Source organism: Mirounga leonina, unplaced genomic scaffold, assembly GCF_011800145.1.
Source record: "Mirounga leonina isolate KUSES-001 unplaced genomic scaffold, KU_Mleo_1.0 Mir_150, whole genome shotgun sequence".
NCBI lineage: Eukaryota > Metazoa > Chordata > Mammalia > Carnivora > Phocidae > Mirounga > Mirounga leonina.
The window spans coordinates 1,137,279-1,281,457 of NW_023270374.1; the positions used below are offsets into that span (position 1 = coordinate 1,137,279).

General features: G+C 46.0%; 1 protein-coding gene across 2 annotated transcripts; it reads right to left on the reverse strand.

Moving 5' to 3' along the window:
* Positions 1-20,552: 20,552 nt before the first annotated feature.
* On the reverse strand, positions 20,553-115,782 carry SYNDIG1 (synapse differentiation inducing 1). 2 transcript variants are annotated; one of them, XM_035005732.1, is made up of 3 exons: positions 115,231-115,710; positions 83,170-83,307; positions 20,553-21,769 (listed from the first exon to the last, which is right to left on the reverse strand). In XM_035005732.1, exons 1-3 carry the CDS (start codon positions 115,708-115,710, stop codon positions 21,611-21,613), a joined length of 777 nt encoding a protein of 258 aa, XP_034861623.1. In that variant the 3' UTR covers positions 20,553-21,610. The 2 variants fall into 2 exon arrangements, with proteins under 2 accessions (XP_034861623.1, XP_034861624.1); XM_035005733.1 differs by lacking the exon at positions 20,553-21,769 and adding an exon at positions 60,426-61,166 and having other exon boundaries at positions 115,231-115,782.
* Between the last annotated feature and the right edge of the window lie 28,397 nt (positions 115,783-144,179).

Genomic DNA, 144,179 nt, shown 5'->3' on the forward strand with positions numbered 1-144,179 from the left:
AATCCCACGGGTGGCTTAGCACATATTTTGCTACGGCTGTTCTCTTCTCAATAATTTATGTATGACTATATAACATAAAGTGTTATGACTCTTGCAGCCTCAGATTTCCTTAACCGCAAGTCTCAGAGCATTTCCAGAGGCATTTGAGCTCAAGCACCTCAAGGCCTTCAAGGGCTGATGGTGCGCCCTTGAATGAATGCCTGGGATTTATTTCCAATGTGGTTCATTAGTCCCTACTGGGAGGTGTCTTGCATCTCACTTCCCACTTGCACATATTATGCTGCTTTCCGAGCAAGTGCATCCCAAATTCAGAAGTCCTTATAGGGATCAGTAGGAGATCCCAGGACTCCAGGCCGGCTCCTTGGTGTCTCCTAGGCCAGGCTGGTGTCTGTGTTCCCCTGGGGCAAACCAAACCGTGAAGAGATTCTGAGGGGACAGACACGTGTGCAAGCTTGCCCCCATTATCTGCTATAAGCCAGGAACATACTGTCATGCATTTCTAGTTCAGTTTTGCACATTTGTTGTTTTGCTGTTATTGACCATCAAGGACTCAGTGACCCAAAGAAAAAGCCCAGTCACATTTGAATTCGGGGATGTGAAACAAGGACCAACAGAGCTGCCTGAGAGAGGAGCTGCTGTCTGCCCCCAGCCTCCTGTTAGAATCGACCGTAACCCCATCCTCGCTCACCACCCAGTGCTTCCCTGCAGGCCCCAGGCCCAAGCCAAGATGTCCTTGGAGACACACACATCGTTGTGGTAACTCTCTCCACAGAGAACCGTCCGCCCTTCTAGAGCCACGGGGGCCGCTCCCTGGCTTGAGTCTCTGCAGACTTCCACCCTCTCGTCCCCAGGATCCACCCGGGTCCCTGCATGCCCATGCTCACTGAAGCTGTCTGTGGCTTCTTCGTGGCGTCTGGCTTTTGTTCCAACTTCTAGGATGTCACATGTCTTCTTGTGACTAGAAAGGACTCTGAAGCTTTACATGATTTTGGTTCCAACAAAGCAGCAGCCCTTGCTCACGACGTAGGAAAGGGAAGTTGGCACCAGCAAGAGCCTGTCAGTGGGTTGGCAGTGTGGGTAAGAGAGGCTGCGGGCTCACTTGGCAGGCTGGGCAGGGGGGAGCAGGGAGGCGGGAGCATGTGAGCACCCGTTTCTGAGAGCCCCCATCCATCCACAGGCCCAGCCTCCAGCAACCAACAGCCTTGCCCAGAGCTGAGCCAAATGGTTGGAGAGAGGCCCATGAAAGGCACGTCCCTGCCTGGACACGGGAATGTTTGGACTCTTAATTAATTTAAATGTTCTTTACTCATCTTCAAATGGAGCCGTTGATGGGGTTGCCATGGCCACTGGGCTCTGGTGAGTGAAGAACCCTCGACGCGTTCATCCCATCACTGCACGCCCACACGGAGTGCAGGCAGCTCGCGCTCTGGGCACTGGCCACCTACTGCAGTTACTGCGAGGGACCCAGCACCTGTTCCTTCTGGCATCCAGAGAATCACCCCACTGTCCCGTGGCTAGGAATCAGTGATGGCAGGCGGCCGTGGGACACTTGTGGCCTGCTTCTGTGTGTTCCGTGTGCCTCGCAGCACCACCCCCAGGGATGGCAGGGCAGAGGCTCTCCCATCACCGGGCAGAAAAGAAGATGGAGGTTCCTAGAAGATCAGTGACTCACACCAGCTCAGCATGATTTGTCAAGGCCTCATGCCCTTTGAGGATGCTGATGCTATGGGCAGTTCTATGGCATCAGGTGCTGAGCTGGAGCATACATTATCCCACCCTATATCCCAGAGTGAGAACTAATGTGCAGATATCGTGGCTGATGTTCAGGTGAGGAGAAAGGCCCAGGAATGGTGAGGAACTTGCCTCAGGTCACAGAGCAAAGTGAGTAGCTGAGCTGGGACCCCATGGCTGCCAGTGCCCCTACTTGGGAGCAGAGACAGGGCCCAGGGCGTGCTGTTTCCTGTCTGTGGCCCAGTATTAAGAAGTGGCCATAGCAGCGATGCTTAGCCACCCGCATCCCCCACCTCCCACCCCCAGTATGTCACCAAGGGCCTTGGCACTGGACGGGGAAGGCAGGGAAAGGGGGGAGAGAATTTTACCACAGTCTGTGCTTGGATACGTCTGGGTTTCAAGCATGTTCCAATCAGTTAAATACCCCAACAGACCTCCCCTGGTTTAGAAGTGAATTCTGTCCAGAAGGCTGCCGCATCTCCTTCCAAAGAAGGTGAGTCTTTCTGGCTTGTGCCAGCACATGGGGATGGCACAGGAGTCAGGCAGATGCGTGGCGGGTCCTGCACCAGCTGTGGATGTGGTGAGGAGCACACGGGGGGGGGGAAGCAGCGAGCAGCCTGCAGCTGTCAGGAGTGACCCCTGCAGCTGGGCCTGGGCCCCGGTAATGAATGTTGCTCGCCCTGCTGTTCAGCCTCCTAACTAGAGCCTTCTCCTACCACTTTTTCAGATTTTTTCTTCACCGGGCTATGTAGGGCTGTTAGACCTAATTATATTACACGATTATGGGTTAGACATGGTCAGACATTTATTCTGGGAAGTTAGGTCTTCAGAGCAGGGAACTGTGGCTTGTTGGCCCGCCTCTGTGTTCTGGGCTGACCCTACCGGTTTTAAGGAAAGACTGTGAGCCCTGGGCTGGGCTGAGCAGGCCTGGGGCCTGTTCTCTTGCCTGAGGCATGTGCTTGTCTTGGACTTGACCAGATCATAGGAGCACAGCCCTCTCTTCTCTTCTGAAGCCCCTTGCTTTGTTCACACAGACAGATCTCCCTGATGCCACTCTCCTTGTAAGAAGTTCTGCAGATAATTTGGGTCTGTCCCAGTTAGGGTACGCTGGCTGCTTTAGCAAAAAGACCCACAAAATATCCAAAGTCTCAAAGACAGAAGTTTATTGCTTATTCATTGGAAAGTCCACAGTGGTGACTTCCTGGTTGGCAGGTAGCTCACCTCTATCTGAAGGTTCCTCCCAGAGATCTGTCCTCCATGTCCTCCATTCTCTAGGGCCTCATTGTCCAAGCCTGGATTCAGCTGCAGAAGGGGAAGGAGCATGGAGAAGGAACAGCCACTTCTTAAATCCAGGACTAGAGACCGGCTCACCTCCTTCACCCACATCCCTTTGGCAGGAACTCTGGGGTCACCTAGCAGCACCTGCCTGCAAGGAAGGCCACATTTAGTCTGCTGGGCACAGAGGAGGAGGAGGGAAGACACCTGATAGGTAAGCGGGCCCTCAGGAGCCCGTCTCAGAACAGTTGTGAGTGTGGAGGATGGAAGGCAGCTCATGGAGGTCTGATGGGGACCAACCAGCTGCTCTCAGCTCTTTGCCTTGCACCTCCTCCTTTCTTCATGACCCTCTAGGTGGGCACTCAGAACACCTCTCCATCCACAAGGGAACACAAACCTCAGAGAGCTGCCCAAGATCACACAGCTAGAAGTAGCAGAGTGGGATTTGGATGTCCTCTTTCTGCAATATGACAGCCTATAGCCTCAGGGCACCTGTCTACCTAGGGAGACAGGACAGTCCACTTGCTCGGCCTCTATCCCTTCTTTGACCCAAAGTCTGAATCACCAAAGTTAACACAAATACATTTGGTTACTTTCTGGTGCCTAAATAATTCAAGATAGGCAAATGGATCTCCCCAGGTGGCCGATCTGGAACAAGTGGAAAGCCCCCGCGAGCAGGATGTTGGAAGTAGGCGACGAGGCTGACTGTTCCAGAGGCTGTACCGATGTATCTCCCTCCCTGAACTCTTCAGAGCCTCTATGGAATGCACGTCCCAGTGAGGCCGTGGGTCTGAGTCTGTGAGGGTGAAGCCCACACAGCACTGCCTCTTCCCAGTTCAGACCCCGGCAGGCAGGGAGCAGCTACCTGCTTATCAGACCACCCTCCCACCCCTGCGCCCTCGCCACTCCTGCCATTGCACCACACACGGCCCTCACCTTCTTGGGGTCCAGCTCAGAGTCATTAGTGCTCCAGGCCTTCCGTCTTCCCTCCCCCGCCCCCACACTGGTCTCCCACCTCATCCCTGCATTTCCCCCATGTTTCTCCCTTCCTGCAAGCACCCTAACTTAATCACCCCCATCTATCACCAGTAGTCAATTCTGATTCCCTCTCCTTTCCTCCGTAGTTCCGGCCCTGTAGGTTCTCCCAAGAAGGGCCTCTTGCCCCTCAGCCCTGAGGACTCACCTGCCCCCCTCCAATGGCCCTTATCACTTCTCTCGGCTAAGAGTGGGTCAAGACCACCTGTTCGCCGCATGTATGCCCCAGCCCCACCACATGGACCACACCACATGTTCAGCACACACAGGAACCACTGTCTCTGATGTGCAGAATCAAATTAATATGAGTTCCATAGGGCCCTCGTTCCAACTATAGGCCATTTGGGGGAGGGTAAGAGGTTAATGGTTAAGGCTGAATTTGGAGGACTGCTAGTGGTTACTGATGGACTGTTCCCTGCCTCTGGCTTCTTCCCATCATCCTCCTTCAGGCACCCCTGGAGCCCCATTGCGGTTGGTCGACCCGTGTTTGTCTTGGGGACTCTCTGGAATGCTGGAATGCTTCCATTTCCCACAGAACATCCAAGCACATCTCTTAGGGCAACAATCTCTTTTTGCCTAGTCATTCATGCTTGCCTCATTATATACGTATTTTATAATTCATATGTAATCATGCCACACACACACTCATACACACAAGACTGACCATTCCTCCTCTTTCCTCACCTATCACAGTGCCTGGGGCATGGCAGGTGCTCAGTGAAGTGTCTGTTGATTGAGTTGATACAAGAGTGAATGAATGAGCGAATGCACTTGCCAAGAAGCAATGTATTTTTAACTCGATTTTAATATCCAACTGTAACTCAGCAATCAGGGGTCTATTTAACGCGTAATTCTCTATACATATTGTGCATTTTCCTGTGCTCGGCTTCAGAAGAAAATACGATTTTGGCCATTGAGTTGGCATCTGAATTAACTCACACTGCAGCCAGCAGAGCGCCACATCTCACCGCGTCAACGATCAGCTCTGCGGCATGGAGTGATCCCGGGGCTGGTTGGGGAACTGCAGCAAGCTAGGCATGCAAGAGATTTTTATGGAAATCAAAGAGTAGAAACAGAGGTAAGAAGGTCAGGCCTTGAGAAGTCTTGTTATTAGGAAATGAAAATTGCTTTAGATATGGCTTGGTTTTCTTGTTTTATCTCATCAACATTCTTGTGAAGGAGTAAGAGGAAGATGCCATTTCTCATCGCTCCCATTCCACCCCATCCTCTTCATGATGAACATTATTCTTGCAGTCGAAATGTCCCGGGCACGGAGAAGTCGGCCGTTTGACGACATCCACAAATCAGACGAATGCCCACTGGGACCAGGACTCAAGGACCTCCATCTGGCTCCTTCCCGGTGTCCTCACCGCCCAAGAAAGTCAAACAGGACACTTGCCTCTGGGAACAGAGGTCTTGAAGTTCGCTCATTTTTGTTTTAGCTGCAGTGAGCATCCTTTTCTATTTCTTGAAGATTAAAGGAAGAAGTTTGTGATAGCAACATCACAAAGCAAAGCACCTCCAAGGAGACTTTTCTTTTTAATTTTTAAGCAAAGTATTTTCTAAGTGAAGTTAGAGTCTCCAGTTCCCCTTTTAGGAAACCGAGGTTTCTCATGATGCTGGCGGGTTGGCTTTCATGATGTCCAGCAACACTGGACTTTATTCCCCAACGCTTTGAACCCTTTTCTTTTTAAGTTTGTGGTTGAATTCTCAGAGGCAGAGAAAATCCACACTCTTTTAAAAGTAGCCTGTTTCTGCATTTTCCTTTGTCAGAAGAGGAACTGCCTTGTCCACTGAGAGAAGCTTCCATTTGACCTCTCTGAGCCTCAATTTCCCCACTTATAAACAAATGCTCTGCCTGCTTACTTCACAAGGGCATTTCTTGAGAGGATTAAATTTAGTCAGATTCAAATATATAAATCACTTTCTCAATTGACCAATGCAAAAGGAAACAAACAAGTGCATAAAATAAGACCTCTGTTCTCAAAAAAAATTGTTAAAAGACAGAGGAAGTTAGAGTCATGTCACCAGCCACGACGTGGGGCTGAGTTGGTAATCACAGTGGCAACAGCCGCAACCCGGTGCCCTCTCCCACCCACAGGCTCTGCCGCACTGTCCCAGCCTCACCTCCTCTGCTCCTCATGGCGGGTCTGTGGGAGACGATGGGCCCCCCACCTTCATGATGACATCGAGGCTCAGAGGTGTTCGAGAACGTGCCACCTAGGACCCCAGCGCGTCCTGCCAACCTGAGGCCTGGGCTGTTGCCCAGGTTCATAGGAGTGGAGACAGGGAGCCCTTGAGCAGATGGGCGTTGTCTTCTTAACCTCTTTATGCCTCAAACCCAGCAGTGTGCCTGGCGCAAACTAGATTTTGACTTTTTTTTTTTTATTAAAAACCACGAACCATATCATATGTCCAAGCAATATGCATGATGTGGAAGCTGAGGAGCACTCACCCATGGAGCCCCAGCCAGCCTGAGAAGAGGCCAGGTGCTGGCAACCTCTGCTGACCACCCCTGATCCCCGCTATGGGAATAACCACTGTCATGAATTGTGTAATTTCCATGCTCCAGCTTTTCATTACAGTTTTAGCACCGAGGCATCCTTCATTATGGTTCAATTTTTTCCCTTTGAACCAGATCTAAATGGATCACAATATGTATCTTCTGTGACTTGCATTTTTTTGCTTACTGCCGGGCTGAGATTTGTTCAGTTGATGTTCCTTTGTTTTCAGGGCCCCAGAGCCCCTCAGGGCAGGGTTAATGGCTGTGAGTCTGCAATAAAAGCTGTTGAGTAAATGAATGGATAAAGGTCTACACGTGCCCCAGCAAGGAGGAAGGAGAGAGAAGTTCTGAGTCTTTAGGCAGCCTGAAGGCAAGGCTTGGTAGATGTCCGCATTTATCTGGACCTCTGCGGGTGAGCCCATCTGTGACGTGTCCCTGAGTGGCCTGGGAGTGGGGTGGAGAGGACGGTGGGGGACCTGGGCAGGACTGGGCATGCCACACTCAGGGATCAGCATGTCCAAGGGCAGGGACAGGGAAAAGTGCAGAGAGAGGAGCCTCCTAGGGGCCAAAGTTAGGATTTCAGTTCCCTGTTCACACACTGCTCCCCACCCTCACCCCAGAGGAGGCTCCCCGATACATGCTCTGAGGGGATGCAAGTCAGGCTCTAAGCACCTCCTAATTCCACAGTCTCCCTCACCTCAGAACAGGAGGGCTGAGTTACACACCTGAGGATCACTGATGAGTTCTGAGTCACCAAATCGCCAATATTTGTAGGTGGGACCATGGATGTAGCCATTCACAAGGTCTAGAGAGACCCATCCTACATGTTTTCTGTGTTTGCTTCTTGTGCACGCTAATATCCCCAGCTTTTTGCTCACCCAGGACTTTCCTCAGGATATCTGTCCACAGACACAGACTGACAAAAATTCAGGATGGTCCTGGTCAATGCCAGCAAGTGAGGTCCTTTGGAGGACAGCCTCTCGGGCCGTGTGTCCCCAGCCCCTATGGATCTTTTTGTTCTTCCCGTGGGATGGTTTCTGCTTCAGGCCCTATTCCTGCTTGGTGTTTCTGAGGTCAGGGTATGTCGTGGAGAGGGTAGGCTGAGGGTCAGGCGGGTTGGACTTCCCCTCAGGCTGAGGAGGTGGGACTCCATTCTGCAGGAACTACAGAAGGTTTTTAAGCAGAACTATGATATGCCGCATACATAATCTGTTATCTTGTGTGTGTGCCCCTCTCAGGGAGAGAAGGAGAGGCAGTTTGCTTCTGGGCCCCAGGGAAATATTCACTTTTAAGTCACTTATTGAGCGAAAAAGAATTAACCTCAAACTTGGGAAAAGTTAAGGAGCAAACTGGTGCCTCAGTGAGCTGGCTGCAGGGGTTTATCAACCGAAAAGCCAGAGGAGGTCAAAGCCACTTCCCCTGTGCTCTCATTGTTCGAGCTCAACAAACACTGGGAGAGAACAGTGCAGAACTAGGCCCTGGGGGCTGTGAGAAGCATCGGGGAGGAGGACGTGCGCTGCACAGTAAAGAGAGGTGTTCAGCTGTCGGGCACCCTCGTCCCCTGTTGCTGCGAGCACATATGGGGTAGGGCTGAGGTGACAGGTTGAGTCCACACACCGTGGCAGGAAATTAATCTCACTGCATTATAGCCCCATCTCACCCACCTTCCTCTGTAATTATATGAAATGCCCTCTCCCCAGTGTGTGAATGTAAGGAAGAGAAAGGCCTCTGCACTCGCCCTCACGATACCCCTTGCTCTCTGAGTTTCTCAGCTGGTCAAGGTCACTTTCACACGTCCTGCTTTTGCCAATGAGCAACTCAGGCTGCTGCAGGGCTGCCTCGGGGAGCCTGACACGGAAGTCCCTTCCTAGTGATCTTAGAATAAGTTCATTTTATTTGTAATCACGGGGCTTGGAAAGACCGGAATTCAAACTCTGAGAAACCAGGACTGAAGGCAGGACCTTAAGGTAACCCCAGAGCATGGGGGGCTGCCAACTCAGCCTCCAGGATCCTGACTAGAGGATGCTGGCCCTGGGGGCTTACTGTCATGAGGAGGAGGATGGAAAGGGCCCCTGAGACAGTCCCCATGATTGATGATCCAGGGACATTTCCTGCGATCTTTTATTACTGAGACCTGCCACCTTCATTCTCCAGCTCCCGCTCTTTCTCACTTTAAGATGGGCCTCTCATTTTGGTTTGGACAGGCTTAGCACATCACACCTGGAGAGGACAGGCTATGCATAAAATCGCAAATTCTATGTAATTGAATTCCACAAACATTTAAGGGAAGCCTTCCCTCCACATCATTTAGACATTACAGCAGAGTCCCATCATCAAGGTATTTAATTGACTTGCCCTCCATGGATGCAAAGAAATAGAGAGCTCTGGAGGCAGGGCAGAGGGAAGGACTCTCCTCAAGTAGGTCCCTTGATCAATAAGCATTCATCCAGAGGCCACAAATGCAATCAAGCCAAAAAAAAAAAAAAAATCAATGCATTTAAAGCCAACTCAGACAAAGAATACGAGTGGTTTTAAGGTTTTCCTGCCACGAGGGGGTGAAAGAGGTTCCTGAGGGGATGGCCAGTGTGTGTGAGGTGATGATGATTCCTTCGATATTCAGAAGGAAGAATCCAAGAAGCCACTGGTGGCCTGACAGAAGACTGGCTGTAAGGGACACTCAGAAAACCTGACGCGCTGTCTCTGGGCGAAGGGTCATGGCCACCAGGAAGGGCTGGTACGTTGGAACCTTCCTGCACTTGCTGCACTGTTACCCACAGTGACACACCGTGATAACCCCCTTGATGAACGGGGTCCCTCTGTGAGGTGAGATGTGCTGGGCCATGCTGCGCACGTGGTGCTGGAGGGTTGCTGTGCAGGGCTGTGGACCCCAACTTGTGATATCTGCTAAAGTAACATAGACCTTTCACATTACACTCTTAGTTTATAGGATCTCTACATTTTACATTACAAAATTTCTAGGGTCATTTTAACCACAGGAGGTTTTCACTTTATGCTCTTTTAGAAACTATTTCAAGATGCATCTCCAGGGTATGACCTGAGATCTTGTAACACCCAAATATAACCATCTTGGTCATCTACATCATCAGTGATTATTGCCAGAGCCAGCATGCGTCACCACTCTGGAATGACAACCTGAATTCACCCCTCATCCCGGCCATCCTAGCTCTTCTCCGCAAGCCTCCCGCATCCTTTGCTGATGGTTACAGAAAGAGGGGTAGGGACGATGACTCATGTCCATGCCTTTCTTAGGAAGGGAAGGACACCAGCCTGGGGCAGAGGCTGTGAGTGAACCTGAGCTGGCCTCAGGCACGTCAATGTGACATCCCCATCACTGAGGACACATGAGGCTCCAGACCAGGGTGGAGCATGCCAGCCAGTCACCAGGCTCCAAGCCACTCACTATCCCAGACTTCTGTGTGTGTGGTGGCATCTGAGCTGGCTTCGGGCATCTCAGTGTCGCCCCCTTGGATTCACCATCCCTGACGTCCCTGACCACCTCTGTGTGGCCCCATCCAGGCCCATTCTGTCACCTGCCTTTGTTTCTTCATGACTTTCCCAAGCTCTGCAGTTACTTTATCAGCAGTTGGTTTGTACGATCACTGTCTGTCTCCTGCAAAGGCTGGTTCTTTCTCTTACCGATCACCATAACCTGTGAGCTCAGATCAGCACTGAACACCAAAATAAAAGTGTTTTGGATGAATGCGTGCTTGGCTAGTCATGCACACCGATCATTTGGGAATGAGTTCTAGGGTCTATTGTTAAATGTTCCAGAGTTCACTTCAGGCAGGGGCCCTTGTGTGCTGGGGTCGTGGTCAGAGAAGGCTTTCTGGAGAAGGCAGGCCTTGGCTGGTCCTAAAAATGGGCAGAGTAGTTCATGGGCATTGGATGGGGTAGGAAGATGCTTCGGCTGTCACAGAGGCCAGTGTGCCTGGACCACCATCAGACACCTCCCAGCTGCTGCTTACCTCTGGGGGAGGGGGCCTTGGGAGCATTCTGAGTTGACCTTTGACAATCCAGGGCAGTGGTACCCAGAGTGCTGTGTAGGCTGGTGCAAAACCTTGTCTTTCCAAATCTGAGAGCTCTACTTGAAGTTTGGGTCTGGAGGGCCCCTGTTGGTTGCTAAGGGAAAGCCCCAACTTGTGGGGGTGGGGTGGACAGGGTCCAGGGCATAGATGTGGGGCTCCTTATGCCTGAAGTTGCTTGAGGAGGGTGTGGAAAATGCTGTTGGGCTGCTAGGGCTGCTGAGGAGGTGTGGGAAGCAGAGTCCAGGGAGGTCCATGTGCTCACAGCTTCTTTTTTTTGTGGCACATTCCTCAAGATCCATCCTTCAGGCTCTGTGGCTCAGCTGAGGCTGGGGGATCCGGTCTGGTTCATTTTCCATGGAATCAAATTTGCTTTTCTAACTTTTAAGCTGAAAAACATATTTATTTTTCTCTTTGACACACCTCTTAGAAGTGATGAGAGTTTCCCGGCTGCACCACTCTAATCCAGCTCTGATCCCAGACCAACGGAGCTGAGTTTTAGTCCAGAAGGCGATCTCTTCTGCATTGATGAGTGAGTGAAAATTGAGGAAGTTTAACTGCACCAGGAACCACAGGATAAAAAACAGTATAAACTGCCATGTCTCTGCAAACCGTGGTTTGGCAAACATTTATGCTGAACATTAGCTACACCTTCTCCTCGGTTCTGCTAACAGTGGTCTTCTGCAAACAAACACAGGCCTACAGTCTTTTGCAGACAGAGAGAAGTTTGCACTGTGCTATGCAGTCTGAGCGGATTCACTAAGTCTGTCAAACCTGCCTCGGTCAGAGTGAGTCTGTGAGGGCCAAACGCTGCCAGCACCTGGGGGGCAGGAGCCCGGGGGAGGAAGGCACCCGTGGCCGTGAGTCCGGAGCCATCTCCACGGCGCCAAGTCTTGTCCGTCGGAAGGGGGGAGGCTGGGGCGGGTGGGGGCAAAATGAGGGACATGAAGGCACTTCACAGATAGCCTTGTGGCTTGGGGGTGTGATGGTGGGAAGAGGGAGACACCCGTGGCTCGTCTCTAATGGCTCATGAATTCTGGGCCTATCTTTTCACTGCTTTGGACTTCAGCTTCGTACAATCTGTGTTCTGGTTTCCCAGGACTCACCCGCAGGGACTGTTGTCGGCTGGGTTCTCCAGGAAGCAACTGGGCGTGGGGGGTAAAGACGTTTCCTGAGGAGTGAGCGTCTGTGTGTGAGTAACGGAGGAGGCTGGACCGGGCAGCCAGGGGGCACCTGTGGCCAAGGCAAGTGCTCCCCGGGGACACGGGTGCTGGGTGGAAACGGCCAGGCTCCATGCCTCCACCTGGCTCAGCCCTCAGCCAGGGCTGTCCTGGGAATTGTGTGGCCACAGCTCCAACACCACAGGCTGCCAGCCGCCACGCTCCTCACAGAGGGCAGCCAGGGTCTCGGTGTCTGTCGGACACAGGGCCATGTAAGAGCAGCTGAAGAGGTCTTGGCTCCTACCCTCAGAAGCCAAACTGAAAGTTTGACCTGCCAAGTATTTCTGGGCATTTCTCAGGGCCACCCCCTCCAGTACCTGCAGGTGGCCGTCCTTTCTAGTTCCCCTCTCTGCCCTACCTGGGGGTGGCCCTCTGTCCAGGCTTCTTTCATCTGTGTCCTGGTGGGCCCCACCATTCCCACCTGACCCAAGGGATGCCAGTTGCCAAGGGGCTCCACACTGAGGCGAGAAGAACTGCAGGCTGGGCTCTCTGAATTTGACTGGGAGCCCCTGTCTGACAGGCTCAGCTGTGGCTGGACTGAAGGCAGGCCGAGTGAGACCCGTGTGGCCCCTAGCCTGAGGGGCTTCATCGCTGTGTCACCAGTCAAGCCTGGCTCCTTCTTTGTCTCAGATGCTGGGGCACCCTCTGCCTGCAGGATTCCGGGAGCCTGGCTCAGCGACACAGCCTCGTCAGGATCCCACACGGTATAAGCTAGTTTCCTGTTGTGGGGACAGTGGGGCCTGGGATCCTGAACATGTGGGCAGCTTGAGCCTTTGGGCCACCACACAAGGTTTGGGTGAGACCTACAGGCACAGATGAACAGAAGGGCAGACGTGGGTGGGGCTGAGGTAGGGGTGGAGGGGAGGAGCGGTGAGGAGTTTGGGATGACTATGGGTAGTGTCTGTGCATGAGGGGCGGCAATCACAGGATGGAGGATGAACAGGCTTGGGTGCTATAGGGCTCAACTCTGTCCCCCCCAAGTCCTGTGCTGACGCCTGGCTCCCAGTACCCCAGAGTGTGACCAAATGTAAAGATAAGGTCTTTAGAGAGGTAAATAAGGTAAAATGAGGTCTTAACGGTGGGCCCTAATCCAATTTGACTGGCGTTCTTATAAAAAGGGGAGATTAGGACACAGACACATACAGGAGGAGGAGCATGTGGAGACACAGGGAGAAGGCAGCCATCTGCAAGGCAGGGAGAGAGGGCCCAGGAGAAACAGCCCTGCTGGCTCCTTGATCTTGGACTCTGACCTCTAGATCTGTGAGGAATAAGTGTCTGTTGTTTCTGTCAGCCTGTCTGCGCTGCTTTGTCCCTGTGGCCGGGGCACACCGGGACAGGCGGGACTCTTCCAGGGGACATGCTCACTCTCCCAGACATGAGGTTGCAGCCTGCTGTGCACGTTCCCAGTGATGTCCTCTTCTTCCAGCACATCCATGCCTTCTGTGCATCCTCACCTCCACTCCCGGCCTGGGCAGGGCCCCTGGGAGGCGCCCAGGCTTCTCTGACTGATACACAAGCGGAGGTGCCTCTGGGGAGAAGACAGGGCCGCCTGTCTGTATTCTGGCTCTGGCCTGCCACGGACCCGCTCTGTCATACAGGCAAGGTCCTGGTTCTCAGACCCTCAGTTTCCCCATCTGTAAAGTGGGAATGAAGAAACTGGGACTACCTTGAAGGGTTGGGGTGGGATTTCCAAGGGATGGGGCGCATGACGGCGTTTACTCCCCACTGACCATGTGCTGGCCCTAAGGGCACAGCTTTCCTCCTTCCCTAGGGCCACCACCATCTTCCAGAGATGTGGGGACATGGGTTTGATTTCCCAGGCTCAAAATAAAATAGGATCGATTCTATCCAAGGAAGGGAAGGGTACCAGAAATCTCAGTCCAGGGCAGTGGAGAGAGCATACCAGACCTTCTTGGTCCTGGGACTTCACATCTGACACTTGATACTGTGGAAAACTAGAAAGGCCACCCTCTGTTTCTCCTGAGCACCAGTTGCAAACAAATTGGATTCAACCAAAAGGCATGTGTTGGGGCATTAAGACTGTGAACCTTGGATTCAGGTAGAACTGTAGCATGATTCGGATTTTTGTTATTTGTGTGACCTGGGACAAATTCTTTCCCTCTCTAAGCCTTGGTCTTCCTGCCAGGATACAGGGCTCACACTAGTGTGCAGCACCTAGCTCCTGGCATGGACAGAAATTACATCCCTAGAGCCTGGTGACTGACAGATGCCTTGCTCTCCGTAATTCCCTGTTATCCTCAGTGTCACTGTTCCCTTATCCTTGGACTGAGGTGTTACTCTTGACTAAAGGGGGATGATCCAATCAATTCTTCAGCCACCAGATTATTATTTTGTAGGTCGGTGGCCTTATTCTGTGGGAAACGAGGCTTCAGCCTTCGGCTATGCCCAACATGAACAGACGTGCGGTGATGACCATCTGTGGCTGCTCACTGGCCATGTTTGGTAGGTGAGACCATCACCCATGTTCAGGTAGACTTGGAGAATGTCTCCATCTTGTGCACGAGGCTGGGCAGGAGCACTCCCATGAGTGTCAGCGACGGTGTGCCCTGGGCCATGTGCTGGATTTGTGAACGATGTCAATGCAAGTGTAAGAACTGAACGAGCTACCAGGAGTGCAGGATGAAAAGTTGGGTTTTTGCTGAGTTTGCTGCCCCAGGCCTGAGGAGTGCCCCCACTGCAATAAGCTTTTGGGCTCAGGTGTCCTACGGCCCGGACATCGCCCAACCCCATCCTGTAGCCCATCTTCTGGGGTGCTGGTACCCACAGTCTTGGCTTCTATTCCTGTACTCCCTCCTGGGAGGCTGTGCACTTCCCTAGATGTGATCCCTTTCTGTCTTTGTCACCCAACGGCCCATCACAGCCTTTGTACCCAGCTGTCCCAAGGCACTGAACCTCTGGTTCAAAGCCTTGTCTAGGGCTCCGAATGGATGAATCCTGTGGGTAACCAAATGAAAACCCACAGCTCCCCATGACCCCTCTGAACTTCATACAACCTCCGTTTTCAAACTTGGTCCTCCCCTTCTTCATTGAGAAGACACAGCACCCTTTCTATGACCAGCTTTAACCACATGTGAGCTGAGGGGTGGAGGCACATGACTCCCTGGTAGCACCTGGACCCTTGTCATGGAAATGACAGTAAGAGCTGGCCTGGCAGGACGGCCTCCCTGGCCCTCACCTTGACAGGGCAGTGGGGGAAGGGAGCTTGGCCACCAAAGAGGAGACCTGAGTCCTCTTTACAATGATCTGACCATGCCGAATTAAGTCCCCTCCATGTGGCACCTACAGCCTCTTCTGACCCGGGAGATTTCTATGGCACCCAGCGGACAGGAGATCTCCCTTTGCAAAGCCCTAAGTCCTGTGAAGTGGGAGGTGTGTTATCACTGTTCTGTGACTGTTTGACTAGGACCACCCTGGGCTGATGGAGGCAGGTGATGGGTGGCCAGGCAGCGGCAGCCGGGCTGGCCTCAGGAGCCTCCTTCCAGGAAACGGGGGCGCCTGCCTTCCCCGTGTACAAATCCTAGCGTGACTCTGGGGAGGGGTTGCTAATGAAGTGTGGCTGTTCTGTGAGTGATTCCAAGCTCACTTCGTGGGTTGGTGCTCCACCTGGGGGGTGGCTAAATCAGACTCGGTTTTTCAAATGTTTATGCTGCGGGTGACCGGGGTGAATAATCGAGTGCAGGGTTCTTGGCCCTGCTGATGTCTGGGGCTGGCTGACTCTGTCGTGGGGACCGTCCCGTGCCTTGTAAGATGTTTGCAGCACTCCTGGCCTCTACTCGCTAGATGGGCAACTGTGACAGCCAGAAATGTCTTCAGACATAGAAAAATGTCCCCACAGGGTAGGGAGATGGGAACTATCCTTGTTTTGTTCATTCATTTGTGGCCAGACCTTGACTATCTCTGTGCCCGGGGTAAGGGGTCCAGGGCTCTGGCTTCACTCTCTCCAGCCTGCATGCCTTTGGCTTCCTCCACTGTTGTCCTTACTTCCCCGTGAATTAGCCTCTGACAGCCCTGGGGCTTGGGTCAGGATAAGTTCCCTCTCTGGTCTGAAAAGCCAGACTGGCTCCCACTCAAACTCTGCCTGACGTTGGAGGAAGCCTGACTTCCCTAGCTTCCTGCCCGTCACCCATCCTCCTCTGGGGTATCAGATCCCCCAGCCACGTGCCTCCTTGCCCAGGCTTCCAGGAGACTCGGGTGGAGGCTTGTAGTCTCCTGGTTGTGCTGGGGAAGGTGTTGGTGCCAGTGCTGCTTGGCTGAGCCCAAGGCCAGGTTCTGTTCCTTCCTTGCCTGTGACGATGGGGACGGCAGCCTCCTGAGCTCTGGTTCTGCATCATGTCACGCCTGGCACAGGGCTGCTGTGAATATGAAGCTGGATCCATTTGCAATGCCCTCTTTGAATTTAAGGTCCATGTTATTTAAAAAAAAAACAAAAAAACTATTTGGTACCTGGGTGGCTCAGTTGGTTGGATGGCTGCCTTTGGCTTGGGTCATGATCCTGGGGTCCCGAGATCGAGTCCTGCATTGGGCTCCCTGCTCAGCAGGGAGTCTGCTTCTCCCTCTGACCCTCCCCCCTCTCGTGCTCTCTCCCTCTCATTCTTTCTCTCTCTCGGATAAATAAATAAAATCTTTAAAAAAATAAAAATAAAAGAACTATTATCTGAGAATGCACAAGATGTCAGATGGAGATTGGTTTGGGTTGCTCGAATAGCGGGATCTCTTTGGGGATGACAATGAGGGGGGCGTCATCTGGGGACCTCCACACTGCATTCCATCTAGGACAGAAATGAAGGGTGAGGGATCCTGGAGAGGCCTGATGTCTGCTTCTAAATCAGGTAATGTCACTGGACAGTGACCATCTCTTGCTTCCAATTGTTCTTGAGGGATAAAGGGAAGTCCTACCTCAAGGTGCCCCAGTGGGAGACTGTACAGCTCTTCACCAGCTCTCATCTACTCCAGCCCCTCTTCCATGTACCAGGGATATGTCATGTACCAAGTCAAATAGAAAAAAATGCATATTTAAGAAAAATTGCTGGGACCATATCCAGGGAATGAAGACATGAGCTGACTGCGAAGAATGCTAACTGTTCCCCATCTTGTCCCAGCTATACATCTTGATTAGCTTAATAAAATAGTTTGAATGTAAATATGGGTTCTCTGGCGTAGACAGACAACAGACCCAAATCACTGTCTGTTTTTCAGCTGAGTCATGAGCTAGGTCAGCTGACATGAGGTGTCATAGCCTGTCTCACTGGCCTGGGTAAGCACAGCTGTGTGCTCACCGTGTGCTAGAGGAAAGGGCGTCTGGGTGACAGAGGGGAGTGATGGTAGCACTCAGCTCAAGGCGCAGTCATCTCGCTGCCCGGAGCCTGGATCTGCCTTGGAGGCCGCTGCACGGTGGGGCCTGCTGAAGCAGCAGTGAGGACCATGGCACGTAGGCCAGAGCAGTCTCAGAGCTGTTACTGAACTCAGTGGAGGCAGAAAAGCCGAGACAGCCTGTCCCACCGTGCCTTGCGCCTCTCAGCACTGTCTGGTTTTGGAAGCCCTGGGAATGTCTCCAGCCTGGTGCTTCTTGGAGGCACCCACATTCTGCTCTATCAGCCCTGTGATGCTTCCTGAGCCAGCCACACTGTCTTTTCCACCTGGTGGATTTGGGCACATCTCTTGAGCCTCCAAGGGCCTGCCCCTGCCCTCAGATGCACTCTGCATGACAGAGACCCGTGTGGCCCTCCACTTCCCGTGGTCACCATGCCCTGCTGTGTCGGCTGCTGTGCTCTCTCTTCTCATTTCCCTGGGGCCTGTTCAGAGGCTGCAGTGGGCCGTGGCCCATCGGTCATCCCTGCAGCACAGGGCGGCCCCGGCCCACGGGAGCTTGCTGTGCCCTAAGTGCAGGGCTGGCAGCTCCCGCCCCTTCCCTCCTCACCCATGCGGAGCTCTGACGCCTTGCTATGGGGCTCAGCCAGACGACAGATTAATTACTTGTTTTACATGCTTGTCTGGCAGGGAGCCAGCAGTCTGCAGGCCCTGAGCATCTGCGGTTTTGGCGTCTGCCGTTGCTTTGCTAGGTTGAGCAGAATCTTTAGATGAGTACCCCACGAGAGGGAGGCCACCACCTCTTGGGCAGCACAGCTCCTCCTGAAGACCAGGGAAGGGCTTTCAAGACGTCACCGGGTGGGGACATCGCAGCCATAGCCTCTTTCCACTTAGGGCTCTACCTGAGGCTCCCAACTTCGAAGGCAGAACACAGGGGTGAACGCGGCCTCTAGATAAGAGAGGATACAGCTGCATTTTTTGAGAGGGCAGACCCAGCTCAGGGTCTGAATTTTAACGGTTTGTTGGCAAATTGGGTCACCAGATGTCAACACCCATGACAACAAATACAGGTGAACTTCGAGGTGCGTGAAACCCTTCTCATAAGGGCTGTTGTTCAAGCCAGTCCACAAGGGGCCTCTAGGAGACCCTGTAAAACCTCAAAGGCAAGGCCCTGACCCTCAGGCCAGGGGCTCTGAGAGGCAGCGCTGACCGTGGCTCAGTGGCGGTAACATTTGGCATCATTTTCTGCAACAATAGCAGCTGTTGGCAAACGGACAGGCTGATGCATTTTAAACCCAGAGGCTGCTCTGAATGAGATTTCCTCTAACATCTCGAGAGGGGCACGGTGACTGGCTGGCTGGCTGTGAGGAATGCCCTGTCCCAGCTTTTGGAGAGGCTGGTCCTGTTTCCTAGCCATAGCTGTGTGGCCTGACTGTGACGTCTTGGGCAGCCGCGGAGGGCACAGTGATGGACGGATGCAGCCCCTCCCACCGCGTCCTCCTCGGGAGCCACTGTAGCTCCCCGGGGAAAGCTGGACTGTGTGGTCAGGCGGAGACACCCGGTGAAGTGGCGATCCTCGGTGAAGCAGAGGACCGCTGATGAATCCGGGGATGCCTAGTGAAGCAGGGGCAGAGAGGAGCTTGAGGGGGGTGAGGTAGGCAGGCCAGGGACATCTCTGAGGATGCGGGAGGGACATGTGTAGAGGAAGAGGACCTGCCCTAACCACATGTACCAAGGTATCTTTTTCCAGGGAAGTCACCCAGCCCCCCTACTCATTCCCGCCACCCTCTGGCAAAGATATGCTGTGAAATACAAACCAAAGTAGGTTTTACATTCCCGAGAGTCTTGACCCACAAACAATGTGATCTGTGCCCAGATGTGATTTTTCTTGCTTTGTAGAGTTATGCCAAGGCCGTGTGGTTTTTAAGAGGAAGGTGAGTGGGCTTAGAATGTGATGGTTGGGGTTGCATCTTGACTGCTATTTCCCTGGCACATAAGTTTGAGGAAAAATTACTTATAAAATGCTTGTAGTAAGGGTTTTTGCAAGATTGAAATAAGTGGCTGTGGAATGGGGATCTTCATCTGTGGTCAGGGGCGAGGTGGAGTTTCTACCTGTTGTGTGAGCGGCAAGGCCACACATGCTTCTTCAAGTTGTCCTCTGACTGGTTTGGCCGTGACCTTAGCACCGTCACACCCTTAGGGCCACCTGCACCATACGGTCTTGTGCTGGTTCTTGGGAAAGGCTTGGCAGAACTGGAGAAAGTACAGAGAGGCTGAGTCCTTTTAGCCTGAAGCCTTTCCATGTGGAAACACAGGGGGCTGAGCGAAGATGGGAAGGTGGTCTAGCAGGGGACAGAGCACCTGGGCACCAAGGGGCTGGGATACAGCAGTGATGATGGGGGCGGTGGAGATGGTGGGGTAAACATATGGGGTGGATTCTACTTCTCAGCCAAATCCAAAGATACAGAACTTTGGGCACCTCTTGAACTTAAAAGGGACCGATTTAGGACCACTACAAATAGGCCATTTCGCACAAGATCTGTCGTGAGGAATACACCCTGAGATGTTGGGCCGAGAAGATAGGAGGACACAAACAAGTCGTGGGACGGGCTATCCAGGACACTGGGAGCAACCACGGCCACCCCAACTCTGGCACGCCAACCTGGGCCAGGCACTGGGCTCCATGTCCATGAGTTTGCCAGCAGTCTTCGGAAGTGGACATTTGTTATCCTCTCCTAGAGATGAGGTTCAGAGATGTGCACCCACATGGATCACACAACTGGCTTGACCCCAATCCATGAGCACCATCACCAAGTTACTGTGACTCTTACAGGGAGCTTTGGGCTTCCTCTATATATTCTTCTTCGGGTTAGGGTCTTAGATTATACTTTTGGAGCATCCACTAGAGACAGATGCTAGATGGATCTTGGATTTGGCCCAGGAAGGCAGTGCTAAACACTTTCAGAATATGAAGCATTTAAGGGCAAGGGGAAGAGGGGCAGGTGAGGGAGAGGAAACCTGAGTCTGTATTCCAGGACATCTGACTTGTGCTGCCCACGAGCACGACCAGATAGTGGCCCTGGTCAGTGACATCAGGATTTCTGGGGCTGGGATCCAGGTGGCAGGGAGTTTTTAAGTGCCGTGGATGGAACCACTGTTCTCTGTGTCCCCTAATATTATTATTAGGACAAGGATATTAACGGTGTTCAAGGTGAAAACTTAAGCAGCCAGGGGTGTTGTGACCCTTGTCTTAGGAGACCCTCCCACTCTTCTACCAGCTGAGCTCTGAGTTGCTCTGTGGTTATTTAAGACGAGTGAGAAGTAAAAAATGAAACCCAAGAATGGATATTCATTAGAAAAAAAAAAAGTCTTAAGCAAGAAAAGCTAAAAGATAATTTTTGTTAAATAATGAACACTCGTAAAACAGCAGTGAAATGGTATTAAAATGTCTGATTACTTATTTCTCAGCGTTCGTCTGATAATGTAAGCAGCATGAAGCAGTAGTTGCACTTAAAAAAATGACAAGAAAATAGCTATTCATTTAGTTGACAGGGAAGGTTCATTTCCTTTTAAAGATCACTGGTGTCACTGCTTATCGCCAGGGTGACTGTCAACACAGGCATCTTTATGCTGAGACGGTGCCCATAGCTCCTTTGCCTACAGTTCCCGGATCACACCTCGGTCCTTCCGGGAGGGGTTGGGAAGGGCTGTGGCCTGCCCCCTGCCCTAGATCAATGAGGCCCCGGGCCCACATATTGGTGCCTGGTGGCTGCTGAGTTTGGACACATTCCAAAGGAGGCCCGATGTTCCTAGGCTGGGGGCAGCGTGGAGGGAGCATCCACTGGGCCTGGGGACAGAACCCATGCTATTCATTCTGACGTTGCACTCTCAGGGCTGGATCCATCTGAAGACCAGTGACAGCTGGCAGTCCTGTCAGCAGTTTTGTCTCTCTTCCCGCCAGCCCCATTTTCTTCCTGCAGGGAAGGCTCATGGGCGGGGGGAATGCTGGAGGAGTGAAGCAGGGCCACAGACAGAAGTGATGTGTCCCCTGCCCTCTGCCTATTGCACCATATTCCATAAAAAATAAACACATATGTACTGTTCATGTATTGCTAATGCTATGGCATTCCAGGCCCTGGCAGGCTGCAGAGAGGGCTGCACTGTCACGAATCCACCAGAATCCATCCAAGACGGCTTTGCGGGTCAGGATCTTTGGAGCTTCCCTTTGGAAGGGTCAGCAGTGCCCATCTGCCTCGTGCTCTACACAGTGCTCTGAAAATGAAATTAATGGGTAAAAACAAAAGAAATCCCTGGGTAGAAAATCCCAGGGCTTTATGGAGTCGTTTGGCAATAACTTCTAGTGCACAGCATCGCACAGGTGTGTCTACCCGCGTGTCCACCCCTTGCCAGCCCTGCCTTCTCGGCATCTGCGTACGACTGGCCCTGGCTTCTTCCCCTGAGCGCCTGGATGAAGCTCATAGGTGGTTGTTCTTGGAGAGGTAGGCGATGAGGGCCACGGCCACGCCCACATAGATGCCAGTTCCGATGGTGATGGACAGCACAGCCAGGAACAGGGCCCTCCGGGAGCTGGTGCTGGCCTGGTGGAAGTCCCCCTTGGCCACGGCTTTGTTTGTCTGTTGGAGAGAAAGGAGGGAGGAGAAAAGGAAGTCAGGATGAGCAAGTCAGAGCAAATGAAATGAGTGGGGTGCCCACCTCTGGCGCCCTTCCAGCCTTGAACTTAGCTGACACCAGACAGGGAGGACTCGCTAAGGGGTAACTGGGCATGCTCCCAGCATGATGGCATGTGTTCCGTGACTGGTAGAGGAAATGGGGGAGTATTGCCCCCCTAGACTGCAAGACAGGCAAAGCTTAAAGAAAGGAAAGAAAAGAGCCCCCAGGAATGTCCATGGCTGGCAGCACTCCACCACCAATGTGGGGTCGGGGCCTTGGGCACCAGGATGTGAGGGAGAGAAGAGATATGACACCCCCAGCACCCTCATTTCTACCGAAGGATGACCTTTCTTTCATTTGAATAACACTGAATTTTTAAAAATATATTACACTTACCTGATTTAATCTTTACAACATAGTAGGGGTGTGGGGAAGGAAATGATAGTTCTCACTTCCCAGAGAGGAAAGTATGGCATAAGATCATTAAATCAATTGCAGGATACTTAACACATCATTCTTCAGCTGGTGGCCATGGAATCGTGCATTTCTGACTATAATCCTTCCTCACCATAGCTGGAGTTGGTAGAACTCATCCATCAATAAAATATTTCTGTTCACTCAGTTGCCTAACAAGGTGTTGCTTTGATAATACTCATGTTTCTTGAGGTCACGGGGTGGATGGGAACATGGAGGTCTTGGATGTTGTATCTGGTTGGGTATTTTGTAGCATATCCCATGTACCCACCCCCAACCCCTTCCTTTGCCGTCCCCCTCCACAAGTGAGATTAGAAACGTGACCCAAGAGTGGGAGAACTGTCGTGTGCTGCAGCTGTAACCATCCTGAAGGACCAGCTGAGTAAAATGGTGAATTTGGCTGAGGGGGTGGAGGCTACCATGGCACCCTGACCCCTGGGAGGGTCATATGATGCTGAGGAGAGCTAACCCAAGCTGGCTGGGGATTCTTTGTGGTCAGGGTAAAGGCAGAGCCCACTCCCCTAGCTCATTCTCCGGCCCATCTCCAGAAAGCCAGATTTTTACCAGCCCCCCTCTCCACGTTTCCTCGGGGGTATTTCTGCATTGTGTAAGCCGGTAGGGGAGTCGGTATGTTCTTTACTCAAACTAAAATATGTCACCGCATGTGCCATGGACCACAAAGGATGAGACTCAGAGGTAACTCGTGAAATGAATTTCCACCCTCCACAGTCCTGTCCCTGATCGATGAGATGTGGATCTCTGCGTCGGGCTGAGGAGGGACCCTGGTCCACTTGGTGGCCTCTTTTTCCCTCCCTGCTGGATGCTGGAGGTCAGTTTTTGTCCTCCTCCCCTCATTTTCTGGCTTGGAAGGGAGCTTGGGAGCTTGCTGCCGACAGTTCTTAATGAAGCAGAGCTAAGGGAATGCAGAATGGGAAGCCTCCTAGGACAATACTAATTAATTAATTAAGCCTTAATTAGCTGCATTTCATTTTATCTAATGCAGTACTCTCTAACACTCCAGCGTCCCATAACATCATTCACTTGAACTGCCCTTCCTTAGCCAGGCGGGCACCCTCTGTTAGAATGGGGCTTTGCTGCTCTCTCTCATTATCACCAGCCCGAGCCCCCAGGAGAGGACACAGATGTGCAGAGAGGAGGGCAGGGTGCACTGGGCACTCCCTCCCCTTGAACACAGCCCTCCCCAACCCCCCCCCCCCGGCCCCGCCGGAGCACCTTTGTCCCAACTGACCTATCTTATCGGAGCCCATGCGTTTCAGTAACTGTTAGTAGTTGTCTTCCTGGCTCAGCCGTAAACTCCAGAGGCAGGTCCACGTCTGCCTTGTCCATGAGGTCTGCCTGGAGCCTGAGGAATGGCAGGCACTCACTGCACACTTGAATGACCAGCTGAGTGGGCTGTACAAGATCAGCTCCCTTCAAACACTTCCAGGTGGTACTGGCCCCAGGTGCATGCTCCTGGGTTCGCTGGTGGCCTCTACGAGGAAGGTAGTGGCATGGGGCAGCCTTGACCTAAGCTCTGGCCCAACCCCACAAAGCTCCCCTCTGGTGGGTTCTGAGCTCACAGCCAGCCCTCTCAACCCCAGGAACCTGGAGCGTCTGCTGGGGAATCGAGCTCCACGGTTGACTCTCATGGTCCAAGCTGGGAGAACTCCATCTACGATTTGTTTGGTTATAGGGCAACTGTTCCAACAGGAAGTGTGTAGTGTTGAGCTGCTATCAGCTGAGATGCGTCAGGACCAGCAAACAGAGCCTCATTGACAAGCAGTCTGCTTTCAACAATGCCGCTCGGTGTCTGCATTTCGCAGAAGCTCCCGTGAGGTAGCTATGCCATCTGCACCCCACGGACTGGGCATCCTGGTCTAACAAAGGTGGTGTCTGATGCATCCTTTGTTTCAGAAAATGGATCCTGTGGCTACGAAGCAGGTTGCACATCTGTCTGAGAGGGTGCAACTGCAGAGAAATATTTCCATTCTGAAAACTTCTGGGCTGTCTCCAGGCTCTTCTTGCTAGGCATGAGGGCAAAGGTTCTTGTCCTGGGTCCCGGGGTCTTCGAAGCCCTGATGCTGAAAGTAAGACTGTGTGTGCATGAGCGTTTTTATGAGTTGAGGGTCAGCCACGATCACTGGATCCCCAAAGCAGCCACGTTCCCAGTTGCTCTGACTGCTGCATTGGGGCGGGTGCTGGTTGGAGAAGGAGAGGGGGTACCAAGGAACAGAGCCAACCCCGTGTCTCCTGGCAGGGACAGGAGGACGTCACAGGTGCTTCTTGGCTGGAATGAGCTGATGTTGTTTGCTTGTCCTAATTGGGAATCTAGACTTGTCTACACCCTGGTCTGCACACGCAGCCTCTGGTTTGTAAGTGAGTGCACTGCAGGCATTGCCGAGAACCCGTACTCGGAACGGCCCGTGGGTCTCGTCAGCACAAACTGCACCCCGTCGGACGGCTCTGCAGCAGGAGTTCTCGAACCTGGTGCACATTCCACCTGCCAGGGAGCTTTAAGAATTCCTGATGCCCCGGTGGCACCCTGGGCTAGGAAAGTCAGAAGCTCTGGGCTGGGACCTGGCTTCTGTGCCTTTCATGCTCCCAGGTGATTTCCACGTGCAGGCAAGGTCGAGACCAAGGTGGCCAACTGTCCTGGTTTGCTCAGGACTGAGGGGATTCTCAGGACTTGGGACCTTCAGTGCTGGAATAGGAACAGTCCAGGCAAACCGGGATGAGACTCGCTGTTTTGCAGGAAGGCAGCCCTGGATCTGGCATGGAGAGCATCCTGGTGACCACCTTTTCTGACGGAAGCACCTTTTCATGTCAGCGGGCCCGTGGTAGAGGGAAGCGCCCAACCTGAGGTCCACCTACACGTTTGGTTGTGGTAGCTGTGTGCCCTCATGGCCTGTCCGACTGGTGTGCAAGGCACCATTTTGATTCCTGCATGTGGATGTTTGCAGGAAGGGAAGCCACATCCTGGGCACTCATCGTTTTGTTTTTAGTTGGTGGGGTGTCATTTCCAAACCTCATTCCCTCTTGACCGGTTTATGGCCCCCAGGAGTTTATAATCTGTTGGCATTTTACCTCCTGATCACCTCCTTTCTAAGGGCAGCATCGGGCTCAGCCCTGTTTTGGCAGGGCCAATGTGCCCTGCAGGTGGGGGCCCCATCCTTAATCTGAGTCTGTCCTCCTGGGGAAATGCCTTCCTCTGTGGAAGGTGATGTGTGCCGAAGGAAACAGAAGGCTTACACCCCCTCCTACTTGTTCTCAGACATTCAAATGGCTTACTTGAGTGGTGTTGGGCTTGTTTGGGGCCCCTGCCTCCTGATTTGCCTGCACCTCTCCTACTCTCTCTAAATGCTGCCCATGACAGACCCTTCCATGGCAGACTTGCTGTGGTCCCTGTGCCTGCAGCATGGCATGTGTGGCCTTCTGACCCTGAACTCTGTTCCTGCCCAGCCTCATCTCCTCCCACTGTGGGGTGGCCTGCCACCAAGGCCCTCCCACTGTGGGGTCAAGGATACTCCCAGCCCAGGGAGTGTGTGTGACTTTATTTCAAATCAAATGCTCCACTGACTTTAAAAAGGGAACACTGAGACTCAGTGTTCCCATCTGTGCAGTGGAGCCATGGGAATGAGGTAGGCCTTGTCAGTGGAGGCTCCGAGACTGCCTCCTGCCTCCTGCCCTTCGCCCTCCAGACCCATGCTCCTCCCACATTTGCCTGCCCGTGACCGGGAGGCTGACTGGGCTCCTTCTCTGGTCCCCAGCTTCTCCCTGAGTGCTGCCCAGCAGGCCCATCAGACTGGAGGAAGGGAGGGGCTCACCATTTGTGAGGGCCCAGCACTGACGCCTCCTGCAAGTTCTAGCCCTCCATCCTACTCTCTCCAGGCCTCCACGTGTGGTGGCTCCGACACACCTGTCCCCGTCACTGCACTGTCCCTTGCGACCCCTTGCCAGCCACCTTTGTAAATCGACCCTCCCCAAATGATCTAACTGGGGTGAGCCATCTATTTCCCAAGTGAAGCAGCTACAGCTACGGGGGTGACAGATGTTTGCACCCGCCATGATCTGGCTGTGGGCCTGCAGCAGCCTCTGTGAGGACCTGACCCCCAGGCTCTTTGTCACCCGTGAGACACTTGCTGGTGTCCAGGCACCCAAACCAGCCTGCTCTCTCCTGATAGCTGTGCTCATCATCCACTGCGGAGAAACACATCATCCCCAACTTTGTGGCTTCAGACAAGAATAAGCACTGATGTGTCTACCGGTTTCTGAGGCTCAGGAATTTGAGACCTGCTCAGTGGGGCGGCTCTGACCTGACCTCAGGGGGGCCTGGGCTGTGTCTCCTCAGCGTCCTTACTGCGTTGTGGGCTGAGGCAGGCCACTGGGCTGGAGGGGAGGCAGGTTTCACCTGCTCACAGTGTCCTCCTGCCAGAAGCTTCTGGGCTCCTTCCTCATGACTCTGCTCACCTCCAGTCTGCCCGGAGTCCCCTCCTAGGATAGAGGCCTGTCCTTGGGGCATCTTGGGATCTGCTCTGCGGGCCCCTTCACAGAAGTGCAGCCATGGCTCAGGCTGGCTCCTCCTTGCCCAGGTGAATGTAATCTCCCATGAAGCCATGGCACGCACGCATGATGTCATAGTCCGGGGCTTCTCCAGCCAGCGCAGAGTCAAATCGGCGCCGACTATTTGGGCAATGACCATTCCGGCTCCCGGGACTAGGCTAAGAGGCGCTCCTCCCCATGGAGCTCATGTTCCAAGGGCAGTTGCCCACAGGCAGCTCTCTCTCAGTGCCACCTCTGTCATCCCTGAAGGCCGAACTGCGCGGGTCACCGCACTGGACAGAAGGAGGTGTGACACTGTGAGCTGGTCCCTCTGGTCCAGTCTGCAAACAGCCTTTCCCATTCAGGCCCCTGCAGAGGAAAGAAAATCTACCTGCTCCCACTTTGGGCTGGGAACCTTACCTCTTGGGACTGGGTTTGCCTTCCCTGCCCTTTCTCCAACAGGTCATGAGTGAAGTTTGTTACTTTCATCTGGGGGCCTTTTGCTTAGAAAACAGAAAGTGCAGGTGGCTGGCAAGGTCCTGAGCAGCACCCAGCTGTACCTTCTGTGGGACCCAGATCTGCACCCTTTGGAAGGCGGCTGGGAGTAAAAGTCACAGGGGACGGGGGAGCATAAGGAATCTGCGATCAGAAGGCAAGAAGCCCTTGGGCCCCATGGGGCACCCTGGGGGCAGGGCTCAGCCACAGCCCCGACTGGGGAAATGTCCTCCAAACCCACACCTGGAGGCGTTCAGCCCTTCAACACCCCACTGGAACATTTCACACTGAGACATTAAATGTGCACTCTGGCTTTTCAGTTACACAATTACCCTCACTTGTCTGGTTGTGAAGATACATAGAAAACCCGACTTTTAAACTAAAGAGCAAAAGGAAAACATTAGTGCTAAAAGTCATGAAAACCAACGGCTTCCTTTCCTCTCCCTTGAGTGAAGGGATTTACACTGAAGAAATAAAAATCGTATCAGCAAAGAATGCGCAACCAGGACAAACATGCTTTGGCTAAGCGTGAGGTCAGTCAGCTGTGCCACGGGGGCTGGGACAGGCAACAAGTCAGTCCACCATGTCAGGGGAACACACCATTTATCACATGGCAGGAAGCTTCTTATACTCAGTTAAAGCTCATTTTGCTCAGGTTTTCACGAGAATGGCCAGCTTGCAGAGGACTGAAGGCAAATTTACATTTCTTGGGGGACACTTTTTAATGTTTATGCTTATTTATCTAGCCACACCTCTCTCTGTTGGCAGTGACAGAACCTGCCGAGTGGTAACTTTTAGGGGCTTTATCTGCAGGGACGGGCTTCTCCTTGTGGTCTCCGACCAGACTGGGGGCCCTGCTTTCCTCTGCTGCTTCCTGTGTGTCCACGTCTTGCCGTAGCCAGGGATCAGCCAGGCTGCCCAATTCTCCCCCCTTCCTAATATGGCTCCCCTTCTCATTGCCCACTCAGCTCTGGGCTGACCTGAGATTTATCTTGGCGTTCATTGGCATGCTGAAGCTCATGACCTTATTTGTTCACTTTCGCCTTCCTTCCTTCTTCTGCTCACTCACAACAGCTAGAAGTTCTGTCTGAGGCTCGACGTCATAAGAGACGTGGCCCAGGAATGGTTATATAGCCGCTTATCAGCATTTGCCAATTTTCAGAACAGGAGAGGAGAACCAAATCAGACATCTGAAGCCCTGTGCCCCCATGGAGAGGACAAAGGGGTTGGGTGTTTGCAGGCAGGGAAGGGAATCTGAAGGGACCTCAAAGCATGCTGTGAGACCCAGGTTCACTCCATTAGGAGGGTAGGTGTTTGCCTTTCACTTTAGGAGAGCAGCTTAAATGCGACGCTGCGGGGTCTTGTGTGTGTCCCCTACATGGAGGGCATGAGGCCAGTTCTTGCCTGGAGAATCTTGAAGGCAGAGGTGGGCTGGCCAGTGGCTTCAGGGTCAGAGCTGAAAGAAGTGGTGCTCTTTGGGGACAGGCCAGGCCCTCCCATCGAAGACCAGACAGGGTGGGCTGCCACGGGGACCGTCTTAGATCCTGTCCAACAGAGACCAACTGAGGGGCAAGCAGACCTCCACAGAAAATGCTGATGGAAAATGCATGACTTGTCTCAAGCAAACTGTAGTTTGAGGATGAAGAATGTGTGTGGGGTCTGCTAAGAACCCACCAAAATGCACAGATGGGAAAGAAAGCAGTATACATCCTCCAGGCCCAGAGGGTGTGTGGCCTAGTGTGACAGGTTGAGTTGGGTAAGACTGCTCTATTCCCTGTCTGGCCTCACCATGGCCAGACACCATGGCTGGCAAGCTGGAAGAGGGGGTTGGGGGTAGAAACGGCACCTCTCCTTCCTGGGCACGCAGGCATGTCCCAGCAGTGTACAGCTTGAAAGAACAGTGTTGCACACCGACCCCCGGGCTCAAATGGAAAAGAGACTCACAAGTATTGGCGAGAATGTGGAAAAACCAAATTCTCATACAGTTCTGGTAGGAGTGTAAAATCTTATCACTACTTGGGGAAAGGATCAGTGCTTCTTACAGCTGAACATATGGGCATATTATCCAACAACAAATTAACTCTTGGTAAATACTTAAGAGATATTATTTATATGTTCACCAAAGGACATTAATAAGAATGTTTGTAACAATAACCATCATAATAGCTCCAAACTGGAAGCCAGCCAAATGTCCAACAGCAATAAAAAGGAATAAATAATAATGGTACCCAGTAACGGTAAAGAAATAAATCTCAGAAACATAATGTGGAACGGAAGAAGCTGGACACAGGATTCTCTTTACATAGAGTTCAAAATAGGCTAAAGTATTCTATACTGTTGGCATAGAAATCAGGTTACCGGATATCTTTGGGGAGGGTCAGTCATTGGAAGAAAGCATAGTTTAAAAAAATCTACTTTTTCACTCCAAGATACTTTTAGAAGTGATTCTCCCCAAAATTAAATGACCAGATAAGAACCATTCATTAAGAATAGAGAAACTCATTTTATGAAACTAGTAAAATCTTGATATCAAAACCAAAAAAAGGGAAGTAAGAGAGAAGAAAAGGAGATGCTGATTTCTCCGTAAACACAGAAGCAAATCGAGGAAGTGTGCTCTGGCTTTCCTCTCCACACTGCTCTCTGGCCTCTGTATTTGCAGTGGCCTTTTAAACCCCTAACTCACCTACTGTATCCTCACAGGAGCCTTACCTGCCCTGCTGAGAGAGGGGCTCCTGGGGGTCTGGTGCTCACCACCCAGCACCCTACAGCTGCACGTTTCAGGAGCCTGGACAGGCTCAGTGCACATTCGCTCAATGAATGAAGAACAGAGGACAGTGCAGCCTTTGTTCCCACTGTTCCTGAGTGCAAACACGCTTTGGTCAGAAACATTCCCACCTTGTACAGGAACCCCCTGGAGGCATCCCCGTGGTTGACAATCACCGGCCTTATACAGAGTCTACAAGCTGATAAGGAAGATATAAATCAAGGATATCCACAAAGGAAATATTTACAACCACGCCTCCTTGCTGTGCAAGGTAAAGCCTAGTAGGCTTTGCAGCTGAGCACCAGGAAGGATGTGGGCTGTTGAAGTTTGGGCATGATGCAATGCTCTGCATGACAGAGGGAGAGGGGTTTGCTGCCCCTCAGGGAATCCAGGAGAGAAGGGGGAAGAGAAGAGCCAGGAAGAGGGTCAGAGGCTGGGTCAGAGAGGGACTGTCTAGTGTGTGCCCTTCAGGAGAGCTTTCTGTGAGGATGGAGGTGTTTTATGTCTGTGCTGTCCAGCATGGTGACCACTAGAACACCTGCCTCGTGTGACTGTGGAATCTTTCATGGGGACATGCACTGGCCCCCGCTAGGTGACCATCTCCCCTTCTTGAGATGATCTGGAATGTCCCGAAGGATCTGGGCTCTGGTCCTTCACAGATGGTCCAGGAACCTTGGGCCAACATTTCTCTTAGCTCTGGGTTGAGTTTCTTACAAGCTTTGTCAACGTCTTCACTTCCTTTGGCTGGAAATGTTTGAGGTTCGAGTAAAATCATGATTTTACTCTGAGAGACACCCTGCTGCTTTGTTTCTCTTACACTTATTTTGAGGGTAAGATTGGGTAAGGTCAGATGTTCCCACGTTCCATATCACCCATGGACACATTCAATCCATTCCTGTTGAGGAGCAGGGTCCAGGCACGGCTGGGAGGGCCTGAGCAGAAAATGCCAGCACCTGACACCAGCCTCCAAGATTTGTGACAGGCTCCCAAAGACACCCGCTGTCTCCAGAACCATCTCTCTGGAAATTTATGGCACTTTGGAACCTTTATGGCTCATTTTTCCTCTAGTACCAATATCTGTCTGACTGGATTACATTGCTTTGCATTATTTCAAAGGTTATTTCCATTATTTATTACTGTTAACATTTGCTATGCACTGACAAGTTACTCAGAGCTGTACTTGAAGAAAAGACAGACTCCATGTAACATTCTGAATGAGAGCAGCAAGATAGTTTGGCCCTAAGCCACAAGGATGTAAAACCTCCCAGAGGCAGACGTCTCACACCAATCCTCAACACGCGTGTTTCTTTCCTCACATGTATTTAGTTCCACGGGCGTTTTTATGATTTCCCCCTTTTAAGCAACTGTTGTATTTTAAGCCATTTAAGACAATGGATCTTCTGTTGCTAGTTAGGTCTGTACAGCAGAAAGGAGACTGGTTATGGAACAAATGTACAATTGTGTTAGAGGAAAACCTGACGCGAACCTCAGTCACCTGGGTGCGGGCACCGAGCATGGGCTTTCACAGAACCACCGCACCTGTCCTTGGTCTGGGCCACTGCCCTCGGGGGCCAGACTTCCTGCGGGGCCATCCGAGGGCCCCTATCTTCAAAGTCATTTCTTCTGTGGATCTCATTTCATAGAGAACATAACTGCAACCACACACACATCAACAGGAAGAGCGGCCACTGTGCCACGCTCGTGTGGGGCATGTGAACTACTGTCATCCGGCATTTTCCACGGAGAATGGCGGATTAGAGGAGCTGCCAGACCCTGGAGCACCCAGCACCCAGCTCCTGAGAGGCCTTCATGAGGGCCTTCCACCCTGCAGCCTCTGGCCAGTTGACAGCTGACACTTTCTCCACGCCGCCCCCCAGGCTGGCCTCCGGTCCCATCCTGAGAGAAGCTTGCCGTGGTTTCCCCACACACTTGCTTTGTTTGCCTTTGAAGGGAGGGCTGGAAGACTGGAACTCCTCCAGGGAGAGCCCGGAGAACTTGAGAGGAACCCAGGCCAAAAGGGAGCCTCTGGGGAGGGTGGGGGAGCCTTCCACTCCGCCCTGCCTCCTGGTGCCTCTGACCGCCACCTTCCTGCCCAGGCCACCCCTCTACACTCCTACCTAGTGCCCCAGCCTCTCCTGCTGCTTCTGGGGACACAGGAGCTCAGAATGAAGGCTGTTAGGGTTGGCAGTGATCACAGGATCATAGGAAGTTCTATTATTAGTCAGAATTAGAGATTAAATCAGAGGGACTGAAAATTGTCACCTTCTCCATTTCTCAAATTTCAACAGCAGTAAATGGCCATATATTTGCATGTTGGCTTATTCTGTGTCTTTCATTCTTTTAAAAAATGTGTCTATATAAATAAATAAGTGTATCTGCATATACATAGGTAGATACACACACACACCATATATGTGTTATATATACACACACCAATATATGTAATATATATACATATACACATACACACCCTCCCCAAATACAATATTCATAGTGAAAGTGCAAAATTCATAAACATACAACTTGGTGAATTTTCACAACATGCACACACCTGTGTCACCAGCATCTGGATGGAGCACAGAACACAGTCACTACCTGGAAGCCTTCTCTGTCCCCTTGCTGTCACTCTCCCCCAGCAGAAATCACCGCCCTGACTTAAAACAGCCTATATGAACTTTGCTTTGAAACTTCCTATAACAGATCCACAACAGTGTGTGTGGCTTCCTTCACTCTCAGAGAATCAACCCTGTTGGGTATATAGATAATTTATTCTCTAGTGTCCTACTGTATGAATATTTTATAACTTATTTGCCCATTATCCTGAGCGAAGGTCGTATCCAGTTTTTGGCTATTATGAATAGGGCTGCTATAAACATTCTAGTATCTTATTTTAATGAAAATATATACTTATTTTTGTTGGTATACAGCTAGGAGAATTGTTGATAATAGGGTATGTGTATGTTCAGTCTGTAAAATTGTTTTTACAGTCACAGTAATGGGTTTTCTGATAAACTAATGTTAATACTTTATCATAAACCAAAGCCCATTTTTAAAAAACTTACTGTCCACCTTCTGTCCATCCCAGATACCACATTGTATTCAGATGTCAGGTCTCCTTAGGCTCCTCTTGGCTGTGACAGCTTCCCAGACTTTCCTTGTTTTGGATGACCTTAACAGTGTTGAGGAACACTGGTTAAATATATTGTAGGATGTCCCTCTACTGGGAGTTATCTAAAGGATTTTGGGGAGGAAGAGCACAGAGGTAAAGTGGCCTTCTAATTTTTAAAAAAAAATTTTTTATTGTTATGTTGGTCACCATACATTACATCATTAGTTTTTGATGTAGTGTTCCATGATTCATTGTTTGCGTATAACACCCAGTGCTCCACGCAGAACGTGCCCTCTTTAATACCCATCACCAGGCTAACCCATCCTCCCACCCCTGTCCCCTCTAGAACCCTCAGTTTGTTTTTCAGAGTCCATTGTCTCTCGTGGTTCATCTCCCCCTCCGATTTCCCCCCCTTCATTCTTCCCCTCCTGCTATCTCCTTTTTTTTTTCTTAACATATAATGTATTATTTGTTTCAGAGGTACAGATCTGAGATTCAACAGTCTTGCACAATTCACAGCGCTTACCAGAGCACATACCCTCCCCAGTGTCTATCACCCAGTCACCCCATCCCTCCCACCCCACCCCCCACCTCAGTTTGTTTCCTGCGATTAAGAATTCCTCATATCAGTGAGGTCATATGATACATGTCTTTCTCTGTTTGACTTATTTCGCTCAGCATAATATAAAGTGGCCTTCTAATTACTTCACATCAGGGTTACATCCTATCAACAGGACTTATCACTGTGGCTGCTGACCTTGATTGCCTAGCAGAGGTGATATTTGTCAGGTTTCTCCACAGTCACTCTTCTTCCTGCCTTTCCGTACTGTTATCTGTCACAGGAAGTCACTGCTTAGCCCACACTTATGATATGGGACATGTGCTTGGCTTCCTTCATGTGGAGTCCCTACATAAATTATTTGGAATTCATCTGTATTAGAGATTTGTGTGTTCTCCCCCATGAATTGATTCATCTGGTCATTTATTTATATCAGTATAGACCCTTGGATATTTACATTATACTTTGGCTTATAATTCAGTACTGCATTTTTTGCCACTTTGACCATTCAAAGCTCTTTTAGGTTGGTTCCTGTGTCCCCTTGACATGCTCCATCCTTTTGCTTTTGGAGCACTTTTTCCTTTTTATACTATAGGATGCTGTTCCAGGTTCATCTTGTATATTTCCTGCCCAAATCCTAGAATCAGTCATTGCCCATGGAGCTCTGATCTCTTTTATTGGAAAATGGTGTTAGAAAACAAGATTTGGGCACTGGGTGTGCTTGTCACTCTAGAGGTCTCATTGATTCTGGGATTTCCCAGCAACAGACCTAGGAACTTATATATATTATAATATATATTATAATATATAATTATACTCACACACACACACACACACACACACAAGCATCCAGTGCTTGTTGTCTCAAGCCACTTGGCACTTAGCTACAGAGCAATAGATCACCAGAACATTCACTACTCTGTCCTAGGTACTGGGTCTGAGTACCAGGATGTCGTGACATAATGACTGATTATCCTCAGTTACAGAGGAGGAAACTGAAGCACAGGGAGGGACAGAAACTTGTTCAAAGTCACAGCACTGTTAAAATGATGGATTTGAAACCTGTAGGTCTGACTCTACAGTAATGCCCTTGCATTAAGCTGTGCTGCTCCCCCAAATGCTCAAAAATACTTTGGAAAGGAAATGAAAAAGAAATTAAAGTCCTCAACCACACCACCTGGGATCACCGTAGTCGAATGGATGATGCTGTGTCAGCGTGCTTCTCTCCTGGTTGGTGGACTGAGCTTCCTGTTAGAACAAGGAAGCCAAACCATCCTCGAGCACCCTTGCTCATTAGTTATCATTATTGTTTCAACTGAAAGCATCTGCACCCTGTTGAATGTGGATCATCTGAATGGGAATGTCAGCCCTTTTACCCAAAACACAGATGAGCAGACCCCGTAGCTGGCTTTCCAGCCACGAGCCAGCTTTCCCACGCTGCCAGGAGGGATGCTGATGGCTAGATAGGCACCGTCTGTCCCAGTGGCTGCAACTCCCACTGAAGCAGCTCAGCAAGGAAACTGGGCACAGGCTCCAGAGAAAGGAGGGAGGGTGAGAGAGCAGGCAGGGAAGGAAGTAAGAAGGAGAAAGGCCTCCCCATTGTGGGAGGCAAGTCCTCAGCCTTGAGCAGGCTCTCTGGCCAGTGAAATGGCTGCACTAGCAGATGGTCCTGTTGCCCCGTTAACCTACAAGCTGCAGGTCTACACCTGGGCTCAGAAAGGGGGGCCAGGGGAGAAAGAACCTCATGCCACCAGTATATATTGTTACCATTGGATTTATCTTGTATTTGCAGGGCTGAAAATTCTCAGCAAATCCTCATGTGATACCATCTCAACAGTCTCAGAAACCAAAATATTCAGACCATGGGTCCCTCCTCCCTAACCCAGTGGGCTGTAGCAGGAGCACCTGGGCTGGCCAGCTGCAGAGGACAGGCTTCTTTCTCCAACGGTGGCCGGCACGAATCAAGGCACCCTCTCTCACCTGGACAGAAGCCAAGCTTGAAGCGTAGCTGGGGATGGATCTAGCATAGAGCCTTGTTGTACACAGAGCTGCTTCCATCTGCTGTAGCCTCCAGGAAGCTCCCCTGCCCACATCTGAGCTCTTCTCCAGTCAAATTCGATGTCAGAGTAGAGACCTACCCTTTGAAACCCAACATCTCATTTGAAACCCCCAAATTCATGTCCAAATGCCATTCTGAGGAACCCGTATGTCCCCTCTGATGCTGGGAGGTCCTGTGGACAGACCAGGGACCGTGTATACACCCCAGTTCACCACTGAGCTGCACTGCCTGCATACAAGGACGGTTTCAAATTATTGGCATTAGGGGACTTTTAAAAATTTCCCCTATTGTTTTAATCCAATAAAAGCAGATTTCCTGCCTTTGCTTTTGAATTCATTCCAACCAAGCAGGTTCTCATTAGCTCGCATCTGACATCTGGCACTTCATTAGAAGGTCTAATAAGGAAGTCAGCATAGGCATATTTGTGATTTGCACTCTGCTCCCAATCGGGGAAGCTGGGGGGGACGAAAGTGCAGAGTTTGCGCACACGTGGGCAGAGTGAATGACAGCGCTTTCTCCACAGCTTGAAATCCATGCATCTGAGCTGAAACGGGGCGATGCAGTGGAATAAAGGGGACTCTGTCTGTTGTGCATTCATATTGCATCAAATCATGCCTCAGAGGCAAAATTCTCAAAATAGGGAAAGGAAAAGCAGCATTACAGAAACATCCTCTTTGAACCAAACATTTCCCAAAATGTGGCACAGGAGATGTGGCCCAATAGGCATTTGTGGGAAACAACAGGCACTTTTTACTTCAGGTTGAAATATCAGGATCTTCTCAAATGACAGCTCTCAAGGACTCAGGGAGAGCAGGAGACATTTGGACACCTTTCAGAGAAAATCCCATTACGATGGCTGGTCCAGCTGGAACCTGGTTTCCAAGTGGAAATTCCCTTTTTTATTTGGGATTTAAAAAACAAAACAAAACAAAACTTGGGAAATGAGTGTTTTATACTCATAATTAGGTAGATGCAAGGGAGGTCTGTGGAGGTTGGGGAGGGACTGGAAAGTTTGTATCTTAGCTTGGGTTGCTGTAACACATTACCAGAGACCTGGGGCTCATCTTTCTCACAGTTCTGGAGGCCGGAAGTCTGAGATCAGGGTTCTGGTGAGGACTCTCTTCCTGGTTTGCAGATGGCAGCCTTCTTGCTGTGTCCTTACATGGAGCAGGGAGAGCACTCTGGTCCTTTTATCCCCTTGTGGGGGGACTAATCCCATCATGGGGCTCCAACCCCATGGCCTCATCCCAATCCAATACCTCTGGAAGGCTCTACCTCCGAACGCCATCGCATTGGGGGTCAGGGCTTCCACATGTGGATTTGGGGACACAAGCTATCTTCGGCAGTCTGGTTCACAGGCAGGTTTCTGGGGGACAAAGATGCAAAGTGAACTGAACTGAAGCCCTTGTCTTGAAGTGGACACTTTTCCTTTCAGCAGAGGTGCTTTGTGAAGGTTCCTGTGTGATTTACAATTACTGTCCCTTGGGGTATGCCCTGGTGTCACGTCCCAGGGATGCTTGCCATGATCACCACACCTTCATTCCGCTTGACTCAAAAATAAGTTCTGAGACTTGACTCCCTCTTTCCCACTATGTCATCACACATTCGGAGTTACTTCAGGTCAGGAATTCTTGCAGCAGGAAAATAAAAACAAATTACAGGTCCCTTAGGCAATAATACTGGAACGTGCACAACCCCAGCTGGCAGGCCTTGCAGCCAAGCAGAAGGTGGCGAGTTTCCCGGGGAAGAGGCCAGCCAGCCAGGAGTGAGCCCCAAACAGGGACCAGCATGAGCTACTCACTGGCAGCAGATGCAGAACAGTTTTAGCAAGTTCAAATCCAGCTCCTTGCTACGCAAGCCATCATTAAGAGGACTGACTGAATGTTACAAACGAGGGAGCAGCCAAGTGCAGCAAGGCAGAGGCCCAGCCGCAGAGCCAGACGCAATCTTAGCAGCAAACACTGTGATGCTCACAGCTTGGGGTGGGGGCGGGGGGCATGTCTGCAGGACACATCATTGCTGCATTCACAAATCAGCATGGTGTTTGAATTCATGATGGAAAAGGTACTGATTCACTCAAGTGTTTGGGATTTAACTGCAAAATCATTCCTTAAAATCCTTCATTCATTAAGGGAATATTTTTTAGCGCCATCTTCATGCAAGGTGCTGTTGCATGTTGTGTTGAGTGTTGAAGATAAAAGGGTTGAAGATAAAAGGGTGGGGAGCTGAACATTAATGTCATAAATGGTCCCATGAAAGCATGGTACAGAGGAGCATGACCTGACCCAGGGGCCAGGGAAGCCTTCCCTGGGGACTCAGGGCTTGAGCTGGGAGATGTCCTCTTGTGGGAATAGGCAGGGGGAGGGCTGCTGCCGGCTGAGGGTGGAGCACAGGGTGAAAGGACCTGTGAGGCCAGAGAGGACAGAACAGAATGGAGAGGCAGGGAGGCCCAGACCGTGCAGGTCTGGTGAGCCCCTTAAGGATGGAAGTTACTGAGGGTCTGCTTGAAGAAGAGGGAAGGGAGTGTGGGTGGGAGAGCATGAGGTGTGCATCTTTCAGATATTCCCCATGCCTGTCCCAGAGCAGCCCAAGTGCGGGACAGGGATAGAAGACTGTGGCTAGTCAAAGGTGATACCAGTGAAACAGAGGGAAGTATATAGATTTGGGGGCACAGGAGCTAGCAGGTTGGTGGCAAATTTGACCTTGGGCCCTGGCTTTGAGGTTACCTTTGAGATATCCAAGTAAAGACACATATTTGTCTATATGCATCTGGGCTGGAGTTATGAAACCAGAAGTTCACTATATGTAAGTGGCGGTCAAAGGGGTGGTCAATGAGATGGCCAAGGGTAAAACAGTAAAATAGGGAGATGAAGGGCTTTTGTTGCCTTTTGTTGATTCTCCGACAGCCCCACCATAATGTATCCTTACGTATATTTAGCTTACTTTTTTCTGCTCAGGACTCAGTGAGCTACTTCAGTCTGATGATTTTATCTGTCTTCACTTTGGACAATTTCCGGCCATTACCTTTTTAAATGTTACTGCTACCTCATTCTGTCCTCACTTCTCTCCTTCCAGAATTCCTATTGGTTGCATGTTGGAACTCTTCTTTCTGTGTGCTATGCCTCCTTCCTGTTTTCCATCTTTCTTATCTGGATGATTCCCATGTATCTATCTCCTGGCGTACAAATTCTTTCTTCAGTTGCATCCAGTCAATCTGCTTTTTATTACAGGCACTCTATCCTTTCCAATTCTAAAAATCCTAGCTGTACATTTTCCACGTTTGGGTTTTTAAAAAATTTTTAAATATGATCTCTTATTCTTTCATATGGATTTCTATTCCTCCTTAATCACTTAAATTTTAATTATTTTAATCTCTTTGAGTTTGTTGTAGAGTTCTATAATAATCTCAGATTAAAAATGAGTTGTTTTGAGATAATTGAATTCTGGAACTAATAGTTCTGTTTTGGGAGATAAATTTGGGAGATAAATACCCTGACCACCTCCTTGTATGATTTTCCCCCTTGTACAGATTATAATGTTCTATTGTGGTTTTATCAAGAACTAGGATTAATTATTTTCTTCCTTGCTGGTTTGCAAAACTGTCAGTCCCTAGAAAGCATCTTTTTATTGTCTGTGGCATAAATCCTGAATCTATGTGTATTTTAATTTCTCAGCAGGGTTCCCGCACCATGCTTATATGTAAATTTGGGGCCCACACCTAGGATTAGCCTGGCCCTGAGTTTCTGACAGTGCCCTGATGGTCCAGGATAGACACAGAGCTTACTGCCTGGTTTCTGAAGCCTAGGGGAAAAGTTTCTAGGCCCTTTCATAGATGGCACTCTCTGAAGCTATGGATTTGTGCATGGTCCTTCCTGGCCAAACACCATGTTCTCTCTTCCCTCAAAAGAATTAGAAACCCAGCCACAGTCCCCGGACCTACCTCCTGGAAATAAGTTACCCTGGGTCTGCATGGTTCTGTGTCTTGCCATGTTGGCCAGCTTGCCATCTTGCTGGAATGCAAGACGTATTTCCTTGCATAGATAAACACTGATGACAGTAGCATGTGTTGCAGGGATAAATATTCCTGAGAGCAGATCTGAGATCCAAGAAACAAGACACAAAGGAATCAAAAGGAACCCCTAAGATGAGGTTAAATGGAGGCCATTAAAGAGCAGTCAACTTAAATTGGAGCAGGAAGACAGAAGACCCCAGGAGTGTGGTCTCCAGGAAAATAAGAAGGAATCCATAGTTTATCTGATATGTTTGGTCATATCATGAAAAATTGTATTTAGAGGCTATTGGTGAGTGTGGTAAAGAGAAAGAGTAAGTCCATGAACTACAGTAATTGAGGCTGGGAGAAAAGCAACAATACCACTTGGCATAGCAGTGACTGGATGTCTGTAGTAGATGATGAGTTAATGAGATGCCGTGGTGACCATATTGGGAGGATGGGGGTGGGCAGAGGTGCCATGGGAAGAGTGGGCCGTAGGGACAGAGGACTTTTGTAAGAAAACAAGTCTTCACCCACCACGATAGATGGCCCGTGGTAAATAAATGGTAAGCCGACAGATTAAGAAATAAAGACCTTTCATAACTTCTTAAGGAACTACTAAATACCAGACAGATCCACTAAAATGTCCCAAACGTCCCTGTGAAAGGGCTTCAGACATTGGGAAGCACTGGTGGCACCGCCATGGATGCTTTGTGCAATGTATTTATTAGTTGTGACAAATGGACCACACCCTGAGAGGTCAACAAGAGGGGAGACTGGACAAGGGGTAGATGGGTACTGTACTGCCTCTGTAAATTTTTATAAATCTAAAACTGTTCTAAAGTAAAAGGCTTATTTAAAAACAAGGCCAGGCTATGGGATGGGAGCAGGTGAGAGGCCGGGAGCGGTGACCACAGACGCAGGTCCTCCTTCCCATGCTCCATCCTTGGGGACCTGGAAGGCAGAGCAGGGCTGTGGGAGAGGCTCTCCTGGCTCAAATCCAGGGCTGACATGAACTAGCTCAGGCCTTGCACTACTCACTATTTTTTGAGTACCCAATTTTATTTTTCTCCCTAAAACAGAGTTGTGACCCCTACCTAGCTGGTTGTTGTGACAAATATTAGCAGCAATAACACGCTGACTTCCCACTTTATGTGGGTCACCACACTGACACTTTACTTGTCTCATCTCATTCCTTCTTTCCACAGCACTGTGGAGTATGTGCCATTATTAATACTGTTTTCCCTAACAATGTATTATGAAAATCGTCAAGCACACGGAGAAGTTGAAAGAACCTACAGCGAACACCTATGTATTCACCACGTCAGCTGGCTATTAGCATTTTGCTCTATTTATGTTATTAGATGTCTGTTCATCTGTACAACTATCTGCCCATCCATCAATCTGTCTTTTCTGGGGCGCATTTCAATGTAAGTTGCAGATACTTTCTGCTAAACATGTCTGCATGTGAATCCATTAATGCGAGCCTAGAAATGAGGAATTAAAGTTCAGTGAGGTGAACTTATCCAAGATCACACAGTCGGTGTGGACCTCCTCTCACACAGGCGACAGCTTCCACCCCACGACCGTAACAGGTGCTCATCAATGGAAGCTATTGCCATCATTCTCAATCTCTAGGCAAAAGTCCCTCTTCTTTCCTAGAGATAAATGGGTGTTGGGCGGGGGGGATAGATTTAAAGATTTAAAAGCTAGAAGATGAAGAACAGATCTTTCTCTTAAATACTCATAGGGGACATATAAATTCTCAGGAGCACAAATGAATGTTTGGACACTTCAGAATGATCAGCTGGGTCCTGGTGCCCCGGGGGCCTCCCGCAGGACGTGGGGTGCTTCCCTGACGTATGTGCAGCACCTGGTTGTGCCTGTGGAATTCTATCAGGGTGCCAATCCAGTGCCTCCACAGAATTGGGGGTCCACACCATGATGCCCAGAAAAGAGAGCCCCAGAACTTGAATTTGTGTGCACAACAAAGTTTCTTGTAATTGCTATAATATGGGTGACATGTCAGTTCTCTTGTTCTCCTCTTAGATACCCTCCTTCCGGTCCATTTCACAGAAAACCAATTACATAATAAACAAAACACATTTGTTTTAAAAAGTCTCCGCACAGCAGGGCCACTAGATAACCAAGAATTAAATTGCTTTAATCATCTTAAGAAAAGCTTATTAAAAAAAAAAGAAAAGCTTTTTTCTTAAGAAGTGACAGTAAAGACTAGCACAGATTTAAGTAAAACATGAAAAAAAAACCCCTACAGTGTTATTTATTAGACTGAAAAGTTGGGGAAAATCTAAATGCTTTAAAAGGTGAGTAATTAAATAATCATGTTATCTCCCTATGGTGGGGTATTAGGTAACAATTATGCTCACTGAGCATTGCTAATTATATGAAAAATGCTCACAATATCAGTTACAAAACAGTAGAATTTAAGACTTAATCTTACTTATATATATAGAATAATGCATAGAAAAAGGGATTGGAAAGAACAGACTAAATTCTTAAACGTAGTTGATTTTACAGTTTTCCCCATTGTTTTTATAGTTAATACACCACCCAAAATTTCAGTGGTGGTAAGCAGAAAGCCAAAATTGATACGCGGGGTCCATTTTCTCCTAGACAACCTCAGTCCCACACCTGAGTGTGTGCAGCTGAGAGGTGTTAGTGTGGATCCTTGGGGTAGGGGAAGTTCAAGTGCAGCGACCCCAAACATTCGTCCAGCACTGAGGATGCTGGGACGCTGCACAGAACCCAGCGCTCTGCTGCCTGTGCATCTGATCTGACTGCACTCTGCCGACTCTGAGGCACAGCACCTGCCCGGATCCCGGGGCGGGCCTCCCCTGGGGACGCAGGTCCCTCGCTGGCCATCCCTCAGCCCTCTCCGGAACCTGGTCACACTCTCCTTGGCCACCACTCACCACGCAAGGCAAGCCTTTTGTGCTGCTCCGTACCAACCTCTCCTGTCTCCACGTTTCAGACGGTGGCAGGGGGCTCTGTTATAATCATGTGAGCATCTGTCACTCTTGCCGTGAGGACCACACCTCCCTCACTTCTACTTCCTGGGCTCCCTGTTCACCGTCCTGCATCACCCCTGGAGAGAGGAGGAGTGTGAGGAGAGCAGGTAGCTTTCCAGGCCCAGGCGGCCTGCTGATTCAGTGCAAGGCCTGAGAGCCTGGCCTTTGACCTTGGGCATTTGTGGGCCGCTGGGGGGACACTTCATCAATAACACAGTGTGTTCACTCTGTGCACTTGGAAAAGGAAAGGATCACAGCCCCGAGCTGAGAGTCATGGGGGTTTCACATTTACTACACCATTTATGCTGACAACTGCCCTGCCTCTTTCTGTGGGTTGGTTGGTTTGTTTCCAGTAACAATCGCATCTATAGATATTCATCCAGGGCCACATTTAAAAAACACACCAGTTCTAGTTTTACCTTACACCGTATTGCTGTTCTCAAAAAAATTTGCACGTTCGTCCATTATCGTCCCTTGTAAAAAATCCTGTTGTGCGTCTGGAGCAGAAGGATGAGGGCTGGCGAGCAGGTTCCTGTGTTCCGGGGGCTGGCCTCCCTCTGTGTGCCGGGGGCGGGGGCGGGGAGCAGTTCGGCAGCCTCCTGGACCTTCTTCACCGCGCTCGGTCTCTATGGTATCTCTTCCTTTCCTCCTAGCTCCTGCTCTTCCCAAGGTGGGAGGGAAAAGGTGTGTCTCAAATAGGGTGTTGTCATGGCAATGCAAGGCCGAAGGGCCTTTGACAAACCCTTGGCTTCTGAGTGCTGTGAGGTGAGGCGAGGTCAGCTTTTGCCTTCTGAGGCTCAGAGAGTTGCCTTCCCCGAAGCCCGGCTCCTCCTGGCACGTGGCGGAGTGCTGGGGGCCAGTTCAGGCTTCCATGAGTCCAGGCTTCCCCCAGCGTTTCACTGGGTGAACTGTGACCCCAATTCCACCAAGTTGGCCAGCATGGCCCATCCATCCTGCTTTCTCTGGGAGCTGGCTTGCTTGTCCCGGCCATGTCAGGGCTCTCTGTCACCATCTGTCCCTTTCAGCCTGTGCTGTCACTGAGGGGCTCAGCATCAATACGAGGTGGCAGTGCTGGGTTGTGCTGGTGGCTTTTCTTCTTTGCTTAGAGGACTTGTTTGCCTTCACGTTTTATGATCCTTGGGAGGCTAGGGAATGTGACATCTGGAGGGAGCACTCTCCCTGACACTGGATAGGCAGGTAGGAGTCCTAGCTTGGCCATTAACCAGCTGTGGGCTGGGCCAAAACATTTAACCCCACAGGGTCTCAGCAGTGTCTAAGATGTTTCCATGATGGCCCTGGATTGTGTCCAGGGAGCTCTGACTACACAGAGTCCACAGGAATTAGAGAGGTTTTCTGGGGCACAGGATGGAGGAACTGCAAAGTGAACCGGGTAGGTAGAGAAATCAGCCGGCCCGCCCTCATCCCTGTTCCTGCAGCCCGTCCTCCTGGTGAGACCTGCTGCCTCTGGTGCTGGATCCCTGGATGGTGCTTGTTGGGGAAGCATCTGTTTTGCTCTTTGCTTGTTTGTTTTGTTTCTGGAACATCTGCCTTCTCCTTTCCTTGATTTGGAATTTAGGACTTTAATGACTTGGTATGTATCACATCAAGGGATATCAGTGTTTGAGAAAGCTCTCCGCTGTGGCAGGAAGCTAGGGGAGCCATTTTTCTGGGTTTTTCCAGGTTAGCAAGAGGCTTCTGAAGAAGATCCGATGGCCAGGTGGGACTTGAGGACATGCCTCTCTGATTTGAGGGATTGTCATTGCAGGTCCACTTTCCCTCCCATTTCTCCAGCATCCTTCTTTTTTTTTTAATTTAATATTTTTATTTTTTATTTTTTATTCTTATGTTAATCCCCTACATTACATCATTAGTTTAAATGTAGTGTTCCATGATTCATTGTGCATAACACCCAGTGCTCCATGCAGAATGTGCCCTCCTCAATACCCACCACCAGGCTAACCCATTCTCCCACCCCCCTCCCCTCTAGAACCCTCAGTTTGTTTTTCAGAGTCCATCATCTCTCATGGTTCGTCTACCCCTCCGATTTCCCCCACTTCATTCTTCCCCTCCTGCTACCTTCTTCTTCTTCTTCTTCTTTTTTTTTTCTTAACATATATTGCATTATTTGTTTCAGAGGTACAGATCTGAGATTCAACAGTCTTGCACAGTTCACAGCGCTTACCAGAGCACATACCCTCCCCAGTATCTATCACCCAGTCACCTTATCCCTCCCACCCCACCCCCCACTCCAGCAACCCTCAGTTTGTTTCCTGTGATTAAGAATTCCTCATATCAGTGAGATCATGTGATACATGTCTTTCTCTGTTTGACTTATTTCGCTCAACATAATACCCTCCAGTTCCATCCACGTTGTTGCAAATGGCAAGATCTCATTCCTTTTGATGGCTGCATAATATTCCATTGTATATGTATACCACATCTTCTTTATCCATTAATCTGTTGATGGACATCTTGGCTCTTTCCACAGTTTGTCTCCAGCATCCTTCTTTTTGCTGGGGAGAGACTGTTCAAGTGAGGGAAGAGGGCAAGGGACAGAGGGAGAGTCTTGAGGAAAATGTTGCTCTGGGTGGAAGGAATTTTAAGTTACCATATGAAATACACAGACACATAGTGCATTTTGTTGCTTGCTCTTCATTCACTGGCCTGTTTGCGATGTATCTGGCACCTCTGCTGTGTGGGGTGGATCCTGTGGGTGCTGTGCCCTGACCCCTGGACCCCTCTTCAAGGCCAATGCCCCCTCTTTGACTGCAGGAAGGATGGGCTGCCGATGGCTCCCAGGGAACTGTCTTACTCAAGGTTCCCCTTCAGGGGAACGTTGACCAACGCCTGGCAGATGTAGAGGGGGACATTGTCAAGAGAGATCTCTGTAGGACTGACCAAGATAGGGTTCCCTTATAATGCTACATTAAAAGTGCTTTCAAAATATGTATGATGAAAAGGAGTTAATTGTTTTCCTCAATAATGGAAGGATCCTACTTCCGGTTTAGCCTTATATACCAGTAAATAGGGATATAAACTTTCACCAAAGGCTACATTTGACCGAAACTTTGTTCATAGCGCCCCCCCCCCCCAACCCAGAAAGAGTAAATGCACAGTGATGGAAGACAGTTGAATAAATTACAATTATCTTCCTGTAGATTTCTGCATGGATATTAAAAAGAGTAATATGGGTTTAGTAAGAAACTTCAAGAGTGTTGGGAGGTGTTGTCAGAGAAAACACTGAGATGCAGTAAGTGTGTCAAATCTCATCTAATTTGAAATAAATGATAGGACCCCACACAGGTAGGTGTACTTGATGCAAAAGTGCACAGATGTGCACATACAAAGGGCTGAAGATAGAGGGGCCATGGTGGGCATTTGAGGTTGGTAACATAGATGCCCAGTGAGGGAACTAGTGTGGGGGCCCAAGCACAACACGGAGGGAGAAAAGATTGCACGAAAAAATAAGGAGCGTGTGTGAATAATTACATTTGGTGCAGTTGTGCAAAATTATGTGTTTTTTAAATGCATAAAGAAAGAAAATAAAGGCTGTAAAAAGGTATTCTTTTGGCCTCCTCACCCAGATGTTTTTCCAATTTAGAAACACAAGTATTTAACCGGAGGCAGGAGCACTGGTTGAAGGACCATGCAGCCCCCAGAGGATACCACATTGTCTATTTAGGAAAATGGGCAATGTCCACCGGTGTCTCCAACTAGCCTTTATCATGCCCATCACTTCCTTTCTTCAGCATCCCCACTGGGAAACTATAAAAGACTACCAGGGCATGAAAAAGCTGGTTAGAAAAGTGCAAAGTCACAAAACCGGTGAATGATAAGAGAAAGCTGCCTTAGTAGGAGGCTCTGTGAAGAGTACGCAGGAGGTGCGCGTAGAAAGAAAACGTGAGCTGAGCAAAAGGTTTTACTGGCAGGACGATAGGGATCTTCTGCACACAGTTTTCTCCTCTTCTGCCGTCATTTGATGGCGGGAAGAAAGTACACTCAACTCTACGTGAGTTCCTAATTCACCAACGTGAAGAGAGCCCAGCATGGGGCAAGCGGCGGGCTCTACTACTTTTCCTCCCCTCCTGCTGGCGGGAGGGGGCGGGTGGAAGCCCATTTTTCCTCCTGTCTGGGAAACACGGGAGGCTACGGAGTTCCGCAGCCAGGCTGCTCTTGGGGCTGCTCTGTAGGAGATGCTCATTCAGATGGGGTCTGTGAGACGCCAGCACTACTTCCTGCTTTCTGCTTTCTGCTTTCTGCTTTCTGCTAGGTCACGGTGAGATGCTCAAAAATTTGCCCGTGTCAGCTGTACCGACCGGACCCCGGGTTCTCTTGAGTTTCTGCCCAACAACCACAGAGAGATCCCAGGACTTCTCTGTCTGGAAAACACCACTACTGACAAGTCTGCTGGGAAGAAATGGGGTGATAAAGCTAATGGCCAACAGGCTAAAAGCTTTAATATGAAAAGAATGTCTGCCAATCAATAAAATGTAAAAGCCCAATAAAACATAGGTAAGGGTATGAACTAGCAATTTATAAAGGAAATAGTAAAAACAGCAAAGATGTTTAACATTGTAGTAACTGATGAAACGCAAACTGGAAAGCGGTAAGATCTGTATTTTTATCTATCAGATGAGTGAAAACTGAACCCTGAGCCCAGGTGGGGAAGATAGCAGCCAAATCTTCTTAGTGAGGATAAAAATTGGCTCAGACGCCTGGAGGTCAATTCATAATGTACTAAGTTTACATGTGTGTGATCTTTGATTCATTGGGGTTTCACTTGCGGGTGTGCTTGCAAAAGGAGAAATTTAAATGAGCGGTATGTTCATTTTTAGGGAAATGATTAGACAGTGCACATTCATACACAAGAACACCACAGAATCACTAAAAACATTGATGCTGATCTCTATGTATTGATACGGAAAGTATTTACAATTATGCGGAAAAGTAAGTTGCAATGCATGTTGGTCCTCTTTTATTTGTAAACCCAAACTGCACAAGTGCACAGGTTTATAAATGCACAGTATGAGGAGGTTCCCTTGGGGGCAGCTTTGAGGAATGGGCATAGAGAGCGAGATTCACTTTTATCCTTGCTTCTCCATTCTCCTCCTCCTTCTGTTCACCGTAAGAGTGTTAGTCAGGTGTGATGACTGAATGGTGCCATATGTCCGTGGGCTTCCCTGATAATTAAAGGGATATGAGGCAGAGAGTGGGGGGTGCTGGTGAACTTAAAGGGCTGGGTCTGGAAAGTACCAGGTGACAGCATGATGATGTGAGCCCTCAACCATGACTCAGAACAGGGCATCTGGTGCAGGGTAAACCACTCGGCTCCCTCTTCTCATTTCCTCCTGGTGAAATGTGGAAAGCAGAAGAAAGCTCTCCCACTCAAAAGCTCATTGATGACTTGAACCTTGGTTTTTACTTTTGTCATAGTGCACTGGTTTCTTTTTTTTTTTTTTACACTTTTGGGTAATCTCTTCAGCTAGAAAGGAAAAAAAAGTAACACTACTTTTCCCCACCATATAACTAATAAAACTGCCTGTGGGAACTCATCTCTCCAACTCAATACTGAACTGAGTCCCAATCATGTACCAGCCATGGGAGCAGATGACAGGACACCTGAACAGGTGGGAGCACACCCTGTCTCAGGTAGCCCACAAGTGAAAGCAGAGAACCACACTCTGCATGGCTTTGACAGGAGCCCATGCAAACCACCAGAAGAAGGTGGGGTTGGGGAGGTCAGAAGGCTGCCTGTAGGAGGTGCTCTCTGAGCTGAGTCCCACCCTTCTCATAAGGACCAGACTGATGAGGAGGGAGAGAAGGCATTCCAGAAGATAGCCCAGTGAAAAAGTCTGGAAGTGAGGGAAAGTTTGGCTGGTCTGACATCTAGCTGAGAAACTTCAGGGTTGGGCACAAGGGGAATGCCAAGGGGTGATGTTGGAGAGGAAGGCAGACGCCAGCGATCCCATATTTGCATTTAGGGTTGTAACATCTGCCCAAATCGGCAGAGTAAGGGCGTTCTTGGGTCTAGAGATGATCTTTGATCAGTGGGGGACAATTTCCAGGCCTGCCTACTCACTGAATATTTATAACAGCAGTGAACTTGCCATGGGCTACCAAACCACATCGTATTCACATTAAACACAATCCATTCATCACTTCTGATTGTCCTGGGGAGACAAGGACCAGAACAGAACATGAAGAGCCACTGGAAATGATGGAAAGATTACTCTGTGCTATGGAAGCTGACAGTAAATTTATTGGCCAAGAATAAAATAAGAAACATCACCTCATCTATCGCAGTATCCTCCAGGGCCTTTGAAATGCCATGGTTTCTTTCACATTGTTTTAGCTTCTCACAGATTTATTCCAAAAGGGAGGAAACAGTTTGGGAGCCCCTGTTTGTGAGACTCTCCCATGCCTATCTCCTTTCTCAGTGCTCAGCTCCAAGAGACCGGTTTCCTCATAAAGGCACAACTGTTTACTGCCCTCTACCCCAAAACACTCATGAAATACCTGGCAGAAAAGGCAGTTTCCTGCTGCTTTTCTGGGCTCACCCTACCCATGGCCAGATTACCCTCTTGGTACCTGGAGTCCCTATAATGAAGAGGAGGGGCCAGAGTCCCTGGACAATTTTGATAAAAATCTCATTGAAATGGCACAGTTTGGGGTGCTGGGTGGCTCAGTCATTAAGCGTCAGCCTTCGGCTCAGGTCATGATCCCAGGGTCCTGGGATCGAGTCCCACATGAGGCTCTCTGCTCAGCGGGGACCCTCCTTCTCCCTCTCCTCCCTGCTCGTGCTCTATCTCTTTCTGTCTCCCTCTCAAATAAATAATAAATAAAATCTTAAAAAAAAAAAAAGAAATGGTGCAGTTAGCATCTCCTGCATATTTTCACTGGAGTTGTAATGCTGTAATTAAATTAGGTGCCAAGTCCAGGCAGCAAGAATTCCATATGACTGGCAAGGGTTAAAATGAATTGGTTTCCGAGCTCCTCACCGCCTACACTGCCCTCACCCCATGGCCAGCAGCCTGCGCTTCAGCAGTATATTTGGAGAATGAAGAACCATTCTGGTCTCGTCTGAGGGCAGAGAACAGGACCACAGGGACACGTGAGGTGGACAGTGGTGACCTTTTGTCCACAATTTTCCAGGATCCTGGTTGGTGTAACTACCAGAAATCTAAGCTGTCATCCAAATGTTGAGCCCCTGGTTCCAGAAACCATCAACACTGCAAGCCCACTATTCAAACATAAGTCAGCTGATGGTGGGGTATAGAAACAGCCAAGGAGGTTATTACCTCCTTGTTATTGGAGGATGTTATTACCATTCTTTCAATGCTCATTGAAAATAAGACTGACACAAATAATGTATATTATTTCCCAAGAGAGGTGCTAGAGGCAAGGGGAATCATTAGGCTCTTTTCTGTAAGTTTTACTTATTTGTTTCCAGGTGAGACATCTAAAGGTGCAGACATGTCAGCAGATCTTACATCGTGAAATTATGCTTTGAAGTCCTTTCCAGTATACTCCTGATAAACTAATATCATTTCACCTCAGCCATAATGTAAAAAATCTCTCCTTTCTTGGAAAATAAAAGTTTGGGGAAATTCATTCCAGAATGAGGGATGTTGTGTCGGAGGCTGAGAGTCCTGGGGAGGTGTGGCCAATGGAGCTGCCTTCTGGATGAGACAATAAGACCACCGTGGCGGTGGGAGTGGGCAGCTGTGGCTGCCAAGGCCTTCCATGGCCCTTATGACCCTCTGCTGTGCCTCCACCCTCCACAGCCCTCACAGCCACCCATGGTGACTTCTGCTCCGCACCAGGGCAGCTGAGCTGGGGCTGATGCCACGGCACCATTTCAGCCTCACCTGGGCCCACCGCTGGACGTTCTATGAGCCTGTTCTCTGATTGCCCCCGATGTCAATCAGAAGCCCCTGCACCACAGCCTCTGCCTGTACTTTCTTGTGCTTCCTTGTACTTCACAGACAAGTAGAGGCTCACCAGGTGGGACTTTTAGGGACAGCACTGAATTCTCAACATTGTCCTAGAGAACAGTAATGCCCTGTAGATGACACAGGGATCTGTGATCTCCCCAGTTAAAAACCTCCCCTACTTCCAGTCAGCAGCCAAGCTAGTAAATCTTTGGGACCTTGCTTGATCTGGCTATCCTCTAATCCTTATAGTGTCATTTTGTCGTTCTTGACAGCTTTTTCCTTAAAGTTTAGTTGCCTGGTATTGACATCACTGCAGCTGGATGCTTCAGAACAACCTACCTCCTAGACAGGAACTTCACGATTCATGGGTTCTTCTAGAAAAGCAATGGAAGGAAGGTAAAACTCACAGTATGGGTTGCCCAAAGTGGTAACAACCAAGGTGCTGATGGATGAAGCCAATGCCAGCTCTGAAGGATCGAGTCCAAGGGCTACCAGGAAGCAGTGTCTCAGGAGCATGGGCACTTCTGCATGCAGCCCCAGAAGGGATCCTGCTGTCTTTGAAACAGAGGGGCTCAGCTCCCCCAACCAATGTGACCTGCCTGGTAAGCCTTTCCTTAGTTGCAGGGGCCTTTAGGTCAACCCTCTGGCTGTTCTTGGCCCTCCAGTTTGCTTCCAGTTTGGGACTATGATGCATGAAGCTGCTAGGTGCAATCCTGTCCAGGTCTTTCTGTGGGTGTCCATTTCTCTTGGGCAAAAATCTGGGTGTGAAATACGGAGATCAATGCTTACGTTTATAAGAAAATGTCAGACCATTTTCCACAGTGGTTGTAGCATTTACCCACCTACCGGCAGTGGGCTCGGGTCCCAGGCCTCCACATCCTCACCTGCTGTGATATCAGCATTTTAATGTTCACCATTCCACCGGGTGTGCAATGGTGGTTTCCATTTGTACTCCCCTGATGGTAAGTGATTGAGCACCTTCTCTTGTGTTACTTGGTCCTTCACGTATTCTCCTCTGTGAATGAACTATAAAGATCTCTGTCTTTTTATTATTGAGTCATTGGCACTTTCTAGAGTCTCCATATTACTGTTTTTATATAGGCATCATCACTGCCAGCAGCATCTCCCATTTCATGAATGAGTAAAATGAGGTGCGGCAAGGTGAAGCATCCATGCAGCTGGTCCCTGTGGCACTGGGCTTGCGATCCAGCTTCTGACTGTGTGATTGTGCATGGCCCAAAATACGGCCATCCTGACTGCACAGCAGAGTGTCTGGTGTGGGGCCGGGCAGAGGGACAAGTGTCTCTAGGCAGCTGTGTTGTCTACTTTAGCTGCTGATGCTATGTCACCTCCTGGAAGCTGGCTGTACTCCGCATGGTCACCCATCTCCCTGGAAATGGTGCTTTAACATGATTTTGCAAAACCTCCACTATATTCATTTCTCTTTGCTGGCATTTTGCTGGGCTTTGTAAGTCACTTTCAGTTTTGATGCCTCCGTGCTTTACAAATGCACGGAAGGCTCCCAGATCTCACGTGTTCCCATGGCACACCATGGCAAAGGCAGCGGTGAGCTTCTTTTCTGTGGCATGTTCATACACTGTGGACTCTAGAAAGTTCTGGAACACTGGAAGAGCTAGGGTGCCTGCCAGTGCCTTTTCCCTGTGGTCCTCATTTTTCTTCCTGTCTGATTTCTTCCTCCTTCCCTTTTCTTCCTATCTCTGTTTTTCTCTTTGGTACGCTGTTATTTTAAAACTGCCATCACTCTTTGAAAGGCCCTGACATCAAAGGCATCTTTTTTGACTCTCTTGCATAAGAAGTTGGACAAGGGACCTGTCTTCATCCCGGTACATGGCTCGACATGGCGAGTACTGGATGCCATCCATGGAATTCGGAAGAATGCTTCCCTCGCTCTGGGGAGGTCTTTTTGGCTTTGGTGGGGAATGCAAACCCATAGGTATGGAACAGAGTGAGTCCTCACCTACCCTGCCTTCAGAGTGGCTCACGTGGAATGGGCTGGAACCCCTCTTTCTCACCCAAGTGCTGTGGGCAGCTCCTCATCCAGATGTCCACAGCTCAAACACTGCTTTCATTCTGCCCCCACTGGGCCCTTTACATGATATTCAATGAGGACAGATACAGAGAGTGGTGGTGGGCACAGCCCACCGTTGTTTTCTGAGGGGTGGCAGAGGTTTCCTTATCAACCTGATTGGATCTGTATTTCTAAAGAGTATTTCAATTTCCCTTCGGACTGTGTGGTGGCTCTATTTCAGGCAGGAAGTCGGCCTCTGTGTGTAATGTCAGTCCAGCAGGCCCCCACAGGCCTTCACCAACATCCGAAGCTCTCTGAGGAGGAACAGCAGAGGCAGGGAGGAGCAGACACTGTGTCAGAGCATCTCTGGTCATGTGGCCTGGGGACAGTCACTGATGTCACCTGCTGGAATCTTCTTCCACATGGTGGCTGTGGGCCCCGCTCCCCCCACCCAGGGGCTCCTCCAGCAGGTGTGTGAGTATGGTCTGGGAGGAGGGGATTCCCAAGCCACAGAGCAGTGCTCCCTGGCTCATGATGATGGCTACCCTCAGAAGATCACCATCCTCTGCCTTTTAGGGTCTAGATCTTACAGTCGCGTGGGAACTTTGAAGAGTGTACAGCATGGACTTGACTTCCCTCCTGCCCGAGCTCTGACAGCTGAGGCTGGCTTTCACTTTTGGTTCTGGGATGACCAAAGGGAAGGTTGGGAATTCAGCTTCATAGAAATATCCAAGAGTCATAGAGAGCCTTCTTCACTTGGAAATCTTTTCAATCTTTCTGCTGTAAAGCAATGTTACTACACAAACATCACGGTGCTAATTCTTCTGCTTTTTCCTTTTTATCCAGAGATTTTTACCTAAGGAAGCAGGGGCTGAGCATGCCAAGGACAGCCCAGTGGGGAGTTGTGCTGACAGCTTGCCCGCTGTCCTCTATATGCAATTTCCTTGTGCCTGGCTGGCGAGCACCCCTCTCTCATCTAAGTGCCCTAAGTACAGATGATCAAAAATGATTTCACATCCACATTGTTCACCCATAACATGAATAAAAGATCTGAAGATACTGCCACAGCCAAGAGTGGGTACTCTTCAATTTTTTATCACCAACTTTACTATCTGGGCCCCAGGGATCCCCGTGCCAAGCAACTGTGAACACTTTATTCCATAATGCCATGTTTATACACATCTGGGTGAGGAGGTCCTACTCACAGGGAGTCCTATGGAGGTGTTCCCTTCTTCATGGTTCCTTCACCCCTGTGCTCAGTCTGGTGGCGAGACTATAGAGTCAAACACAGGCTCACAAAGGGCTTCCTTTGTAGTTTGGCAGCAAAGCATTTTGTTATTGAGAATGCATTATTTCCCATTTCTAAGGCTGGGGATAAAAGTCAGCTCTAGTCACTAGAATTGGGGAGACTTCATGTTTTTAACTATTAAAAGATTCACTAAGAGAAAAGCTTCTGAAGAGTAGGGAAACACCATTTTGCTCAGAGGATGTCAGAATGTGGAGACACAGGGAGAAGTAGTTTGGTTGGGCATCTCAATTACACAGGGGGTCCTAACACTGGGGTGCCCAGGCCCCACTCCAGCCCCACTCCAGCCACATAAAGATTGCCAGGAGTAGGATCCAGGCATCAGTAGGTCTTCCAGGTGGTTCCAACATGCAGACAAGCCTGAGAATCATGGCTTTCATGGCTGTAGGGTAACTCAAGTTCTTCATCCATCCTTCAGTTAGTTTTGATAGTTTGTTTTCAAGGAATTGGTCCCTTTCATCTAAGTTTTTGAATTTATGGGCATAAAGTGGTCCGCTCTGGGTGAATTTTCTTGTTCTCTCTCCAAGACATCAGTAGTGACAAACATCTCTCACTCTTGATACAGATCATTTGTGTTCCCTCCCTCTCTCTCTTTTCTCAGTCAGCTGGGATAGAGGTTTATTAATTTCATCGATCTTTTACAATTTTATTGATTTTTTTTTCCTTTCAAATGTTTTCATAGAAATGACTTTTAATTTTGTCGATTTTTCTCTACTGTTTGCCTGTTTTCAATGTCATTTTTCTCTTCTCTAATTTTAATTATTTTCCTCATTCTTTTTGTCTTAATTTACTCTTATTTCTCTAATTTTCTGAGGTCAAAGTTTAGGTTATGAATTTTAGATTCATTTTCTTTCCTTATATATGCATTTAATGCTATAAATTTCCCCTCTAGGCACTGCTTTAACTACATCCCACAAATTTTTGGTAAGTTTTATTTTCATTTTTATTTAGTCAGAGTATTTTAAGATTTCTCTTGAAACTTCTTCTTTGACCCATGAGTTCTGGAGACGTGTATATTTTTAAGTTCCAAACATCTAGGAAATCCCCATCTTTCTCTTCTTGGTTTCTATTTTGATTTCTGGGTGGTCTAGAATGTACTTTGTATTTTTTGTATTTTAGGGGTTGTTCTGTGGCCCAGAATGTGGTCTATCCTGCTGAATGCTCCATGTGCACTTGCGAAGAGGTGTGTTGTGCTGTTGTTGGATGGTGTGTTCTTTTAATGTCAGTTGGGTGAGGTTGGTTAATAGTGTTCAGGTCATTCTGTGTCTTTACTGATCTTCTGTCTGGTTGGTCTATCAAGTACTGATGGGGTGTTGAAGTCTCCTACTGTAATTGCATCCAGTTCTCTATCAGTTTTTGCCTCAGATTTTGGCTCTGTGCTTAGGGGCATACACATTTAGGGTTGTGATATTTTCTTGGAGAATTGCCCCTTCTATCTTTATACCTGATAATCTTCTTTGTTCTGAAGTCAGCCTTGTCTGAAATTTATACAGATACTCCAGCTTTATCTTGATTTGTGTTAGCATAGTATGTTTTCTCTGTATCTTTACTTTTAATATTTACTTTTAATCTATCTGGGTCTTTACATTTAAAGTAGGATTCTTTAAATATAGACAGTACATAGTTTACACTGTAGACAGCATATAGTTGGATCTCATTTTTCCTTTTTTCTTTTTTTTAAAGCAGTCTGACCATCTCTGTTTTGCAACTAGTATGTTTAAACCACTTACATCTAAGTGATTAGTAATGTAACTGGTTTAATATCTGCCATCTTTGCATATTTGTTGTATCTATTGTTCCTATTTTCTCTTTATTTTTAGCTTTCCTGGATTTAATTGACCATTTTATATGATTCCATTTGCTATCCTCTATTGATTTATCATTTATACTTCTTTTAAAAAAATATATAACTCAGTGGTTGTCTCAAGGGTTACAGTAACAGTTTAAACCAATCCAAGTCTACTTTCAAATAACACCCCATAGTCCCATGTGTAGTGCAGGTGTCTTATGACAGAATCCTCCCAAATCCTTCCTCTCCTCCCTCGTGACATGTTACTTCTAACTCTCACATATGTATAATCATCTGATGCACTGTTACTATTTTTGCTTTAAACAGACAGTGAACCTTGAGATAAATTAAGAAAAACAAAAAACTACATTTTTTACTTATTTCTTTATTTATTTCCTTTTTATTCTTTTTTTTTAAATGCAGATCTAGTTTTCTAACCTGTATCATCTTCCTACTGCCTGAAGAACTTTAATATTTCCTGTAGACTCCAGATCTACTGTCAATGAATTCCTTCAGTTGTTTGTCTGAAGCAGTTTTTATTCATCCTTGACTTCTGAAGGATATTCTCACAAATATCTTTCTTGTTGAAGGACATACAATTCTAGGTTTGTGGGTTCTTTTTTTTTTTTTTTTAAAGATTTTATTTATTTATTTGAGAGAGAGAATGAGATAGAGAGCATGAGAGGGGGGAGAGTCAGAGAGAGAGGTAGACTCCCTGCCGAGCAGGGAGCCCGATGTGGGACTCGATCCCGGGACTCCAGGATCATGACCTGAGCTGAAGGCAGTCGCTTAACCAACTGAGCCACCCAGGCACCCTTGTGGGTTCTGTTTTAGTCCTTCAACACTTATTATTTATTTATTTATTTTTTAAAGATTTTATTTATTTTTGACAGAGAGAGAGTGTACAAGCAGGGGAAGCAACAGGCAGAGGGAGAGAGGGAAGCAGGCTTCCCACGGAGCAGGGAATCTGGGATCATGACCTGAGCCGAAGGCAGACGCTTAACGACAGCCACCCAGGCGCCCAGTCCTTCAACACTTTAAAAGATTGCACTAAACTGCATTCTTAGTTGCATGGCTGCTGATGAGAAATCTGCTGCAATTTTTATCTTTGTTTCTCTATAGCTCAGGTGTTTTTATTCACCTTCGGGAATGTTTAAGATTTTTCTCTTTGTTTTCAAATTTCTACAGTTTAAATATGTCATACCTACTTTTTGTTTGTCTTTTGTTTGTTTGTTTGGCTTTTGTTCAGTTCTGCTTGGTGGTCTCTGTACTTCTTGGAACAGTGTCACTGATACTGGAAACCCCTGGCCATTATTTCTTTAAATATTTCTTCTGCTTCTTCTTCTTTTGGTATTTCAATTACATTACATGTTGTGTCATTGTATATGGTACCACAGTTCTTGGATGTTCTGTTCCTTCTTTTCCCCCATTCTTTTTTCCTCTTTGTGTTTTAGTTTGGGTGACTTCTTTTGACCTAATTCACTGATTCTTTCCTTGTCTGTGCTAAGTCTACCAACAAAAACGTTCTTCATTTCTGTTACTATTTTTAACTTCTACCATTCCTTTTTACAGTTTTCATCTCTGTGTGCTCATTACCTGTCTGTTCTTGCATGTCGTCTCCCTTTTTCATTACAACTTTAACATATTGATCACAGTTTTAAATTCTCTGATAATTCCAACTGACATCTGAGTCATATTTGAATTTGGTTCTTATGATTGCTTGTCTTTTCAATCTTTTCTTGACTCCCAGCATGCCTTGCAATATTTTGTCATATAGGGCAGTAGATATTGAGGTAAACAAACCTTTAGTGTGAGAGTTTTTGTTAATTTGGCCAGGAGTGGAGCATTTTTGATGTTTGTTGTAGCTTTAGGTACGAAAAGCTTCAAAGTCCTCTAATGTCCTTATTTTCATCTTACCTCTTGGCTTTGGGGCTTCCTATATACTGCTCTTCAAACAGAGTTTATGTCTTTCATCTCTCCCTGCTCAAATCCACGGTCATTGTACCGGAGGCTTATGCAGCAGTGGCAGATGTGGGGGGAGGGGATGTTCTCTGACCTTCTGATTAAGTCTCATTTTTTTGGAGTGCACAGTGGGCCTAAGGTACACTGCACAAAGAATGATAAACTCTTTCTGTCACACTTCCAGGGTAGAGATATCCCCCCATCAAAGAAATGCCAGAGACCACCTTGTAGCAGATATGAATACAGAGGAAGTAATGATATCCTCACAAACATATCATCAAAGGGGCTTGGGTCCAAATAGCAAAAGAGTTATTTAAAAATGTGAATAAGCAGGGTGTTGAATTATAAATGCAGTAGTTCAGCAAATCTGAGATGATACATTTTGTAAATTGCCACTTACAAAAACAAAAGAGTGTGCCAAATTGGTGTTAACCTTGTGCTAAGCCAAGCTCAAATCTTTGAAGGGAAATGCACTTATGATAAATTATTTACTTAAGTAACAAAAGCAAATAGGATAGGTTTTCCTGGCACTTTGATTTTAGAATAACAAATGAGATTCATGTTGAAGATGAACAAATGCTTTAAGGTGGCTCTTTTGTTGACACAGTTTCTATTTCTTTTCTCTACATTCACATAGCATCAGGTGGTAGGTATTTAAAGAAATATGCCAACTTGGCTTATTTTTAAAATCATTTAAAATATTTAATGCTATTATTTAGCCTTACCAACATGCTGCTCTTTGCCTTGCTGATCAAAGATTCACAAGATTCCAGCCCTTTGATCTTCATTAGGCAATGTGTTTATCATTGTTAATGCATGTCAACATGCATTGATAAGTATAATAACTTCCGAGTAAAGATGTCTGTAATAATGCCATGACCTCAGAAACTAGAAGGGATTTTAGGTCTCAGAAGTATTGTTAATTTGACATATTCTTTTTCAATATATATTTAGGAAAAAAAAGTTGTTCTGTCATTATTCATTTTCCTATAAACTTGATAATACAAATATGTTGTGTGTCTAATTTTCTTCATCCCTACAAATGAAGCTCTGAAAGACTATATTTTCCCCAAAATGCCTGCTACAATATTTCCCATCCCTCATATTCTTCTAGAGCCTTGATGTCTACATTTTCTCCCATGAGTCTGGATGGACTTCTACAAGTTCTACCAGTAGAGCCTGGCAGGAGTGATGCCATAGGTTTTGAAGGCCAGATCATACAAGGTCTCATGCTCCACCTTGATAACTTGAGACACTTGCTCTGGGAACCTAGCTGCCATGCTGTGAGGGAGCTCAAATTAGTCCATGTGGAGAGACCACATGGAAAGGCCATGCAGTGGGTACTCCCGGGGGCAATCTGGTTAAAGTCCCAGCAGACAGCCAGCATCAATTACCAGACATGGGTGTGAAGACACCACAGGGGTTGCCAGCCCATAGCTGTGAAGCCATGTCAGCCTTGAGCCTTCCCAGACATTTCGGAGCAGACACAAACCATCCATATGGTGCCTTCAGAACTCCCAGCACACAGAAACCATGAACATAATGAAATGGTCATTTTCTGCCACTAGGTATACGGTGGTTTATTTTCCAGAAATAACTGGATCACCATCCTAAGTAAGATGTAGAGGTTTATCAGAAAACTGGGACCAGTTGTTGCATGTAAAGCTCAACTTTCACTGTAAAACCAGGAAGAATTACATAGATTGTGGGAGTTTGCAGGAAATGATACAAGGTCCCGGAGGTGGAAGAATTCACCTCCTGTAGAAGTCTTAGGGCAATTCTCCTCTTATTAGCTGCTAGGCTTTTGAGTCCATACGTACATGGCCTGGCCCTCAGCTGCCTCACATGCAGAACCTGACAATGTACCAAGCTCATGTAGGCTTCATGAACACAGAACGGTAGTTTCCACCCCTTTCTCCTCCATCCTAATGGTGCTCTGAACCAGAGATTACTGAACTGTGTGAGTTTAGACAAGAAATCTGGGTTGGGTCACAGCACATGGGGTCAGGGATGTGGCATGTTCTGGTCACTATCTAGGGGATGACTGCCCTTTTATCCCTGGAGATTTATTGTCTGGTAAGCTAATGAAAATATTGTAGCCAGGAAGGGCTATACTATTACAGGATCACAATGCTACATTTATTTGACTTACAAACGTTAAAAATAAATACAACGTATGGTAAGATTCTTAAATTGTGTGTGTGTGTGTGTTCACATGCACATGTGTACGCACTTCCTGTTTATAGATACCAGCTCCCGTGAGACTCATCTAGGAACAGGAACACCTGGATGGCAGCTGGAGGGGGATCCCATTGGAAAGGGGAATTTGAGAGGTGTCTTGGGCCCGTGAAACTTCCTCCCTGCTCTTCCTTTGTTGTGTGGTTGCCCCTTTTAGAAACTTCAGCATCCTTGCCACCCTCTTTCCCGCTGTAAGAAATAAGAAAAATCTCCAGAAGAAAAGGCCCCGCCTACCTGGAGAATTAGTACAGAAAGAATACTTTAAACTTTGCTCCTTCCTACTTCCTACTCCCTTCCAGACCATTCCTTTTGGTAAGTCCCATGCTGGGGCCAGGTATAAACAGGCCGACCTCTGTCTTGTTTCTCTTATCACCCCCTGAATGCATGATTAATGCTGTACAAGTGACTTGCTGCCTCCAGTTCCCTTAATAAGGGCAACATTGAAAGAACAGACTTAACTCTGACAAGTGACCGTTGAGCAGGGAATGGCCTGGGGGTGGCAGCTCTTCAGAGGAGGCACAGTCCAGGCGGCTGCTCCCGCAAGGAGCGTGCAAGGACATGCTGTTCCTGCCCCGTCCAGGTCCTTGTTACGCACCCTGGGTAAGGATCCTTGGGACCCAATAATGGTCAGGTTCAGCTGCGGCTTCCAGTAAGTCAGACTTCCAGGCTTACCACAGACTTTTACACTTCTACACTTTGCAGCATTCAAACAAGGTGATACATTGTATACTTTAAACATGTCCATTTTATTTATCAATTATACCTCAATAAAGCTGGAAAGAAAACATGATAAACCCAAGACCACAGCCTCCCTCTAGACCCTTTTGGCAGATCTAAATCACAGGACGAGGATTGAAACAAAAGACACTCATCTGGGGTGAACTGTACTCCCAGTTGCTCCCCAAGATCTGAATCTTCTCATACAAGAGCCTGATATTTTGCAGAGGCCATAACTGGAGGAAATGAGTGCTTTCGTTTCCCTCTGTATTATCTGATGATTTTCTTTGTTGTTGTTGTTCCTTCAATTGAGGAAATACTAATTCCAGAAGATGCCCTGGTTGTTTGGCTATAGGGGACTGACATCTGAAATGAAAAAAAAAAAAAAAAAAAAAAAAAAAAAAAAAAGCGCAACCTTGGAGGGAAGGAATGAGAGAGAAAAAAAATAAGAGACTCTTCCAGAAAGAAGAAAAGGTCACTGCATCTATTTTCAGTGTGTAAAATATTCCATTAGCTTTATTATGTGGAGGACATTAGCATTATGCACGGCAGGAAGGAACATTTTAATACAGAACATCTTTTCCTAGCTTCAAAAGACAAGAGTAAAATATAAAGGTAATGAAACTGCTGTTGGGATGATGTCTTATTCTCCTTGGGGGCTTTGTAGGTTGGCAGAGTAACAGGCTAGCAGGAGCATAATTTGCTGGGTCAGAAATAACCCTGGCAAGAGAAGGAGAGGCAGGCGGGGCCCTCAGGGCTGGTGAGGCCCGGGGCTCTGATCTGCAGAGCCCCTGCAGGACCGCCCTCTGGGGCTCCCCTCCGCCCTCGGATAGAAGGAACCAAACAGCTTTCCTGGGCAAGCCCTGGGACTCTGATCCCCTCCGGTTCCCTTGGTAAATGCGCCTTCCCCTGGGGCTTTTAAATTCACAAAATAGAATGCAAAAGGTTACAGTAGGAACCAAATGCACCGAAATAAAGCTGTGAAAAAGTCATAATTGTGATTGCATTAACAAATGTGCTAGTTTACTAAGGCACCAAATAGTAACTAATACTTGGATTTTCAAGGTGGTGATAAACAAAAATAACATTTGGGGATGTGCAGACGCTTGGTTTCTACTGGTCACGTAGCCACAACGATGCGGTGTGTTGCCTACCTTCATAATTGAAGGAAATGCCACATTTTAGTTAGAGGTTGGTAAAAATCATGATGTACTTCATTTCCCGTCCAAGCTCACGGATACTCCAAATGCTCTCCACCAACCTCTTAGGGGCCCAGGGACCTCCCCTGTAGATGAGAGAGGAGAAGGGGGGCAAGCCTGTGCTCTCTGGGCGGAGAGGATGACACTCAGGGCTCTGGGGAGCAGCATGTCGGACGGACCAGGTAGGAGATGGAACACCCCGCTGACCCTCTGTCTCAGGGACAGCAGTGTGGGGGAAACTGAGGACCTGTGTCCCATCTGCAAAGGTGCCTGTGGGGAGAGATCACCTGGAGAGGGGCTGGGGTGTGCTCTGGGCAGGGAAGAAGGCTGCTGAGCCCCGGACCTTGGGGAGGATGGAGTGGGCACAGCAGCCTCTGGGTGCTCCCGGGCCCCCTGCAAGGTGTCAGGAAATTCAGAAGTGGCCTCTCACACTGGGGGAGGAGCCCAATTCAGGAAGAAGGAGGGGCTGCAGAGGAGACCCTCAAGGAGGCAGGGTTTGGGGTAAGAAGACCTGGCCTCAGTTACCAACTAGGGATTCTAGGTGGGTCATATGGTGTCTCTGAGTCTCAGAGTTGTGTCTCCGGCCACACTGGAGTGACCCCTGTCCCCTGGCTCATTCAGATGGGTGTTAGGGCACCTGCAGCCTTGTAAGAACATCACATGGCAGGGGCAGGCTACTAGGATAAGCAAAAATCTATGAGGACCAATTAAATGGATGTTAAAATATTAGCAAGGAAGCTGCCTTACTTACTTCACACTAATGTCTGTAAGAATTTGATAAACATGTACAAATAGTTTGTTCATTTCGACGATTAGCTTTCATTTATTAAAGTAGGCAATTGAAAAAACTCCTTTGAAATATAAACTAGTTAACTGCCAGGTGATTCAAGTCCTTGAAAGTAATAACACCGCATTAAAAATACCTCACCGTTCATATCTTTTATGACTTTTCCTGACACAGTACAAACTCTAAGCTATTGTTACGTTCTGTTCATATCTTTTCCCCAACAGTATGTGTTGAAAAGGAGGGCTTGTGTGTTTGGGTTACATTAATTTCCATATGATAAATATTCTAAATATATTCTGAGCATTTAAATAGGCGAAGAAGGACTTCTCCTTGACGACAATTTGTCAATTAGTACTTAAATCATATTTATGTCTTATTTATACCCTGACAACCTCCAAAAAAGATCTCAGTGGAGGGTTATCTCATTTCCTGCACGTAAGTGATCTTTTCTCATTGCATTTCCCTAGCCCCAGTTTCTAAGGTCTAATTGAATATATTGCCTTGATCACTCCAGAATCTTAAATTAGGGACTTTATATTAGTTCCCCCAGATTGCCTTTTTCAGCCAATGAGAGTGGAAAGCTTTGGGGAAAAGTGCTCTTGCATGCCAGGTCCCTTTTTTCTTAAATGTTGCCTCCATGTTTTAGTGTTCACACCAACCAATCAAACACAGGGATGAGTATTTATTATACTCCTTTGGTAGGCCACAGATCCCATGAATACTAAACACTCTAATGATGCATGTTTGGGTTGTAAAGGGATGCATAACTCCCTTGATCACCTGTGCGCTCTCCTTTGTCAACTTTAATCAGCACCATAAGCAGCCCTCACCCCACTTGGGTGAGGGTGTGCCCTCTCCACCAACCCGAACCAAAGCCTCATAAACCCATCTTCTTCTGCCTCCAGAAGCTAGGAATTCAGATTCCAAGTCTTATTTACATCCTTGTCATGTGGGGTCATGGTCCCTTCACATAACTGGAGAAGAGCTTCCTGTCCCGGGGGCTACAAGGCAAGGCAGGTAGCAGAACTCAGCAGCACTCAGAGGGTCTTCGGAAAGATGTCAGCAAGGAGGTGACTCACTCTCACATGAGCAAGTGTTCCTGCGTGATGACCAGAGGGCAGGCAAGAAGGGAGAGCCTCTGGGTGGGGGCTCTGAGGCAGCGCGGGGCAGTTGGCTTTGGCAACTGCAATGGGTGGGAGCACTAGGCTGGGTGCAGGCAAGACATCATGGGGAGGCTGCAGACACGTCCTCACCGTGGCGGGCTGAGGTGTTCGTGTTCTATCCTGGTGGCCCTGCAGAGCCCCAGTGTTTCTCAGCAGGGGTCCCATGGGCCGCTGTGTGTCTTAGGAAGCGGACCATGGGGCCAGCAAGCAGATCGCATGGTTTGGGGGATGCCCTTCTGTTCAGGGAGGCAGATATATGGACATGGGGAGGCTGTCCAGGTATGAGATGGCGCCATTCCACTGACTATGCAGATTGTTCACCTACTTTCATCGAGGGCAACATAATGGCTGTCGGTGGTGCCAGATGGCACCGTAGCCTTAACTGATTTGGTCTTATCTTCAAGGCCCCAGAAAGGTGAGTAACTCACTCTGGGTCACACAGTCAGGAGTGAATGTCACTGAGATGGTCTCTAAAACCCCAACTCCAAGCACCCAGACCCTTTATCTGAATAGCATGGAGCTATGGTATCACATCTGGTTTACTTTGCATAGAGGCAGGTTAGAGACATGTTGAAAGTGTCTGTTCTGAGGCGGGTCTCCAGCCCAGGTCTGTGCCCTGCTCACTGGCCTTTACGGTCTGGGGCCTCAGACAAGTTACCCGATCTCCCTGAGATCCAGCTTCCTCATCTGTAAAGCACTTCTCCGCATCAACTAAGGATCGGAAGGGGACATGTGTGATAATGCTCGTGAAATGCCTAGCCTGTGCCTGGCACATGCAAATGCTTGGGAGACACTATTACTGTCCCTGCAGTGGATGCTGGGTGACTTGCCCTGTTCCTGAGTAGCCAACAGTGATGTTTCCAGATCAGGGAAACTCCCCAGACCCCGAGGGCCTAACTCTTACAATCATCTGTTTCTCGACCCCCATGAGCTGAAACCCTTAATTCACACTTCTTGATGGTGACAGACTACTATTATAATTCTATGTTGGGAGCTGAGGGGGACTCGTTCTGAGTTAAGATATATTTAGAAGCACAGCTAAGGTTGTCTCTGCTTTAAGCCTCCCCCCCCAGCTTTTGAGTTCTGTTAAGTTCCTGGGACATAAAATCAGCTAAAATCACTTGCAAGCCCAGCTCCCAGAGCCCTTCTTTGGTTTTCTGGCCCGTGACGCTCCATGTCACACAGGATGGATGAGCACTTCTTTTGTCCACTGCTCTAAGAGAGGAGCACCAGGAGCTCTATGTCAGAGGGCTAGTCACCATCTTTCCAATCAGAGGGGGGCTGATGCTTGGGGTGCACCTGAGTTCTGTCCTGGCCACAAAGGGTTAAAATCCTAACTCAAAGCCACCACCTTTCCATTACTTTCACCTGCAGTCAGACTGTCCGAATCTAATGAAAAAGCAGAATTTATCTGGGGAAGAGTTCACTCGCTTGTGAGATATACCAAGTCACTTTGGGGCCTCCTCACTCCTGAGATGATGAGGAATGACAAAGAATTTTTGGAAAGAATTGGCCTTTCTCATGAAAAGCTGTTATGCCAAGAATGGAGGCAAGCAGAACTCACCCTGCACTGAACTAATCATGCACTTAGAGGACTCGATAAATTAATGCAATATTCACCGGGGCAATATTTTCTTGCCACTGCTGTGAAGAGGTTATGTAATGCAGCACAGTCATGCAATGGACTTGGATAAAACAAACAGGAAGACTCCCATGAAGTTGTGGAATTATAGGACAGCAGGGAGGGCTCTGTGTACTCCCTGTATGTTAGGTTAGAACTCCTGTATTACAGGTTTATCCCCTCCTGGGGATCATGTCTGACACCCACAGGTAGACGGGTCTGGCCCAATTCCCTGTGAGTCTTGAGCCAAGCTGGTCCCCTCACCCATCTGAGATGGGCACCAGGGAATGGAAACAGCCAGAAAGTACCAGGGTGTTTCCCTGGAGGGGCTGCACTATGTGAAGGCCTGGGTCCACAAGAAGGGGCTGAGAGAGCACCCAGCAAGGATTTCTGCAGACCAAGTGAGTAGACCACAGGGTTGGAGGGACAAAGGCTCCTGGGGGGAGTGGTGTGAGGACCATGAGCAGGTCTTAGGGAGGTCGGGCTGTTGGACGTAGAGACCCGAGTCCAGGCAGAAGGGCTCCAGTCTGCTCTACAGACCAGTGGGAGCCCCTGCAGTCTGTGAGCTGGGGCCCCACATGGGCTTATCTGCCGAAGGAATATTAACTCGGGGCCTTGACAGATATAATTAAAAAGGGAGGCTCTGGAACAGGGTCCTGAGCTGGAACAAGTTTCATGTCTCAAAAAACAGGTCATGAGGCCCTAGAGTCAGGCAAAGGGACTGAGGGAGGCGCAATGATGACAGGAGTGTTGTACAGAGAGGCTTTGAGGATTCCCAGAGGATGTGGTGGGCAGAGGCCAGGGAACCTTGTATGTGGGCAAACACTACTTCCATGAACAGAAATCAAGAGAACTCTCAGGTAGCACCCAGAATATCCGAAGCAGCTCAAGATTCACGCATGGGAGCAGATTCTAGACAATCCTCCATGATTGGTGCCTGAGAGCCCACTGTGGACAGAAAATGTCCCTCCGACCCAAGGACAGAGATGTCAGCTCCGCCTCCTGCTGTAAGTGGGCGGAAGGTCCTGCAGCGAAGAGACAAACCTTCTCTAGAAGGCCAGACTGCCTGGAGAGACTGCCTTTCATCCGTGGGCACCCCCCCACCCCGGAGGTGACAAGCACACCTCCAGCAAGAACACCCACAGGTCCCTGAGCAGGAGAGGCCGGCGGCTGCACTCAGGGGCTCTGGTGTCCTTTAGACCCGAGCATGTCAGCTCAACTTTGGCAACTCCATTTCTCATGATTCAACATTCATGCATAATAAATCATGCCACGCTGTGAGCGTTCCTTGTGAGATACCTTGCCAATTACCTAAAAACCACCTTAAGGGCCGGAGCAATCAGGCACTGCATAAATCTGAGCTTCTTTTGTGGGCGGTGTGCGTGACTCAGGCACCCTGCTGTGGAATCAGAGATGGTGCTCTTACCCGAGGTCCCGCTGATTAGCGCTTGGCTCCCTCGTGTGCAATGCTACATGCATAAACATGCTCCCAAGTGCCCCTGACAGGGCGATCCCAAATTGTTATGTGGACACAGATGGCTCTGGAAGGAAAATTTGTCACTTACAAGATTCATTTGGTTTTCAAACTCTGCTTGCCATTTCCAAAGGAATGCAAGGCGGTGTAACAACTAAGCAAAATATTCAAAATCACAGAGAACTATTTTATTTTAATTATATTTTTAAAGATTTTTATTTATTTATTTGAGAGAGAGAGAGCATGAGCAAGCCAGAGAACACGAGCGAGGGGGAGGGGCAGAGAAAGAGGGAGAAGCAGAATCCCTGCTATTCAGGGAGCCTGATGTGGGGTTCGATCCCAGAACCCCAGGATCATAACCTGAGCTGAAGGCAGATGCTTAACTGACTGAGCCACTCAGGCGCCCCAAGAATTATTTTAAATTGGGCTCTAAGGACAGTCTTAAGATGCCCATGTCTTTACCAACCTATCATGTCTCCACTGCATTTAGAAGGATTTCTGGAATGACCACAAAGTACTGCCAGTCTGTTTTTGGTGCTTTCTGTGCCTGCAAACCATCCCAGGACAGCCTGGAAGCTCCTGTGTCTCCCTTGGTGATAAAGAAGAGACCACCAGAGACCCCATGTGGTGGTGGTAGGCCCTGCGGACCTGGGAGGGGGCAGGTGACCTTGGAGCGGAGCAACTTAGCAGGAGGCTGGGGGATAGTGGCAGAATAGGGGTAATGGAGAAGCCGTGGGGTTCATGCTTGCTTTGAAAATGCCCAGTGAGTTTGAATGGAAGGCACAGTACCAGGGAGACTCCTGCGGGGTGATACTGTCCACGTAGAGGTTGGGCCTCGTAAGGGGAGCTCAGATAGGAAAGCTAAATTGGAAAAGCTTTCTGGAGAGCCACAGTTCTGTTGAGATGGAGGATGGCAAGGGTCCAAGGCATGGCCAAAGGAGGTGACTGGCCCCAACAGCAGATGACTCATACTCATAAATTCACCACATGCATTTTACTATGCCCCAGTGCATGGCTAGTTCTAGAAGACACCTCTCTCTGCCTGCATACCTTGCTGTTGCCTAGTCCCCTAAGCAAACTGCAATCATGTCATTCAAGAACTCACTGCTTTGTCATTTATCTTTGAATTATTTCTGGGTCAATCAACCCCACAGCTCTTCTCTACCAGCTCACGAGATACACCTGTGGGGCTCTCTGTTCTTGCGTGGGCTTGCACATCGCGGGGATGCAAAGCTCAGGTGGACAGAGATGCAGACCGACAAAAACACATTCTGCAGTTGTGCTTCAAAGATTCCTTACTATTTTATATACAACCTAGACAGGTTAAAAATAAAGAGGGCCCCATATAAGAAGAGAGAGGGGAAAATCAAGATGAGCAGTATAACATGCATGCTCTGCAGTCATAGTACATGTTGTGCTCAGGGTAATTTTTTCACCTCTGAATTCAGCATCTGCTAAGCTCTGTGTCTGGTGTTCATATGACTCTCAAAGTTGCATAAAATGCTAAAGCTTATCAAGAAGGCAAGGAAAGGGGGATTGCCAAGAATACCCACCTCCAGAGTCATCAGGCAGGGTCTTGTCCTCTTTCTGTACCATTTTTTAAAAAAGATTTTATTTATTTACTTGAGAGAGAGAGAATAAGCAGGGGGGAGGAGACAGAGGGAGAGGGAGAAGCAGACTCCCCGCTGAGCAGGGAGCCTGATTTGGGGCTTGATCCCAGGGCCCCGGGATCAGGACCTGAGCTGAAGGCAGATGCTTAACTGACTGAGCCACCCAGGTGGCCCCTTCTGTACCATTTTTTATGCAGAGGTGCAGATGGTAATGTTATAAGTACCTTTAAAATATCCACAGAGGATTGGCCTGATGAGTGAGGTAGTCTGGTAAGAGACTCTCTGTCAGTGTTAGAGACTGAATTCCACTGATGTCAAAATGGAAATATCAAAGACATACCAAAAACGGCGCTAGATTCCCATGAGTGTCTAAAATGCGCTCATCAACCAATGACTCACCACAACCCTTCTTGAATTGGTATGTTCAGCTTGCATCAATACATTTGTGAGCTGGAACAAAGGAAATTGCTGCCCTCTGTGCAAGCTGGCACTTACTCCTATGACCAGCAAGCTGGATCAGTAGCCTTGGCCTGTCCCCAGTTCAGAGGAGAGGCAGGGGTAGCCCACTGACCGTCCCTGACACACATGGAGCCCTGAGACCTGACTGGAGGCCATCTGAGGCTAACAGGGGCTGTCCATGTAGCTGCCCCTGGAGACACTTGTGGTGACCCTTTGTTGCCTCTGTCATGGACCAGTGCATGCCCGGCCAGGCTGGACTCAGCATTCATCAGCATGGTCAAGGGCCACCGCATAAAACCAGAAGCCCCTGCACTGTACTTCTATGTTAGTGCTCAGGATGTCACAGGACCAGTGTAGGGGCCTTAATCTTAAAAGAGATGCAAAAGAAACATGAAAAACCCTGCTTTTAGAGGCACGTTATATCCTCAAAGCTTTATATACATCATCCAAAAACAAAAAGTTTACACATTTGGAAATGTAATTTGAGGCAACCCATACGGCCAGATGGGAGAATGTAAAATTTAATACATTGAGATTTTCACCCTAGATTCAGAATCTGCAGGCATGGCCTGGGCTCTGCCCTTAGACAATCAATGTGTGGGTTTCTCTGCTACAGATAAATAATCACAAAATCAAGATGCTAATTACTGAGACAATGCATCTTCTATATCTGGAAAAAAATGCCTGTAATACACTCCAGGGAACAAAACAGACATGACGTATTTGTTCATTTATACACCAAAACTAGTTAAAAATCAGTAACTTATATCCAGCATTAGATTCCAGAGGAAAAAAAAACCCAAAACAGATCAAAATCTGATTTGTCTTGGCTGCCCCAGATCATTAATATTTATATGGAATTGTTTAAAGTTGCAAAACAACTCTCAGAAGCTACAATCAGCATATTAAATGTGCATATGGAGATACAGATATCCCTGGAGCAGGGGAGAGGGAGGAAGGAAAGGAGGGAGGAGCAGGGAGTGAGAGAGAGAGAGGGAGAGAAAGGGAGAGATCTTTTGATGGCCATCAAGCCTCCATTGCACAATTTCCTGATAGAAGTTAAAATATATCCATCTGATACAGTGAGCCCATCCCTCAGTCGTGTTTTTAAATCATTTGTCTACAAAGTCAACTCTATTTCTGTGCCTGCCTCTTATAGTCCTGGAGCTCCCTCTTTATAACCTTAATTGACATGGCACTCACTTTGGGAGACTGAGGTGGACCTGTTCCAAGTCCTTCCCATCCATTCTGTCCCTTGGTAACATTTTTCTCCCCATGTGGCCCCTTCACCCCTGTTTCTCTGCACTTCCTGGGGCCGTGACATGCTTTGCCAGGTCTTTTTCCCAGACTCCAGCCCAGGTTTTGTGGCTTTAGTAGTTACCCTGCTGAGCCAGAAAATCTCTAACTCTCCGCCTATTACCTTGGATGACTGGTGATTCTTAAGTGGAAAGTTGGATCCTGTGCTAATTCAGAATCTGCTAGTGCTCACAGATGCATTCATTAGGTGGTATTCAGTTTACTATGAATCAGGGGACATTTGAGATGATGAATTTGAGGACAAAAGAGGTGCATGGTGAAGTACATAAACCACTGGACTCCAAGACATGCTGATGATTACGAACAGCACCATTCAGCACGTGTGGAATATACAAGGGTCCAGTTTTATGTAAATGCACCCGTTCTAAACACATAACTTTGGAACAAAAAGAATAATGACTGTTTCAGAGGTACGTCCTTGTGACAAAGTTTAGAATGGAGAACATAAATGCTGGTTTGTTTTGGTAAGAGAAGTGTTTAGAAAGATGGACAGGTGACAGCTTCTGAAAACACCCAAAGCATTTTTCTTCAAACATTTGAAAAGGTCCCAGTTGGTTTTCACACCCGTCAAAGGTTTGCTGTGACTATGCATCTGGCTGACGGGAGGGTGGAGGAAGGTGAATGGCCCTGGGTCTTCCTCCATCTATCTCAGTGACCCCAAGGGTGTATGGGAGACATCCAGAGAGACCTCACAGTGCCTGACAAATGTGTCTGCTCACTTCCTTGTGAAATGATTTTTTAATCTAGAGATGAGTCTATTTTAGAACATACTCTTTGCATACTGTGCTTCCTGACTATTCTTCATGGTGTTATACTTCCAACCCGTTACGTTCTGTTAACAGACTCTCTGTTCTGCATTCAAGGCTCTCTGGTCCTTCCCTGTCTTCTCAGTCCTATGTCAGTTGGCTTTGTTCTGCACCATAAAGTTTATGTCAGTGTGATTTACTCCTCCCCCCACCCTTAGGTCATCTCTGTCTTTATATTTTCCAGCTATGAAGCGGGAACAAGCCAGATGGGCCAAAGAATTAACACCCCCTGAGAACAGCCCACAACCCATGACTGACAGCACCTCCCCCTGTTGGTGGAGTGCCTTGGAAGAGTACGATGGGCTCTGTCTCCCAGAGGTTCCCTGTGGGCTTACTACCAGTTGTCCACTGTCCTTCATGGGGCATGTCCCCAGACTATTCTTCGGAAGCCTGACTTGGTCTCTGTCATGGCCAACTTCTCCCAGCTCTGTCTGGACACCCTTAGGTGATACTACATTTATAAGCCAAATGGCTCCTCTTTAGGAAAGGACCAAGCAGAACATGGGTGTGCACATCTCTGCATCAGACACAAGTGCAACCAGAACTTAGTGAGCGCCTAAGTGCCAGACCCTGTGTTTGGTACCTTTTACACAGGGATGCTACTTCCTCTGAGTGTGATGGGCTTTGTCCCATTTTCTCACACACCTGTCAACCTCAGTAATTTTGTACTTGGTCACTCATGCAGAGCAAAGAGCCAGTTCAACTTCTTGTTAGCACCAGAAGGAATGGGAATTCAAGCGACAGATAATCTAAGTTCTTCAACCAAGCCTTCATTTTTCTAATTAAAAAATATTCCTGTTATGAAATAAATATATTCCCCATATAAACAATTAAATAAAGAGAGAAATGCAGACTTCTGCTTCTGGTAATGCCTCTAGTAACTTCTCCACAGAAGACAGATAAAAACCCTAGAGCAAATATTGAAGAACATTTTTAAAAGCATCAAAAAGATAAGAAAATGAGGAGTTATTAGGCCAAGCCAGAGGGAAGGTGAGAATCTGGAGGGGTAGGCCAGGCACAGGGAGACACTTCTGCTCTGGTGATGTTTGCTGACCCACAAGAGGAGCCTGAGAGGGAGTGTTTTGGTTGCTTTTGGGGCTCAGAGCCCACCTGAGATGGAGATCTTGGCAAACAAGCCGCTGCCAGAGGATAGAGCACCAAAGAGCTATCATTGAAGAAACAGTGAAGTAAAAGTATACCCTCCCTCTCATGAATTACAGCCTTTACATCTACTCAAAACTTGAGTTTGGGGACCCCTGGGTGGCTCAGCTGGTTAAGTGTCCGACTCTTGGTTTCAGCTCAGGTCATGATCTCAGGGTCGTGGGATCAAGCCCCATGGCTGGTTCCATGCTGAGCTCTGCGCTGAGCTGAGGGTGGAGTCAGCTTGAGATTCTCTCTTCTTCTCCCTCTGCCCCTCTCCCGCTCGTGTGAGCACTTTCTCTCAAAATAAAATAAATAAATCTTAAAACAAAAACAAAACAAAACAAAAAAACTTGAGCTTGGACTAAGGTGACCCTGAATTCTTTGTGCCCCAAGTCCCGGCAAAAGCAAAGAAATACCTATCTGAAGGAAGGTGGCATCATTCTAATCCTCAAAATATTCCATGGATACTTTTTTAAAAAATATTTTATTTATTTATTTGATATATATAGAGAGAGACAGCACAAGAAGGGGGAGTGGCAGGCAGAGGGAGAAGCAGGCTCCTCACTGAGCAGGCAGCCCAGTGCAGAACTCGATCCCAGGGTCCCGGGACCATGACCTGAGCCAAAGGCAGATGCCCAACCGACTGAGCCACCTAGATGCTAGTCCATGAATACTTTTTTTTTTTCGAAAATAATGACCAGCATACAACAACAAAAATCTAAGATCATATGTCATGAGTGAGAACAAAGAGAAATAAAAAAATGGACTCACAGGATTCCCTGATATTATAATCATCAGGCATAGACTATAAAACACCTCTGCTTACTATATTCAAGAAAACAAGAAGTTTAAAATTTTGGCAGCTAATGGCTATAAAAAAGTGTTATAGCAGATCTGAAAAAGAAGAAACAAATTCTAGAGCTGATACATTAAAAAGAAAAAAAATATTCTACCTTGGTGAATGGTTTATCAGAAGCTTCAATACACCTGAAGAGGGAACTGCCACCCAGAATTCTGTATCTACTGAAAACACCTATAAGAATAAAAGTAATAAAATGATATTTTCAATGACACAAAACAGATAGCATTTCACCAACAGACCCATATTAAAGGAAATTCTAAATGATGTTCTCTGAAAGCCGGAAGGTCAAAGATTCAGGAAGGGATAAAGAATGAAGCAAGTGGAGTATGCGGATATATGCAAATATAAGACAGTAACAATAATATCTTCTTGGAGGTATATCTGTCTATCCACCCTTCAATGTATATCTAAAAAAGGAAATAAAACAAGAAAGGCCCAAATTCATACTTTGGAAAGATTAATAAATTTGATCATGTAGATGAAACTGACAAAATTCTAGAAAAATATAACTTTCCAGAATCCAACCTAACTTATCAATGTTAAATACATTAAATCAATAATTAAAAATCTTCCTACAAAGGAAGCTCCAGGCCCAGATTGCTCCACCAGTGAGTGCCATGAAAGAGACAACAAATAAATAATTTCAGTTTTATATAAATTTTCAGAGAACAGAAAAAGAAGGCAATGAATGCAAGGTCAGTTTAACATTTTCCAATCAGCCAATGCAATTCACCTCACTGTAGATTGAAGGAAAACACTCACATAATTTTTCATTTGCACAAAAAGCTTTTGATAAATTCAACAACCTTTCATGATTAAAAAATAAGGTATCTGAAAGATCCTATGTCACTATTAAGGTTGGAAATTTTCCCTTAGACACCTGAGACATGATAAGGATGTCACTTATACTGAATAGAGCTTTTGCAATTTCAGTCAGGAAAGATAGAGCAATGAGGGCTTGGGAATATAAACTTAGGAGATAAATAATAAAGACATGCAAAGAAGCGAGCCCTAAGGAAGTCACCACAAGTGCTCACTGGTGGGGTCAGGGGCCAAGGTCAGGAGAGAGTGTGGCTGGGGGGACACTGGAGATATTGTATTTCTCGACCTAGGTGATGGTTATTTGGCCATGTGCTTTAGACTAATTTGTTAAGCTATACAATTATATATATATACTGTTTTGAGTGTTATTTTCAAACTAAGAATGGTTTGAAAATCATCTTCACATTAATGGTGTTAAACACTCAAATAGGGGCACCTGGCTTGATCTTGGGGTTGTGAGTTCGAGCCCCAAGTTGGGGGTAAAGACTACTTAAAAATAAAATCTTAACAAAAAAACCAAACACACACACAAAAAAAACACAAAAAATAAACACAAACACACACCAAAAAACCACGAAAAATTAACACAAACACACTTGTGCAAAGGAGAGAAAAGCCTCTCATTGCCTGCATTTGGGGTCGTTTTCTTTCTAGTCCCTTTCTATTTTCCTGACTTTCAGAAATGTATAACAATATATTCCACACCTGGAGAGCTCAACACTGTAATAAATGAAGACACAAACAAAGAATCAGTCGACTGATTCTTCCAACAAACGACCATGGGATAATTGTTGAAGCCATGAACTAGCTCTTGTTGGAAGGATAAATGGGACTGAGAAGAAAATAATAATTTTTACATGGGAACTCAAATCAATCAGCATTAAATTGAAAAAAAAAGCGATCATGGATGAGACTGAATTAGGACTTCTAGGTGCCAAATGTGGGCCCAGAGGAACTCTCTTGGCATCGCGGTGTTTCCTTAGAACCTCGCCTCCAGAGGCCCCGTTCTGGTGTGCAGTGACCTGTTATTGTGATCCTGAGTACGTTCAACTAACTTGCTGAGCTTCAGCTTCCTCACTTGCTGGGCCCGAGAGAACCTGCGTCTTGGTTCACGTCAGTCCTCACGTTAGTCCTCGTGAGGATGAAACGCGATCCCCCATAAACCTGCTCTGCAGAAGTGGCTCTGAGTGTATCTGAAGGATTCATACGCAGCACAGACCCCGATGTGAACAGGGTCTGCACACCTTTTTCATCTGTGCAATGGTGATAATACTGGTACCTCACTGAATAGTATCTTTGTGATAATTAGGTGCCCATAAAGCACTTTGCCCACTGCCCAGCTCGAATTTAGGGCAATGCTCTTACTGTCGTTCTGGTTCCACGGAGGGGTGCTGCTCTCGCCCAGTACAGAATAAAGACTGGAGGTCAGCTTATTATATCACCCACTTTCCTTTTGGTGTCCGGTCTGTGTAGACCACAGAGAGTCTTTCTGCTGCATTTTCAACGTTCCTGTGTCCTTGCAGGAGGGGCAGCCCTCGGGGGATAACAGGGGATAGAACTTCAGGTTGCCGGACGCCCATGTGACTAGCTAAGCACCTGTGCTTCCTGGAGGAGGGACATGAGACACGTGTCCTGTGCCTCAGAGTCCCTCAGCCTCCTGCCTCAGGCTGGCCACCAGCTGCTCTGCCCCAGGCCTCTCCTCCACCGCAACCCAGGCAGGCATGACACTCCACCTGTGCAGGCCATGGGAGCGGGACAAAGTTCCCTCTCCGGTGGCCCCTGCCAGGAAGGTCCTGTTGCTGGGAGGTGGTGGCCAGCGTGGTAAGGCACTTACATTTCTTTCCTTCCATATATCATTTCCATTCTCCCTCACTTTCGTGGCCTGGGATTGTACCTCTAAATAAAACAGCACCCCAATCTTGCTGCAGGTTCCATGTCTAGGGAGCCAGGGGCAAGTCCAGGGGGCGGGCAGACCTTTCTGCTTGGTGCCCGTCAGCCTGCTGCGGTGGTGTGAGGCATCTCCTGGAGAGTAAGGCCCAAACTAATACACTGCCTAATAACTGTAGTTCTCTCAGAATTGGACGTAACAAGGAATGGGGCAGTCCCTGGGGAGGCTGAAATATGTCCTGAACTATTAGAACAGAAACAAGGAAAATCACATGCAGCGCTTCCCCTAACATAAATCTCTTCTGCGCACGCTATTTCTTCCCTCCAGCTTGCACTTTTAGCTGCAGACAAATGCAGCGTGGACCTCCATCATCCATCTCCTGAGCAGCAGTTCCTCCAAACGCATCCAGGAAGACCGCGAGAAGTCTGGGTGATAGGCTGGGGGTAAGGAAGGAGGAAGAAATTCAGGGGCAATCTCCTCCCTGATCGATGGAGGAAACAATCTCATTGGCTCAGCATGCCCCAGACACCGCGTGCACCTCTCTGTGCCTCTGTGAAGCTCCCTGCACCCCAGTCACAAGAGCTGCTGCTTCCGGGCTCCTGCATGAGCCACGCGTGTGCGCAGGGCGTGGCACCACCCCGTAGTTGGCGCAGAGACTAATCATGTAAACATGGTAACAGTTGAAGGTCGTTGACATCTGGGGGTGCGTGGGGGAAGGGGACATGGTAAACACATGTGTGGGCGCTGTGGAGAAGTAATGTAACAAGGAAAAAGGTGCCTTTACGTTTAATCATCTCTCCAGGTTGCTCTTGGCAAAATACACACACACACACACACACAGATACAGAACACGGGAGGCATTCCAGCTGCAAGAGGTCAGAAGTCTAGGCAACGAGCAGAAATCCCTAACAGTTTCCTGCTTCATATTTTTAAATCATCTGACCAATCACACATTTTTCTAAGGGCAGCTCAGTTTGTTCTTTTGATATCAATAAAGTGGAAGATGGGGCAAGTCATCTAAGTCCCGATGGCCCCACGGATTTGTTCTTTTTAGCTCCAATAGAAAGGTGGCTCAAGAGCCAACTACGAAAGTGAATCCAACAAACGGCATTATTTGGCAGTCTGTAAGGAAATCATGCCCTCACTCTCTTTGAGAGGCATGTCTTGAGAGTGATTATAGAAATGTTTGGGATCTTTCTGGGAAATGGAGTGAAAACCTTGACAAGAATCCTATGAATCAGCCATAATCAATTAGTATTAATATCCAAGATGGAGATTCAGGAGGGAGGGAAGCATTTCATTCCCACCAGACAGTGATGGTGTCTTCTACCAGGGCCTCGTGTCTTCTACCAGGGCCGACCTGAGTGGCAGGTTTTTGCACCCCAAGTGCCATAATTGTTTCCCTCCACCTTTGCAAAATTTGCACAGTCACTTATTCAGAGGGAAAAAGACAGCCTACAATGTACTTGACTTGTGTTTCTACTCTGCTAGAGAAAGTCAAATTCAAGAAAAATAAGTACCTTTAGTGTATATTATTACTCAGGATTGCCTGGTTCTCTCCCGTAATTTAACAGCATCCAATCCTAATGGAGTCAGATGGGGGAAGGACAGACACATCCCTAAGAGCTAAAATCAGGGTTGTTATTTCACTGAGAAAACAAGAGGAGAGGATTCTAGATATGGTCCAGACCACCACTGGATTGTCTATTCCTGGATGATTATAGCAGCCTCCAGCAAGTTGTCCTGGCTTCTACCCTTGCCCTCCACAGGCTCCCCTGATAGAGTGTAGACAGGTGGAGTCTTTCCCCTGCTCAAACACCCCAGTGACTTCTCGGCCCAAAGAAAAAGCCTGAGTTACAACCTAAAAGGCCCTGTGAGGTCTGCCCCCACCCGCCCCTCTCTTGGCTCATTTCCTCCTCCACCCCCAAAGGGCACCTGCTGCAGCCACATGGGCTTCCACATCATTCCCTGTGTGCACCAGGCATGTTCCCCACTCAGGGCCTTTGCACTGGCTATCCCTCTGCCTGAGATGTTCTTCCTCAAGAGGTCCTCACGGTCAGTCTGTAGTTTCATCATGAAATGTCGCCACCTCAGCAAGCCCTTCTGTGGCCACCCTATTTAAAAATGTATGCTCCATATCCATTTCCAACTTAATTTTTTTCCTGTGTAATGTGTCACTATTGGACACTCTCTAAGTTTACTTTTGCATGTTCTCTGCTTCTCATCACGAGAATGTCGGCTCTGCGAAGGTGGAGTTCTGCTTTGTTCACTGCTGCATCACTGCACCCAGAGCAGGGCCTGGCACATAGTAGGTGCTCAGTAAATATCAGATGAATGATTGGATTTTAAGGATACTATTATAGGCCAGGTTGGACACTCATTCTTCTAGTTTTTATACCATAGAGAGATTCCTCTTTTTCCCCCCTATTTTGTCCGATTCCCCTTGCTGGTGCTATTCATACAATTCATAATCTGGTTCTCAATACCCTTTTCTCATTTACTTACTGTTATAATGCTGCAGTTAGTAAAAGAAAGAAACATTTTATGAAATGAAATGAAATCAAGACATAACAAATACTGGAACGTAGGAGACGTCTGCCACTGATGGAGCACACGCAACCGTCCAGGCCGTCCGGTGCTCAGGTGCAGACCCAAGGCCTCCTGGGGGAGGTCCTCAGCCTCTGTGTTGCTAGCGCCTACCCTGTGGGATTGAGTGGAGGTGCTGAGGGCAAGCACCACAATCCTGTCTAGAACGGACCTTCCTTTCCTACTACAACACGCTGTAAGCAGGGTGGGGGATGGTGGATTTAGAAGCAAGTACTGCACTTCTATTTTTGTTTGCAAACAGATAAAAGTTAAAATTATATTGCAGAAGATTGGATTTTAAGGGTTAGAAATATCGATATTTACATCATGTACCCATACTTGCTACCTCTCCAATTTCTATACATCATTTAATCCTTTGAAACTTCAGTTTTCTCATCCATAAAATGAGGATAATAACTGCCCATCTTTCAAACTCATTGCAAGGATTAAATAAGAAAAAGTGTGTGCAATAACCAGCTCATAGCAGCCACTCAGCAAACTAGGGATTCATTTCTATCCCTAACAGTTTCCTGCTTCATATTTTTAAATCATCTGACCAATCACACATTCGGAAGCATCGGTTCCTAGATGGATCTACCAAAATTGCACACAATACTTTCCCCTCTATAAATTGGCTTATAAAATCTGCTTGCACTGAGAGCTGGATCAAACAACTGATGCAGCTGGAGTAAAATCAGGCTGTGCATGAATGCCATGCTCATCTCCCCACCAGCCTCCACGTCGAGTCCTCCATCCTGAAGGGCCCAAGCAGCTGCCTCCTCCAGAGGTGGCTCTGCACCAGGCCATCCTGGTAATCTCAGCCCACGGCCAGCCACCTCTGGCCTTAGGACACCATCCGACCTCTCTGAACCCCAATTTCACAGCTCACGGAGTGATATGATGGCAGTGCTGCGTCCCAGATTTCCCATGTTCAAATGCAAATTCCTGGGCCCCACCTCCAGATACTCTGATCGAGCAGGTGTGTGGTGAGACCAGACAATGTGCATTGTAAACTGTGCTGGCCATTTTGATGCTGCTGGTCAGGACCAGGCCCCGAGAAAGCAGGTGCACAGTATTTAACGTGGGACCAGCACCCATGAGGTGCTCAGCGGCTGTCACCTAGTTTGCTAACACTTTCAGTACTATTGTTACTATTACTTGACAAACATCGTTTGATTTATAAAATCTGTTGGAGAAAATATCCTCTGTCTCCTTCCAAGTGTCCCTTCACTAGGGACCCACGTGTATAGACAACTGGGATTTCCAGTAGAGCATGGTCAGCCCCTGCTGCTTGCAGGAACCTTGTGGGGCTTATCTCCCTAACTTCACTTCCCTGGTCTGGCTGACTACATGCTGTAGGCTATTTTGATACCATTTTATGGATCAGGAAACTGAAGTGTGGTTAAGTTTCCTGCTGACCTGGACCCAGCTGGAATAAGGCAGAATAAAACATAAGTCGGGTTTTGTAAGTCCAGGGAACCTATTAATTCTCCTCCCCACTGCCCCGTGTCATCTAATCACTGAGATTTGTTTTGTTTTGTTTGCCTGGAATGGACTCACACGTTCCTGAGTGGTTCGCTGAGTGGTTATTTTGACAATGCACAGACATGATCTAATTGTCAGTGACTACACTGAGATCTGATCTATGATAAAAGGGAAAAAATTACCCAACATCACACTTAGATGTCAAAGATTTCCTTGTGAACACCGTCTGGAACGTGAGGGGTCCTGTCTTCACAGATAGGCTGTGACCTCACTGGCCCAGCACGCCCACCCCTGAGGGCATCAGGAGGCCCTGGCGGCAGGCCACAAGGGACCGCAGAGGAGCGGCTCGGCCCTGAGCTCTCCTCTCTCCAGTGCGCGCGGGGAGAACTCCTAGCTGGCCTCGCCTAGGAAAGCACTGATTTAATTTAGTGTAATGACCCCCAGAGTGTGTCTGTTCTATTGCGTGCCTCATACTCGCCCCTCGGCAGCTGCCTGCTCTCCTCCAAAGCCTGCTGCAGATTTTGTGTCTGCATAGAAGGCCCCACAGCCTGATGGCTGGGCTGGAGCACTGTGTGCCCGGGGCTGGTCGTCCCCCAGGTCTGCAGGAAAGCCCAGAACTGCCAAAGCTGTGGGCTGTCGAGCAGCAAACGTTGTGGGGAGAAGGATCGGGACACGGTCCCAGTGAAGGGCACTCACCTGCAGACAGTTCCCTATGAAATGCGGTACCCTTTCTTTGCTGGGGTTCCACTGAGGGAAATCCACGCTCATAGCACCATGAAAAGAGGGACTGAGAGCCTGGGAGCCGGAGGGGCCCCAGAGCCCCTCTTCTAATTCCAATGCTGCAGGCAACCCCGTACACTCCTCAAAAGTATTTGCCTTTCACTTCGGAGCAGTGTGACCAGAGGCCTCCACAGACATCGCATTTCACATTCGCTGCGGAACAAGTAATCAGAATGGTCTTTACTACCTAAGGTGTTAAACGTCATGACGCATCAGGCCCAAGTAAGAGGTTCTTAAGGTGTGAAGAATGAAATTACTTTCTGAGAAAGAATCTAAATGCCAGCCTTGGCAATTGTGGCCTTGATATTTATTATAGTTACAATCTTTCAGACAAAGATGCTGTGCACAGCTTGTCCTGCTCCAGAGATGGGGGCTTCACCTAGGATATGGAGTAGCCAAGACAGGGCAACCTCTCCAGCCTTTCCTGGTGCCCAGCCATTTACCCAGTGCTCACTTCTGCCCAGCGCCCTGCCCTGCCCGCACACTCATGCCAATGTTGGCTGCCATGCCTTTGAACAGGTAACACCTGTCCCCATGGAATCCAAGGGAAAAATATCAATCCCACTGTAAAATTTGGCAATCAAGATATAGCTCTGACGTCGATGGTACTCCGCCCCCCAACCCCAGCCAGGATAGGTAACGGGCTTTCTCAGCAGGGTTGGCCCAGGAGGTTGGGAGGGACCCGCCCCGCCTCACCACAACAGGTGGCAGGACTGGGATGCAGGGGAGAAGGCTGATGTCACACATGCAGCTCCTGGGAAAAGCCTGAATGGCCTGTGATGTACGAGAAGCTGGTTCTCTTTGCCCCACACTCCCGTCCTTCCCTTTCTTAGTGAAACTACCCTGGCCCATGTGCAGCAGGCTCACTCAGGTTCAGGGTGCAGTTTACACAGGAGCGGGCAGGCTCTGGGCCTTGGGGATCTTCTTCAGAGCATATTCCACTCACTGAGGGCATCTGTGCACATGCCTTTCTCCCGGTCCTGCTGTGTGTCCCAATCCTCGCCCATGTAGTAGTGCCCATGTCCCCTTCTTGGCGTTCAGGTACACCCAGGCCTGACTCCGCCCCACAGCCACCCAGGCCCCTGCCAGACCTGGAGTCTTGCTTCCTGGCCCATGCCTGTTCCCCCAGAGAAGCGGGTCTTTGGCATTTGTGGGATAAAGTCACAAAAGTGAAGTTCAGATAGACCCCCCCCCCCCAGGCCAAGCTGGATATGGAACAGCGGCTGAGCCCAACCCCAGCAGTGCAGGACTGCCTCCATCCTCCATCTCGCCCTGCCCATTATCTTCTAGAATTCGGACCATAGTACAGTGCTGGGAGGGGGGCCTGCTTCATTCCTGCGTGGAAAGGTCTCTCCAGAGTCCCTGCTAAGAAGCACCTGCTCTCAGGGGTGTTCACTGCTCTCCCCTGCTCCTCTGTGATGTCGTAAAAGGAGGGAGGGGAGAAAGGAAAATGTATCAAGGGAGTCTCCTCTCACCAAACAAAACAAGGTCAACAAAAAAACTTGCAAAAAGCAGTGAGAGGCCACTGCTGGGCTCAGCCAGGGGACCAGTTTTCAAGCCAGGAGAAATAAATGTTTCAAACACAAGACCTGCCAGAGCCCCAGAATCCTAGAAGCTGGAGAGGGAGCCCTGACTGCTGAGCGATGATCGGCATGCCCCAAGGACACACATGGGGGTGGGCACCACGTTCACCCCGCCAACCCAGGGAGCTGCCTTCCTCTGGTCTAGCTGGGATGACGGTGTCCATGTGGTGACCCTGAAACACTCTGTGACTGGCAGATCAACAAAAACCAGTACAGAGACTGTTGTTGCACGAATACTCTTCATTTGCTACAAAACACTTTTCAAAGCCTGGCTTCCATGAAGGCGCAACAGGGAGCATGCTTTGCATGAGAAAGGCCCAGGGACCGACCCCCAGAAGCCCTCACACTGGAGGAAGGAGGGCACGATTCACTGTAGGATGGGCCATGTCCTCCAGCAGAACTTCAGCTGGGGAGGAGTACACACGGGCTGCTGGAACCTCATTTTATCTGAATGAGACTCTCGGCAGAGAGAACCACCCCGGCTCCCCACCTGCTTTCCCAGCAAGTCTGAAGTCCTTGCCCCGGGCACGGCGCCTCCCAGCACTGGGTCCAGCCCACTGGCATAACCCCTGTGCCTGCTCGAAGGCCGAACTCCCAGACTGCTTGCCTGGGGGCCACAGGGCAGTCCCAGCATGCTGAGCTGAGGCCTCCTGACCCCCCTCGTGGGCCTGTCCTAACCAGAAAGCACAGGCCCCAGGCCACGGTCTGAGCTGCACAGGCTTCTCGGGCTCTCCTCCTCAGCGGCCTCGCTGTGCTGCGTGTGGGGCTGAGGAGAGAGGCTTACCTCGTGGGACAAGTAGAAGGCGGCGATGCCCAAAGGCCAGAAGCAGCAGAGCATGGAGAAGACGCTGAGGCCCAAGTGGTCCCTTGGGGGCATCATGAGGAAGTTGTCCTCGCTCTCTGTGTCGCTCGAGTAGTCGCTCTGCAAGACAGAAACGGGCAGGGATGGGACAGAAGAAGAGAGCATTAACAATGGAGTCACTCTATGATGCCCCGGTCGTGGGTGTCGAGCCTGGCGCAGAGCAAACCCTCCTGAGAAGGTCACTGTTGTTATTGTGCAAGTATACTTCCCTAAAGAAAGGAAGCCCCTGGTTAAGGAGATCTTTATCAAGAACAGGAGGAGAAAAATCCCAAGTACTTGGCTCTTGGGTTGTTCCGTAGAAGGTCAAATCCTACAGAAGTCCATTATTTCACAGATCTTTGGGATCCAGGGACACACAGTGGGGATAGAGGTTTAATCTATATGAGGATGGGATGGGCACACTCACCAGCATGTGGACTCCTCTCTTTATTCTAAGACTTCAAACTGGTTTACAGGGCTAGGCAGGGCCAGTGTGGGGCAAGGGGACACTCCTTGAACCTCCTTCATTTCCTTAGACTCTGATCTGAGTTAGGATGTTGCTGGGCCTAGAGTCCACCCCGGGTGTTTGTGCTCATCCCAGAGGAGCTGATGGCTGCTGTGTGAGAAAGCTCCTCTGGGATGAGGCCACTTGGCAGGCCCACGGGCTCCTCCCAGCCCTGGCAGAGCCTCCTAGGGAGTCTGGTACAGGGGTTGGGGACTGGCACAGGGATTTGCAAAAAGCAGCTCAGAAGACTCCAGCACTCACCGAGCAATGGGAACCGGGGACCAAACCTCCCTGCCGAAAGCTCCCTAGCTCCAGGATGCTAGATGGCCGTCCTCCCACCAGCACCTCCACCTCTAGATGCTGTGCCCAGAGGATGCTTTTAGCCTCAGGGATTATTCCACTTGCTGGGCCCCCATCCTGAATTTTCTCTCCTCATCAAAACATGGCACACTCAACGCTGACTCATCCAAAAACCAGGGCCAGCCTATCTCTGTGCTTATTTTAAGCAAAGACGGGATTGCATTTTACTCCAGATTTTGTTTCCTAAAAAAGAACTGGAGCATTTGTTCCTGAAAGAGGGTCATTAACTTCCTCACTCCCTTTGCCAGCGCCAGAGGTGGTTAAACATGCAGCCTCCAGCTGCAGGGTGGAGGCATTCGGTGCACACTGCAGACAGGCTGGCCGCTTCCTCAGGTGGCTCCAGGGCAGGCGGTGACCTGAGGCACCAAACACCCGGGGGGACACCGTGTGTGAGCGTTGTGCTGTGTGGACGCTGTCACTGCCAGGACCACCCCCAGCAATGCCGCTGTGTGTCTCTCTTGACATTCCCACGCACAGACAGACAGATGAAGCCCACAGGGGACCATGGATCCCTCCCTATCTTGGTTAACTAAATGCACATATCACTGCCAACCAGAGCCTCCAGTTGGCGAGCAGACAGCCACGGGGCTGCAGGGAATTAATGGAAACTTCCTGTTAGGACTCTGTTTCTGGGTAGTTGAGGGAGAACAGGCACATTCTGAGGGTATCATTCAAATCGCAAACAAGGACCCTATCCAGAGGACCTGTGCTTGAAGCGGGTGATGCGCTGTGGACACAGCCCCCCTCCACCCATCCCACACTTGCACACATGCACACCCCCGCCCCCGCCACCGATGACTCAGGAGCTGGGAGGTATCCCTTGTCACAGGGGGCTGGCTCCTTCCCACCAGGCAGGCTCTCTGCCCTGGGAAGACACTTACTCCTCACGACACATCCCTCCACGAGTCTGGGACCACACAGCCTCTACCAACCCCCCCACCCTCCCCGACAGAGCCTGGTCTGTGAAATTTCTATTCTTTTCACTCTGTAGCACTGCTTTCCATATGGTCTCTCAAACAATGAAGGGAAATGAGAATCACGATCCCTATGTCTGTCCAGAAAGGGCACTGAGCAGCCCCTGGAATGCACAATTCACAGGTGAGAACTGGGGTCGGAGGGCTGGCCAGGGAGATGCATGTGTGCCCGTCTGCTGGGAAGCCAAAATCTTTTGATCTCAATGAAGGAGTGCAATGTCCTGGCTGAGCCTGAGTGTCCTCACGGCTGTGTGTCTCCAGACAAGCAGCCACATGCCAACGCCTTGGCCTCTAGACCCTCACTCTGGAAACAGCAGAGTGTCAGCGCCGTTGGGTGGCTTAGCCGTGATCCTCTGCATGAGGAGCTGGCGAGGTCTGGGAAGGGAGGCACCTACGGTGACAGTCCCAGGGCAGGCCGTGACTGTGACCAGAGAGCCCCTGGGAGGGCTGGAGGACGAGGTATAAAAGAACAGCCACTTCCTCCAGCCCTGGACTCAGACATGGAGCTAATGGGCGTCACACCAACCGGTCAGGATGCTGCAGGTGGATGTGCTTGCACACGGCCAACAGTTCTGTCAATGGATATTTTCGTTTCTCGGCTTTTGTGGGGCTTTTTGTTTGTTTTAGTTTACGAAGAGTTTTATATACCTGCGCTGGCTGGAGTCTCAGGGCAACTCTGGAAGTAGGTGTCGTTACTATTTTTATTGTTATTTCTACTTTACGAAGGACAACGCTAGGCTCAAGAGCTAAGTGTCTTGCCGAATCACAGAAGTGCCCAGTCAGTGGCCACTCCTTCCAGAACTCTGTAGTGTAAGCTGTGCTGGACAGCAACCACTGCTAAAAGCAAACCCCATTTGGGCTCAGATGCATCTTGCCCAAAGGTGAGGTGTCTTCTCCGCCCTGCCCGTCCCTGAGATTCCAGTGACCGCTCCGGACTGGTCTGCTTCATGGTGGCTACAGGGTCGCCAGTGGGAGTACTGGGCAGGGAGAGCCCCCCAGTCACGTGCCGTGTGAACTGTTGCCACAGACCACATAGGTATGCTGAGCCCCGACTTCCATTTTTGGAATCTGCCTAGAATTACACTGCTATCCCCATGAAGCAAAGAATTAGATTTCAGGGCACTCCCCCAAAATCTTCACAGATTTTTATTTAGAAGCATAAGGGAACCACACTCTGTAAATTGCAAAGTTGTGGCTACATGGTACCAAAATAATTAGTCAATTTTGATTAAAATAGATTTTAAAAATTCAGGCAAATTACAGGGCAGACAGAAACAGCCCAGTCCATTTTATGTTCTGTCTTCCATCGGCGGCTGTTCCGTGGGTATAAGCAGCCATGGGCATCTTGCCACCAACAAGGAGGAGAGGAGATGAGAGGAGGCTTGCCTGGGCGAGGCTGAGTAGACACCAATACACCAAATAGGGAAAACACAGGCAACCACCAGCACCAAGAAATTCATCACGCACAGCAGCTGTTTCTAAAAATGCTCTTCCTGGGTCATCAGATTAGAGAATTGCAAGGCCGACTGAAAGCATTCCAAGGGGGCTTACAGTCCCTGCAGGGGCCCTGCTCCGCGGTGGCCAGTACTGAGCGGGCCCAGGCAGAGGAGGGCGCTGTTGAGTCCACGGGCACCTCACACAACAGGCCCATTCTCTGCCCGGTTCCATCACCTCCGCTCAGAGCGACTGCTCTTGACCCCGTGGGGTTTTCTTCATTAGGGTATTTTAATAAAACAGTCATAATGCCAGGCATGATGCCCTGTGTTTCGCACATCACAATTCGCTTGGCTATGTGAGCCTGGGCTGCGAGGAAGCCATTTTAGGGGCACACAGCTGGGCTCAGGCATGTCATTTGGTGTCACTCAAGGCCTCACACATCCTCCTGCCGACCCCTCTGGGCCTCGAACTGCCCTCCCGTCTCCCCCGGACGCTGCTTGCTCCTCTGCAGCGCCGCTCTGTGTGGCCCCAAGGAGAGAATGTTGGGGAACAGAGCAGGATGGCACAGCCCCGGCTTCGAATGCAGGGCTCCCCACGGAGGCTCCCTTTCTAGGAATGTAGGGGTGTTTGTTCTAGAGTGTTTTTAACAGCACTGTTTAAAAACAGCTAAATCACAGAAGAATTCTACATAGAATTCTATAGATTCACGGAAAATGATGTTTATAAAAACTCAGATGAAAAACTAGAGTAGAATGTCAGAAATTAGATGCTTCTGGATGGTGAGGACATTGGTGATTTTTTTCTTTCTGCATTTCTGGGCTTTAGCATTTTTCTACAACAAGCAAGGTCATTTGACAATGAAAATTATAAAGGTGCAGATGTGCTAACAGGCGCAGGGCTTCCACCATCCCTTCATCCTCACATAGAACCCTGCGGAATATGCTTTTGCTGAGATTCGGTACAGAGAAATTGCACAACGTGGGCCCAGCGCCCGAAGAGCTGCTGGTGGAGCAGCTCGGAACTCATCACACCCCCCCAGCCCGCTTGCTGACACACGTCAGGCCTGACCCCGTCACTGGTCCCCTCGGCCTTGTCTCACGGGGGGTCAACACCAGAGGCCTCCAAGCAGCCCACGACACACATCTGTGCCGACGAGCATGCCGGCCATAGCCATGTGGATCCACTTAAACTGAAATTACCTAAAATCAAATACACCTAACAATTAGTTCCTCAGCCAAACTACCACATGCCAAGGGCTCAGCTGCCCCAGGCGGCAGCCACCTACCTATCCCTGACAGCCCAGGACAGAACATTTGCAGCCTCTCAAGAAGTTCTATCAGACAGCACTGTCTTATAGGATCTGACCCCTATTAACTCTGCCCTCACTGTCTTTCGCCCCCAGGGAACTTTCTGCTATTCCTGCAATATGCTCAGTGAGTACCTGCCTCAGGGCCCCTGCACTTGATGTTCCTCAGCCTGGAACACTGCGCCAGAAGACACACAGGACCGACTTCCTCACTTCATGTGGGGCTTTGCTCAAATGCCATTCCTCATTATGGCTTTCCCTGGATACCCTGAAAGACTGCCACCGCTGGCCCCATTACTGTCCCTTTCCCTGCCCGGTGCGTCACCTTTGTACCACATGTGGCGCTGGCTTCTTTACTCTGTGACTCTTCCTTGAAGCATAAGGAGGGCAGGAAACTTTGCATGTTTTGCCCACAGCTGCAGCCTAAGTGCTCAGAACAGTGCTGGGCACATAGTAGGCACCCACAGCACATGTGCTGAATGAAAGCAGAATTCACATGTGCACGTAGCCAGCATGGACGGTACCACCCGAAGCAACAAAGCTCCCAGGATTTGCCCAGAGGGCACTGGAGTAACTAGGGGATTCGCTCCAAGCGGGCTATTGGTGGCCATGAATACGCTGCCTCCAGCCCTGCTTCCCACCTTGGCTCCTCTCCTCTCCCCCACTGAAGTTCTTCCCTATGCACCCCAGGGTGCACAGCCTAACCGTCCATTAGGTGTGACCGCAGGGAGGGTGGGGGAGACCGGTGGCTCGGGCAGGCTCAAGGCTGTCTTACTTAGGGCAGCTGATGAGCAGAAGGAAGGAGCCAGCACAAGTATGCAGGCAGGTGGATGCAGTTCCCGCAGCCTCTGTGTGTCTGTCAGGGGCATACCCAGTGGTCGGTGGCCTTGCAGCCGGCACGGAGGGGAAGACGCCCTGTCTACAACAGATGATTGATTACTTCGGCCATATAGTTTAGTTTCTCCTACTAGGTAGTAATTGTCTTATAGACAGAGGTTATTTGCTACATCGGTGCAATGAGGGCAAGAATAAACCAACGAAGTCTTCTGCTTTAACACTGAGACTGCTCTTCGGGCCACTTTGTAAGCACTTGTTTGTTGAGCATGTCATTGCATTTGGATGGCCCAGTGGAGAATGGGGCAAGGGGCTGGAAAGAGCCCCCCGGCTTCCGGGCTCCCTAGGGAAGCCTGTGTGGGAGGGGGGAGGGGGTGAGGAAGGGAGGAGACAAGAGGGTGGGCCGGGGGTGGCTCAGCAGCAGGGCCCTCAGCAGGGGGGCAGGGTAGAGACCACCCCGGAAAGAATCCCAAGTCCACATATGTCACCCCCTTCCCGGTGCTCAGCAAGGGCCAAGGAATTCGGGAGTTTGGAATTTGGGAGTCAGCCCAGACAAGGAGCAAAGCAGATCATGAAGGCGGAACCTCAGCCTTTGCTCCAGTCTCTTTCAAGTATGCGATGCTCGGAGCGCATGCTTCACAGGGCAGCTTCCTTCTGCCCTGCATGGGGACAGCCCAGAGCAGGCATGACCAGACTTTCAGACTTTCCCCAGCAACGCTCAGCAGCCATTGCTCCCGAACTCATGCCCTGGCTCATCTTTGGAAGGTGAAACTATGTGCAGTGTCAGTAAAGCATCACATGTACTTCACTCTCTATTCTAATTCCTAAAACCTAGGAATTCAGTTATTTTTTGTTAATCAAACTCCCCAGTGATCAGGCAGTTCAAAGAACAGAAATAGAAGATTTCCTAGTAGATACACATTTTTCACTGCAACATGTTTGATTTGGCTCCAGTAATGACAATCAGTGCATTTGGTTTGGGGGAAACATCACAGTGTGCATGGTATTGCAGGGGCCGCATCATTTCTCACTTAATGGGGGAAGGATGCTTCTGTGCTGTGGTCCATGCGGTGTGCTGGCGGCCCCCTGAAGGGCAGTCCTCAGACCCAAATCACCTGCACTTAAACAGCTCCAGCTCTTCTCGTATGGATGTTGAGTTCCCAAGTAAACTTTTTTTTTTATTCTTATGTTAATCCCCATACATTATATCATTAGTTTTAGATGTAGGGTTCCATGATTCATTGTTTGTGCATAACACCCAGTGCTCCATGCAGAATGTGCCCTCCTCAATACCCATTACCAGGCTAACCCATCCTCCCACCCCCCTCCCCTCTAGAACCCTCAGTTTGTTTTTCAGAGTCCATCGTCTCTCAGCCCAAGTAAACTTTTATAAAACAAATGGCTCTCAGCCGAAGGAACGAAGGAAGGATGGAAGAAAGGAAGGAAGGAAGGAAGAATGGAAGGAAGGAAGGAAGGGAAGGAGGAAGGAAGGAAGGAGGGAGGGAGGGAAGGAGGGAGGGAGGGAAAGACCGAAAATGAGGGAATTAATGCATTACTCAGAAGTAAAATTTTTTTTTTTTTTTGCCTCCTGGTAGTATCTGGCACAATATTCCCTTAATGATTTTATATTCCTTGAGGAAGGAGGTATTTTTAGAAGGCAATAATCCGGTTAAGAGCATAGAAATATGAAATTTTTCTGAAGACGGGGGAAAAATAAAGTTAACTCAGAAGGGATATCAAATACCACGCCAGTGTCTCCTGCGTTCCAGGCCGAATGAGACCCAGTTCCCATGACCCACAGTCCGGGTTACGCCTGTGTAAACAGGTACACACAATGGGGGGTCAGCCACCTCTCAGCGCTCACCTCCCACCTTGCCTGTCTCTTCGGGAAGCTCCAATGTTGATTCCAGGGTTAGAGCGGATGCTCACTAGGAGGAACTACCTCCTGGTTGTTAGCAGGAGAGTTGTTCCTGGGGGCTGAGGTTCTCCCACACTTTGCAGATGGCCCCTCAGGTCCCCAGAGAAAGTCCTCAGGAAGACGGAGGCCAGGCTAGGGGGCTTCTCCTGAGGGGCTATGGAGAGCACCTGTTACAGAGCCCATGGAGAAACTGGGGATGTTAGTAGACACCCTAAAAGTTTGAATCAGGGCAATGCTAGATGGAGCAAGACTACCACACTCAGCCAATACCTGGGAGGGGTGAGGAGATGGGGGCCCATAAGTGTGGGTATCCAGGATGATAAACCTCATTCCTGCCAAATAAATAAGCACAAAGCACAAATATGCATCCATGTGTGTAAGACTTAGTGTACAATAACACCACATGAATCAGGTAAAACTGATCTGGGCACAGCAAGCAGTCACTGTGTGTTGGTAATTAGGTTACTTTTTCACAGTCATGTGTTTGTGTTTTATCCAGTGTGGATATAACTGAGTTGTACAGTGGACTTCAGATTTTGTGACGAAACTGAGATTCCCATCTGAAGGCCCCTTGCTCAGTTAAGGACCTGGGGGCAGCATGTGCAAAGGCCCTGGGTCAGGAGCACTGTATACACACAAGGCTCTAGACAGTGAGAGAGAAAATGGTGTGAAGTGGGAGCAGAGAGGTGCTCACAGCCAGGCCATGCACAGTCCTGACCACTTTCCACTGCTTGAGAAAACCAAAGCTTATTCTATATCAGGAAATAAATAGGAATGTAGTCTTTTATGGCTAACCTAGTCTTTTACAGTTGTAAACCAACCCTAGCATGTCTAGTTATCATTAACTGCTGACCCAGTTTCTAAAGGTGCATCCCTACTTCTAATTTGTGCTATTCGCATGTGTGATTTTCTGCAAGCTACATACGTCATTGCATAAAGCAATGATTGTCCTTTTTAGATCCTCTTGCTTCTAGTCTACATTACATTTGTCTGAGGAACTCAAAACATAATCCACTGAGTTCCTCACTGTTTTCAGATGGAAAGTCCAAGTAGTTGTAGCAAGGTGGATTTGGACTGGTTTGAAGGTGAAGAGGGGAACTAGGACTGAACTCTTAGCCCAGCTCCCTTGCCACTGTGGCGCTCCTCCCTCTCAGAGTCCCTCCTGCGCACGGCCAGCATCTGGGATGGAGTGCCTCCTGAATTTTCATGGCCTGGGCACTCTGCCTGCCTCACCCTTGTCCAGGTGGAATCATGCTCAACCTCACTCACAGAAAGGACAAGGAAAACTACACCAAGACACCATTTTACACCTATTGAGTTGTCAAAAATTAAAAAGCACTATCAAGGTTATTATTAGTTAGGCTGTAGGGAAACACGCTGATTGGGATGCAAATTGGTGCAACCTTACGAAGCATATTTGTCAATATAACACAATTTAATATGTGTTTATTTTTGGTCCTGTAACCTCACTTCTAGGAATTTATCCTGAAGAGTCACCTCCAATAATATGAAAATACATATGTGTGAGGTTATTTGCTGCAGCATTGTATGTAATTGCAAACTACTGGAAATGACTTAAATGCTCATTCAAAGGAGAGTGCTCACATAAACTGTGATACATCCACACCATGGAATACAATGCAGCTTAAAACAGCATGAAGGGCACCACTGTAAGCTGACTGGACTGGAACTGAGGGTATCCATTTCCATCTGCCCATAACACACAGTTATATAGATACATTTATGTAATATATGCACATTAAGTATTTCCTAGCTCTGTCTGCCAAAAGTGCCTGAAAACAGTGATCCTCCTCCCAGGGGCAGTGAAGAGACTTAGCACCCAGATGCTGGTTTCTAAATACCATTCTCCAATAAAAGCAGCCAGGGTTCTTTGGAGAAATGGCTGATTTCAGGGCTAGGGTTGCCAATATAAAAGATACATCTAGAACAGCTAGGAAATGATGATGAAGATGATTAAGGAATGTGCCCTTACATCAAAAGGGCACAGAAGCCAAATTGAAAGGGCTGTCGAGTATATAACAAAGTAAGCATCATAATAAATAAACAATAAATAGTGTAGTAAATGGAATAGTAACCCATTGAATAAAATAAGAATCAATGGCACAGCCTGAAATAAAGTTCTAAATGAGGGAAACAAATATATATGGGGGAAGGGAAAACTGTTTCACAGTGGAATGCCAACTAATAAATACAGAAGGGACTATGGGATTACCAATTGTGGGAGAATGCTAAAACCAGCAGGTGAATGATGAGTGGGACATAGGATGTCCCCATAGTCTCATAACACCTCCTTACAGGATACTGATTGATTGCAAAGAAACGCTATCTCTTGGCCAGTGAGAAGCTTGGCTAGCACCATCATCAGCAGGTGAAGAAAGTTATGGGTCACGCTGACACCATGGGCCTCCTGATGCCTTGTGCCAGGAAGGGCATGGCTTCACTTCTGTGGTGGTCTTGCCAAAAACACAGGAGGTCAAAAACTGTGTGGGTCAAATAGCCAAACTGTGAAAAGAGCTGAGATGTCCATTGACAGATGAGTGGATAAAGAAGATGTGGTTCATATATACAATGGAGTATTACTCAGCAATCAAAAAGGATGAATACCCACCATTTACAAGGATGTGGATGGAACTGGAGGGGATTATGCTAAGTGAAATAAGTCAAGCAGAGAAAGACAATCATATGGTTTTACTCATATGTGGAACAGAAGAAACAGCACAGAGGATCCTAGGGGAAGGGAGGGAAAACTGAAGGGGAAGTCACCAGAGAAGGAGATAAACCATGAGAAACTTTTAACTATAGGAAACAAACTGAGGGTTGCTGGAGAGGAGGTGGGTGGGTGATGGGGTAACTGGGTGATGGGCATTAAAGAGGGCATGTGGTGTGATGAGCACTGGTGTTATATTTAACTGATGAATTATTGAACTCTACATCTGAAACTAATGATGTACTATATGTTGGCTAATTGAATTTAAATAAAAAAAAAACAAAAAAACCCTGCGTGGGTCAAATAGGTGGATTTTTTTCAATAAATACAGTACAGTAAATGTATTTTCTCATAATTTTCTTTATAAGGTTTTCTCTAGCTTACTTTATTGTAAGAATACAATATATCATATAACACACAAAAAACATGTTTATGTTATCGGTGAGGCTTCTGGTCAACAGCAGGCTATTAGTAGTTAAGTTTTGGGGGAGTCAAAAGCTATATGTAAATTTGTGACCATGTGGGGTCAGTGCCTTACCCCCTGTGTTGTTCAAGAGTCACCTGTATATGGATAGAGAGAATGATGAAGGAAGTATGGTGAACTATTGACACTGAGGAAAACAGGGTGACAAACATATAGGAGTTTTTATACTGGTCTTGTAACTTTTCTGTATGTCTAAAATTATTTCAAAAATAAAAAGTAAAAAAAAATCTTTCCTACTTATGCCATTTTAGAAGGAGAAAATTATACTTTAAATTGATTTCTTTTCCTTTGGGGACTATGCATTGCATACATTGTTTTCTTTTTTCGGTTGTGCTTTAATGGAAACACTGTGAGCATTATGGGAAAAAATGAAAAAATATTGAATTCACTTTTTTCATGAAACATGAATAATTCATTTTACATTGCAATTTGGTATTCCATCAAGCTTGTCCTTTTCATGTTTCCACAGAGAAACTATTTAGTGGCATTTTGGTACCACACACCTGCCCACGGGAGCACAGCACGTCCAACACCTCAGAGAGGTCTGGCTGAGCTAAACAAGCCCAAGGGGCTTCCAGAATAAAGCGGGGGCACCACGCACAGTGAGAAGTATCATTTCCCAGGACAGGGCAACTGAGTGCCACTGCCAGGGCCCATGGGAGCAATAGGCTCCTGGGGGATCTGGCAGAGGATGGCTCATTAGTGCCCACAGTGAGGCTATTCACAGGATGCCCAACCTTAGGAGCTCAGAGAAAAGCAACGGATGAAATTTCAGGCTGAGGAGGGTGAGGAGGGGCAGGCTGGGAGCCAGAGGAGCCTGGCAGAACATGAGCTCTCCTAGGCATAACAGGCAAGCTTGGAGGAATGTGACATCATCCATCCACAACTCTCTATCTACCCAGCACATAGTCTGTGAGTCTCTAGTAAGGGATTATTCTAGATGCTGTGGGAGGGGTGCAGGTGAACACCACAGTGCCCCTTCTTTTAAGAGATCACTGGTCATCTCTGCTCCCCCTACCCTGCCCAGCCCTGTCCTCCGCCCCAGGGAACCAGTAACCTCTTTTGTTTGAGTGAGAGGCTTGACCGTCTTGCTCCAGAATGGGTAGAATGTGGATCCCCCACCTGACTTGTTCAATGTCTCTTCTGTCCTCTCAGAATTTCAGGCATTGGACAAAGTCACCAGCCCTTACGTGCTGTGAGACCCCTGAATCCACATCTTCCATCTCTACAACGAGAAAAGACAACTTCGCAAAACATGGGATCAAGGAGAATCTTGCATTTATGTGGTTACAGAAGCCACCTGCCTGGTCTCTCTTAGCTCACTGAGGGCCCATGGACCATAACCCCACATATCTGGAAGCAACTGTGACCCATGTGGGCTCCCTAGGTTGTAAGAATTAGAATATTTTCCAAACCAAAGGTTGCTTCTGTGCAAAATCCAATTATAGTTAACCTCTGGCTACATATCAAGGGATTGACTGGGGTGTTCTAGGTAATCAGATACCAGCCATTTAAAAAAAAACCATTAATTTCCTCATTTTCTTTTTTGTTCTAAAATATTCTGCTTTACTGAAAGGAAAACATGTATCTAAGTTGTATTTTTAGTTAGTTTTTGAAACCTATAGATAGAATGTTAAAATTCATTAAAGATGACCTCATACAATATGCATATGTGTATATATATGTGTATATATGTATAAACTATTTCAGTGTGTGTTCAATTGAAACAATTTTAGACTCACATAAAAGTTTCAGAAATAGAACAGAGTTCCTGTAGAAATTGCAAAGATAGAACAGAGAGTTCACACATACCCTACAGTGCCTCTTACATAAGTGCAGCACATGATCAAAATCAGGACATTGACTCGGGAGCAAGGCTAAACCAGACACCTAAATCGGATTTCACAGCTTAGCCATGCCCTCTTTTGTTTGTTTGATTGTTTGTTGTCTATAGGCCTATGAGTTTGTTGCATGTGTAGATTATGTAGCCACTACAAAAATCAGGATATAAGGAAGGTCCCATCACCTCCAAAAAACTCTTTCTTGTTATTGCTGCCTTTTTATAGTTACCTTCTTTCTCCCAACCTCAACTCTTGGCAACCACAGAGCTGCTGCCTGTTGCTACACTTTTATCTTTTGGAGCATGTCAGAGCAATGGAATCAGACAGTATGCCACCATTAAGACTCGCCTTGTCTGTTCAGCACAATACCTGGGTGTTCAGCAATGCATTTCTTTTATTCCTGCGTGATATTGCATGATAAGGAAGTGCCACCATCCATGAACGAAGCTCATCCATTCATCCACTAGAGGATGTTAGTTTCTAGGTTTTGGTTATTACAAATAAATGCTATGATATACACATATAGGTTTCTGTGCGGACATAAGTTTTCATTTCTTTAGAGCAAATACCCAGGAGTGGGACCATTGGACCGGATGATATTTGTGTAACTTTATAAGAAAGCGACTGACTTTTCCAGCATGGCTCTACCCTTCTGCATTCCTACCAGTGATGAATGAGAGTTCATTGCTTCATCCTCCCCAGCACTTGGTAGTGTCCGTGGCTTGTATGTCAGCCATTCTAACAGGTGTGCCCTGCCATCTCATCATGGTTTGAGCCTGTGTCCCCGATGGCTAATGATGCTGAAAGTTTTTGTGTGCTTAGCTGCCATCTGCATACCCTATTTGATGAAGTGTCTGTTCAAATCTTTTGCCCTTTTAGAAGTTAGATTGTTTGATTTCCTACTTTAGAGTTTAGAGAGTTTTTAAATATACTCTGGATACACATTCTTTGTCAGACATGTGATTTGCAAATATTTTTCTTGCAGTCCGCAGCTTGTCTTTTCATTATTTAAAGCATCTTTTTTTCAGAGTAAATTTCTAATTTTGATGAAGTCAAATTTATCTATCCTTTCCCTTAGGGATTGTGCTTCTAATTTCACATCTAAAAACTCTTCACCTAACTCTAGGTTACAGAGATTTCCTATGTTTTCCTCTACACCTGTTAGACTTACACACTTAACATTTAAATGTGAATGCGACAGCCCATTTCTTTTTCAGAGCAACGTTGCCACCATTTGTGCAGTAAATTAACTCAACCACGAAAACACATTGGCCTGTCAACACAAACTCCAGAAATGAAATACAACGCTGGGATTGGTGTATAATTGTGAAACAGAAGGTTAAAAGTGGATTAGTGAATAAGTGGTACAGAGACAACAGCTTTCTTATTTCTTGCATCAACATGCACTTCAGCAGATAAAATGTACATGACAGTGAAAATAAGTATATAGAGAAGGCACACATCCTTCACTCAGATTCTACCATTAGCATCACTACTATACTGACTTTATGATACATTTACCAATTTGTTCATTCTTCTATCCATCCATCACTTCATCTAACCTTTGTTTGGATGCATTTCAAAGTAAGCTGCAGACATCAGTATACTCCCCCTAGACACTGCAGAATGCATGTCGCCAACTGAGGTTCAGTATTTATTTTCCAGAGTAAAATTGACAAAAATTGATTTTAATAAAAAACTGGCATTTCTGCTTCTGATTTAGGTAATTTAATCAACAATGACAAAAAGATACAAGTTAGTTATTATGGTAGAATGGAAAAAGTACAGGATTTAGAGTTCAAGTTTGGTCTGTCTCTCCTAGCTGTGTGACCTTGGGCAAGTCACCCATGTCCTGGTGTCTGGCTGTCCTTGGAGGCTCACTTAGGGGCTTTAAGATTCCTGATGCTTGGGTCCTCTGATGTTCTAAGCATCAGGGATTTTATAAGTATTTTATATGTGATTGTAAGTTTTATATGCGATTCTAATATGCAGCTAAGATGGAAAACCACTGTCTGGAACCTCAAGTTCATGATCTGTAAAATAGGGGTGCCACATCTTCCTGATCAAGCTAGTGAAAACACTAGAGATGAAAGCATACAAGAAGTGAGTCACTCTTCCTTCCATGTACTACCTGAGTATTGAATCATTTCTTCTTGCCTTTTCTTTGCACCACAGAGAAATTCTCTTCATATGGTCCAAACATAAATATCCTTAAAAAGTTAAGGGTAAGAAGTGGGGATAATTGTTAGTTTGCAGACATTCCAGAATTTGTAATTCTGATCCCAAGAAGCGCCAATTTCTTTCTCAACAGGTTGGCTCTTGCAGGGCATGCACTTTCTGTCTCCTGACAGGGGGTGAGACAGTTTCTATAAGCAGATTTTGTGATGAGCTAGCAGATATTAATCCTGCTATGCAGCACCCCCTACCCCTGCCATAGTTTCTTGGGTCTTTACAATGAGTTATGCACTTACACTATCTCAGAGAACCCCAATTTATCAAGTAGTGGACTTGGTGACTCCTGACACTTATTTTTTTATTAAATATTCAATTTATTTATTTAACAGAAAGAGAGAGAGAGAGAGCACAAGCAGGGGAACGGCTGGCAGAGGGAGAAGCAGGCTCCCCGCTGAGCAGGACCCTGGGATCATGACCTGAGCCAAAGGCAGACGCTTAAGCGACTGAGCCACCCAGGTGCCCCAACTCTGTCACTTCTAAGAAGTGTGACCAGTGGGTCCAGGACCACACCATCTGTTCATCTGAACCAGTTTAAACTGCAGTGAATCTTCTGAAAGAGGATTACAAAAAAAGTGGTACCCACTGTCTTATTTCATCCCCAGCCTGGAGACTAGCCCTTACTAATACAACAAATACTATGTGTACCTTTTACCTTCTGATAGCACATTTTGAGTGTTAATGGAAATATAGGAATTTTTTTAAAAGATTTATTTATTTTAGAGACAGAGAGAGTAGGAAGGAGGGAGGGAGGGGCAGAGGGAAAGGGAGAGAGTCTTAAGCAGACTCCCCGCTGAGCGCAGAGCCTGAGATCAGAACCTGAGCCAAAAACAAGAGCTGGATACTTAACCAAATGAGCCACCCAGGTGTCCCAATACAGGAATTTTTAATTTTATCATGTTTTGAAAATCCTCTCTGCTGCTTCCAGATCCATAAAGCTGACTGGGATGACATGTGCCTCTCATTTGTTGGCAGCTGGTTCTTTCAAAACTCTCCTCACAGTCCTATCACTTTATCACAGGACTTCTGAATACTGAAGTCCTGCCAGCCAGGGTGATTCCAGGGGCTATGAGAAGCACATCAGAATAGACAGATCAGCAGTTGGCCTGGTAAAGAGACAGCCTCCCAAGGGCATCCAGTTCTAGGAGCCTGATATTCACACCTCTTCCCCAGTGCATGCTAACAACAGACAGATGGGGCTGTTACAAGGGACAATTCCAGCTGGAATAATATGGCCCAATCTGCTAGCAAAGCAGAGAGCTGTGTAAGTCCCTTTTATGAGCACATTTATTTCCTCCAGGTCATTGCCTGAAGCAAAGATAAAGCTTGAACCTCCAGGAGCCATAGTGCAAGGTTCTCATCTACTTCTTCTATAAAATTGGACCAGTGGCTGGCATTTTTAGAACACGCAGAGGAGATATGGTGTAGAGGATCCCAGCCCCAGTTACACCCAATACCTCGACACAGAGGCTGAGTGTCAAGAAGTGTGAGGACCCACCCCCGTTATGGAAAGAGCAGCAGTGGGAGGCAGAGGAGGGCAGTGAGGGAGGTAGATCTTGCCCAGAAGGGCACAAGACCCTGGCAGGGCTCACAGGCCACAGAGTGGGGAGGTGTTTCAAGGAGGGAAGTATCCAGAAGGAGAGGTAGGGGGTGGGTCCTCTATATCGGCTTCACACAGGTCAGATCACTTCTGGATTATCCATTTCTTGGTTCATTTCAAGGGGGATCTAGAGGGATCTAAATGGCCAGGAGAGTAGAACACTGTCCTAAGACGAAGAGTGGAGACACTGGGGGTGTTCTGTCCAGGGCCTGGCAGCCTTGGCGGGGACAGTGAGGGGTGTGAGGGGCCATCTCAGAAGAAGACAGACACGGATCCCTGGGCTTCCAGAAGGGTCTGTAAGGAGTAGGTCTACCTCTAAAGTAGGTCTACCGGAAAATGTTTCCAGTAAATGTTGATCTTGAATGTTCTCTGACCGTAAGGGGACTAGGAGAAGCCGTCTGGACCACTGGTCAGGGAAGCTCTCTGTCCTTGCTGCTGAGTGTGGTTCAGGGGCAGCCACAGCAGCATCGGCTGGGAGAGGTGAGAAATGCAGACTCTCAGGCCCCGCCCTGGACTGCCTGAACCTGCGCCCTAAAAGCCCTTCCACTACAGGAAGTGATTCTTTCACACACTCAGCTGGACGAGGCTTAGAAGTGTGTGGACGATTAGTTGCCCGGGACGGCTTCTTCCCTGGGAGCTTCTCTCCAGCATGGAGCACCAAGGAGTCCCCTAACTGGGACACTCCCCAGCTTTCTGCCTGAGCTACTTGGCCTTTTTTTTTTTTTTTTTAGATTTTATTTCTTTATTTGACAGAGAGATAGAGAGACAGCATAAGTAGATAGAGCAGCAGGTAGAGGGAGAAGGAGAAGCAGGCTCCCCACTGAGCAGGGAGCCCGATGCGGGGCTCAATCCCAGGACCCCAAGATCATGACCTGAGCCGAAGGCAGACGCTGAACAGCTGAGCTACCCAGGCATCCCCAGCTACTTGGCTTTTGTCCATCCTCCACTTCGGCAAACAAACAGCAGCAACAACGGTGTGATATACTAATAGCCTCTCCCCTTGTTCTCTGTTCATAGTTCAGCTTCCATCCTTCCTCCAGGATCCTCAGGATCCATGAGCTTCTCCTTCATTTTGTTCATTTTGTTTCAAGATGGAGTCTCTCCAGGTGACAGTGGCTTTCTGGAGCTTGTCTGCACTGACTTCATCCTGCAGTGTGATGCAGGTCCTCATGACAGGGCCCAGACGGCTGTCACAGGCACTGAGACGTAGCTCACCTGGCGTGGTACCAACTGGCTAGGGAACAGCTAGACCCGTGTGTACTGTGGCTCACTGGTTCAGGAGGTCAAAATACATGGTGTTTTGAAAGCCAAAAGGCTCAGGGTCAAATTAACCCAGGAATTACTGAATTAAAGTCAACCATATGAATTTTGACTCAGCCAAAACTGACCATAGGACTTGTAGGGCTGTAACTTTGTAGGGAGTATCAGGAGTTTCCAAGGGTTGCCAAACCCTTCTTGTTTTCCCAGGGAGTGTTCCGTGGAACCCACCTTAGGGAATCTGTGCCAGGGTTGCTGCCTGCCTCCAAATCTACCTGGAACTGGCCCACAGTTCATAAGCTAAGATGTCCTGGAACAGCTGGTCTGGTTAAGATCGTGGCATATACACACCTTCGAACGCTGTATCACACTGCTGGGGCTTGAATTAGTGCCACTTGTGGCCTTTACAAAAAATACCAACCCCAGAGATTGTGATTTAATTGGTTTGGGGTGTGACCTCTGAATCCCTGGGTTTAAAAGCTAGGGCGGACACGGATGCCAGCTGAGGGTAGGGCTCTGGACTGAGGGCAGGGCCGGGGAGAGGGTGGGTATTGTCTGGGCCCCCATTGCCTTTTGCTTGCTCCAGCTTTTCTTTTCTTTTTTTTTTTTTTAAAGATTTTATTTATTTATTTGAGAGAGAGAATGAGAGAGAGCACATGAGAGGGGGAGGGTCAGAGGGAGAAGCAGGCTCCCTGCCGAGCAGGGAGCCCGATGCGGGACTCGATCCAGGGACTCCAAGATCATGACCTGAGCCGAAGGCAGTCACTTAACCAACTGAGCCACCCAGGCGCCCCGCTTGCTCCAGCTTTTCTATTGCTTCTTCCTACTCTACAGCCCACAAAGGAAGAGCTATCTGGGTAAAATCACTGTGGGGTTTCTTTTTTTAATGAAACACCAACGGTGTGTCATTTATAATATTCTTCATGTCATGCTTCCTCCTTATTCCTTATTTGGAGCCTGTCTTTGTTTTTGTGGTTTGTGAAAAACACAATCTGCTCTTGTGTTGCAACACAGTGCGAATGTTGCCTGGGAGCAATTTAACATGCGCCACTAACCAGCAGTCCCAAGACAGGAAGACATGCTGATGCTACCGCAGCGCAGCTCACCGTGCGCCCGGAGGCCCCTGTTCTGTTTCTGCTTCTTGCGCTTGACACGGGTGACTTTGTAAAGAAAACAAAGTCAAGGTCATATAAAATTCTTGCCAAGAAAACTCTCAAGGAGCTTGGGTGCTAACACAGTCTGGCTTCATTTCTATTAAAAAAAAAATCTTATGAAATTGATCTTGGAATTCTCTTCCCTCTGATAGATTCATTTTTTCATTAATAAATTAATGAGCACAAATACTAACTGCATGCCTACACTGTGGAGCTATGGGCTAAGCAGTGCAGACTTATGCAGGAGTTTATACCTCTGCTCCTCACCCTGGAGGCTGCAAACCACTCACTTACAGCTCCTGCGGGAGAAGTGGTCCTCAGACCACCAGTACATGACCCGTACTCAGGTCTCCCAGGGCCAGGCTGGGGACCCCTCTGTGGAACTTAGCCTGAAACTCCCCTCCTAGGCTTGCTCTCCCAGCTGGCTGGCTTGTCTTCCCCAAGAGAATTTCCTTAGTCAATCACTTGCTCATGAATCCTCACATTGCTGTCTTTTTCTGGTCAACTCAACCTAAGACAGCTGTGGCAAAGAAGACAGAAAATAAAACAGTAAGCAAACAGATTATGAACTGAAACTGCAACATGGATGCTGAGAAGAAGCCAGGCCAGTGAAGGGCAAGGGAAAGAACATTCCAGGCATCAGGAATGGTTGTAGAAACCCCGTGGTTGAAAGACTGAAGGAGCCCCTGAGCCTGCAGGTGGTAGGGAGGCAGCAGGGGCGTGGAAGCCTTGGGAGAGGAGTGCTGCTCATGGCCTCCCTGAAGGCCCACAGGGAGTCTGTATTTTATTGAACTCTGGGTGATCTGCTATCTAGCTATAGTTTTAAAGAGATAAAAGCAAAAGTCCTAGAAGAGGAGGCTCAGTGATTGATTTTTCCTCTATTTTCTAGAAGAAGCATCAGAGTAAAATTCCTTGCACTCTACCATATTGAAACACATCCAGATTGTACCCGGCCAGCACAACATGGACAGGTTGCTAGAAAGAGGGCTATCCTCTGGGATTTGACTTCAGTTTACAGATGGCCTACCTCTCTTGTCCTGGCCCCTCCACCAGCAAGCTTCCCGGAAACACCTCTATCTCTGCTAACTCATTCTTGAATCCATATCTCACAGTCTAGACCTCAATGGGTAATATCTTATTTAAGGTTATAAGATTCCAAGTGATGTATTCTGTTTCTAAATATATTTCTCTTAACTGTGAGGAATGTTTCCTGACTCCACACATTCTATTTGTTTTATGATGGCACAGACTTCCACCATATTCCCTGGTAGTTCTCAGCTTCCCAAGCAAGAGATTCTAGTTACTTGTCCTCGGACATATGACACCACTGTCCACTGTAGGCTGGCTTACATTCTACTTACAGGTACTTTTGAGGCTCAATGTGAAAACTTACTGAAGACTCAGGTTAACCCTATGAAGGGGACGTTTTCAATTAATATCACTGTACAATAATATACACTTCTTATTTTGTAGATTCATTTCTTAAAAACTGGACAGAGGCTATTTATCCTAACATAATCTAGCATTTCTCTGGTGACAGGTTCATGGTATACCATGTGATTTTTATCACCTAAGAGAAACATCTTTTCTTCTGAGATCTCCAGCCAGCTCCAATTGCTTCCTTCCACTCACAAATAAGAAAGATGAGCCTGGCAAGAATCACTCAGCATAATTTCCACAGTGAAGTCCTCCTTCTTACTTCCCTCTCCAGCTCTTCCATGTGCATAAAGCCCAGGCCACACGCACCACAGTCACTGGTTCCACTGGAAGATGCCTGTGTTTGTTCTTCCTCTGTGAGGACAGAGCCTTCCTCACCCTTGTGATGACTGAACAGGAAGAGCTCCTTGAACCCACAAAATGCCTCTTGTCATGGAAATCGCACTGAAAAAATCCCAGCACACTGGAGGGCAGGAGACCTGCCATGTTAGTTTTCTTTCTGCACATGAATGTTGGTGATGCACTCCAGACCACCTGTTTCACTTGTGTGATATCCCCCCCCTTCTATTTTTAGGAAGCACTGCAATGGTTTACTGGAGAAAAAAAGTGAAAAATATTGGTTCAAATGAAAGCTGGGCTCATCTCAGATTTTAATGCTGTATCTGTCATTGCTTCCGGTAGCATGATTCATGGATGCTGAGCTGTGCTGGATGTAAGGACCCTGCTTCCCAGCACATTCTCATCACCAACCCTTTGATGCAAAGGATACATCTCTTCTAACAAACTTTAGTGCTTGTCATTACTTTCTTTTTCTTATGGTATAATGATATGGTAAGAAGGAGATGATGTTTTTATGAGCATTGGTCAGGGTTACATGGTACCCCCAAGGTCTCAAGGCTATCCATCAACAAATGAATGGATAAAGAAGATGTGGTATATATATATATATATATATATATATATATATATATACACAATGGGATATTACTCAGCCATCAAGAAAAATGAAATCTTGCCATTTGCAACGACATGGATGGAACTAGAGGATATTATGCTAAGCGAAATAAGTCAATCAGAGAAAGGCAATTATATGATCTCACTCATATGTGGAATTTAAGAAACAAAATAGAGAATCATAGGGGAAAAGAGGAAAAAATAAAACAAGATGAAATCAGAGAGGGAGACAAACAATAAGAGACTCTTAATCATAGGAAACAAACTGAGGGTTGCTGGAGTGGAGGTAGGTGGGGGGATGGGGTAACTGGGTGATAGACATGAAGGAAGGCACGTGATGCAATGAGCACTGGGTGTTATATAAGACTGATGAACCACTGACTTCTACCTCTGAAACCAATAATACAGTATATGTCAATTAATTGAATTTAAATAAAAATAAATAAATTGCCTGCCCCTGGAAAAAAAAAGTCTCAAGGCTAATCACAGAGGAAGTCTGCTTTACACACTTAATAAAGAGTCATCAGAACGTTGAGGTTAGTGGTGGCCTGGAGAAGAAATGTTTTCATAAACTATTGTGCAAATCTACATTACATGGATCTCTAAAGAATCCTGTCTGTACTGGATTTCATTCAAATGAGTATTACCAAAGATAAGTGGCCCTTCAGCTAGCTTGAGGAAACTTTATTAAAATACAATTGGGTTTAGGGCGCCTGGGTGGCTCAGTTGGTTAAGCGACTGCTTTCGGCTCAGGTCATGATCCTGGAGTCCCGGGATCGAGTCCCACATCGGGCTCCCTGCTCGGCAGGCAGTCTGCTTCTCCCTCTGACCCTCCTCCCTCTCCTGCTCTCTGTCTCTCATTCTCTCTCTCTCAAATAAATAAATAAAAAAAAAATACAATTGGGTTTAGAATAAACATTTTGCTGGTATTTGTTCAAAACGGAGTATGGCAGAAATTCATCAGAAACCTGAGTCTTCTCTTCGCTGGTATTCAGACTACATTTACCCATGTTAGAAAGCATGTAGCTCAGAGCTACACGTACATATATCAAAGCTGATTTCATTACAAGAAATACAGTCTTACAATGACAGAAGATTCCAATTCCCTGGCACGGATTCCCTCTATTAAGGCAGCTGTAGGTATGACAGGCCCCTCCTCACACACAACTGTGACTAGTGGCTCAGAAGTCCCAGTCAAGAAATCTGGCCAGCACAATGAAAAATTTAAGAAACCTTTTATTTATTTGACATATTAATTTGGTTTGATGCCCCCGCACTTTTATGTATTGAAAAGTATTTCAGAGGAATATGAAAAATGATCAGATTGTATTATTATGACAGATGGATTTATTATCTTGGTAGATTCTCTTCCCATCTAATGGCTATAATTACACACTCCACTGCCTTTTATTGATATATAAGATGAGAATATGTTAGATGAGAACACAAGAGATTGATTTTTATTTTTTAAGAAACAGGCCTTGAATTCCACATTTAAATGAGTTATCCTTGATACAGAAAATTAAAACAATAAATGGCATACTGTTATGCCAATCACGTTTATATTTCACAAAGTATTTTTGAACTTTTCTTTGGAAATTGTATTTAGAATGCCCTCACTAGTGGAAAATATTTCATGAAAGTAAATTTAATTTCTAGATGAGTCAAACTTACTCATACAGTGCCCCTTTGAAGAATAAGGTGGTTGCTGCAGTTTGGGCAATACAAAATGAGTTATGACTATAAGGAGATAAACTATTCCTTTGTGTAAGTGATCCACACGTGGATCCAAAAGAAACTGGAATATCTAAATATATTTAATTACAGACTGTCCTAAGGGAGGAAAATGATAATTTAATTTCCCAATGCTATAAGCAAATATATGTCATATTATTGAAAGATAATTAATTTGATTAAAATTCTTAACCTAACTGCAAGCCATCTGTGGACATTTGAACATATTTTTTGTCTGAATCTAGTGATGCTGGAAAATGCACATCTAGTACTTCAGGTAATATCCTGGCAAGACTTCTTATATGACAGTGTCAGGAGGTAGGCATATCTTGTCTTCCAGAAACAACTGGAAAAAAAATTGTCAATACAGTTTTATAAAGGCTCTCAACATTGACCAAAGGCCAATAGTATTTGAAAAGTATTTACTTACCAGCCACTGCTGAAATCTGAGTAATTATAGTGGGGGTCTATGCTTGGCCCATGCAGTATTTCTGCTAGGGTGGGGCTAGCCATGGGAACTAGTCACTTCATTGTTGGAAGGGGCTTTATTGATTGGAAGTAGAGTGGAAAATCCATTCCCAGCTATGAATGAGAAAAGCCTAAAGCTCTCCCAACCTATGGCTATAGTCCTGGTTGGGTCAAATGGCAGATTGGGGGACAACCCAAGAATTTAACAGGGAGCTCCTGAAAATGAAAACTAATAAGCTCTCTTCACATCCCTGGCTGACATGGTGGCTAACACCAAAAAGTCAGGAAGAGGAAAAAAGAAAACAACAACAAAACCAAGAAACAAGTGGAAAACAACAATCAAAATGGAAGACAGAAACCCAATCATATAAAAATTACATTTCACGCAAATGGACTAAATATTCCAATCAATTGACAGACTGTAAGACAATAAAAAAAGAAAAAAAAAAAAAAACAAGATCAACTACATGCTTCCTTTAAGAGATATACTTTAACTTCTGAGACAAAAATTAATTCTAAGCAAAAAGATGGAAAAAGATGTATCACACAAACAGTAGTAATAAGGAAGTGGGAGTGGCTATATTAATGTCACACAAAATAGACCTGAAGACAAGAAATATTATTAGACATAAAGAGGAACATTTTATGATGATAAAATGGTCAATACTTCAGCAAGATACAATAATAATAATAGGGGCACCTGGGTGGCTCAGTAAGTTAAGCGTCTGACTCTTGGTTTCAGCTGAGGTCGTGACCTCATGGATCATGAGATCGAGTCCTGTGTCAGGCTCCACACTCAGCAGGGAGTCTGCTTGAAGATTCTCTCCCTCTGCCCTTCCCCCTGCTCTCTCTTTCTTTCTCCCTCTAAAATAAATTAATAAATCTTTAAAAAAATAATAAATGTGCATGCACTACCAATGGGGCCCCAGAATACATAAAGCACACACTGACAAAATTAATGGATTAGTCAGATAAACAGCAAGGACAAAAGACATGAACAACATCATCAGCTAACTTGACCTAACAAACATTTATAGAATATTGCACACAATGACAAAATACACATTCTCTCCCAAGTGTGGATAGCACATTTCCTGGAACATATTATATGCTAGGCCCCATATCAAGTCTCAATAAATTTAAGAGTGAAATTATACAAACTATGTTCTTCAACCACATGAAATAAATGAGTAAATAATAAAAAAACATTGGGACACTTAAGGATATTTGAAAAATTAAACAATACTTTTATAAATAACCCATTAGTAAAATAAGAAATCACAATGGATATTAGAAAATATTTTGAAATATATTAAAAATGAAAACAACATATCAAAATTTGTATTTGAAACAGTGTTTGAGAGAAAGTTATAGCTTAAGAAATATATTTTATGAAGGGAAAAAAAATCTCAAATCAGTAACTAAGCCTCATGTAAAGAAACTAAAAAAAAGGCAAATTTAACCGAAAGGAAACAGAGAGAAGGTTATCATAAATATCTGAGTGAAAATCAGTGAAATGGAAAACCGAAAAGCAGGAGAACAATCAATGGAATTAGAAGTCAGCTACTTGAAAAGATCAACAAAATTAATAAACCTTCGGCTAGACTGACCAAAGAAGAAACAGAAAACCTTGAATTACCAAAAGTAGGCACGAAAGAGGAGACAACACCAACCATACAGAAAGTAAAAAGATTTAAATGGAATATTATAAAACAACTGTATGCCAGTAAATTATATAATTTGAATAAAATGAAAAAATTCCTAGAATGACACAAATTAATAAACTTGAGTCAAGAAGAAAGGAAAATCTTAAGATTTTCTTTAAAACAATAGACTGAAAACAATAAAGAAATCAGATCAGATCCGTAATCAAAACTCTTCCCACAAAGAATAGCCAAGACCAGATGTCTTCACTGATGACTTCTAATAAATATTAAAAACAAAAACAATACTATGCAGAATCTTTCAGAAAACAGAAAAGGGAACCCTTTCTAACTCATTCTATAAGGCCAGTATTACCCTGATACAAAAGCCAGGAAGAGATATTACAAGTAAAGAACCACAGACTAATTTCACTCATGGACACAAATATAAAAATTCTTAACAAATTATTAGTAAATAAAATTCAGCAATATTTAAAGAGGAGTACATATTATGACCAAGGGTGATTTATCCTCCAAAGTAAGGAGACTTTAATATCTGAAAATCAGTTAATGTAATAGATCATATTAATAGAATAAAGAACAAAAGAAAAAGCCCCCACATGATAATCCAAATAGAGAAAAAGCATTTGTCAAAATTAAACAACTATTTTTTATGAAAAAAAGACCAAATTGTTCAACAAAGTTGTGACTTTGTTGCCCTTCCCTTAAGAGGTAAGCTCTCTTCACATCCCTGGCTGTGAAGGGAACTTCCTACCCTTGATTAAGAGCATGAGCAACATTATCCTTCATCAGGAAAGTCTGAGCGCTTTCCTAAGATCAGGAGCAAGGCAAGGATGCCTCCTGCTCACCATTTCCCTTCAACATCATATTTGAGGTTCTAGCCAGTGCAATGAGGCAAACAAAGAAAATCAAACCCCAAATCCTCCTGCCCCAAATCTCTCAAAGGGAGACTAAAATATTTTTTATAATATTGTCGATTATTAACCATGAGAGACGATGGACTCTGAAAAACAAAGTGAGGGTTCTAGCGGGGTGGGGGGTGGGAGGATGGGTTAGCCTGGTGGTGGGTATTGAGGAGGGCACATTCTGCATGGAGCACTGGGTGTTATGCACAAACAATGAATCATGGAACACTTCATCTAAAACTAATGATGTAATGTATGGGGATTAACATAAGAATAAAAAAATTAAAAAAAAATATTGTCGATTATTTTCTGAATTATTTCTGTTTCCTCTGGGTCAACTTTTCTATTGTTGTTGTTTTGTCTCATTCATGCTTTTGAATTTTCTTCAAGTGTTGGTTGAGTCCTCCCCCTTTGCTCATTATTTATGAAAGGGGCACATGTCAGCGTTATACCACAATTGTGAAATTCTGTCTGTCTTGACAGGCTTCAAGTGTGTAATAGAAGGGCAGACTCCTGGTCTTGGGAAGACCCAGTTGCAGGCTCACGGCAGTGAGGAAGTGGTCTGTGACCACCCCAGCTCTGCCTCCTTGTGCTTTACCTGTGGACTCTGAAATAGCAGTTTACTGTAACACATACTTTTTTTTTTTTTTTTTTTTTAACAGCATCACCATTAGGAGGCAGGAGTCTGAAGTCAGCATGTCTCAGTTCCAAGAGCTGCCAGTACAGCCAACTGTGTGACCTTGGACACCTCCCAAGTTTCAGTGTCCTCGTGCACAGGGTGAGGCAGGATCAGCACCTGTGGCCCAGCGCTGCCATGTGGTTACATGACAGAGGGTGCATGAAGGGCCTGACATAGACAGATGCTCCATCAGCAGGTCCTACCTTCCCCTTCCTTCCTGTGGTGAAGAAAATGCTCCCCCACCACCTTGGGCATTGTTTCTAAGTGATGACATTCCATGTGCTGTAGGATCCTGAAGGGTTGCACTATTACAAATAAATGGGTAATAATTGGCCTTTCAACATTTGATAAGCATCTCTAACAGCAGGAGGGCTGTTAGGCCTCTCTAGCCATGAACTTTGCTTACTTTATTTCATAGCTTTAAACTCAATTTTTCTATTTCATAGAACTGCTTTATTACCAGAGCCTGAAATCTCTGTTTGAGTTTTTCTGTGTGAAAAGGAGAAGTGGTTTCCTGCTGTCGGTGTTCCTGAAAGCTGAAGTTTTAGCTGTGGATTGGGCACTGGATGAAGCAGTGAACAAACATCAGGCAGGAGGCCCTGGGGCTGTGGAGCACTAGGCCCCAAATCGTGCACCCAGAGTGGCCTGAGTGTCCCCCCCGCCCCCCCCGCCCCAGGGAGGCCTGTCTGGTCACACTGAGTGCAGCGACACTGTATGATGAGCAGCAACCTCTGCATTCCCGCAATCCCTCAGAGGCCCCCTGAGATCTCCCTATCTTATTTAGAGCCCCAACAATTCACCAGGAGTAGCAGCTTCCTCTTGGGTAGAGCAGGGCAAACCTCAGTTTCTGAGGCCTTTCCATAAAGATTTTGAAATTAGCTACAGAACCTACTCATATTAATACAACCTTGAGGGCTACCCAAAAACTCCACATGTTCTTGCAGAAATGTGCATCAGGTGAGCAAACCTCTCTGGATCAGAGATGTCTTCATTATAAATGCCAGGGATGAATCTCTCCAGGTAGAGTGATAAGAGGACAGGTAAGAGGCAGGTTGCCTGGTACACAGGAACTCTAGTGACAAGGACCCCTGCTTTTCACCAGCACAATGGCTTTCTGAAAATTGCAATTTTTAGGTAACAGTATCAATTTGCTATAGACCAAGTGAAATTATAGAATTCCCAGAAGTTAAATTCTTATTTTTTGTTGTTGTTTTGTCTGAAGTAATACTGCCTTCTGGGAAGAGCTCCAGATCAATATCTACTGTGTTTTCTGTTTAAGTCACAAAATAACTACAGCTGTTGTCACTCTGTTCAATTAGATGATCTTAAAAAAATATATGTCAAATAGGCCAAACATTTTTGCTCTGTGGTAGACTACAGACTACAATAATTGGTACCCAATTTGCTGGCACTTTCCTATACTGTCGTCCTAAAAAGTCCCTCCCACACTGGCTTTGGGCTTAGTCATGTATCTTTCTTTGGCCAATAAGACAATAACATGCATAACACAAGCAAAGACTTGGAAAGGTCTCGTATGCTGGGACTCACCCTCTCTTGCTGCTCCAGGAATCTCTAGCATGACTGCCATGTGATGGAGTAACCTGCTGGATGATTAGAGACATGAGGTCCAGTCACCTCGTCATCTCAGCCAGTGGCCAGACAGCATTCTCAGCACAGCTGTGTAGCTGAGCAGCAGCCCCTACAGACTAGTGAGGGAAGCCAAGTGAGACTAGCAGAGCAAGAACCATCCAGCAAACACCCATTCCGGTGGTTGATGCTGAGAATCATGACCAAAATAAATAGTTGTGTTAAGCCATTAAGTTTTAGGGTATTTGTTATGCAGCAAATGCTAACTGATACATGCCCCTTTATTATTTCATGGAATAGAAAAACAATAAATCTTAGAACAGTTGCTGCATGCACGCTGACTCTTCTAGCTACTCATTAGTTTTTCTTCATAAAGACTGCCATGTCCCCACCATAAGAATGTTGCTGAGAAAATACCTTGTTTTTACAGAGTTCCTAATGGGCCATGCCAACCACTTTGGATGACTCCCTGGACTCCTCCATGGCTGTACTAAACAGCACTGAAGGAGTGACAGTCGCCACACTGTGTCTTGATTCCTTCCCCCAGACCTGTGCGAAGAGCCATTTCTTAGTCTGGGTTTGCCAACCAGAAAGTCTCATATGAGGCAGCCCAACTTTTTTTTTTTTTTTTATGTGCATATCTTTTTTATTGTTATGTTAATCACCATACATTACATCATTAGTTTTTGATGTAGTGTTCCATGATTCATTGTTTGTGCATAACACCCAGTGCTCCATGCAGAATGTGCCCTCTTTAATACCCATCACCAGGCTAACCCATCCTCCCATCCCCCTCCCCTCTAGAACCCTCAGTTTGTTTTTCAGAATCCATCATCTCTCATGGTTCATCCCCCTCTGATTTCTCCCCCTTCATTCTTCCCTTCCTGCTATCTTCTTCTTTTTTTTTTTTTTAACATATAATATATTATTTGTTTCAGAGGTACACATCTGTGATTCAACAGTCTTACACAATTCACAGCGCTCACCATAGCACATACCTCCCCAGTGTCTATCACCCAGACACCCCATCCCTTCCACCCTCCACCACTCCAGCAACCCTCAGTTTGTTTCCTGAGATTAAGAATTCCTCACATCAGTGAGGTCGTATGATACATGTCTTTGTTTGCCTTATTTCGCTCAGCATAACACCCTCCAGTTCCATCCACATTGTTGCAAATGAGGCAGCCCAACTTTTAAACAACTTGTTGCACCGATGTCATTGGGTGTGCCCTTTCTGACTAAGGTACAAATGCCAGCATGTTCCACCTTACTGCCATCAGAGGTGACTATAAACATGTTACTACACAATAGACACTATAATCACAAGTAAAGATTCCAGCTGCTGTATCATTAAAGTTAACTGTTTCTGATGGGCTATTGCTACTGTTGCCAGGACAGGGAAACAAACTGGGTGGCAGAGCTCACTTCCCCAGAAACCTGCACTACCTGTCAAAGCCTTGGACTGACCTGGTAGAAAAGCTTGTTGTGCCAGCCACCCACCTCCTAGCATTTAATTTAAAAGACTGTCTCTAAGTGGGTTCTGGTCCTCTGCAGAGTTCCAAAAGCCACATCTATTGGCTGAGGTCATTGTGTGAAAACTGTTGCGAAAAAATGGATTCAGTAATCGACTGCCAAAAATGTAGATTAAGACATATTATGAAAAGAACATTTGCATTTAAATAATGGCTGTATTTATTTGCAAGCTCAATCTGAAGCCCATGCAAATCTTAAAGGAAAAGGAATACGATTCCTTTCAGTGTATTTCATTATGAAGTCACAGAACAGAAGTAGACTAAGGACTAAGAAGATGGGTTATTCACCTGTTCATCCTCACCTACCCTGGTGGAATGTAGTTATTCAAGGATATGGACTTTAAGTCAATGGATATAAGGAGAGGGAGGGAGGAATGAAGCCCACACAAGTGACAAAGTGATGATGGAAACTTCCACGAATTTTTTTTACATTTTCAGTCTAGTAACTATCCCAAACTTTTAAATTCTGATAGATATTATATATTGGAGCTTATTTTCCAAATATTCCTAACAAAGCTGAAAATCCTCTGCTGACCAGCTTGACCATTTGGAAGCTTAGGGACATCTTTGCATAGGACAGGCCTGACCCCTTCCTTCCCATCATCTCTGAACAATGGCAAACTTCACTTAAGTATTTCTTCACTTCTAATGCTGTCCTGATTCTCTCACCATCTCTTATGACAGGTCCCAATAGGTTCTGTGAATCTAGTTTGGTCCTAGCCCCATGCCCTTCTCCCTCCCCCATCTCCCCACTCTGTCCCACTGTCCCACTTTGCAGCCATAGCAGCTTCTGAAAACTCGAATCTGACCCCAGCCTTCCTGCCTGAAACCCCTCTGGGTTTCCACACCCATGACACCCATCAAGGTGCCTAGCAGTGTGGCCTATGAGGTGCAGCAAGCAGCGTCCCTATGGCTGAGGGTGGGCCTGGACTCTCTAGTCTCAGGCCACTCCCCTCAATATAGTGTTCCTTCTTGATGTTGTTACCTGTCCTTCCTCTTGTAGACATCTGGGTCTGTGACCTCACCTAAATTCCAGCCTCCCTTTGAAGGCTGGTATGGTCCTCAGTTATGGTCCTGTCTCCCGACTTCCATGATCCATAAGTCTTAGCAACTGTAATCAGTTACTGTTCTCTGCATCCTAGGTTGGATGCCTCTGTGCTTTTTCTGCTTATGCTGTCCCCTTGGACCAGGGTTCTCCGACCACCTCCCCATGAGCCTTTTTGTTCATAGTCTCGTTCTCCTCCTCAAGATGTAGTGCAGGGGGTGCTTCCTCTGTGATGACTCCTGACCCCTCACGTTATACTTGGAGTCCCATCTCCTAATCCTTTGCATGCTCTCAGAGCAGGATTGGTACTCTACCATCATAACTCCTGTGTTTTGTGAAAAGTGCATTTTTGTATATTTGCTTCCTGAACTTCATGCAGGTCAAGAGACATTTATACTTCTGCATTTAGCAATACCCTCAGGCCTTGGAAAAGAATGGACACATGACAGAGCCTTGTGAATAGAAGCCAAAGTACTTCTTACAGCTTTCTAAAAACTTTGGCATTGCCAGAGCCTGTTCCCCTTAACAGGTGTCACCAGAAGATGTGAAGGTCTGCTCTGATGGCCTTTCCTATAACTTGACTTCTCTGGACTCCCTGCCAGTTGGTTTTCATGGGTTCCATTCACAGGAATCGCTACAAAACATTTCCCATTTCTGAATTTCCTTTCTAATTAAAACCATCTCTTTCCAGCTGCTTCTGGTTCTCATTGCACCTCCAGGCCTGATGCTTCTGGTTTCCTTGGCTGCATGTCCAAAGTGCACGTTTCAAAGCATGTAATACAAATGCCCTTACTTGCCTCCCAGTCTACTGAAGAAGTGACTCTTGAAACAACTCAACTCATCTTCCCTTTAGGCTAGCATTCCTACTATTTTTTCCAGCAGATTTAGCTATACCAACGATCCCTTAGTAGAAACTTTGAAATGCCAAATTAAGGAAACTGCTTGTGGCAGCAAAAACTCTTCTCAAATTGTCCCCACACATGCCTTTCTAGCCTCATGTGGCCCTAGGACCCTGTGTCCCTCTCTCACCTTGATCACTTTTGCCAATGACCCCTCCATCCCAAGTGGGGGGTGTTAGCAGGAATCCCCAACTGACTTCTGGTGCTGGCAACCCTTTAGTCCACCAGTAGCCCCATTCTCATGGCCATTACCTTGGGTCATCTCTGCCAGCATCCCTGCTGAAGCCCCTACTGGGTGTTGGTCACCTAGTCTTTCTCCACTTCATTTTCAATGGATATTTAACAATGTTTCAGTTTCTCTGCATTTTTGCACACTAGTTGCATTCCCTAACTTTTGCCAGGCACTCATGAGTCCCCACCCAATCCCCATGTCCCGTTCTCAAAGGCTCATGATAAATACATCCTCTGACCTCCAGCTCCTGGAATTCCTCCTCCTCCTCCACGTCATAGGAGAGGGTGTGGATCTTGATGTCATCAGCCGAGAGGTCAATGAACTTCCCATCAGGGTACTCCAGACTCTCTTTGGTGGGTGACCGGTCCTCAATGAAGGTAGTCTCACAACAGTCGGCAGCCACGCCATCCCCCCAAGAGCGCAGCACACCCTCTGAGTAGAGAATGATGTTGGGTCGGAAATGGGACTCCACAGACTGCTGAAGTGTGTTGGGGTCCAGCAGTTGCTGGACTGGCTCATTCCTGCTGCCATCCAGGCTGGCTGGTGCTGTGCTGCCCACCACCCGGCAGCTCTGGTACTGTGGCGCTGGGTAAACGGACACCAGGCCATCTCTGTTCTCGGCCATGAAGTTTCTTGTGTTAATTAAGCCATTCCTCTTACCAGCATCACTGATTTTACTGTGCACCAGCATGCTCTTCTGTTCAATTATGCCATCCATGGTTCTCTCCCTCCCCGACTGGGCGTCAGGCTGGTGGGCCGCACTCCACAAGGTCACACTTGCCTCATGGGACCCATTTCTCCTGGAGGAGGAGGAAACAGAGATGAGACAAGAAAATCACACCTGAAAAAAAATCTAATCACCCAGACCCTTGCTGTTTCAGCATGTACTAGTCAGCTGATATGCACAGAAGCTGGGGGGGTGGGTTGCCAGATGATATTCTAGTCCTACCTATTCTACCAATTTTTAAAAGGCTCTATCAGGGCAGCCAGTCAGAGAAAGCCAGAAATTAATTACTCACATCCCTATAAAGTCTTTGCTTCCAAATAAAGGAGACTCTGCAGAAATTGGAACCACTGCAGCTCTAGAGAAACCTGTGATTGCCATTAAACATCTTGAAATCATGGGTAAATCCAATCACATTAGCATTGGGCCAGTCCACAGGGAAAATAAGGCTATAAATCTGCAATGGGGATCAACTCTTCCTGGGTCCATGGCTATTCATTTGAGCAGAAAACATACACCCAAGGAAGAAAAGGTTTTAAATAATGTCCCACACAGATTTAGAAGATAAATGACAAGAAAACCCATGCCATTAGGTCTGTATATAGACAAAATTTCCAAACTAAGGAAACACTCACATGTACATTCTAATGTATGTATTAACATTAGCTCAATGCTCACACACACCTACTGGCCTTCCAACATGGTCCCAGGAATTGAACTAGAAGTTCCCCTGCCTTAATGGTACTCAACTTAGAGAAAAATCCACATATATGGGATACAATTAAAAAGCCCTCTAAATTGTTTCTCCCTAGATCACGTTCCTTTCTAGGGTTTTGAATGTTCAAAAAAAAAAGGAGGGAAAGAAAAAGATACCAAAGATTAAGATTTTAGAGATAATGCATTTCCTTGCACAGCAAAGGAAACCACCAACAAATAAAAAGACAATCTACTGAATGGGAGAAGATATTTGCAAATGATATATCTGATAAAAATATATATCTGATAAGAGGTTAATATCCAAAATATATGAAGAACTTACACAACTCAACACCAAACAAAACAAAACAAAATAAAAAAAAAACACAACAATCTGATTAAAAAATGGGCAGAGGACCTAAATAGACATTTTTCTAAAAAAGACATACAGATGGCAAACAGACACATGAAAGATGATCAACGTCACCCATCATCAGGGAAATGTATATCAAAACTATGGTAACATATCATCTCATACCAGTCAGAATAGCTAGTATCAAAAAGATAAGTAATAACAAGTGTTGGTGAGGATGTGGAGAAAAATAAAGCCTCATGCACTGTTGGTGGGAATGTAAATTGGTGCAGCCACATGGAAAACAGTATGGTGGTTCCTCAAAAAATTAAAGATAAAAATACCATATGATCCAAATGCCAAATACTACTGGGTATTTACCCAAAGAAAATGAAAACACTAATTTGAAAAGGTATATGCACTCCTATGGTTTTTTTTTTTAATGTTTTATTTATTTATTCATGAAAGTCAGAGAGAGAGAGGCAGAGGCAGAGGGAGAAGCAGGCTCCCCGCCTAGCAGGGAGCCCGATGCGGGACTCGATCCCAGGACCCTGGGATCATGACCTGAGCCGAAGGCAGACGCTTAACCATCTGAGCCACCCAGGCGCCCCTGCACCCCTATGTTTATTGCAACATTATTTACAATAGCCAAGAATTGAAGCAACCCAAGTGTTCATCAATAGATGAATGTATAAAGATGTGTTATATGTATATATATGTGTATGTGCATATATATGTGTGTATACACATATATAATGGAATATTACTCAGCCATAAGAAGAATGAGATCTTGCCATTTATGACAACATGGATGGACCTGGGGATTAGGGGGCACAATCTTCCAGTTATAAAATACATAAGTCACGGGGATGAAAAGTATAGTAATAATGTTGTAGGGTGACTGATGGTGACTACAATTCATCATGGTGAACACTGAATAATGCATAGATTTGTTCAATCACTATGTTGTACACCTAAAACTAACATAGTATGTCAACTATGGTTAAATAAGAAATAAAAATACTTTAAAAAATGTTAAATAAAATAATTTAAAAGCATTTGAGTAATTTTCCTATAAGGAAAAAAATTAATGATGACTTAAAGACAACCTTTTCTCAAGATTTATAAATGCTTAGATTTTTCCTAACAACAACAAAAAGAATGAATTTCCCCAAGTATTTGCAAGTTAGTAAGTAGTAAGTTTGCAAGTTAGTAGTTAGTAGCTATTATGTATGAATTATATATGTACATAAGTACATATTATATATATACATATAACACATCTTTATACACTCATCTATTGATGAACACTTGGGTTGCTTCAATTCTTGGCTACTGTAAATAATGTTGCAATAAACATAGAGGTGCATATGCCTTTTCAAATTAGTGTTTTCATTTTCTTTGGGTAAATACCCAGTAGTATTTGGCATTTGGATCATATGGTATGATTCATATATAATAGCTACTTTGCAAGTTAGTAGCTATCATGTATGAAAACTTTCCATCTTGGGGACTTTGAGTACTCTGGCTTTCTATGAGATTTCAGAATTTTCTGATATCCTAACTGCTTTATTTGGTGGTAGCTATAAGAATTTAACATTTCAGACCAACCAAGAAATAGAGAGGTCTCCTTTGTGACTAACTGGAAAATAACACTTTAGTAGAACTGACAAATGACTAGTCAAACTACAGCATATGCACGGAGAGATGGTGGGTATTGTTTACGTGATACTGTGTCAGATTTTAGAGAGGTCAAAAACACCCTGCCACCTCTGCTGATGTGGCACTAAGAAATACTTAGCTCTGGAGACACATTTACAATCTGAGAGCTAAAACCATTAATTAAACTATTTGGACAAGATCTTTTGAGCACTTGCAACATGCAAGGCACAACTTGTGTCAGCATCATCTCTGGGACTGATCATCTTCCAAGCTAGCGCATTATGCTCATTGAGGTGTTTCTGGTCCAAACCCTCAACTTCTCTAATCTTCTCCTTCTACAGAGAAGCCACTGGGTTAATCTCAGAATTGGGCCCTTTGTACAGTTTGTGATTGCCAGATGTACTACCAAGCTTAGAATAATCTTGAAGTGTAGTTGGGTTTCTCAGATTGAGCTCCTTCTCCTCAAATCTAAGTATCTTACAAAAGACATGTGGTTGCATCTGTTCAAAGCCCACCTCTTCAATGGAGTCACATGCTCTTGCCCAGTCAGAAGGACCTCCCCCTTTTCTGGTGTGTTCTACAGTTTCTGTTATGGGTCCTATTGTTTCCTTCTCTGCAAACATGACAGCTGCTAATGTCAACATCCTCCTCCAGCCCCTGCCCCTGCTCCGGTCCCGGAGCTGCTTGAGACTAAAAAAACCGATATTACCTTTTCCCTTTCTAACACCCAGTATGCAGTAAGTATTCAATGAACTGTTGAAATAACGTCTCAAGTGTTATGTAATTAGAATAATCCCCACTTAGTGACCTCCTTGAGCTGCACAAGCCCCAAATGTGAATCTGATATTACAGCATCTGGAGGCAGGCACAGCTTAGGTCTCTGAGGTGCTGTCCACAGTTTGACACCTAAAGAGTCAGCTGAAACCTGGCAGCATCAGCACCACCTGGAAGTTCGTTAGAAAGGTGGAATCTTCAATACACCTGGAACCACTGATTCAGAATCTGCATTTTAACACCACAGAAAATGATGATTCTGAACATAAAGTTGAGGGGCCCTGTTCTATGGTATAGAGTGCAAGTTTTGGCCTGTTGCACTAGTTGGCTCCATTGTACAATGGATAATTTACTATCTTTTAAAAAAAATCTTCAAATAAACATATCAAACATGCTTAAAGAACTTTCATTTTCTTCTTGAAGTAAATTTTTCCAACTTTGAGCATCGTAAGTTATGATTACATTGGAATGAAAGAGGCTGAAATCGGTGGAATCTTATCTTTATCACTTGCAGCATCCTTCAATATCTCTTTAGACACAGACCAGCTTATTATATATATTGTATTTCACTTCATAATTCCTATTAGCTCGTTTCCTCTGTGTTCACTTCTACCCTGTCCTCCCTGATAGCAGATTTCTGCCAGCCGGAGTTCAGCAGCTCAGAGATAACATGGAGAGAAAATGCTGCTACTCATTGGGGTAATCCACCAGCCTCTTCCCCACTGCTTTCTGGAGTCCTACCCAGGGACTGTGCTATTCTTCCCAGGCTCCTTACAACAGACATATATTTATATAATATCAGTGGTTATATTGTGTAACAAATAATGTTTTGCTTATTCTGTGTTTTTTTTTTTCTCAGTCCATGATATTCAGAACCAATGGCTGTCTCCCACTTGACCCTTTATTTGCTTAAATAGCCTCGACTATGTCTTGGATGCCGCCTCCTGTTGACAAAACTCTTGCTGGAATGCATCAATGGCCAAGCTCCCAATTTCGATCTCTGGGTGAAGTCTTGGAGGCTGTTTCTGTGAGTGCAGCACTGGAAGCTGGTTGGAGGGCATCACCAGTCAGTTACGCTGCACCTGTTGCTTTTACAGTGCTGGCAGGTGGGGGGGCCTCCATGCCTGTGACCCCCAGTTACTCCTCCTTCCCTGGTTCTTGCTATCTGTACCAGTGCTTAAAGAACCCTCATGTTCACAACTTTGGATGAATACCAGGCAGATAAGAAAACTGGTATGATCCAGCAATTGCACTACTAAGTATTTATCCAAAGGATACAAACATAGTGATTTGAAGGGGCATGTGCACCCCAATGTTTATAGCATCCATGTCCACAACAGTCCAAATATGGAAAGAGCCCAGATGTTCATCGACTGATGAATGGATAAAGATGTGGTATATATGTACAATGGAATATATTACTCAGCCATCAGAAAGGATGAAAACATGTTATTTGCAATGATGTGAATGGAACCAGAGAGCATAATGCTAAGTGAAATAAGTCAGTCAGAGAAAAACAAATACCATATGATTTCACTCATATGTGGAATTTAAGAAACAAAACATAAGCATAGGGGAAGGGAAAGAAAAATAAAAAAAGATAAAAATTGAGAGGGAATCAGATAAAGGGTTAGTATCCAAAATCTATAAAGAACTCATCAAACTCAACACCCAAAGAACAAAGAATCCAATCAAGAAATGGGCAGAAGACATGAACAGACATTTTTCCAAAGAAAACATCCAAATGGCCAACAGACACATGAAAAAGTGCTCAATATCGCTCGGCATCAGAGAAATCCAAATCAAAACCTCAATGAGATACCACCTCACACCAGTCGGAATGGCTAAAATTAACAAGTCAGGAAATGACAGATGTTGGTGGGGATGTGGAGAAAGGGAAACCCTCCTACACTGTTGGTGGGAATGCAAGCTGGTGCGGCCACTCTGGAAAACTGTACGGAGGTTCCTCAAAAAGTTGAAAATAGAGCTACCATATGATCCAGCAATTGCACTACTGGGTATTTACCCCAAAGATACAAAAGTAGGGATCCGAAGGGGTACGTGCACCCCGATGTTTATAGCAGCAATGTCCACAATAGCCGAACTGTGGAAAGAGCCAAGATGCCCATCGACAGATGACTGGATAAAGAAGAGGTGGTATATATATACAATGGAATATTATGCAGCCATCAAGAGGAATGAGATCTTGCCATTTTCAACGACGTGGATGGAACTGGAGGGTATTATGTTGAGTGAAATAAGTCAAACAGAGAAAGACATGTATCATATGACCTCACTGATATGAGGAATTCTTAATCGCAGGAAACAAACTGAGGGTTGCTGGAGTGGGGGGTGGGGTGGGAGGGATAGGGTGACTGGGTGATAGACACTGGGGAGGGTATGTGCTCTGGTAAGCGCTGTGAATTGTGCAAGACTGTTGAATCTCAGATCTGTACCTCTGAAACAAATAATGCAATATATGTTAAGAAAAAAAAAGAAGAAGAAGAAGGTAGCGGGAGGGGAAGAATGAAGCGGGGGAAATCGGAGGGGTAGACGAACCATGAGAGACGATGGACTCTGAAAAACAAACAGGGTTCTAGAGGGGAGGGGGGTGGGAGGATGGGTTAGCCTGGTGGTGGGTATTGAGGAGGGCACATTCTGCATGGAGCACTGGGTGTTATGCACAATGAATCATGGAACACTTCATCTAAAATTAATGATGTAATGTATGGGGATTAACATAAGAATAAAAAAAATTGAGAGGGAGTTAAACCATAAGAGATGTTGAACTCTAGGAAACAAACTGAGGGTTGCTGGAGGGGAGGTGGGTGGAGGGATGGGGTAACTGAGTGAAGGGCATTAAGGAGGGCACTTGAAGTAATGAGCACTGGGTTTTATATGCAACTGATGAATCACTAAATTCTACCTCTAAAACAAACAAGCAAATAAAGTTTAAAAAAGGAAAAAGAAAATGGTGAATCTAAGTAATCCAAGCCACTACAGTCCCTTCTATTTAGGATCAGAATATCACTTCTGATATTTCATATCAAAGTACATGGTCTTCCAAGAGATAAATTTTATGGCTCAAATAAATAATTTTAGTGAAGAAAAAAAAAGGAAAACTGATAGAGATTGTGAAAAAGAAAAAAAAAACAGAGAGTAGGTATCCAACATCTATACAAATTTCATATAATATAGAAACAGGATTTTCTTACTTTGAGACTGTCATGCTATAAAGAGAACTATACTAAGAGCCAGGAACCAGAAATTTAGCCACAGCTTTGCTACTAAATATCTGTGTAAACTTGGGCAGGTTGCTTATGAAAGTGGAATTATTAATAAAGTAGTTAAGCAAGAGAAACTTTAAGGTCCCTTTCAGCGCCATGATTTGTACCTCTTGGCCCATGAGTCTTGGGTTTTATGAGATTAGACAGAGCTTTTCAACAAGGTGGTGAAAAAATCTCACATTGATCATAATAGCCTAGGTTTCAGTTTAATAAAATAGATATTTATCATTTGTTATTGTAAGACACCATGTTAGGTGCTTGCTGGAGATAGAATGATGAGTTTCTAATAGTAAAGGTCCAATCAATGAAAAGGTAAGCAATGACATAAACTGCTGTAATAGTGGCTAGATAATGAACATACCAGAAAGTCATGCCAATGTGAAACTGGAATCTGATATTTCAAAATAAGCTAAAAGCAATTAAGAAAAGGATAGATATTATGAGAGAACAACATATAGCAGAACTGGGGAAAAATCAGAAGCAATGTAATTTGAGAATAGAAAGAGATGTGATCAGAGAGGGAGACAAACCATGAGAGACTCTGAACTCTGGGAAACAAACTGAAGGTTACAGAAGGAGGTAGGGTGAGGGGATGAGGTAACCTGGTGATGGGTATTAAGGAGGGCACGTGTTATGATGAGCACTGGGTGTTATACACAACCAATGAATCATTGAACACTACATCAAAAACTAATGATATATTATATGTTGGCTAACTGAACATAAAAAAAAAAGGAGATTGAACAGAACTTGGGAAAGAATTCGAAAGAAAGTAATTTCAGAAATCAAGGCTAAAAGGCAAGGGAAGCAAGGGCAAAAATGAACTATTGGGACTACATCAAGATAAAAAGCTTTTGCACAGCAAAAGAAACAGTCAACAAAACCAAAAGACAACCAACAGAATGGGAGAAGATATTTACGAATAACATATCAGATAAAGAGCTAGTATCCAAAATCTATAAAGAACTTCTTAAACTCAACACCCAAAGAACAAATGACCCAATCAAGAAATGGGCAGAAGACATGAACAGACATTTTTCCAAAGAAGATCCAAATGGCCAACAGACACATGAAAAAGTGCTCAACATCACTCGGCATCAGGGAAATCCAAATCAAAACCTCAATGAGATACCACCTCACACCAGTCAGAATGGCTAAAATTAACAAGTCAGGAAACGACAGATGTTGGTGCGGATGTGGAGAAAGGGAAACCCTCCTACACTGTTGGTGGGAATGCAAGCTCATGCATCCACTTGGAAAACAGTATGGAGGTTCCTCAAAAAGTTGAAAATAGAGCTACCGTACAACCCAGCAATTGCACTACTGGGTATTTACCCCAAAGATACAAATGTAGGGATCCGAAGGGATACATGCACCCCAATGTTTATAGCAGCAATGGCCAGAATAGCCAAACTGTGGAAAGAGCCAAGATGTCCATCAACAGATGAATGGCTATAGAAGATGTGGTATATATATACAATGGAATATTATGCAGCCATCAAAAGGAATGAAATCTTGCCATTTGCAAGGACGTGGATGGAACTGGAGGGTATTATGCTGAGCGAAATAAGTCAATCAGAGAAAGATACGTATCATATGACCTCACTGATATGAGGAATTCTTAATCTCAGGAAACAAACTGAGGGTTGCTGGAGTGGTGGGGGGTTGGAGGGATGGGGCAGCTGGGTGATAGACACTGGGGAGGGTATGTGCTATGGTGAGCACTGTGAGTTGTGTAAGACTGTTGAATCACAGATGTGTACCTCTGAAACAAATAATATATTATATGTTAAAAAAAAAGGAGAAGAAGAAGATAGCAGGAGGGGAAGAATAAAGGGGGCGGAAACTGGAGGGGGAGATGAACAATGAGAGACTATGGACTCTGAGAAACAAACTGAGGGTTCTAGAGGGGAAGGGGTGGGGGGATGGGTTAGCCTGGTGATGGGTATTAAAGAGGGCACATTCTGCATGGAGCACTCGGTGTTGTATGTAAACAATGAATCATGAACACTACATCGAAAACTAATGATGTAATGTATGGTGATTAACATAACATAATAAAAAAATACAATAATAAGTAAGATTAATGGTAGAGTAAAGGAAAAACAAATGGGTAATAAAAGATTAGAAAATTAAAAAAAAATCAAGGCTAAACCAGAAGGGACACAGGAGTGAAAAAGCACAGTGGGTCATACCTTAAAAGAAACATAACATGTAAAATAGAAAAATGTGTTAAATTTGAAAAACATTAATATTTCAATTTATATGAAATTCTAGAGCAGACAAAGTGTTGTATTGTAGAAGCAAAAGAAATGTTTGACTCAGGTTGGGAAGGGCTCTGTCATGGACAGGGCAAGGGAAAGGTCCTCAGGTAATGTACACACTCTACATCTTGGGGGAGCAGAGGTTCCAAAGCAAATGGAACTGTAACACTAAAGATGTACATTTCCCTGTGTGCATTTGAAGTGCCTAAAACATTATGAAAGAAAGTAGCAAATAAAGAATAAAGATAAAAAAAGCAGGTATGTATATAAAAGGAGACTTTAGAGGAGCAAACAAACAATGGATAAGAGCAAATACTAAAAGTATGATTTAAGAAAATTTTTCTGTAATTAATGTTGAAAGGGTACACTAAGTACCTGGGAAAACTGACCCAGAATGACCAAATCCAATATAAATTATAGTAAATCTACCAAACTTTAAAGGAAAACAGACAAACATAAAAACACCTTTGGTTATCCAGGAATTAAGAAACAAAACAATGTGAGTCACTAAAAAGAATAAGAAAACCAGATTATCATTAGACTTGTCAATAAAAATGCTTAATCACAGAAGCCTGTGGAGCAAGGCACTGAAGATACTCACTAAAACGTGGTCACGGATTTTATACCTAGTCACACTGACCTCCAAGTATAGGTAAACTAACACAAAGAACTAGAAAAATGCTATTCACAGGAGATCTTCCTATGGAATCTAAATGAATATAAGCTACAATGAAATAATCAGACAAGTGTTATATAAGGGCTGGTAGTTGCTGATGGCTGCTAGCAGGACAAAAATAAAGACAATTACATGCCTTCTGATGACAATGCATGCTGTCACCCATGATAAAGGAAATTTTCAGCTTTTAATGCCTGCGGGCCCTGCTCCTGGGCTCCCAGGGAAGCTATACTTTAACATTTACCAAGGTCAAAATGACTTGGCAAAACCTCAAAGCATGGGCTCTGTTTCTGCCCTAAGCACACATTGTACATCTGCTTCATTAAAAAAATAACCAAAGCGGGGTGGGAGGATGGGTTAGCCTGGTGGTGGGTATTGAGGAGGGCACATTCTGCATGGAGCACTGGGTGTTGTGCACAAACAATGAATCATGGAACACTTCATCTAAAACTAATGATGTAATGTATGGGGATTAACATAAGAATAATAATAAAAAAATAACCAAAAAGAAGTATTCCAAACACAAAGACAAGAAAAACAAAAAAACCTTTCCTGGTCACTGTAAGATTAGAGTCCTATGTCCTTGCACATACTAAAAACATAAGATAAAGTCTATGATTTTCTGGAATGTCCTCTGTCATGATAATTTGTAACTCCTTATATAAACAAAAACAAAAACATATATAGCCCTGCACCAAATATTACTTCCCTGGGGCACTTTCTTCTTTGTGAAGATTGTGTATCCCAGGCAGCTGTCCTCACTTGGATTTCAATAAAATTCCTTAAATCTCTCTTTAAAATTTTTAAAAATGTTTGTTCATTTTGCATCAACACCCACAAAAGTCTTCTTGCCAAACAAAGCAAAATGAAACAAAACATAGCCTTATTTTAATCAAATCTCTATATCTAACTACCAATTATAGGAAATTCAGAGGACAGGAGAACATGTCAAATGATGTTATGGTTGTACGCAATCAGTAAAATCCAGAATGGGGACAACTCTACAGGAAGAACAACCAGAAAACCTAAGAAAAGAAAGAGAGAGAGAGCACAATAAAGATTCTATGAATTAAAGACACTTAGAAGACATAGCAACTAATTGTGAGTATATATATATATATATATATATATATATATATATATATATATATATTTTTTTTTTTTTTTTTTTTTTTAAAGATTCTATTTATTTGTTTGACAGAGAGAGCACAAGTAGGCAGAGAGGCAGGCAGAGGGAGAGGTAGGCTCCCCGCTGAGCAGAGAGCCCAAGGCAGGACTCGATCCCAGGATCATGACCTGAGCCGAAGTCAGATGCTTAACTGACTGAGCCACCCAGGCGCCCCTATCTATTAGCTTTTACTTTTTTAAAGATTTTATTTATTTATTTGACAGAGAGATACATAGTGAGAGGGGAACACAAGCAGGGGGAGTGGGAGAGGGAGAAGCAGGCTTCCTGCTAAGCAGAGAGCCCGAGGCAGGACTCGATCCCAGGATCCTGGGATCATGACCTGAGCCGAAGGCAGATGCTTAACCGACTGAGCCACCCAGGTGCCTCCTAATTGTACATATTAATCTTATCTGGATCTAATCAAACAGATGAACTGACATGTTTTTGTATGTACATATGTATGTACATGTCTATGTATACATACAAACACATCCACATACTTATACAAACACATTTACACATGAGCATCTCTATATTTACACGTATACTCACATCCATTGCTATAATAGACACTGGAGAAATGAGAGCACTGGCTAGCTAGTTGATGACACTAAATTCTTGTAATTTTTTTTTAAGCATTGTTAATTTTTGAAAGTATATGATGAGGATTATAAAAGAGCTACCTAAAAAAGAAAGAGCTACCTGCTTTTAGAGATTCATACTGAAATATTTACAGATTTAATAAATATTGTGATGTCTGGGATTTGTTTAGAAACCATCTGTTTTAGGAGGAGGAGTGGGTAGCATATGGAGAAAACAAGATTGGCCATGGGCTGATAATCAATGAAGTTGGTTGATGGGTACATGGGGTCCATCCATTGTCCACTTCTTTCTACTTTCATGTGGGTTTAAATAAAGAGTTTTTAAAAAATCAACAGGTGAAGATGTATAAGAAAGGTGCTGTAGGCGGAGGGAAGAGCATGAGACCAGGAAAGTGGCAGGGACAAACAGGTAGTGTTGGGGCAATTCTGGCAGAAGGGAGCTAGAAGAGAAGTTGAAGGTGGGGGAGAGGCTTCATTAGGAGGATCTTGAATGTCAAACTCTACTTTGGCGATGGGCATTGGGGAAGAAAGGCCCTTGGGTGGAATGTGAGGACTACGGAGGCAGCTGGGTCTGTGGACAGCATGGGGAATGGGTGCAGGAGAAAGCACTGCCAACACTGGGGGTCTGGCTCTGAGGGACAGAGCACTCTGTCCCTCAGCTGGCCTCAGGACAATGGGGAGGGACCAATGCCCTGCAGGAAACTTTAGGGTGGCATGAGTCAAGACAGCATGGATTAGGATTCCTGGGTTTTGTGCATTTCATCCCTTTGACAAACTGATCATAAAGAGGTGGTGTGAGTAGTGACATCAGTGGCTGGAGGATGCTCAACAGCCAGGTCCTGAGCTACTGTCCCAGCAGGGGACAAGGCTGCCCTGGGGGTCTGGAGACCCTGCCAGAAAGCTTTCACTTCTCATTGTGAGTCCTTCTGATTTTTTAAAATATTTTATTTATTTATTTGAGAGAGAGAGAGCACAGAGGGAGAGGGAGAAGCAGGCTTCCAGGCAAGCAGGGAGCCTGATGCGGGGCTCGAGCCCAGGACCCCGGGATCATGACCCGAGCCAAAGGCAGATGCTTCACTGACTGAGCCGCCCAGGCACCCTATGAGTCCTTCCTATTTAACTGAGGGGTTCCTCTGTGGGGGTGTCTGCTGAACACAGGTGTGCTGCCCCTCTCACTTGTTCACCACAGGTACGACCATTCTCCCAGCCGTGGGTGGTTTTCCACTTTTCAGAAGATAGTGTTCAGCTAGGTTTACGAATGACAGACGGGGGGTCTAACACTGAGATGGCTGTGGCCTGGGGCCATCTCCCAGAAGCCCTGGGAGAGCTCTGCAGGGGCACAGTGCTCCCTGCACAGCCCCCAGAACCTAGGAGCCCTGGGCTGGCCCTCCCTTCCCCGAGACGGGGCAGCAGGCAGGCTCACTCACTCAGGGGTGTCTCTGAGGGTCACAAGGCGAGGACTGATGGCAGCTCATTCACTGGTTTGGAGGCAGAGTGGGGTTCACCCAGAAGGTGAAGGCAACAAAATTGGCCCCTACTCACGTCAAAGAGACAAGGATTTACCCCAAACTGTTTCTGAATAATTAATGGAAAATAGTTGTGAATCCCAGATAGAGGAGCCCCCCAGGAAGAGAAAACAGCCAAAATAGGGAATCATGAGCAAGGCGGGGGGCACAAAAATTGGGAGCACAGCTCAGGGTAGAGTTCTTGGTCCTCCCCGCCCATTTTGTTGCTGGTTCGTTTACTTGGTGTTTGATTCTTGGTGCTTCTGTGGCCAATAAACCAAGTTTCAAAATCACTCTCCACACAGCTCATCCCTTCAAGTTTAGAAGCCATTCTCAAACTTCCACTTCTCTCCACTGTCTCCTGCAGTCACCAGTTCTGTTATTGTACCTCAGAGATGCCCCTCAGGTTCAGGCCACCCAGAAAGCCCTCCTCAGCTGGTGGTCAGACCAAGGGTCTCCAAGGCAGCTCCCCCAGGGTCCCCAGGACAGGCAGGGCACACCCATGTCTCGGGGCAGTCGCTGGCTCCTGATACCTGCTGCCTCTGTCCCTGCTGAAATGTGTTTCTACGCAGCCACTTCTCATTTTTCAAAAGATACTCCAAGTAAAGATGTTTATGAAAAATCTCCCAAATTTATTTACATTAACTCATTTTTGTACAAAAATTATAAATGGTGCTCACCAAGTCCTTCCCCAGCACCGTTGGTGTGAGGGTCAGGATTACACTGGGACTTGTGATTATGTCTCTCCTGAGAGGGTCATGTGGGCCTACCGTCCATCCTCCAGGCTTCAGGTTAGCCTACGAGGCCTGATGCCTCATGTCTCACTTTCCTGAAGACAAATCTATGCTCTGAACTGGCCTATGCATGTACTAAGCCCACTGGATCTGTCACACTCTCCTGTCCATGCTCTCCCCTCCCTGGCTTCCTGCTAACTCCATAAGCAGTCTTTGCTACACCTCATCTCCCCCATGGAGCAGTGTCCAGGTCAGACCTCTGTGACATCATCGGCAATGCTCTCTCTGTGATTCACCTTGGACAGGGTTTTGCCTCAATGGGTCTGTGAGCTCTTCCAGGTTAGGGATCAGCAGTTTCACCATTCTTTGCAATTCTGAAGATGGGTCCTAGATCATCCATAGGGTCCACGAGGGCTTGACGAATAACTAATGTTTTGTCAATATAGGCTACAACTGGACCCTCAAATATGTGTGACAAGAACTTCACTGATGAAAACAAAACCTTTGGGCACCTGGGTGGCTCAGATGGTTAAGCGTCTGCCTTCGGCTCAGGTCATGATCCCAGGGTCCTGGGATCGAGTTCCGCATCAGGCTCCCTCCTCGGCAGGGAGCCTGCTTCTCCCGCTCCCACTTCCCCTGCTCGTGCTTTCTCTCTCTGTCAAATAAATAAATAAAATCTTAAAAAAAAAAAAGAAAACAAAACCTTTATCAATTGAGAGAAAATACCTGTATAGCCACTAACCTAGCCAGGTGGGTATTTCAAGAGCTCACCTTTCTTAGACTGAGTTATTGAATGCTATGGCTTTTCTTGATTTATAAATAATCTTTTCACTTAGGAAGAAGCTATTCCAGCCAGAAATTCTATGTTTTATAGGGGGAAAGCATATTTCCATACATTTGCTGATGAGGGTTGGATTTTCATCAAGCGATTTCCTAGAACTTCCTTTGGCACAAAGAGCAAGCATTCTGTTCTCATCTACAAAGTTTTTGCACTTAAGCCAGCAGTAAACCAGCAACTACTCAGATCCTTCCCCCAAACAGGTAATGATTCCCATCTCTCCCCTATTTTAATTAAAGATAATAATAGGAGCACTGTTTTCCTATGAGTCTGGATGCTGAAGGCTTTCTAACCTGGACTAGCAAACACTCCGCACCCCAAGCGACAATGATCTCTCAGTGTCTGGGGTTGGAGAATCAGGTTCTGGGGGGACGAAAGCCAGCTCGCCAGAGCAGACTATGGCCTGAGCAGAGGTGGCCTCAACCCCTAATGCAACAGCACCAGAAAATTTTCAAAATGGAATTTGAACTCCCTCCCCCAAAACCAGGTTAGGAAGGAGGTTGGCATGTATCTAGCACCTGGCATGTGGTGAGCATGTACCAGACACTTCCATGCATCCACCTGACAGGCATTTAATGGGCACAGGAGAACTGTCTGTGAATAAGCACTGAACAAGGAGAAGCCTGCCTTTAGAAAATACACAAGAAACTGGGAGCAATTACCTGGGCTGGGGATTGGGAAAAAGCCTCCTGTGGAGCTGTCATTGAAGATAAGATCTGAATGGTGAGGAGGAGGTGGGGGTCAAGGTGGGGTGGGGAGTGTTCCTGGCTATCAAATGCTTTAGGGCTCAAGGCAAGGAACCAGCAGGACAGGGGGCAGTGCAGAGGTTGTCAGGGCAGGATGGAGCAGAGGGCTGGGAGAGACAAGAGGGTGGGGATGGTGGCGGGAGCACTGGAACCTGTCCTGACAACCTCAGGCAGCCAGGGAGGGGCGGGATGGACAGGGAGGCCCTCCAGGTGTATCTGAGAAGGCCGGAAGCAGGAATCCCAGCTGAGGTGCTGGTGGCTGGACCTCAGGAAGGGCCATGAATGGAGAGATGTGTTCAGTCCCGGAGCATGTAGGAGGCAGGGTCAACAGGCTTGAGTGCTTCCTTAAATATGTACAAATGAGGGGCACTGGGTGGCTCAGCCATTAAATGTCTGCCTTCGGCTCAGGTCATGATTCCAGGGTCCTGGGATCGAGCCCCACATCGGGCTCCCTGCTCGGCAGGAAGCTTGCTTCGCCCTCTTCCACCCTCCTGCTTGTGGTCCTGCTCTCGCTATCTCTCTGTCAAATAAATAAATAAAATCTTTTAAAAAATATGCACAAATGAGGCAGGGGAGTGGAGAATGTGGGAATGAAGCACCCCTCCTGGCCCAGTCCCCTGGTGGATTGAGATGCTATTGCCAAAGGAGGAAACAACGGGTGAGGGATGGATTTGGGAAAATAGGGGGGATGATGATGAGTTCACATATACAAGATGAGCTAAGTCCATGGATGCCCCTGCCCATGCCCTGGTTCCCACCATTCTGGGACTGATGGCAACATTTTGGCTATCACAGGCCCGGTCAGAGGGGTAAAGGCCCCGGCTGCAGCTTCAGCTAATGACAAAGGGAAAGTGGATGGATGAATGCCCAGCATCTTTGTCCCTTGGTGAGACAGTCTGAGGCAGGCACTCTCTCAAGGCCCCAGCAGCCTATCCCCCCAGTTGCCCAGAAGTTATCTTGCTGGGCAGCACACCATTTGGTGGCACCCTCCCTCCCTGTCTCAGTTCCCCTCCCCTCTACTGGTACTCTTGAATTCTCGTTTTGGGGCCTGCTTCTTGGGAACAAACCCAAGGCATCAGACTATTGTCCAACAAGCTGAGAGGTGCTACCACCACTTCTAAAAAGAGAACCAAGTGAGCCACCTTGCAAGTCTACAGGCTCACAAGACTATGATACTATTGAATGACTGAACTCATTTCTCTTGTCAGAACTTGTAGAAGAGGTACCTGTCTGCCTTTACATACCCACACAGAAGCCACCGAAGGAGACGGAAGCCCTCCTAGGCCAGCCAGAGCAAAGAAAAGGTAGCATGCTGATTTGGATGAACATGTTTTAAAACAAAAATTAAAAACAGGCCTATGGGACAGTTAATTCTCTTTGCAAATTCATAAGCTGCCTATTACAGGGACGGGGTGTGTGGGATCATTCATACAGGCTTCGTGCCCTCAGTCCCCAAGGGATTGATTCCTCACTGCTAATTGGTAAATTTGCAATCTGTGTCCAGGGAGCAGTCTCAGGTAGGATAATGTAAGCCTGCCCTCTAAAAGATGGATTCTCTCACGAGTTGGGAATCGATTAGATTTTCTGGCCTCAAGCACACAGGGTAAGACTGATTTACCAACTCTCTTCGCCAAGATGAATGCCTCCAGTGGCCTCAGGGATTCAGGGGTCATGTCTCTCGTGGTGTCTTTCAAATTCTACAAGGTCCTAAACCCTCACCGTGAATGATTTAAATACAAACAGAGAGGAGTGAGGGAGAGGAATAGGTGGGATTTGAACCCAGGTATATCAGACTCCAGGCTTATGGTCTCCTCATTCAACTGGAGTCATGGTGACCCATTACCTGAGAAGCAGGCCAGACTGTGGGCCTGCCTGCACCATCAGCTCTCACATCTGAAAGGCATGAGGTATTTCAGGAAGATGCCAATTCTCTTGCTCTCTTTTTTTTTATTAGTAGTTTTATTCATTTAAAAAAATAACAGCATTATTCAGATATATTGCACACTATAAAATTCACCTAACTTTTGAAGTGCACAATTCTGAGGGTTGTAGTATATTCGCAGAGTTGTGCAACTCACTGCTATCTAATTCCAGAACATTTTCATCATTTCATAGCCGGTAAGCTGCCACTCCCCATTCCTCCCTTCCCTAGCCCCTGCCAACCATTGGTCTACCTTCTGTCTCTATGGATTTGATAATTCTGGACATTTTATATAAATGGAATCATAGAATATGTGGTATTTGTGTCTGCCTTCTTCCACTTTGCATGACACTTTTGATGTTGTTGTATGTATCAGAACTTCACTCCTTTTTACGGCTGAATAATAATGCATTTTAGGGATATACTGCATTTGGTTTACTGCTTTCACTAGGGGATGGGTTGTTACCACTGGGCTACTATGTTATACTGGTATAACTACAATTGGTCTCTCTTGTTGAATGGTCGATAAAATAGTACATTCTTTTTCTGGCAAATATAGCGTGAGGATGAAATTGTCTTAAAAACAAAACAAAGCAAAACAAAGTCTCAGTCTGCACCTCTGGAGTGAGGAGAAGGCATTTTACATATGGCTGGGAACACCGAATGACAGACACCATAGATGTTTGGTAAGCAGAGGTGGGGTCTCTCAAACATTAGCTGGACCAGAGAAGCCTCACTGGCAGGCAGGTCATGTGACCTGCTGATGGAGAAAACACTGCAGGCTAAGCCTGCCTCCTCCCTGTGAAATAGAACACTCAGACACCCAAACGTAGGAGATGGTTTGGTATATCTGAGTTTCAAGTCAGAATAGGCAGCCCATGCTACAGCAAAAGCCTCCACCTTCCTCACTAAGAACAGGGTCTGAGCAATTTTATGTTCTATCTGCTTCTAGCCCCTACAACATATACCCTTTTTAAAGAATCCTAGCACACTCCACCAGGAATTATGTACTATGAATATGGTAGAATTACACACAGACCTATCCATGGAGAAATTGGGATTATACATTACAGGATGCATTTTTCTCAAATTTGTCTCTAATGTTTAATAGATGCTTTGCTCTGAGGAATAACTAGAAAAAATCAAATGTAAGTTTCAGGAACCAGTGTTACAAGTACAGTGATTTCCAAACAAAGGCATGAACACAGAAGTAAAGACAAATGGAAGTACTGTCTCATAGTTTTCTTTTTTCTGAGTCTGCGAACAATTCTAGATTTTTAATAATTCTGTCTCCTGTCTCACCTCCCCTTGCCCCCACACACCCTTCCAACAGGAAGATTTAAAGATCTGCACTGTTGGGCTTAGGATTTGTTTAGTGTGGAGTAGAAGGAGTTTTACAAAATATTATCTAATACCTGTACCTCCGTGGCTGATTAACAACCTTACATGCCAAAGATTTTGTGGTAGTAACAGTTACATTTAACACATAAAACAACCTTTAGAGCAGCATCTCCAAGTAGAAACAGAACAGAGCAAACTATGCAATTGACGTGGAAAATTAACTAATTAGCAATTAGTTTAGCCAGGACGCTTGGGATGTGTGACAGGCATGGATTGCTCCTAACACTTTTAATCCCTTCTCATACGGCTCAGTTAAGGAAAACATTAGGGCACCAGGTGCTAGGTCTTCCCTAAACCCCAACACTGTTAGATGCCTTTTGTGTAAACAGAAATACTTGCCTCCTGCTAAGCAAATGATGTATGTGTTTCCGCCAGTGCCCAAGTGTTGAGAGAAAAGAGCTGCTTGCAAATCATTAAAACAATTAAAACTTGCCTTTGGCAGAAACACATGGAAAAGCCTGTGATTTGGCAGTGGAGACAGTTAATGAAGCATTCAGAACCAGATCAGTTACTGTTATTTAACATTTAAATGGCATATTACAACTGCAAAATGCTGCATCATCGAACTTATCACTTTTGGTGACCTGGGACTTCCTATGCACAAGGCCAATCCAAACTTCTGCTAGTGACAAAGGCTTTGTCACAATACCTCCAGGAAAGAGTCTGCAGGAATTCTAACTCGATTCATTAATGATCAGAGAAGTGCAGAGGAAATGCTGTGATATTGGAAATGAGAAAACCTGTGTATTAAGGCCATTGCTGCCATAAAAGTTATGCTAACTTGCTTTAGCTTTGTGGGTCTCCATCTCAGTTTGAAGGAAGATGTTAAAGGAAGGTGACTTCTTCACCGATAGCGCCTACATGTCCACCTCTACCAGTTCCACCACATTTATCAGCTTTAGCAACATCATCATCCTATAATCACTATCATTACCTTCACCACCACCACAATCAACTCCATCACTACCATCACCACCACCATCATGACCACCACCATCATGACCACCACCATCATGACCACCGCTACCATCACCATGACTGCATCACCATCAGCAGCATCATCACCACCACCATCAATCATTTTGACCATCATCATCTCCATCACCGCCATGACCACCTCTACCATCCCCACCTTCTTCACTACTACTTCACCATCTTAATTACCACCACTATCATTATAACCACCATCACCACCACCACCATCATCATCATCCCCAACACTAATAGTACCACCAGGAATTGGCAACTGTAGCCCACAGGACACATCCAGCACACGTTTGTATAGTCTACAAGCTAAGAAAGATTTTTTCAAAGATTTTATTTACAAATGAGAGAGAGAGAGAGAGAGAGAGAGCACAAGTAGGGGGAGGGGCAGAGGGAAAGGGGAAGTAGGCTCCCCACCAAGCAGGAAGTCCGATGTGGGACTTGATCCCAGGACTCTGGGATCATGACTTGAGGTGAAGGCAGACGCTTAACTGACTGAGCCACCCAGGCACCACTGATTTTCATATTTTTAAGTGGATGAAGTAAAGAAGTATATTCCAAGACACATGAAAACCATAAGAACCTCAAACGTCAGTGTCCACAAATAAAGTTTTATTGAACCACACACACATCCATTCATTCATATATGCCTATGGCTATTCTGCACTAGAAAGGCAGAATTCAGTAGTTGTGCAGAGGCCATTTGGTTTGCAAAGCCTGAAATATTTATTATCTAGCATTTCACAGAAAAAGTTGATATTCCATAACCCCTCCCATTCGACCATCACCACTACCACAATCACTACCCACACCACCACCACCCTAACACCACCTCTACCAACACGATCAACAGCAGTGACACCCCCATCCCCAACCCACACACCACTTTATGGTTTGGAGATACAGAGGCTGCCCATGTGGTGTTGAAGAATTCAGTGAGAGTACAGTGAATGTGGACACATGCTCAAGCAATAAGTCTTCCTCCCCACCAGTGAGTGAGAGAGACAGAAAACCTTGAAGTTATTCTTGTCTCTAAAATTCTTGTGGGTAACCTATTGTTTCTGGAGAGCGCTAGGGTGACTTCACCTCTGAGAAATACTGACCATAAGCCTACAATCACACTCAGGTTTCACACTCTCAGTGTGCCTTGAAAAATGCAGCTGAACACTTAGTTTGGAGTGTTTGGGACTGGAAATCTCGCACCCTGATTCTTGGCAGAGACAAATGCAAATCCCTTCTGGGAGAATGTGTTAAAGACAGGCCTCAGAAAATGTCCATAGATAACTGTTAAAAGAAACCTCAGTTTGAAATTAAACATATAAGGAAATAAGCCACAATTAGCAAAGGTAAGCAAAAATATCACCAAATTAGATCTCAGTGACTGTAGCTATTGATATTATCAGATAAAGGTAATAAAATAAATGTGCTTAATATGTTTAGAAATGAAGAACTTAGCACTTTAGAGATAAAAAATACATTTGTCAAATTAAAACCTCAATGAACAGAGTGTCACTTGCAGCATTATAGCTAACTAGATGCTCTGAGGGCTTCTCTTACTACAAAGTAACACCCTGGATTTGAACACACTTGAGATATTGCTGGTTGAGAAAAAAACATCAAGATTACCACCATCTCATGAAACATTACTAGAAGGGGCAGAATTGCATTGATTTAAAATGCCAACAGTAACAAGGATAGTAAATTACATGGCCTTGTTAGAGACACAAGATGAAGAAGTTGAGACAGAACCCCTATGCTCAGCTAAGATTCTTTATGGAAGTTCTCAAATTTAAGCATGCCTTAGAATCACCTGGAAGGCTTGTTAACTGTAGATTGCTAGGCTTCACCAGCAGAGTTTCTTATTCACTGTGGAATGGTATCCAAAATTTTTCACTGTTAAGAAGTTCTGCTGATGCTGCTGATCCGAGGTGATGCTGATGCTGCTGATCCGAGGACCACACTTTCAGAACCGTAATTCTGAACGTTCTGACATAGTGTCAAATAAGCAATGGCCCCTGGCTACAAGCAGAAATAAAATCAAACCTCTGTGGTAAAAACTCCCCAAATTTAACCACATAATAAAATTGAGCAATGAGTTGACAATTAAAGATCACCATGTACAAAAGACCGCATGTCACTGTGAGTGAGAATCAGTAGAAAAGCATAGCTTTGAGCAATCAAGGATTTCATGTATTAGAATAGTAAGACTATAGAACCATTATTCATAAAATATTTATGGAAATATTTGTAGAAATATAGAAAAAGTTATAGAAATATAAAAATAATTTATAATATATAAAAATGTATGGTGATTAACATAATAAAAAATATATTTACAGAAATAGGTAAATAGAGATACTTAAAGATGAGCAAGTAGCAAGACTCTCAGAAATAGAAAAAAAAGAAAATGGATTGAATTTTAAAAACAGAAAAAATTTCAGTTGAAATAAAAACATAAAAGAATAATTAAAATTTAAAGAGTAAAAATATAAACTAAGGTAGATTTATGAAAAATATAGGCAGACCTCAGAGATATTGTGGGTTTGATTCCAGACCACTGCAAAATGAACAGGAAGAGTTATGTACATTTCAAACCAGGAGAGAGAAAAACTGACTAAGAGTAAAAACAAAAAGCACAACCAAAGAGAAATAAAAACAAGATAATAACAAGGAAAATATATCTGGATTCACACTAGGCAAATACCCATTAAAATCACCAGTTAAAATAAATTTTTAGTCTGGATTTAAAATGATATCCAGAACTGACATGCTGTTGTTAAACTGATGAACATGAAATTGAAAGATGATCCTAAATGTAGTCAAAGGCAAAGGACAGATAATTTACACAGCAAAGACAGACATCCAGTAATCATAGAAGCCAGACCACAATGGACTAATATCTTCACTATATTGAGATAAATTATCTGTCAACTTTAAGCATTAAGACCCTTAAAGATAGATTTAAAAAAAAAAAAACACCAAGAGACTTAAACCAAAGGAATTTTAAAGGATGCACTGCAGAAAGAAGAAAAATAATGCTGGTCCATGGCTTAAGATGGAAGAACTGATGAGCAAATAAGCCAATGACATGTTTGTGAATCCAAACAAATAATGACTATATACACTCCACCAATTGTGAGTTTTATTTAAAAAATTAAACTCTGTAAGGAAAATAGTATCTTCATTAACACATGGGTGATTTTAAAGTCCTTTAAGTATTTCAGAAGTGTGTTAAAATATTCAGGTTTAGACTTAGGTAAAATACAAGATGAATTTCAAGGATAACTACAAAATGAACAGAAAGAGTTATGTACATTTCAAACCAGGAGAGAAAAACTGACTAAGAGTAAAAACAAAAAGCACAACCAAAGTGAAAATAAAAACAAGATAATAACAAGGAAAATGTATCTGGATTCATACTAGGCAAATACCCATTAAAATCACCAGTTAAAATAAATTTTTAGTCTGGATTTAAAATGGTATCTAGAGATATGTTATTTATAAGAGACACACCTAAAACATAAGGGCATTGAAGTACTGAAAACAAAAGGAAGGAAAATACATATACAAGAACAACAAAAAATTCTAAACAAAAGATAAGGAATCCAGCAGGGTTTAATGGGCTTAAAACAAAGCAGACATTAAGGAGTAGAAGATGTTACTACATAGTTGCTACATAGTAAGAGGTTTAATTCATTAGACTGAATTCTCAACTTCTATGCACATCATCCATTCGGATCATAGTATATATACAAAGCAAAATTGATAGAATACATGGATTATGTGACATCTTTACTACCAGAACAAGAGACTTCAAAACACTCTCTCAATTATATTAGGAAATAAAGAGACCAAAAATAAGAAAGACATAGAATATTCAAAAAACAGAAATAACAATTTTCAGCAAATTAGTGCATATAAAACTCTGGATCTAACAATTAGAGACTAGAGATTCTTCTAGGCACCTGTTTTCTTTTTTTTCTGTTTCTCTTTAGGTTTCCTTCCTTCCCTTCCTCTGTTCGGTTTTCCCTCCCTCCTTTCCTTCCGAAATTGATCAAGTAGTAGACCATGAAGTGCCTATAAATTTCAAATAATTGCTATCTTATAGACCACTTTCTCTAATCATAACAGTGGGTATACAAGTCAATACACTTCATAAAAATTATATTTATTTGCAAATGAAGAACAAATGCCTTCTTAATAACCATTGGACCAAAAAGGAATCAAAACAAAATGTAAAATTATTTAGAACCAAACCATATGATAAAAACTACATATCAAAACAAAATACGTATCAAAACCAACGGATGCAGCTGAAGCAATACAAGAGAGAAACATAGAGGCTTAAATGTGTATATTAGGGAAATAAAGGCTAAAAAGTAAGGGGTGGACATCCAAATAAATGAATTAGATAAAATAATAATAAAGGGAGAGAATACATGTGACAGGTGGTAATAAAGATAAAAGCAGAAACTAGTGAAATACAAAGGAAAGCTACAACGTGGAGAATCAACAAAGCCAGAACTTTGTTCTCTAAAAGCAAGCCTCTGATGAAACTAACCAGAGGGACAGAGAACCATATCCATAAAGAAGCTGTGCTTCTGATGCAAGAGGGAGCACTGAGCACACATTACTTTTCTTCCCTCTCTTAAAGGCCTCATTAAAATGTTCATAAAAGAATAAAAAAATATTTTAATAGAAGGGAAAATAGTAACAAATACTTAACAAAATAAAGAATTTAAAAAAGCCACAGTAGATGTAGTGGAAAGAAGGAGCACATGCACCCAATGTTCATAGCAGCAATGTCCACAATAGCCAAACTGTGGAAGGAGCCGAGATGCCCTTCAACAGATGAATGGATAAAGGTGTGGTTCATATATAATGGAATATTATTCAGCCATCAGAAAGGATGAATATCTACTATTTAATTTGACATGGATGGAACGGGAGGATATTATGCTAAGTGAAATAAGTCAATCAGAGAAACATAATTATAATATAGTTTCACTCATACATGAAACATAAGCAATAGTACAGAGGACAATAGGGGTACAGGGGGAAAACTGAATGGGAAGAAATCAGAGAGGGAGACAAACCATATGAGACTCTTACTCCGGGAAACAAACTGAGGGTTGCAGAAAGGGAGGGCATGGGGGGATGGGGTAACTGGGTGATGGGCAATAAGGAGGGCACGTGATGTGATGAGCACTGGGTGTTATACTGAACTGATGAATCGTTGAACATTATATCAAAAACCAATGATGTGCTATACCTTGGCTAATTGAATTACAAAAGAAAAGCCACAGTAGATGTCGAGTCGCACAAACTGCTAGAGAATGAAAGTCAGTGGAAGCTCAACAAGGCAGCTGCAGCCCAGCCTTGGTGAGGGAGGTGGATGGCAGCCGAGAGCACAGAGGCATACAGGCTGACATGGGACTTTCCATTACAACAACCCATGCTGGAAAGACAACTGGGTAATGCCTTGAGAGCTGGCAGAAAAATCTGTTAAGTTATGTACTCAACCAAGCAATCATTCAGGTGTAAGCAAAAGCAAAAAAAGAAACAAAACAATAAAAATGACAAATATTTTCAGCACTCAGAAAATTTATCTCACACGTCCTCTCCCTAAATAAGTAACTTACAAATTTACTCCAGAAAACAAACAAACAAAAAAAACTGATAGCAGACACCAAGGAAGTGGAAAATCAGGGATAAAATAAACAGTGAATAATTTCAGAAATGAATAAAAAGAAATCCCTGGATGGCAGGTTTCTATCAACAGTCTGTCCAATTTGTAACAAACATCTGTGGGCTTCACAAAAGCCATCTTCCTGAGTAGGAAAGATCAAACAAACGTGAAGCTGAAAGATATAGTTATGCTTGGAAGAAGGTGCAAGTTTCTTCCCTCAATGTTAAAAGAAAGTCATTTAGAAATGCCAAAAAACACACACATAAGTGGAAAAATTGTATATGAATTTCATAGATCTAAATACAAAGCAAAACAAAATTTCCCATTATTTTGAGCAACTATGAAATGTAAAAGACAGAATCCACTTGACCTAGACCCTAAAAATATTTTCTTACTTCTGGTGTATAGGGGATCATGATACTGGAAACCAGAACTGAAGAAATATTTCATCACTACAACTTGGGCTTACAGCCCGAGTGTTTATAGAATCATGATGATAACTGTTTAATAATTTAACATTTGGAACTGACATAACTAAAAAAAAAGATATTAAAGTTGTGAGTCCTGACAAGACACCATCATCACCATCATCACCATCATCATCATTTTGACCAGACAGCTAAATGCCAGACAGACACTGTGTCATCTTCATGAGGATTGCCTTAATTTTCAAAATATGCCCATGAGGTAGCTATTGCTGTTACCTTCATTTCACTGATGTGCATACTGAGGCACCAGGAAGTTAAGTAACTTGCTCAGTGTCTTCCTCCTATAAGCAGCAGAGCCAGATTAATTTCCGGGAAGTCTGATTTATGGTCTGACTCATAGCCACTAAGCTAGACTCACTCATCCTAATGTAAAAGTGAGGACACAGCCAACCTTGATGGGAAGGCAAATAGGAACAAAGGAAGCAGAGTGAACAAGCCTGCCACCCTCAGCCTCATCCTGCCTGGTAGGAAGACAGGAGGTGGAAGTTTAATGATGTTCACTTAAAGATATAATAGGAACCTATGGGACAACTCAAAATTATACAACCCTGAAAAGTTAGAGGAGGTAGGAGATGGGCAGTAGTGTTAGTGAACTACATGCTAACTTTGAGTAAGCTAAATTCTACCCTTTCCAAGTTAGAAACCCATTGGACAGAATCTAAAGTCAACAGATCAAGAAATAACTGGATGAACCCAACAGTCAAGGTATGGCTTATGACAGTAACTGTCAACAGAGAAATGGGCTGCCTCTGGAGAGCAGGTTGGGGATATGCAAGAGTATGTTGGAATGGCGGTGAGAGATTTGGAATTTTCATTACTATTTTTGTCTACTACTTAATATTTTACACGTCTTTTTTATCCTAGCCAAAATCACCACACACACACACACATACACACACACACAGAGTTTTTTTAATCACTTCATCACGGATAAATTGGAAGCCTCATCCATTGCTGGTATGGAAATGGAAATGGAAAACAGCATAGCCCCTGTGGAAAATAGTCTGGCAGTTCCTCAAAAATGAGATATAGAATTTCCCTAAATCCAATAATTACATTTCTGGATATATTCCCCAAATAATGGAAATCAGGGTCTCAAAGAGATATTTGTAGACCCTTGTTCATAGCAGCATTATTCACAATAGCCACAAGATGGAAGCAACCTAACTTCCTTCAAAAGATGAATGGATAAACACAATGTGAGATATCCATATAAGGGAATATTATTCAGCCTCAAAAAGGAAGGAACTTATGACACATGTTACAATATGGATGAAACTTGAAAACATTATGCTAAGTGAAATAAGCGAGACACAAAACAAATACTGAATGATTCCACTTACATGAGGTATCCAGAATAATCAAATTTATAAGACAGAAAACATAATGGTTGCCAAGGACTGGAGCAAGGAAGAAATGGGGAGTTATTATTTAATGAGGACACAGTTACAGTTTGAAATGATGAAAAAGTTCTAGAGATGGTCGGTGGTGATGGTTGTACAATGGCATGAATGTACTTAATGTCAATGAACTGTACACTTTAAAATGGCTAAAATGGTCCATTTTATGTTACATATATTTTACCACAACACAAAGAATCACCTTCTTCAAAAAAGGAAGCAATAACTTTGGCACCCAAGCCAATAAGATATGGTACCTCTGAACTTATTGGAGTTTAATATAAATCGGTTCTTTTACCATTTTCTGAAAAATACAAGAACCTTAAAGCATGTTAATTCTTATCACAATCTTTCAGCTTAGCAATATTGTTATCCTTATTTTAGATTATATATAATATATAAAATATTATTAAATAGATATATAATTATATTAAATACATATAGTTAAGCCCTGTAATAATTTATTGTTATTTCTTTATACAACCAATATTCACAAAGATATGCTCAAGGAAAACCTTCTCATATTTCATAAAGTCTCAATATTCTTTGATTGTAAGATGCATCCCTATTTCAGAATTTCAGAAATGTTAAAATGTGAAAGGAATATGCATGTTACAATTGGATAAGTATATTAAAAAGAAAATAAGCTAAAAGAGAGAGAGCCTTAGACTATAACATTTACTCAGAAAATGAGTTAGCTACTAAATGAGTGTAATCTTAGCAATTATATTCTGTGTTTTGTGTGGTGGTAGGTGTGAGTACATGTTTGTGTGCATGTGTCTGTGTGCGTGTGTGTGTGTGTGTGCACATGCAGGAAAGAGAGACAGAGAGGAAGAGGGAAGGGGAGAAGGAGAGAGGAATCCACTGTGTACCAAGGGCTTCTCATAGATCAGAGTTTTCTAAGGAATATAAACTATCAAAGGATTAAAGAAACCATTTAGCCTTCTCTCTGTATCAATAGTAAAGACACAGAACAGAACTGGGATAGGGATTGGTTGTTGCTAGAATCCATTCCATGGAAAGGGGTAACAAAGAAAACTGCAAGAATAATATGCTTCTTATCTTCCCAAGTTCACACAAGTGAACCCCAAAGTGAAAACATGTCCAGCTCATCATCCACATCATAAATCATCTACTAAAAGATACTTAGGATGCAACCTAATTAATCCCATGTGCCCACAAAAACAAAATGGTAGAGTGATTTGCTATTTCCCGTGTACTGATTTTACTAAACTTCAGATTTACTGAAGTAAACTAAAAGCATAAAAACTAAAAA

Excerpts from the sequence above, each read along its gene's own strand:
- SYNDIG1 (XM_035005732.1), bottom strand. The coding sequence starts at position 115,710 with ATGGATGGCATAATTGAACAGAAGAGCATGCTGGTGCACAGTAAAATC. Across the intron at positions 83,308-115,230 it reads AGGAATTCCAGGAGCTGGAG|AGCGACTACTCGAGCGACAC; the intron begins GTCAGAGGATGT and ends TCTGTCTTGCAG. Across the intron at positions 21,770-83,169 it reads CCTTCTACTTGTCCCACGAG|ACAAACAAAGCCGTGGCCAA; the intron begins GTAAGCCTCTCT and ends TCTCTCCAACAG.